At 40.1% G+C, this 112,283-nt stretch overlaps 1 protein-coding gene across 1 annotated transcript; it reads left to right on the forward strand.

Moving 5' to 3' along the window:
* The first annotated feature begins 240 nt into the window (after nucleotides 1-240).
* Nucleotides 241-105,915, forward strand: LOC126470387 (CCR4-NOT transcription complex subunit 3). The gene is made up of 12 exons (XM_050098225.1): nucleotides 241-638; nucleotides 1,133-1,365; nucleotides 2,942-3,097; nucleotides 3,200-3,379; nucleotides 3,457-3,576; nucleotides 3,667-3,849; nucleotides 3,969-4,089; nucleotides 4,177-4,290; nucleotides 13,848-14,416; nucleotides 79,813-80,127; nucleotides 83,939-84,148; nucleotides 103,004-105,915. Exons 1-12 carry the CDS (start codon nucleotides 614-616, stop codon nucleotides 103,100-103,102), a joined length of 2,325 nt encoding a protein of 774 aa, XP_049954182.1. The 5' UTR covers nucleotides 241-613; the 3' UTR covers nucleotides 103,103-105,915.
* The last annotated feature ends 6,368 nt before the right edge of the window (nucleotides 105,916-112,283 follow it).

Genomic DNA, 112,283 nt, shown 5'->3' on the forward strand with positions numbered 1-112,283 from the left:
AAACTCATCAGTACCATGTACCTAAAGCCACTATAATCAGAATACATTGTAGCTATGACGCAAAACAATGTATGTTAAAAAATATACACAAAACCATAACTTCAGAATTTCACAGTTATGGATTTTATTTTCGTCTGCTGGTTTTGCGCATTTCGATCAGCTGATTTTCGCGATACTCATTTGTTTATTTTTCAAAACGATGGAAAAAAATGTGGAGTCTGCGCAGTTTCGTGGCCGAGCGTATGTAGACACATTCAACCGGGGATGTGGTATCCCGAATGTATGACGCGATTTACGAAATTTTGAATGACATGTACCCAATGAAGAAGTCATTTCAGATCTTCTGAAGGTTTTGGAAACCCTCGGATAGTTTTCTCATACCAACCTTCTCATTTATGTCGATACTTAAAAATTATACTTGTTTTTCGAGCGGAAGGACATGAAATTGGGCTCTGCTCATCGACTGTAGGATAGTGCGGCGGCCATCTTGCAAATGAACAAAGCCTCAGCTGTATAGAATTTATTAAAATATTTGTTGTACATTTTCGCCTTGTGTTATTCACTTGTATATTTAGACTATGCACGAATTATTGTCCCAGATGTTTACTTAGCTATGGCTGCTACAAGAAAGCTTCAAGGTAAGGGATAAACCTCCTTTATTGCTAAATATATGACCTCTTCCCGACCTGTTTACAGTTTCTTAACGTATGTATAGCGTTGTTTTCACCAGAAAAACTCATTAGGTTGTCGTACCAGGCTCGCAAGACTCTTGTGACCGACAGCATCACATAATGTTTACAGGCGAATGTTTTACAGACGCCGGACTGTGGTTTGTTTTGATTGTTGTTTATGTGGGGTTCCCCGTGATGTTATTAATGTGTATGCTGTGAACAGGAGTTGGCGTCGTATTCTGTTGTGAAGTTTTAAGGAAATATATGTACTAAACGTGATACACGGTCAAACTGCGTGTTCCTGACAGGTTGTTTGTTTATTCGCATGAGGTTATTGGAAGTGTTTATCTGTCATAGAATGTCATTACAACTATTGCATGAGATTTCATTATAAGTAAATGTTTTGATACTGTGACATCAGCATGTGTACATACATTAAAGCTGAATAAAACATTTTTCAGGAGAAATTGATAGGTGTCTCAAAAAAGTGACAGAAGGAGTTGAAACCTTTGAAGACATTTGGCAGAAGGTTCACAATGCCACCAACAGCAATCAGAAGGAGAAGTATGAGGCAGATCTTAAGAAAGAGATTAAGAAGTTACAGCGGCTACGTGACCAGATTAAGAGTTGGATTGCCTCGGGAGAAATTAAGGATAAAAGCACACTTCTGGAGTTTCGCAAACTGATAGAAACGGTTAGTGAAATCTGAGTGTAGTGGAAATTATTTAGTTATTTCACTAGCGTGCATTCACATCAAAGAGCTCTCCCAAGTTATCCATTTGCGTGCATTCACATCAAAGAGCTCTCCCAAGTTATCCATGAGTGATGGCTTTCAGTGGCTGAAATAATTGCAGTGTTTTGACAGCTGCATTTGTAAATTAAGAGGAATCGAAATGCTGTTTGGTGAGTTCCAACATTTTATTTCAAATTTTATTGTGGTGCAAAATTAGAGATTTTGTGTTGACAGAATAGCTTTTGTGAATCCTACAGTAGATCCAGAAGGAATTGTTAAATAACTGTTCCTTATGTTCATATGTTAGTCAGTTGCATATAACTCTATTTCATACAATTTCGTTTTTCACCATCTATTCAATTACTTATAACAAATTTCGTAACTAAAGTAGCTTCCCAAGTATATTATGAAGCATATGTATGTTACTGATTCTATCTCTTGTTCATCACCTTTCTTAAGCACATCCTTATATTCTTCACATCTCTGTATTCTTAGCATAAATGCTGCTGTTTCACCATGTATGGTATTCCAGTTTCATCTTGCAAAACACAAGTTATTAACTTGCATTGAGCCTTTGCCATAATAAGTATATGTATGAAATCAAATAGTTTTTATAATCTTTGGCATTTTCATCATACGCGTGAAATATTATGCCATTTAAGCATGGCATTGATTACAGGAATACACCAAAACAGTTTTAAACAATTGGTTGAATTTATCACACTTTTCAAATTCATTGAAAAATAGACTTAAAATTTGAAGTAAAACAGTCTTTCTGTACTTATGATCAAATGTTATCGTTTACCTCACTAATACACACTTAAGAGGAAATGCCTTTACTTCACTTGCTGCAGTGACTTTCATTTATTTTCACTGTGGGCTACTTTATCGGACTGCTTATGATTGTCTCGCAGATCATAAATGTAACATCCAGTGAGCTTTGTGTTGTTTAAGGAGAATGTCATTAATGGGGCAGATTCTTTGTAGGCTAGTTGGAAGTTGTTCCTTTGCCTTATACTATTTCATCAGGAGATTTTTGTGTGTGTGAACAATATTTCGATTTGACAGCTCCTGATTCATAAATACGTTTGTTAGACAATTAGATTGAACAACATGGTGCAGCAGTAAGACACTGGCCTCGTATTCGGGAAGATTTAGATTTCCCCTAATTTATCTAAATCGCTCACAAGACGAATGCAAATCATGTGTATGCCAAATGCTGGAACGATTCCTTTGAAAGGGGGCTGGAGATTTTCACCATTGCCCATGATTCTTGCTTGTACTTCATTGGTAATGAGTTCATCATTGTCAGGACATTGACCCCTTATCTCCCTTCTTCTTGGTAGGTGATGCATTTGGAATTCCTCTTGTTACCTGTGTATTGCAGTCTTCTTTTCAAGGAAGAAATAAAGGCAATTTGCATGCATTTTTGAACATTCATTAAGTGGCCCTTGTCATTTGCAAGTTTATATGACAGTTTTATATTTTGTATGTCCATTTTGAGCTGAAATAACATTTTTATGTTTGGCTCTCACAGCAAATGGAAAGGTTCAAGGTTGTGGAACGAGAAACAAAGACCAAAGCGTATTCCAAAGAAGGTTTGGGAGCAGCACAGAAGTTGGATCCTGCACAAAAGGAACGGGATGAGACAGCTGCATGGTTAGCAACTTCAATTGCTGCTCTTAACCTTCAGGTAACATATCAGTTACACATTCCAGTTACAAATAAAGAATACTTGTGTTCCCATATGGAAATTCTGACTTAACATTCATTTGTATAACTTTTTTTTTTCTAGTTGGATCAGTATGAATGTGAAATCGAGTCTCTCTTAGCTGGCAAAAAAAAGAGGCTTGACAAGGATAAACAAGATAGGGTAGAAGAGTTGAAAAGCAAAGTAGAAAAGCACCGGTATCATATCCGGAAACTTGAGACGTTGTTACGAATGCTTGATAATATGTCTGTGGAGGTTAATCAGGTAAACAGACTATCTGTGACACGTGTAAGTTTATTATAATTAAATTGCCATTCACATTGTGTCTTGTATAATTTCAGATAAGGAGAATAAAGGATGACATAGAATATTACATTGAATCTTCCCAGGAGCCAGATTTTGAAGAAAATGAATATATTTATGATGACATTAGTGGTCTAGATGAAGTTGAACTGACTGGAGTATGTATTTAAGAAATTTGCATTTCTTCCTTACTTTTATTTTAAGTCATGTAAAGTGTTTCACATCTTTCAATTTGTTTGTTATAAAAGGCGGGACTGCCGTCTTCCGCGACGACTGATAGCAACAACAGCAATGACACTGGAGGCACTCCAACTTCCACCACATCAGGCAATTCACCAGCACCTTCTCCTCCTCTTAGTACATTGCACAATCATTCCAGTGATAGTTCTAATGAAGACAAGAAAAGGGTTAAGGATGAGGTTTCTGCAAAGGTATTGCAACAACATATATATGTATTTATTTGTTGTGTGTGTGTGTATGTGTTCTTTATGATTGTAAACTGTGGATATCTGTCAATTTGAGTTCCTGAGTCACTGATGAATTTTTACAGCCTCTGAAACCAACAGCAGTTAGAGCCAGCAACAATAATTCCTTAATTAGTTCCAGCAACTGTTCACAAGTTGCATTAAAACCAGTCCTAAACTCTAGTACACCTAGTAAACCTGTATCAGGTATGCACAGTGCAATTAATATCGTCAAGTAAGGGCAGAATATTGAAAGGCAAATCATATTTTTGTTACTTTCTTTTTGTGTTCCAGGTTCAACACCTAACAACAGTTCTCCAAGTTCTGGGTTGAGTAATCATGTTAGCAACTTTGCTGCAGTGGCTGCAGCAAATACCCAGTCATCCTCCAGTACCAGCAAGGTTTCATGTAAGTTTTGCAATTATTTATGGGAATTTACCACATCTCTAAATGACTGGCTGCATATTGACACACAGTTCTGCTATTGTTCCTATGTAGCACTCACTTTGCTTGAATCTTTGGTTAATAATAAGCTGCCCTTTTGAAAAGTTCTGTTTATCACATCTTCTTTTGTAGTGTATAAGAAAGCTATTAAAACTAGGAAACCTGACTTGTCAGTGGAAGTCGAGATCAGGGCCGGTGGAGGTGATGATGTTGCTTCTTTAGTGTTCAAAGTTTGATAACGTGTCAGTTTCATGTAGCCAATGGGACAGTACTTTCACATAATGGTGAAAGGTGAGAAAATTAATTTCTAGCACCAAATTAGAAACCATTCTCTTCTTCGCTGTTGTCTCAAAATATTTGACTATTTTTTTTTTTTTTTCAAATATGTCATGAATTGCAAGGTTGTGGTTAGTTTAGAGTGTGGCAGTTCACTGCATGTGAAAGCTTATAAAGTTGATTTTGGTGACAAACTAATCTGGGGATTAGCTCAAGGTCTAGGTTGAAACACAATAATTTTAATTAGTTTCTTGTAATATGGGCCACAGCTTCTATAAATTTTTTTAATGTCATCACCTTTTTTTCAGCATCAAGGAATCTTTGAAGGTACTACATAGGGTAGTAAAAGGCAGATTAATTGGTGCTTTAGAAGAAATTGAAATGTATAGTACCTGCAGAGAACAACTGCAGTATACACTTGATGAACAAGTAAATCTCACAAATTAAAATTTTCTTGGTTGTTTTAGACATTTACTCTACATATTGTAAGTGCACACTCTTAGATGTGTGGTGTGTACAGTCTCCTCAGAATCACAGTACATACGATGGAACATTGACTAGTATCACTAATTAGTTGTTCTTTGATGTGCATATTATGTTATTATCTCTGCCTAATGTAAACCTACATTTCAAAATTCGTAATTACAGTATACAGATGTCAACAAACTACAAAATTGGTTGTGCATGCTGTTAATCCCACTTTAAATCATCCTCATTATGTTGTCTTATGTTGAGTAGAAGCTTTAAAATGGCTTAATGCCCAAGTTTCTGCTAAAGTTGCAATTGTAAAATAAAATTCTAAAAGGTGGAAGCAAGATGATGACATTTTAAAAAAAATAAATGATAGGTTTACTCAGAGAAATTAAATTAATAATCTTTGTTGCCACCTATGTCTGTTTATCCCAAATATTTCATAAATTACAAGGTTGTGGTTAGGTTGGGAGCTAATAGTACAGTTTACATTAAGTGAATAATCTTTGTTGTCAAAATATTTGCCTGTTTCTTCTAAATGTGTTACGGTTTCGGAGGTTGCGATATGTTGATGTGAGTATGTGACAGGAGTCCTCCAAAACGACACATCACCTGTTCGCCGATCTCTAATTGGCTGTGGAGACCCAGAAGCAAATACATCCCGTATTTCCTTCCCATCATACATCATGGTGAGCACTGACACCATTGTTGCACAATATGCTTGGCCCTGATCTAGACATGTATCGAAATGGCCTTCAGAAAGCCATTTTGAAGTTCAGTCTGAATCTTCGTATAGAGTTCGACATAGTCCATCTCCTTCAAACATTTTTAGTTTTTCTCTTATTATTTCTGAATGTTCATGCCTTTTCCTGTCCCTGAATCCAAGTGTCTTCTTTGTAGCTGCATATACATCGCTTACATCTCGTAAAAGCAAGGCAGTGAGCAAATTGAGAGTCAATTTGAATATAAAAGTATTTAGGTAGGATTGATCTGTTGGAGGTGGTATGCTTGCGTGCAGTTCAACCAGCCAGTTCTTTCTGAAACACAATATATTCACTCTTTTGCATTAGCACAAAGCAGAGGGGGAAAAAGTGAAGTGGCAATGAAAGTTTTCCGTTCAGGATCAGTTATCTACCATTTGCCTGTATAATTTATTTATCCCCCCCCCAAGGCTTCTTAACAATCGCACAGATGCATATTACAAATTAATTGAATGCTGTGCTAGAACTTTAAAGTGAATTTCACACTGGGCAAAGTGCAAGTTAAAGTATTGTTATCTGTACAGAAAATAAAAAAAAACTGATATTTGACTGCAGTAGCCTGTGTGCGTTACGACCAGATACACTGCTTTACCCTTGGTGATTGTCAGTTGTCATTAATTAGATTGGTGAACTGGTCCATTGCAGTTCCCATATAGAATGTAATACAGTGTAATGACAAAGTCATTGTTGCTATTAGAAGCTACTTACCTCTGGAGCCATTAGAGGTGCGTTCCATATGGAAACAGTGTTTGGCTCCAGGAACTGAGTCAAAAAACTGCATCATTCACATTGATTGTTACCCATTGCCACCAGGAGGGGTGCCGGGATGGTTAAAAAATAACAGATTAGGTGAACAGATGAGTAATATGATGGGGGCTCGGGGGGGGGGGGGGGCAGCAGTGGCTAGATTCCTTTCCTGCGAGTCCAGAGGTAGTGGGACAAGTTCCTTTATTGAGTTCTACACCACACTGTTTTAAATCAGTTTACCAAGAGTCATTCACATTGAAGCGTCGGTTAAGTCTGAGTGCCTGTTTTTATAAATTTCTACATTTATGTGAAGCAAAAGTTATAAAAATTGACATTAATCAGTTTGTTGCTTCTGTATCAATGATGACTGGTCACTTGATTCAAAACATCATGTAGCCAAGGCATCTCATAAGATAACCTGTCAATAATGTGCCTTTGCTTGCTGGAAGGCAGTTCCCTGTGATTACTTTTGTGTGTATTGTCTCAGTTTTGGAAGTGTGGGAATGATCTCGAGCAAATTATTCCTTATTTCGAGCACACCATAAAGTCGGTCCTTTCTGTCACAGATATTATATTTATCTGCTAAACCAAACCTGTTTGTTGATCTGCAGTTTGTGACCTGGCTCGCACTCATGACACAGCTGGGAGCAGCTGGTGCAAACTAATAGTGGGGAAAGGAGGGGAGGGCAAATCAGAACAAGACATCTCAGCAAAAGAAACAATTGTCAAGGAGTCAGATTCTACAGCCAATAGTGTCACATTATATGGAGATGTATTGCTGCAAGGTGGCTCATTAATGCATGTTGTGGCAATTTCTAAGACAGTTGTATTAATAAGAAATGACAATGAAATTAAATTTGCATCTCTCTTAATATTTTGATGAAATGGAGAACAAGGGGCAGCTAAGTACAAAACATGATATTCCGTATGATTGATGCGCCACATGATGAGTACCGTTTTACGATGAAATTTACATTAATGTAAACTTTTATTTTGTGACAATTTTATGCGAACATTATACATAAAAACACAGGATGTCAATGGATATTACTTATTTTGATTAAGTAAAAAGCATCAGTGTCTGGTATCACTTTTTGAGCACTGCTATTTTGAGGACAAGCTTTTAAGTTGAATTCTACCAGTAGCCTCTGTGAGAATATTGTGTTCTCATTATTGCAGAAAAGCTTTCACATGTGTGTAGATCTGAACACTGACATAATCAGAGCTGCAGACATGTAAAATAAAGGGCATTTATGTTCAGGAAACTTCTTGTACAACTTTGCGAGACCAAATTCATTACGGAACTTACACACTACAGATCTATAAGTTCTAATTGTAGCTCTGTTTCCATTTTGTCAACTTCAGTTGAAAAAGTGAAAAAGACATTTAACTTTTCAAAATCCTGGGGTGAGTCTCAGATTTGTGGAGATGATCAGTGAATTTCTTTTGATACTGTTGAAAATTGGCGCTCTCCTTGGAGCAGTGGCATTGTTCATAAAATACAGTGTTTCATCTCAAAGCCCTGACGGCCGTCGTACGTCTGTGAAACTAACAAGTTTTTACCCTACAATGCTAAATTCAAAACATACATATGGTGCACAGTTACGCTAAGGAAGATCAAATCTGCTCTTCACCATTAATTTTTCAATTTTACAACAGGCTTACCACTCCATAAATATGTATATATCACTCTGTAGTTGGAAAAAAAAATCTGTCAAGGACTTGACCTCGACTCGGCCGGTATGTTTCATTGTGATATTGCACATTTCCATAACTGTTTTCCAGTTTTTCCAAAAAGGCTCTGAATTTGTGTTGTTTGAGAGCAAAACTATGGATGAAATTTTGTTGTGCAAATCATCATGCTCATCACTTTCTCATATTAACTGTCTTACACAATAATACTCTTGATGGAGACTGCAGTGTATTGCAGAAATGTCATGTGGAATGAGTAACAGCTTTAGCATCTCTCTTAAAAGGGCCACGAAACCAATGTTTCAGCCAACCACAAGGATGCTGTGCTTTTGGAGAAGCAAAATCCTTGTGTTGCTGACCCATATTGTCAACACTACCTTGTGATAATATCTGCCCCTGTTATAGTGTCTTTCCTGCAGTCAAGTCCAGTAACTATTCTGTGATAGTGAGGATATTATGTACTCAACAAATGCAAATTTCTAACTGAGCAGTATCTGAAACATCTGTACATTCATTTGAGTACTGAAGAAAATGCAATAAAATCTTTTGCAAGAACCATTACCTTACATTATTTGCTATTCCTTTAATTATACATCAAATCAGTGAATGAGAGACTAAGCGCCCGAAACTCCTAAAGTCTCTCGAGGAGATGCTCAGCTTCAGATACTAAAGATGTCTTTATAAACTTGCCTTCAGTGAAACTACACAATTCTTTGACAAAAGTAATATGGTAACTTGAATGAACTACAGATGCAATTTTTGAGTGTTTTTTCCTGAAAACAAATGTATATTTTCATCATGCAAATGTTGGGGAAAATTCAGACATGTTCTCGTTGATGAATATTTACTTCAGTCACATTGCTTAACAGTACTTTCTTCAATTTTTGCACGTGCGCTTCTCTCTCTTTGCCGTCCAGATGTCCATAATCTTTTGTATGGAAGATATCATAATGTCATTGTAAATTGATTTTTTTCATTGTGTTCAGAGGTTTGAAGCACACTTAGCATTTCAAGACACTGTTGTATATCATAAACATATGTAAAACTGACATGTTGTACATTGATGTTGGTGTGTCTGATCTTCTCTTTGAATTTCCTAACTTGATCATGTTACTTTGCTCCAACTTAAAAGGAGCTACCCTCCACTTTAAGAATTGCATCATAAGTATATACGCTCACCTCTAATGCTACAACAGACATAACTATTGTTATTTGTGTGAAGACAGCCCATTGCCTGTATTCCTCCTGTGCTAAACCTCATTTTAATGAAAGTGCTCACTGTCTAAGTGGTGAGCAAGTGTGGTTGCTCTTGCTCACATAATCATCTCCTCAATAGGCCTGTAAAACTGTGATGGCAATGTGTAATGCAGGATGCTGTTTGTGGCTGGTTGACGATGGTGCTGCAAATATGATGATGGTGGAGGACCAGCTAAAGATGATACTGTCAGTAAAAACCTTTTTTAGATCTTCAGCATATATGAAAAGGGATTACTTTTTACGTTGCAACACTCACTGGTATAAAAGTTGCAGGTATGGACGGGGTGAGAGTTGATATTGTTACCAGTTTTAATGTGGAAACTTGATCTTTATGGAAATATTGGAAATATGAGAGATATGTTTATCAGCCATGGGAAAGCTGCTGCTTTTTTTTTTTTTTTTTTTTTTTTTTTTTTTTTTTTTTTTTTTTTTTGTCAAGGTATAACATACAGAAATGGATTTGGGAGAAGGTAGTAAGTCTCTCAAGGGATGAAGAGAGAGAGTCTGAGTCTGTACCAAGAGTCTAGATCTAGTTATTGATCATTGAATCTCCAGCAGGAATTTAGTTGGTTAACAATAATTCTTGTTAGCCCTCAAACAAGAGCACATATGTAGATATTGCACAAGAGTCTGGCTGTGCTGTTGAGTTTTTTTTATACACATGATGTGCAAAGAAAAACTAATAATTAGTAGATAAGTAGTCTTGTTTATATGAAGAGTTTGGGTTTGAAACTAAAAGGTTGTGTTCAGTTGCAGCAAAGATACAAATACCTTTGTGTCTGACAGGGGAGCTGCACAGTGGTGAACAGGTGATGAGATGGGCACTGTGGATTTTGCTTGGGAGGGTGTGATTGGTGCCTTTAATATGAGATGGTAGGCAGCAGCAAATGGCTGAAGATTCTAGTCCACAAAGGCTGAAGTCCCTTGAGCGAGAGTGAACTGACTGATCGCAATTAGCTGTACTGGATTTTTCAATTTTAGGAAACTTGTGAAAGTTGGGGTGTCATGAATAGTGGGATTGAAGTGATTCGCAATTGTGGGTTAAAGGTTTTAGTAGTGGTTGGTGAGATTTGGGAATTGTTTTGAGATAATTGATGTCTTTTATTGTGTGAGATCACTGTTGTAAGATTTGATGGCGGAGGTATCTGACATACGGCAAAGGCGTTCTACTACACTTAAGTGCCCCAGCTTCATTTATCCAGTAATAAATACTGAAAAAGGTAGGGATAGCAAATCACTATATAGTTGTCATCACGCACATAAATAGCACTGAGATCTTTATTAGCTTTCAGGCGAATCATCCATCAGAACCAACAGAACACAGGCCAGGTGCACACACCTGGAGGACTTCATTGTCCTACCCAACTACATTGTTCTGACACTACAGCTTGACCCTGTCCTGTAATGAACGGCCATGAGTGCTGCACCAGAACCCCCAACAAATTTTAAATTTCTTCAACTGTTTATATTATGGCCACTCAAAAAGCTTTTCTCGCTTTGCAGTACTTACCATTATTCATTTCTGTGAAATATGCACAGTTCAGACAATGGAAAATCCAGGATGGAATGTAACAACATTATTTGAAAAGAAACGTTGCTACGCACCATATAGCAGAGATGCTGAGACCAGCATCTCCGCTCTGTGGTGAGTAGCAACTTTCCTTTTCGTAAATATGCACAGTTAATTGATAGCTGCTGCTTCAAAGTATTACCAAATCTGCTATAAGAATTGCATCTACCAGTAACCATAGAAATTTACATGACGGATCAGCCCTCCTTTGTAGAGGTTTAGAGGGCCAAGAAATTACTACTGAAAGAACATGCTGTAATTAACCGTTACAAACTTGTAATGTGTCCACACTACTGCACTCCAATTTAGTGCCTTTAGCAACACCTATGAATTGAATACCAACTAGAACATTTATAACAGAAATGTTATGTTATCAAGTAAAGTGTGAATCAGTATTGCGACAAACTTAATGTGGAAACAGCTATTTAAACAGTTGATTAATTAACTTTTTTGGGATTCTGCAACTGAGTTAGGTATCAGTGAGACTGAATTAGTGACTGTAGAATACTACAGAGCTAGCTAACTGAAATCAATAGTAAAACATAAGATTTTAAGTGTACTTAATGCCAGTACATGATAACTATTTACTCTAGAGTTGCTCTAGAGTAAACTTTTAGATGCATTTCAATTGACATTGGATTTCAACATCTGTTATGTAGCAGAAAAGCTATCATAAAATCAACGGCATAAAATCATCCTGGATTCAGGCTCTGACAGATTTCAAACAAAAATTTGAGGGGCAGTAGTGGCAATTAAAGGTGATAATTCTGGAAAATATTGCTCTGTAGGCTTGTAAATAAATACACAGAAAACAGCTGAAAGCTCTCAAAAATTGTGTGGTGCAATTAAATTTTACAGTTGAACAGGTGAGAAACATCTTTATTCACTTATCCACATTTTGAGATCTGTGTTTCTCTGTTGTAGTTCAGTCGTACTTAATAATTGAGGACTGCAGCTGTAAAAGCTTTACAAATAGGAAAAAATACCATTTACGGACAACAAGCAAGAATAATCTTCAGGGGATACGTTATACTAGTTCATGTTACCCCAGAATTTAACACCGAAACTACGAGTGTACTGAAAAGTAATGCCTCTTAATTTCTTATGTGAAAATTCTTAGAGCTTTTTAAGCAAAACAAATTTTATTAACATTCTATGTCTTTATTCTTCATGTCTGTATGTTTATTTCTCAACATTGTCAACTTGGCAACAAACACATTTTTCCCAGTGAGAAACTGGCATGTTGACACTAGCACAAAGAATGTTTCGTTGATGGAGCCATAATTTCAGCTCTGCTTGCACTGCTTCAAATATATCAAAGTGAATCTTCCAAAGGTGTTCTTTAAGTTCTGGAAACCTTAGCTCTGTCATATACTTTGAGGTTAGCATGTTTTTTCCTTCATTATGAGCACAGACAACCCAGTGTTGCACATTACTGACACTGATACGATTATCACTGTACACAACTTTCATTCGTCTATGGATTTCAGTTGGAGACACGTTTTCTGAGATTAGAACCTCGATTGCAGCACACTTTTCTCATGCGCAGACATAATTAGTTACGTGAAAGATGACCAAGTTATATGCGTGACAAGTAATACCTCAACTGCTATTGAGGACAGAGTAAAAAAATTTGGAAGCGTTAATTTCAGTGCACCTTCATGCCAATTGTATATCCAGCATGATATCACGGTTTTCGTTGTCTTCCTTGTTGACATTAAACACTAGTTCAGTTAGAGGAATACCATTTTAAGTACATTTGGTTCAGAATTAAAAAAAGTTACTGACAGCGTGTTGTTTACAGCTACCTTTCCAACAGCCAATCAGTGAGTAAGCTTCGGTGCCTTCTATTCTTTTCACTGTTATCATTCTCTCTTCTACGTCGGGTACCTGTTGCCTAGCCAGTTGCACATTGTGCTTGCAACTGGTAACATAACAGTTGTGATTCATTTGCATTGTTTCTCTATGCAGATATTTATTTCATTGGAGAGAATCTCCTAAACTAGTTCCAAAAATGCACAGAACAGTGCTGCCTATTACCATCCTGCTAAGCATTGTACAGCACATTAACTGACAGTGTTTGAATGTATCCGCAACAGAAGCACCCAGCTGTTGTTGCCACAATCAGATTGTGCTCCCTCCTCCCATGGTTGACTGGCAATCACTTTGTAGCTTTCCTAATAATGCGCACTACGGAAATGCTGCTGGTAGACCTTTACCATGTTGTATGCCATTCACATACTTCAAAGTGTGTAATGTTCTGACTGTACAGTATGACTTTCTTTGGGCGAGGCATGTATAAACTAATTCTAAAAAGCATTGTTAGTAGTAATCTAGTCACCATATTTGCCGAGTTTCTTCGCGTATTTACATCAGTAAGTAGAATGAACACAGGTCACTATTTCTGCAAAAGTTGTCAGGTTTTTAGTTGATGATATGTCAAGTTCATGATATTTGCATAATATGACACACCTGTACCATGAATTGCCAGTGTAAAATGATAGCACATAAAGAAAGGAAAAGGTATACTGCTTTATCTCAGAGAAGTTTCATTTATTATTTAAAGCTACAAAATAAAATGTTGTTTTGCAGGAGAAACTACTGGCTATGTGCATATGGCATCCTGAATTATAGTTAGTTTTTTGTTACATTGACCCATTATTATCCTTATATGGACACATTCTGAATTTGGCCTCATTTGCCTCTTTGGTATCTTCTGACAAATTCTATTTTTTCTCCACTTATAGCGCATAATTCCGAAAATGGCAGTGTCAGCCAGTCTTCACTGGGCAGCTCTCCTCCAGCACATCACCACCACCATCACCACCACCATCATCACAACCACACAGCAGGCGCGGCAAGCAGCAGTGGAGCTGTTGGGAGTCAGGCATCCCAGTCTGTCCCGCCGCCTACACTGCAGCAACAGCAGCAACCGTCCTCATCCTCGACAACTGTCACGAGTGGCAAGCAGTCACAGCAGCAACTGCCACAGCAACAGCAGCAGCAACCGCAGCAACAGCAACAACAGCCACCACAACAACAGCAACAACCACAGTCACAACAGCAGCAGCAACAGCAACAACAGCAGCAAGCTGTACAGCAGCAGCAGCAACAACAGCAAAGCCTTGTTAACTCTCTGGACCAGCACCAGCACAATGTCAGCAGTTGTAGCAGTAACGTCAATAACAATAACTCATCATCCCCACCATCATCGGTGAGCAGTGCTCCATCTCCGCTGCCAGCTCCAGGAACCTCGACTCCCTCCCCAGCACCATCGCATCAGGTGCCGACGCTCAATGGACCCATTTCTGCAAAGGTACGTTCACTGGATAAGCTATCTCTTGTCACTGTTTGGCAACTTTTCTTAATGCTCAGGTCTGTGGAATACAGGTAATCACTTCACCCTTCACCGGCACATGAGAAATTTTAAGTATATTAGTATATTCCAGATTTTCTGCAGGGTACTGTCACTGTTGTGTATATAGTGGTGACTTGAAAAGATAAGTTAGAGACACTGTTAAGTCCATATTTATAGAAGATGGTTGCGGGGCCTTGGCTATTTAATATAAAATGTCAAATGAAAACACATTCAGCCATCTAAATTGCCAGTTTTATTTTATGTGTGCAACAAGTTTCAGCATTACGCTACACCATCTTCGGGCCCCCTGACTGATGTGTAGGAAGAATCCTACCTCTTGTGCAGTCGAAGTAAGGGCCAGCGTTCAGTCACTGGTGTCCATAAATTTCTTTGTAGCATAACAATCCCTGTGATTGAAGAGATTGCTGTGCTTAGAAGAAATTTGCGGATACCAGTTACTGAATGCTGGCCCCTATTTCGACTGGACAAGGGGTGGGATTCCTCCTACGTGTCAGTCACGGAATCTGAAGATGTTATAATGTAATGCTGAAACTTGTTTTACAAATAAAATAAACCTGGAAATTTAGACATTTTATAAATTGGAGAATCCTTTAAAAGACATCAGTCATTTCTCACATACAACCATTAGATCAACTTCGAAATGAATTGTTGAATAACAGTGGTCAGTAGACTTCATTTAAACCTTCAATCTTGTTTTCTATGGCAATTGTTTTTTCTAGTCTTCTTTAGATCCCGAAACAAAACTTACATCTGCCATCATCTCTCGCATACTTCCTGATTCTGCAGATTCTTTGTTACTATAGGTTACTTGAAATTACGTATTGATTGATGTCGGCAAGTACAGTGTTGCGACAATCACGTGTCTTAATGGCTGTAGACAACAATATCAAAATGTAAGGAAATACTATTTAAATTAAAAGAAACATATGTTGTACACATACATACATTCATGAACATTGCCCTGAAATGGACACACACTACTCAACTCTGAATCACTTGGACTTGAAAAATTAGCTGAGCTGCTGGAATCAATTGTAGTTCTATTATTCTGTCTTCAAGGAAACATTTGTAATTCTGTACTTTGTCAACTGTTTCCTTTGAGTGCATTACAGAAGGCCTCCATTCCATTTCAGTAACATTATTTTTTCAGCTTTGCTGATATAAAGGATCAATCAATCAATCAATTGGACAGTGAGGTGCCTGCCATAGTTCTCAGTTCCACATTGTGACATCATCCTGGTCAGACAAAAGGCAGGCACCGGTGATAGACTGCTCTTTTCTGTGGCGGGTAGTTGGCGTATTGCTTGCATGAACTTATAGCCAATAATTCTATATCATAGTTATTCCTACGCAGAAATTAGGCTTAAACATAGTAAGAATACAATACCATTCTGGAGGATCTTTTAATAAAATTCTTGGATGTCTAATTATTTATCCTTTCTATCTTTTAACTAGATGCTTAATGATGCACTGCTGAGTTAGTAAAGATTTTTGTCCAGTGAACTTGCGTAATGTTTTGGATTGTTCATGAGACATGTGAAAGTAACTGGAGAAATGTCTTCACAAGAATACAGGTCCTTGCAAAACTGCTGGAAATTGCCATAGTTTCTTTATTTACTATAAATATAATATAACCACTTTGTTTCCGTGAAGATAGTGCAAATGAAAGCAACAGTTCATCATCTGTTACTCATGTTTCTTGCACAGCAGCTGACTCAGTCACGACAAGCACCATTTGGTAACTGGAACACTGCACTCTACCCACACTGTCTTTGACCCTGCTGGCCGTAATGGGCAAAAGCACATTCTGCTTGCATGAAAAGCTCACACACTATTTTGCTGAGCTTTAAACTTTTTGTTTCACTTGCAACATATCCTTTCTTTTGTCCCAAAGAGTACAGTTTTATTAAAGATCAACTAATAAGGAGACAGTTAGGCCTATATGACATAATGTATGTATTTATAAGCGGCATCACCAGAATTGTGCTTAAGGAATTGTGACTTTGAAGTGACAAAGAGTTTACTTAGTACCTCTACTCTTTTCAGTATATTGTCAGCAGTTAGTTGGTGTTGTTATAACTGAACAGCATATCCTCAGAAGAGATGAAACGTCATTAGGAATTGTGTAAATGTACATACACTTCACTGGTGTGTGCTTCTGATGCGAAGTGCTTGGGTTTCTATCCAGATGACAATGTTGAGATACCACATTATTTTTTCTGGTTAGTGAGCATTACAAATCAAAATATCTTCTCGTAAAGATGATGAATACATCATTTGTCAAAATTTCTTCTGGTGAAGATGATATGTTTGACATTCATCAACACATCATAATATCTTAACACTGCCACCTGACTGGGAAGTTGAGGGCTTTTCATCAGCGTCAAGAAATTCCTAAACTTGGTAGCAAAGAATTTATAAACTGATCTAAAAATTGTCAAGATTGACAGCTGGGAATAAAGTCATGAGACGTATCAAGGTGCAAAAGAATAATTCTACCACCTGTGCTACTGGGGAGTACCATACTCTGTCGTCAGTCCAACTTTTCTTCACATGTTGTCGTACTTTTACAAATGTATTGTTAATTCAGACTGTATCCTTATAATTAATGTTTCATGCTTCATTTAAGACTTTGCCTTGAGTGCAGTTAAAAGAACAACTCACTGTATTGATATTGTCTGGCCTTAAATACTTTGGTACTCTAAATAGAGAAACAACCACAACAGTTCTGTACTGACTCAGAAAGTTCAGAATTTTACAATGTCATGTGGGCTTACCTGAAGTGAGTGCTCTCTTTGATGATTATTGAGCATAGTCTCTTGTGAGGAGGAATGCATATAAGCTTCTGAATAAATTTCTCTTATTAAGTAGCTTATCTAATAGCCAGGATTTTATTATTATTATTATTATTATTATTATTATTATTATTTCCACCCTCCTACCTACCTGAGCTTTTTACACACTTCAATTGTAAACACTGATTGCATGGCTAACTTGAGGGGTCCCACATGTTCTCTTTCTCTCTCAAAGTATTTGCACTCATTGCAGAATTGGTGCAACAGTTCCTGAAGGCCAATTCCTTGTCCAGCTTTCTTCCTTGTTATGTCTTGATGCAAAATCCTTACTCTTCCTCTTCTACAATTTTGTGTTACATCAGATGTAGTAGACACACTACAAGCAACCTTAAAAATAAGGTACTGTATGAAAAGCAAACCAAATGATTAGCAGACAGTACCGGTGTGTACACCACACTAGAAAGCAGTGAAAGTAAACTGATACTTTGCTGTGAGGCATTAACAGTGGTGAACTGTTCGTGATGGTGATGAGATTATTGACTGGAGAAAATCAGTTGCATGATGTGAAGCATTACAGGCCAACTAATTTTAATCTTGGTAAAAAAAAAAATGGTAATAATAATGATGAGCTAAAATGTGAAAGAGAACTTGATATGCTGTATAATTCTGCCGTGAGAGTTGATTTTTCAAATTTTTATTTGTCGTATAGACGTAGTCATCAATTGATTATATAGATAGATCTGTGAAAATAGCAAGTTCATATGAACTGACATAGCGCAGTTCTTAGTAGATCGCAGCTGAAATTTGAGTGAGGCTGTGGTGCATTTCATTGTGCCGCCACCCCCACCTATAAGTACTTTTCACAGTGGTGTAACTGACAATAATCAGAAAAATGTGCATCTTTTACTTTAGTGAATCATCACATTCCTGCAGAATAAAAATAGTCCATGAGAGGCAGTATAAAAGTCGACCTGTACTTATCTTTTAATGGCTTCAGTGGTCCTGGGGCTAAAATACATTTATCGAAACTTTGGAATATGGGATCTGTGTTTTACTTTGTAACTAACTGAATGCTAATTATTTGCTATTGCTGATTTATTTCACCATTTTCTAGATTGCAAACATATTTTTGTCACAATTTTTATCACATAGTAATTTTTGCATTTGCATAGCTCTTCATGTCTGTAACAGTCACAACCGACAATGTACGTATGCCATAACTTCACAAGACAGACACGATATGTGAGTTAATCAAGCAGTGCGATAACCACAACCACCTTTCTACACAGACTGCTTCACGTGGCATCAACAAATGACCAAAAATCGTAATACACCACAAATAATTTTCAAAGAATCGATATTGATTTATACTGTGACAATAATTTTGTACATTAAAAAAAGTAGAGATTCATGCATTATTCTAAAATATAATTTGCATGAAATAATAATTTTTCACCAACTTCGTTGAAATTAAATGTAAAATATCTGGATGACTAGTTTTTTTCTGAGTATATTGTTTATTTAAAAAAGCAAATGTTTTGTAAGAATCCATTAGTGTAAAGAAATGGGAATAATTGATAACTACAGTAAAAAATAAATAAAGGCTCTCCGGCAAACGCTGACAACTGCTCTGCTCAATTATCAACGAAAAGTTATATCGGGTGATTCATTAAGAGTGAGACTAGCATCAGTAGAATCAATTTGGAAAAGAGAGAAGTACCCTTGGGTTATTAAACTTCCCAAAAAAGTTGCTTCTTCATTCAAGCAATTCCTCAGTTGACTTCACTAGGGTTCACAGATTTGTTCCAGGTACAACCATAAAAAATTGCAACCGCTGACTACCAAAACAGAAACTTACTTTGGATAGAAATAACGCTTCACTAATTAAAGCTTCAGACAGCACAGTAAATACCAACAAACAGAAAACTACAGAAGCATTCAAAGATTTCTTAAAATCTATTGTGTAGTAGAACATAGAAAAGGGGTCATAATAAAATTAATGCCATGTGATGTATATTAAACCATTTGAGATGTGAAGAAAGAAAAGGTCTCAGGATGTGGCACTGTTTCTGTAGAAATGATTAAAGCCAGAAGTAAATTGATATAAAACAAACTTATAAAAACTGTTACAGAATATCTGCAGAGAAAGATAATTTACTTTAACTGTAGCAATGCTGTAATTATTATACTTAACAAGAGAGGGTACAGATGATGCAAGAAAACATAGGGCTATCAGCCTCTGATCTGTAATTTTCTAAATGTTCACTAAAATTAGCCCAACTGCATAGAAAAGAATGTTAGATTTTAATGAATCTAAGGCATGAGCTACCGAGCGGGGTGGCGCAGTGGTTAGACACTGGACTCGCATTCGGGAGGACGACGGTTCAATCCCGCGTCCGGCCATCCTGATTTAGGTTTTCCGTGATTTCCCTAAATCACTCCAGGCAAATGCCGGGATGGTTCCTCTGAAAGGGCACGGCCGACTTCCTTCCCAATCCTTCCCTAATCCGATGAGACCGATGACCACGCTGTCTGGTCTCCTTCCCCAAACCAACCAAACAACTAAGGCATGAGCTGGATTTAGAAACAGATGATGGATAATTTGCAAGTCGTGAACAAAATAATAGAATGGAAAAGTGAAAAGCCCAGGACGGAATGACAACAATATTATGGTAATAATACAGTGCTACCCACAATATACATGAAATGTTGTGAAATGTTGACTCGCAGGTTGGCACAATGAAAAGCTTGCTGCACATTAAAGCTTTCAGCCAAAAGGCTTTCATCCAAACTAGAAAACATACCCACATTCACGCAATCACAACTCTCTCTCTCTCTCTCTCTCTCTCTCTCTCTCTCTCTCTCTCTCTCTCTCTCTCTCTCTCTCTCTCTCACACACACACACACACACACACACACACACACACACGCGCGCGACCACTATGGCCAGAGACAGTGGTCTCACATGTCTATGTATGTTTAATATTTCAGAAGGAGGCTTTTTGACCGAAAGTTTAAATATATAGCTATCTTTTCATTGTGCTTGCCTAATACTGAAATTGTAACAAGGACCATAGAGTATGAAGTGCCTTTTTTCTGGGAATTATAGATTTTGAAAAAGCTTTTGACTTAATTTCAACTAAATATGTGACAACAACCCGTGAAAAACAAGCTATCCATTCTTCATTGAAAAAGGAGAACAAGTTACTGTTAATGGTACAACACTTTGTTGATGTTGTGTTGTGTTTCTCTAGTCCCGATAATCTTAACAACTAATGAAAGAATGTGGCAGAACCAATTTGGTGGTAGGTGTTAATATCAATTATCTTTAGATGAAAATAATGTCTAATCAATGCATTGAAAATAAAACTGTGCAAGTAAACAGTGATGTCGCGTAACAAGTCAATGAGTTTTGTTGTATATATGGCAGTTGAAGATAATGACTGGATGGAACAGCAAAATAAATAAATAGACTGTAAAACATTACCTAAGGTGCTTTCAATAAACTAAACAGAGTTTTTTAAACCAAGCTTCATGCAGGTCTGGAATAGAAAGTTTACCGTCATTTGACTTGAAGCAGTAATATGTGGCCTTTAATAGACAACCTGAGAGGTTTTTCAGTGGGCAGTGAAAAGATGGATGTTAATAATTGGTAATAATGACAAGTAAATAAGCAAATGGAAGAGACTGCAGTGGAGGACATATCTGTTGTTGTTGTTGTTGTTGTTGTTGTTGCTGTTGCTGTCTTCAGTCCTGAGACTGGTTTGATGCAGCTCTCCATGCTACTCTATCCTATGCGAACTTCATCATCTCCCAGTACTTACTGCAACCTACATCCTTCTGAATCTGCTTAGTGTATTCATCTCTTGGTCTCCCTCTACAATTTTTACCCTCCACGCTGCCCTCCAATGCTAAATTTGTGATCCCTTGATGCCTCAGAACATTTCCTACCAACCGGTCCCTTCTTCTTGTCAAGTTGTGCCACAAACACCTCTTCTCCCCAATTCTATTCAATACCTCCTCGTTAGTTATGTGATCTACCCATCTAATCTTCAACATTCTTCTATAGCACCACATTTCGAAAGCTTCTATTCTCTTCTTGTCCAACTTATTTATCGTCCATGTTTTACTTCCATACATGGCTACACTCCATACAAATACATTCAGACACGACTTCCTGACACTTAAATCTATACTCGATGTTAGCAAATTTATCTTCTTCAGAAACCCGCTTTCCTTGCCATTGCCAGTCTATATTTTATATCCTCTCTACTTCGACCACCATCAGTTATTTTACTTCCCAAATAGTAAAACTCCTATACTACTTTAAGTGTCTTATTTCCTAATCTAATTCCCTCAGCATCACCCAACTTAATTCGACTACATTCCATTACCCACGTTTTGCTTTTGTTGATGTTCATCTTCCTCCCCATGAACCATGGACCTTGCCGTTCGTGGGGAGGCTTGCATGCCTCAGCGATACAGATAGCCATACCGTAGGTACAGCCACAACGGAGGGGTATCTGTTGAGAGGCCAGACAAACGTGTGGTTCCTGAAAGAGGGGCAGCAGCCTTTTCAATAGTTGCAAGGGCAACAGTCTGGATGATTGACTGATCTGGCCTTGTAACAATAACCAAAACGGCCTTGCTGTGCTGGTACTGCGAACGGCTGAAAGCAAGGGGAAACTACGGCCGTAATTTTTCCCGAGGGCATGCAGCTTTACTGTATGATTAAATGATGATGGCGTCCTCTTGGGTAAAATATTCCGGAGGTAAAATAGTCCCCCATTCGGATCTCCGGGCGGGGACTACTCAAGAGGATGTCGTTATCAGGAAAAAAAAACTGGCGTCCTACGGATCGGAGCATGGAATGTCAGGTCCCTTAATCAGGCAGGTAGGTTAGAAAATTTGAAAAGGGAAATGGATAGGTTAAAGTTAGATATAGTGGGTATTAGTGAAGTTCGGTGGCAGGAGGAACAAGACTTCTGGTCAGGTGACTACAGGGGTATAAACACAAAGTCAAATAGGGGTAATGCAGGAGTAGGTTTAATAATGAATAGGAAAATAGGAACGCGGGTAAGCTACTACAAACAGCTTAGTGAACGCATTATTGTGGCTAAGATAAATACGAAGCCCACACCTACTACAGTAGTACAAGTTTATATGCCAACTAGCTCTGCAGATGACGAAGAAATTGAAGAAATGTACGATGAAATAAAAGAAATTATTCAGATAGTGAAGGGAGACGAAAATTTAATAGTCATGGGTGACTGGAATTCGAGTGTAGGAAAAGGGAGAGAAGGAAACGCAGTAGGTGAATATGGATTGGGGCTAAGAAGTGAAAGAGGAAGCCACCTGGTAGAATTTTGCACAGAGCACAACTTAATCATAGCTAACACTTGGTTTAAGAATCATGATAGAAGGTTGTATACATGGAAGAACCCTGGAGATACTAAAAGGTATCAGATAGATTATATAATGGTAAGACAGAGATTTAGGAACCAGGTTTTAAATTGTAAGACATTTCCAGGGGCAGATGCGGACTCTGACCACAATCTATTGGTTATGACCTGTAGATTAAAACTGAAGAAACTGCAAAAAGGTGGGAATTTAAGGAGATGGGACCTGGATAAACTGAAAGAACCAGAGGTTGTACAGAGTTTCAGGGAGAGCATAAGGGAACAATTGACAGGAATGGGGGTAAGAAATACAGTAGAAGAAGGAATGGGTAGCTTTGGGGGATGAAGTAGTGAAGGCAGCAGACAATCAAGTAGGTAAAAAGACGAGGGCTAGTAGAAATCCTTGGGGAACAGAAGAAATATTGAATTTAATTGATGAAAGGAGAAAATATAAAAATGCAGTAAATGAAGCAGGCAAAAAGGAATACAAACGTCTCAAAAATGAGATCGACAGGAAGTGCAAAATGGCTAAGCAGGGATGGCTAGAGGACAAATGTAAGGATGTAGAGGCTTATCTCACTAGGGGTAAGATAGATACTGCCTACAGGAAAATTAAAGAGACCTTTGGAGAAAAGAGAACCACTTGTATGAATATCAAGAGCTCAGATGGAAACCCAGTTCTAAGCAAAGAAGGGAAAGCAGGAAGGTGGAAGCAGTATATAGAGGGTCTATACAAGGGTGATGTACTTGAGAACAATATTATGGAAATGGAAGAGGATGTAGATGAAGATGAAATGGGAGATACGATACTGCGTGAAGAGTTTAACAGAGCACTGAAAGACCTGTGTCGAAACAAGGCTCCCGGAGTAGACAACATTCCATTGGAACTACTGACGGCCTTGGGAGAGCCAGTCCTGACAAAACTCCACCATCTGGTGAGCAAGATGTATGAAACAGGCGAAATACCCTCAGACTTCAAGAAGAATATAATAATTCCAATCCCAAAGAAAGCAGGTGTTGACAGATGTGAGAATTACCGAACAATCAGTTTAGTAAGACACAGCTGCAAAATACTAACACGAATTCTTTACAGACGAATGGAAAAACTAGTAGAAGCAGACCTCGAGGAAGATCAGTTTGGATTCCATAGAAATACTGGAACACGTGAGGCAATACTGACCTAACGACTTATCTTGTTGTTGTTGTTGTGGTCTTCAGTCCTGAGACTGGTTTGATGCAGCTCTCCATGCTACTCTATCCTGTGCAAGCTTTTTCATCTCCCAGTACCTACTGCAACCTACATCCTTCTGAATCTGCTTAGTGTATTCATCTCTTGGTCTCCCCCTACGATTTTTACCCTCCACGCTGCCCTCCAATACTAAATTGGTGATCCCTTGATGCCTCAGAACATGTCCTACCAACCGATCCCTTCTTCTGGTCAAGTTGTGCCACAAACTTCTCTTCTCCCCAATCCTATTCAATACTTCCTCATTAGTTATGTGATCTACCCATCTAATCTTCAGCATTCTTCTGTAGCACCACATTTCGAAAGCTTCTATTCTCTTCTTGTCCAAACTATTTATCGTCCATGTTTCACTTCCATACATGGCTACACTCCATACGAATACTTTCAGAAATGACTTCCTGACACTTAAATCAACACTGGATGTTAACAAATTTCTCTTCTTCAGAAACGCTTTCCTTGCCATTGCCAGCCTACATTTTATATCCTCTCTACTTCTACCATCATCAGTTATTTTGCTCCCCAAATAGCAAAACTCCTTTACTACTTTAAGTGCCTCATTTCCTAATCTAATTCCCTCAGCATCACCCGACTTAATTAGACTACATTCCATTATCCTTGTTTTGCTTTTGTTGATGTTCATCTTATATCCTCCTTTCAAGACACTGTCCATTCCATTCAACTCCTCTTCCAAGTCCTTTGCTGTCTCTGACAGAATTACAATGTCATCGGCGAACCTCGAAGTTTTTATTTCTTCTCCATGAATTTTAATACCTACTCCGAATTTTTCTTTTGTTTCCTTTACTGCTTGCTCAATATACAGATTGAACAACATCGGGGACAGGCTACAACCCTGTCTTACTCCCTTCCCAACCACTGCTTCCCTTTCATGTCCCTCGACTCTTATAACTGCCATCTGGTTTCTGTACAAATTGTAAATAGCCTTTCGCTCCCTGTATTTTACCCCTGCCACCTTTAGAATTTGAAAGAGAGTATTCCAGTCAACATTGTCAAAAGCTTTCTCTAAGTCTACAAATGCTAGAAACGTAGGTTTGCCTTTCCTTAAACTTTCTTCTAAGATAAGTCGTAAGGTCAGTATTGCCTCACGTGTTCCAGTGTTTCTCCGGAATCCAAACTGATCTTCCCCGAGGTTGGCTTCTACTAGTTTTTCCATTCGTCTGTAAAGAATTCGTGTTAGTATTTTGCAGCTGTGACTTATTAAGCTGATAGTTCGGTAATTTTCACATCTGTCAACACCTGCTTTCTTTGGGACTGGAATTATTATATTCTTCTTGAAGTCTGAGGGTATTTCGCCTGTTTCATACATCTTGCTCACCAGATGGTAGAGTTTTGTCAGGACTGGCTCTCCCACGGCCGTCAGTAGTTCCAATGGAATATTGTCTACTCCAGGGGCCTTGTTTCGACTCAGGTCTTTCAGTGCTCTGTCAAACTCTTCACGCAGTATCGTATCTCCCATTTCATCTTCATCTACATCCTCTTCCATTTCCATAATATTGTCCTCAAGTACATCGCCCTTGTATAGACCCTCTATATACTCCTTCCACCTTTCTGCCTTCCCTTCTTTGCTTAGAACTGGGTTTCCATCTGAGCTCTTGATATTCATACAAGTTGTTCTCTTATCTCCAAAGGTCTCTTTAATTTTCCTGTAGGCGGTATCTATCTTACCCCTAGTGAGATAGGCCTCTACATCCTTACATTTGTCCTCTAGCCATCCCTGCTTAGCCATTTTGCACTTCCTGTCGATCTCATTTTTAAGACGTTTGTATTCCTTTTTGCCTGTTTCACTTACTGCATTTTTATATTTTCTCCTTTCATCAATTAAATTCAATATTTCTTCTGTTACCCAAGGATTTCTATTAGCCCTCGTCTTTTTACCTACTTGATCCTCTGCTGCCTTCACTACTTCATCCCTCAAAGCTACCCATTCTTCTTCTACTGTATTTATTTCCCCCATTCCTGTCAATTGCTCCCTTATGCTCTCCCTGAATCTCTGTACAACCTCTGGTTCTTTTAGTTTATCCAGGTCCCATCTCCTTAAATTTCCACCTTTTTGCAGTTTCTTCAGTTTTAATCTACAGGTCATAACCAATAGATTGTGGTCAGAGTCCACATCTGCCCCTGGAAATGTCTTACAATTTAAAACCTGGTTCCTAAATCTCTGTCTTACCATTATATAATCTATCTGATACCTTTTAGTATCTCCAGGGTTCTTCCATGTATACAACCTTCTTTCATGATTCTTAAACCAAGTGTTAGTTATGATTATGTTGTGCTCTGTGCAAAATTCTACCAGGCGGCTTCCTCTTTCATTTCTGTCCCCCAATCCATATTCACCTACTATGTTTCCTTCTCTCCCTTTTCCTACACTCGAATTCCAGTCACCCATGACTATTAAATTTTCGTCTTCCTTCACAATCTGAATAATTTCTTTTATTTCATCATACATTTCTTCAATTTCTTCATCATCTGCAGAACTAGTTGGCATATAAACTTGAACTACTGTAGTAGGTGTGGGCTTCGTATCCATCTTGGCCACAATAATGCGTTCACTATGCTGTTTGTAGTAGCTTACCCGCATTCCTATTTTCCTATTCATTATTAAACCTACTCCTGCATTACCCCTATTTGATTTTGAGTTTATAACCCTGTAGTCACCTGACCAGAAGTCTTGTTCCTCCTGCCACCGAACTTCACTAATTCCCACTATATCTAACTTCAACCTATCCATTTCCCTTTTTAAATTTTCTAACCTACCTGCCCGATTAAGGGATCTGACATTCCATGCTCCGATCCGTAGAACGCCAGTTTTCTTTCTCCTGATAACGACATCCTCTTGAGTAGTCCCCGCCCGGAGATCCGAATGGGGGACTATTTTACCTCCGGAATATTTTACCCAAGAGGACGCCATCATCATGTAATCATACAGTAAAGCTGCATGCCCTCGGGAAAAATTACGGCTGTAGTTTCCCCTTGCTTTCAGCCGTTCGCAGTACCAGCACAGCAAGGCCGTTTTGGTTATTGTTACAAGACCAGATCAGTCAATCATTCAGACTGTTGCCCTTGCAACTACTGAAAAGGCTGCTGCCCCTCTTCAGGAACCACACGTTTGTCTGGCCTCTCAACAGATACCCCTCCGTTGTGGTTGCACCTATGTTACGGCTATCTGTATCGCTGAGGCACGCAAGCCTCCCCACCAACGGCAAGGTCCATGGTTCATGGGGGGACGACTTATCTTAGAAGAAAGATTAAGGAAAGGCAAACCTACATTTCTAGCATTTGTAGACCTAGAGAAAGCTTTTGACAATGTTGACTGGAATACTCTCTTTCAAATTCTAAAGGTGGCAGGGGTAAAATACAGGGAGCGAAAGGCTATTTACAATTTGTACAGAAACCAGACGGCAGTTATAAGAGTCGAGGGACATGAAAGGGAAGCAGTGGTTGGGAAGGGAGTAAGACAGGGTTGTGGCCTCTCCCCGATGTTATTCAATCTGTATATTGAGCAAGCCGTAAAGGAAACAAAAGAAAAATTCGGAGTAGGTATTAAAATCCGTGGAGAAGAAGTAAAAACTTTGAGGTTCGCCGATGACATTGTAATTCTATCAGAGACAGCAAAGGACTTGGAAGAGCAGTTGAACGGAATGGATGGTGTCTTGAAGGGAGGATATAAGATGAACATCAACAAAAGCGAAACGAGGATAATGGAATGTAGTCGAATTAAGTCGGGTGATGTTGAGGGTATTAGATTAGGAAATGAGACACTTAAAGTAGTAAAGAAGTTTTGCTATTTGGGGAGCAAAATAACTGATGATGGTCGAAGTAGAGAGGATATAAAATGTAGATTGGCAATGGCAAGGAAAGCGTTTCTGAAGAAGAGAAATTTGTTAACATCGAGTATAGATTTAAGTGTCAGGAAGTCATTTCTGAAAGTATTTGTATGGAGTGTAGCCATGTATGGAACTGAAACATGGACGGTAAATAGTTTGGACAAGAAGAGAATAGAAGCTTTCGAAATGTGGTGCCACAGAAGAATGCTGAAGATTAGATGGGTAGATCACATAACTAATGAGGAGGTACTGAATAGGTTTGGGAAGAAGAGGAGTTTGTGGCACAACTTGACCAGAAGAAGGTATTGGTTGGTAGGACTTGTTCTGAGGCATCAAGGGATCACCAATTTAGTATTGGAGGGCAGTGTGGGGGGTAAAAATCGTAGGGGGAGACCAAGAGATGAATACACTAAGCAGATTCAGAAGGATGTAGGTTGCAGTTGGTACTGGGAGATGAAGAAGCTTGTACAGGATAGAATAGCATGGAGAGCTGCATCAAACCAGTCTCAGGACTGAAGAGTACAACAACAACAAACAACAACAACAACGATGTTCATCTTATATCCTCCTTTCAAGACACTATCCATTCAGTTCAACAGCTCTTCCAAGTCCTTTGCTGTCACTGACATAATTACAATGTCATCAGCGAACCTCAAGGTTAACCTCAAAGTTTTTATTTCTTCTCCATAGATTTTAATACCTACTCCGAATTTTTCTTTTGTTTCCTTTACTGCTTGCTCGATACACAGATTGAATAGCATCGGGGAGAGGCTACAACCCTGTCTCACTCCCTTCCCAACCACTGCTTCCCTTTCATGCCCCTCGACTCTTATAACTGCCATCTGGTTTCTGTACAAATTGTAAATAGCCTTTCGCTCCCTGTATTTTACCCCTGCCACCTTTAGAATTTGAAAGAGAGTTTTCCAGTCAACATTGTCAAAAGCTTTCTCTAAGTCTACAAATGCCAGGAATGTAGGTTTGCCTTTCTTTAATCTTTCTTCTAAGATAAGTCGTAAGGTCAGTATTGCCTCACGTGTTCCAATATTTCTACAGAATCCAAACTGATCTTCCCCGTGGTTGGCTTCTACCAGTTTTTCCATTTGTCTGTAAAGAATTCGTGTTAGTATTTTGCAGCTGTGACATATTAAACTGATAGTTCGGTAATTTTCACATCTGTCAACATCTGCTTTCTTTCGGATTGGAATCTGTAATGTATATTAACTGGAGATTGCTGGCCTATGAAGGCATACCGTTAAATTTAATGTCAAGTATTATAACCAATAACATTAAATGGAAAAAATTCTCAATGGAGAAAGTATTCCATTAATGTTTTTTTCTTCATTCATAAAATTATTAGTGTGATATTTTCTAAAGGAGGTATTTATGGTAACTTGAAGTGTCAGAGAATACAGGGTGTTTATAAATGAATAACGGGGTTTTAACATTTTATAATATTTATTATATTAAACTTACAGTTATAAATGATGTGTCAAATGAAAGAGCAACTCAAACAGTTTTACCATGAACCATATAAATGTTCAATGTGAGCACCATTTGTCACAGGCACACGTCAAGTCTATAGCCAAGTTCTTCCCAAACATTGGTAAGTGTGTCTTCAGTGATTGTAGCAGCAGCTGCTTCAATCCAGTTTCTTAATTCAGGGAGGTCTGCTGGTAGCGGAGGCACGTACACACAATCCTTGATGAAACCCCAAAGGAAAAAAATCACATGGGGTTAGGTCGGGTGAACGTGGAGGCCATGCAAAACAAGCCCTGTCATTGGGCCCCTTGCGGCCTATCCAGCGCTTGGATACAGTGAAGTCTAGTGGATTGCAGTGGAAACATTGTGCGCTGCACATGCACACTGTTGCCAAACACAACTGTTTGAGTTGCTCTTTCATTTGACATATCATTTATAACTGTAAGTTTAATGTAATAAATATTATAAAGTGTTAAAACCCTGATATTTGTTTATAAACACCCTGTAATTTTCTGATAGCTTCTTCCCGTAATATTTGAATATTTCTGTGATAATCCTGTCCATGTCATAGTAAAAGTATTTTTCCATCCATTCATTTTCCACAGATACTAAAGAATGTAGAGCATTCCTGTGGCTAGGTCAGAATGACAGAGTTCAAATCTAGCAAGTGTATATCTCAAAGCTGCTGACTTATAAAATTCCCTGCTCCAAAAAAGAGAGAGATTGTTTTCCCCTTGAGTCACCAGAATGTTGTGCAACCTATGTTTTCAGTTAGTGTTGTTGGTAAGAAAATTATAGAACTACAGTTTGAAAGTCCAAAATTCAGCTCCCACTACCCCTCAGTTTCATCAAACTTGCTCATCATTTTATAAGCTAACGTACTTTTCTATAGCATGTAATTACAAGCAAAGGAACTTGGGTATAAATGCATCCTAACCAAAAAATGCACTACTCCACTGCAATAAAAAAGTATGGAGGTCAAAGTTCCATTCTCATTGACATGTTTTCAAAAGGATACATCCACAAGATGTTTGTACTGCCTAGAATATCAGTAATTATATCACTTAATATCCCAATACTTGATGTAGGACATTTCAAAACTTCCACAGACACCCTACTACTTGGACATGATTTGTCAAAATACTTTGTTTCATTCCTTGATAACAAATGCATGAAAAACATTTGTGATCCGTAGATAATATCAAATTGATTGTGACAAAAAACTATGAGCATTGTCTCTACTGAAGACTGCTAACATTGTTATGAAGAGTGCAGCAACATTAGATTCAGTGCATAAACTTCGGTGGGGTCCTGTTTGATAACTACCACGTATGTTTGATCTTGATTTCTATAAAATATTTTTTCTATGATATTAGTTTTGGAGCAGACACGCTACGTACAAACCTACATCCTCTTTCAACACGACTTCTATACGTTAAAAGGATAGATTGCTACTTACCATATGGAGGCGATGTTGAGTCACTGACAGGTACAATAAAAAAACTGCTAAACGTGTGGGCTTCCAGCAAAAAGGCCTTCTTTTAAAGTATACTAAACACATGTAGCAATGTATCCTTTTCATACTATTGCCTTTATTCCATCCTGTATTTTCCATTGTTAGACATCTATAAGTCATATATTATGTAGAGTTGGAGGTATTGACTGTTTGTAAACTATGAGGATCTTCATAAAAGGCAATCACCATAATGATTCATAACAAAGCAGTGATATAAATGGGAATTAAGGCAGAACACACAGTTTTGAGAGACTTCTGGGGTATGTTGCAGATATCAGTCTAACAAGTCGTGTGAAGCTATTTCAGGCAAGTAATTTGATTTCATAATTGCAAATGAGACAACAGAGACATCTCTGCAAAACAGTCAATGTCACAGTAAATGGTATGGGCACTTAGTGAGTATGAACACCCACACCGCCAAGAGTCTGTAAAATTAATTAATATGATATGAGGATTGTAAAGATTGTAAATTATTGATAAGACGGCATCTGTTAAAAAAGAATAATTGTTTTTTGAACAGATAAAATCTTGGAAAAGCTTCATTACTTTTACGCAAGGGGAAAAAGAAACTTAAATGACACTCCGCTGCAACATGCAGTTACTTCTGTGATGTAATTAGACAAACTCAGTGTCAGCATTATGATGATTATGTCAACAGACTTGTTTCATTTAATGTTTATCATATGATGGTGGTACAGAAATAGAGGAAATCTGTCATTATGATGTTTAATGCACAAGTCAGGATTGTTGAAGTAGGGCAATGCTACCTGAATGTTAGATTTTACACTCGCAGTATAACTTGGGTTGCTTAAAGTGTCTACAGTTAGGTCTAGCTTAAACAGCCAAGACTGTGTAGTTTGTGCTGAACAAAATAGTAAAACTCTAACTGAAAAATATGAAAGGTACCACATCTGGAGGCAGAGTAGCTCATGAAACGTAGAAAATGTTAGTATTGCCATTTTTATTTGCTTCTTTTGTGAAAAAATAATTGTCATCTCATTCAGTCCGTAAGACAAACAACACTAAGAGTGCCACAACAAGTGTTGCTGTCTTTTTACTTAATGCTTGCAAAAGCATTCCAAGAAATACTAACACTTCTCCACAAATAAAAGTAACAGTTACTGCATATAAACCCCTCCTCCAAAATACAGCATAGCCATTGACAGGTACGAAAGTTAAACAATGTTTCTCCATCTCCTTGTTACCTTTGTTTTTCTGATAATGAAAAATATACACGCAATAAAAATTGAAAGTAAATCCAAAAACTGAATTCATTACCTATAATTATAAAAATACATGATTCATGTATGACTTCTGCTAGAGAGCAACACTGCAAGGTTACCACCACACTTGATTTTTTTTTAGTGGAATTCAAGCTAGAAAAAATGCAGCAGGAATTTTTGCAAGTGGCCCAGCTCCATAGAGCAGGAAGAACTGCTGAGCATTGGCAGTCATATACCTTGGTACACATGCTGGAGAATCAACTTCTCAAGAACAGTGATGGTCAGCATTTTGTTAGGCAAAAATTCTGTTTTCACACTGTGTTTATTACCAGCATCATTGAAGTCAAAGACAGCAGCAAAAATGTTGAGTCCACCATATAATTTAGGAACAGAAGGAAATCATGATATTTATTCTTTATTATTGAATGTCAGTCCATTCGAAAAATTGTTATCTATAGTGTAAGCCTGAGTCTCTCAGGATGTTGGCACCAGTCCACATTCATGAGGTTATTTTTATAAAGTTTCAGACTCAATTTAGGAGAGCTGTAATGTCTGCTAAAAATCCTAAATCAACTACCCATTCAGGGTAATGCAGAATTGGCCCCAGACGTCCTTTGTCATACAAAAGCTGAGCCTTGGCAGGGTGTAGTCAAAAAACTTAGGAAATCACTTTCCCTTTCCTTAACCAGCGTACCTGAGTGTAGTAGGGAATATCTGGATATTCCTCTTCAAATAAAATCAAAATTTCTTTGAAGTGACGATAAATGAGCCTGTGAGAATGAACGTAGGTCACGTTACACACCACTGCATTCACGGCATTTTGGAGACCAGTAACTTTTGCACAGAGAGTCTCTTGGAGTGCCAAACAGTGAACGGAAGGTAAATTTGGCATGTTGAGCTTTTTCCATAGCGGACCAGTAAAACCTTTTACCTTACCACTCCTTGCTGACACCCTTTGCGTGATTGTGCAAAACAACTTTTTCCAAGTGAGTCGTACTCCTTCAGCTACCATTTCAGCCACTTCTAAAATATCTGCCCCTGTAGCAGTGTACTTCATCGAAAGCATATACAGGAACTCTACCGTTATATGTAAGTCATCGTCCCCACAATACAAAAGAATGGCTAACTGATCCATGTCATTAATATCCTTGAATTTCTCAAGTGCTACAGAGTACGCTAGGAAGATTTCAATTTTGCATGCTAATTGTTCACACAAATTGCCGTCAGTTTCGCTGATTCCCAGAGAGAGTGTCATACTGGGAAAAGTGGTCTTCTGCTATATGCGGGAGCTAATGTGTGGTTTGTTGTCCAGCAAAGTCTTCTTTATTAATGGCTCTTCCATAAACGGCTTCCCAGCTTCTGTTAAATATAGGGGAACTTCATAACTAGCTCTAAGAGTCATTTTGCAGCATGCTTTATCTTCTTCACCTTAAAATGGAAATGATTGTATGGCATTGTTGGCCGGGAGGCCCCATTCAGGGGAATTCGGCCACCGTATTGCAAGTCCTTTTTAGTTGATACCACTTCAGCAACTTGCAAGTCAATGATGATGAAAATGATGACGGACTCACAACACCCAGTCCCCTGCCGGGACTCGAACCTGGGCCGCCTGCGTGGTAGGCGGTAACGCTAGTGCTATGCTACGGAGACGGACTTCTTCACCCTAAATTAGTGAAGAAAGATTGTGTTTGAAATAATAAGAATGAAAACGAAAATGAATATACATTTGAGAGGAATGTAAATAAACTTCAGTTCATTTTGCAGGTCTGTTAACCAAAATAAACATGGTACAGTACTGGTAGAAATCTCATTCCTGGCTACAGAAGTCTCTTCTGCAAGAGTTTGCAACTTCAGTAATTCCTTGTCTCTGGTGCCTTCTATAATAATGTGATGTAAAATCGCTAAGCGGTTCTAAGGCTTCCATTCAGTTCCTTGTTGACCAGTCTGGTGTGCCAGTTGAAGATAGCAATAATAAAGACAGAGTTTTAAATTTCACGTTCAAGAAAGTGTTCACACAGGAGAATCGTGAGTCTCCAACCCAGCACAGAGTTCCAAGCAAGTGGAAAAAATGCAGATGACTCCAGTATATAAGAAGGGAAAAAGATCAGACCCACAAAGTTACAGACCAGTATGCCTAACTTCAATTTGCTGCAGAATCCTGCAACATATTTTCAGTTTGAATATAAATATAATGTTTATGAATCGGCCTTGTTTTAGAAAGCATTGCTCATTTGAAACTCAGCTTGCCCTTTTCTCACCTGATATACTGTGTACTATGGATGAATGGCAACAGGCAGGTTTCATATTTCTAGATTTCCGGAAAGCATTTGATATAGTGTGCCACTGCAGGCTGTTAACAAAGGTACAAGCATGTGGAAGAAGTTCACAGATATGCGAGTGGTTCGAAGACTTCTAAAATAATAGGACTCAGTATGTTGTCCTCAATGGCGAGTGTTCATTAGAGACAAGGGTATCATCAGGAGTACTCCAGAGAAGTGTGATAGGATCACTGTTGTTCTCTATATACATAAATTATTTGGTAGACAGGGTGGGCAGCAGTCTGTGGTTGTTTGCTGATATGCTGTGGTGTACAGTAGGGTGTTGAATTTGAGTGACTGTAGGAGGATACAAGATGACTCAGACGAAATTTCCAGTTGGTCTGGTGAATGGCAACTAGCCCTAAATGTGGAAAAATGCAGATGAGTAGGAAGAGCAAACCTGCAGTGTTCAGATACAGTATTACTAATGTGCAGCTTCACACAGTCAAGTCATTTAAATACCTGGGCGTAACATTGCACAGCAATACAAGGTGGAATGAGCATGTGAAAACTGTGGGAGGGAAGGCAGATGGTGGACTTCAATTTATTGAGAGAATTTTAAGAAAGAGTGGTTCAGGAGACTGCTTATAGGACACTGGTGCAACCTGTTCTTCAATACTGCTCGAGTGTTTGGGATCCTTACCAGGTTGGATTGAAGGAAGATATCGAAGCAATTCAGAGGAGGCCTGCTAGATTTGTTACTGGTAGGTTTGAACAAAACTTAAGTGTTACGGAGATGCTTTGGGAACTGAAATGCAAATCCCTGGAAGGAAGGCGGCATTCTTTTCAGGAAACACTATTACGAAAATTTAGAGAACCGACATTTGAAGCTGACTGCCGTATGATTCTACTCCCGCCAACATACATCGCGCATAAGGACCACGAAGATAAGATACAGAGGTGTACGTAAAGTCGTTTTGCCCTCGCTCTGTTAACAAGTGGAACAGGAGGGGAAATGAAATTAGTGGTACAGTGTAACCTCTGCCATGCACTGTATTGTGGGTTGTGGAGTATCAGTGTAGATGGAGATGATTTCACTATACTTTTCTGAATGCAATTTGCTGTAGTGTTTTTCAGTAGATGATTTTCTTACACATGTAATTACTGTACTGCAGATTAGACATTTGGCTTTATTGTCACAACTAACAAAAAAAATAAGAACATTCCCATTCCAATTTAAATGGATGTTCAAAAATTGTTCTTTTTTCAGACTGGGTTGTTCCATTATTCTAGTAACTGTCCTGCAATAATCTATTTCAGCGTCTAATAAGCCATCTATCAACGCACTCAACACTGCACCATAGCGAACAGGAATTGTTCTTTTCTTTTCTGCTGGTAGCTGTGACAAATAACAATTGCTGTTACAGATACATTGATGTGGAAAACTATGTGTGAATGAAATTCAAATTTATTCAAAGCAAGTGATTTAGACAAAGGAATTTTAGTGGAATTATTAAATTTTCCTTAATTCAAATCTCTTTCAAACTTTCCTACCCGTACAACTCTTCTGTGTGTATTTGTGAACAATGAACAATGAAGCATTTACCCTATGTTTCCATACAAAAGCTTCACACTTCAAAAAAAAGTTTTCAACCACAGGTCATCAAGAGTTCGGTGTTCTGTTGAAGGTGTTTTAGCATTTTAGCAAGTAAATGATGGATTTTGCAGCAGCTGATAAATACGATTGTTGAATTTATTGACATTGTAGTTACAATATGTTGTGTACTTCACAATTATGGGAGGATTGTTGACAGGTACAACCGACACTAACATGTCCGTAATAAATATGTTTTCATACTGAAACTAAAGGCAACACCAACAGGATCATTTTACCGACCCCCCCCAACTCAGAAGATATAGTTGCTGGACAGTTCAAAGAAAACTTGAGTCTCATTTCAAATAAGTACCCCACTCATACAATTACAGTCGGTGGTGACTTTAATCTACCCTCGATATGCTGGAAAAATTATATGTTTAAAGCCGGCGGCAGGCATAAAACGCCTTCCGAAATTGTACTGAATACTTTCTCAGAAAATTATTTTGAACAATTAGTTCATGAGCCGACTCGAAGTGTAAATGGTTGCGAAAGCATACTTGACCTTTTAGCAACAAATAATTCTGGCCAAATAGTGAGTATTGTAACGAATACACGGATTAGCGACCACAATGCAGTTGCTGCTAGGCTGAATACCGTAACACCTACAACCATAAAAAAGAAACGCAAAGTATATCTATTTAAAAGCTGATAAAAATGCTCTTAACGCCTTTTTAAGAGACAGTCTTCACTCCTTCCGATCTGATCATGTAAGAGTAGAAAAGTTGTGGAATGTTTTCAAAGAGATAGTATTGACAGCAATTGAGAGATGTATATACCACATAAATTAATAAGTGATGGTACTGATACCCCATGGCACACAAAGCGGGTCAGATTGTTGTTGCAGAAGCAACGAAAAAAGCATGCCAAATTTAAAAGAGCGCAAAATCCCCAAGATTGGTAAAGTTTTACATAAGTTCGAAATATGGCGTGTACTTCAATGCAAGATGCTTGTAATAATTTCGCAAATGAAATTCTGTCTCGAAATCTGGCAGAAAACCCAAAGAAATTTTGGTCATACATAAAGCACACCAGTGGCAAGACGCAATCAATACCTTCAATGCGAGATAACAATGGTGGAGTCACTGATGACAGTGCCACTAAAGCAGAGTTATTAAACACAGTTTTCCGAAACTCCTTCACCAAAGAAGACGAAGTAAATATTCCTGAATTCCAATCAAGAATAACTGCCAAGATGAGAAACATAGAAGTAGATATCCTCAGAGTAACTACGCAGCTTAAATCATTTAATAAAGGCAAGGCCTCCGGTCCAGACTGTGTACCAGTCAGGTTCCTCTCAGAGTATGCTGATCCCCCCAGGGGGTCCACAACTCTTTTGTGGATACGTGCGTAGTGAGCACGGGACCCCGAGCTAATGTGGCCCTCCTTCCTTTCCGGGCTGCATACCTTCCTTTTTTGCATCCTTCCCTATCCCCCATCTTCGCCCCCCCCCCCCCCCTCTCCCCTCACCTCTGGCTCTTTCCTTCCCTTTCTCCCCCTCTGGGAGTATGGTTTGTGCCTATGTCCGGAGATGGACGCTCGTAAATTTAACGCCTTCTTCACCTTCCCTGCTTGTATTTCTTCATCCTTCCTTTTTTACCCTTTTCTCCGCTGCGACGTTTGAGACCTCTCTTCTTTCCTTTCGCTTTCTTTGTTTTTCCCTTTCTCTTTCTTCCTCCCTGTGCGTGTCTGAAGGCCGACCCATGCATTTTCGTGCATAGCCGGTGACGGGGTAACGCGTAATTCCCCGCCCCGGGTAGACAGGTAGGACACGTACGTACCCCCTGGTAACGGCCAGGCCCAGGGAGGGGTGGTTACCCGAGCTGATACCTTCCGAAAGTGCCGATTGGTCCCTCCGTCCGTTTGTCGGGAGGTGTGACCTGAGGTGTGAACAATCACCTAAGGCGGGAGTGCCCTCAGAGAGGGCCCCCACAAGGGAGGAGCGCGCCATCAGAGACGCCGGTAATCATGGGTGATTCTTCCGCAATGGTTTCCTCACCTTCCATTATGTCTGCTCACAAGCGTAAGTTCACTGAGTCTCAGCCACAGACAGTTCTTCCATCATTGCCACAGTTCCTTGTTGTTTCTCGGTCTGACGAAGGTCACGACTTCTCCACGGTCAACCCTTTCATTATTCAGAAATGTGTCGACGCAATTGCAGGTCCTGTAAAGTCTTGTTCCAGATTACGGAATGGCACCTTGTTGTTAGAAATAGTCAGTGCTCTCCAGGCACAAAAATTGCTGCATACTTCACTGCTCAACACCTTCCCTGTCCGGGTTGAAGCGCACCGCACTTTAAATTCCTCGCGTGGAATCGTTTATACACGCTCCCTCGATGGATTGTCTGACGAAGAAATTCAGCACTACCTATCTGACCAGGGCGTAACGGCTGTTCATAGAGTTATGAAAAGGGTTGACACGAACATCATTCCAACCCGCACTGTCTTCTTGACATTTGATAAAGTTCAACTCCCATCAAAAATCAAAGCAGGCTATGAGATAATTTCCATTCGCCCTTACGTCCCAAACCCTACGCGTTGCTATCGGTGTCAGCGGTTCTGTCACACCAGCCAGTCCCGTTCCAATCCGGCCAAATGTGTTACGTGTGGCAAGGATGCCCATGAGGGTGCTTGTCCACCTCCATCCCCTCACTGCATCAACTGTATGGGTGACCATGCTGCTTCCTCTCGAGATTGCCCCGTTTTTAAAGACGAAAAGCTCATCCAGGAAATCAGAGTGAAGGAAAAGGTGTCGACCTTTGCTGCTCGAAAATTATTCGCCAGTCGCCAGCCCACCGTGCCTCAGACAGGAAAATACAGCACTTTCCTTGCTTCTCCTCGGCCAACAAAGGAGGCGGCCACACAGACTTGCGACCTCACCTTTAGTGCCACGGTCGTCAGATCGGCCAGTGCAAAGATCGCCCGTTCAACCTCACCACTTTCGCCTGCCCACTCTATGGCTCATCCTTCATCGGGTTCTGCTAAATCTCGAGCCCAAAAGTCAGACACCCGGACTTCCAAAAAAGAGCACACTCGTGAAGATTTTTTACGTACCCCAACTTCTCAACCATCGGTTCCTCCTCCATTTAAACATCATATTTCCAAGAAGTCTACTAAGAAACCCAGTTCTTCTCCGCCAAGGCATGTCCCATCTACAGCACCACCTGGCGGAAATCGCCCTCGGCCGTCTTCTGTGTCGCCAAGGCGCACTGCTGGCAGCCGATCAACCGGCAAATCGCTGGCGGCAGGAGCTGCTACTGAACAACTTAAGGATCAGGATCTTCTGCCTTCAGCTGAATGCCATTCCATGCTGTCGGTCGCAAGCTCTGAGCAGTCGATGAGTTGACCGCAACCTTGGTCACATTCCTCCATTTTCTGTTCACCCTATGTCCATTATCCACTGGAATATCCACGGCATTCGAGCCAATCGGCATGAATTGTCGATCCTCTTACGATACTACTCGCCGGTCATCTTCTTTCTTCAGGAAACAAAGCTGCGTTCCCATGACCGCTTTGTTCTCCCCCATTTTCAGTCCGTCCGATTTGATCTCCCTTCTGTTGAAGGCACTCCAGCCCATGGAGGACTCATGATTCTTCTCCATGATACTCTCCATTATCACCCAATCCACTTAAACACTTCCTTCCAAGCAGTCGCTGTCCGTCTTTCCCTTTCTGGATATACCTTTTCTCTTTGTACTGTATACATTCCATCGTCCACACCAATGGCACGAGCTGATCTCCTTCATCTTCTTGGTCAGCTTCCACCCCCCTATTTGCTGGTTGGGGACTTCAATGCCCACCACCCGCTTTGGGGATCTCCACATCCTTGTCCACATGGCTCACTCTTGCTAGACGTCTTCCACCAAGCGGATCTAGTTTGCCTCAACACTGGGGTCCCTACATTTTTGTCTGCCTCCACGACAAATTTCTCTCACTTGGACCTTTTGATCGGTACTGTTCCGCTAGCTCGGCGCTTCGAATGGTTCGCCCTTGACGATACACACTCGAGTGACCACTTTCCATGTGTCCTTAGACTGCAGCCTCAACTGCCATGTATGCGCCCGCAATGCTGGAAGTTTGCCCAAGCCGATTGGACACTTTTTTCGTCTCTAGCGACATTCGATGACCATCACTTTCCTAGCGTCGACGATGAGGTCACACATATTACCAACGTTATTCTTACAGCTGCGGAACGTTCAATACCACGCACCTCCGAATTGCCCCGGCGCCCCCCAGTTCCTTGGTGGAACGAGGCGTGCCGTAACGCAATACGTGAACGGCGACGTGCTCTTCGCGTTTTGCGCCACCATCCTACTTTGGCCAACTGTATCCGCTATAAGCAGTTCCGTGCGCGATGCCGTCGCGTCATCCGCGATAGCAAGAAGGCAAGCTGGAAATTCTTAATTAGCTCATTTAACACCTTCACTCCCTCCTCGGAAGTTTGGAGTCGGCTTCGGCGGTTATCAGGCGAGCCTAGTTTCTCCCCGGTCTCTGGGCTCACTGTCGCGCATGATACATTAGTGGACCCCGTCGCAATTTCTGACTCATTGGGTCAACACTTTGCTGAGATTTTGAGCTCTTCAAATTACCCGCCAGCGTTTCTCCCGAAGAAACGTGCAGCGGAAGTGCGACCTCTTGCTTTCTCCTCTCAAAATCGCGAAAGCTACAATACTGTTTTCTCCATGCGGGAACTCCAACATGCACTCTCTTCTTCTCGCTCCTCCGCCCCAGGACCGGATGGTATCACGTCCAAATGTTGCTGCATTTACCAACCCATAGTCTGCGTTACCTCCTTCGCCTTTATAATCGAATTTGGACCAACAGTACTTTTCCCAGACGATGGCGGGAAGCTATCGTCGTTCCTGTCCCGAAACCTGGAAAGGACAAACATCTCCCCTCTAGCTATCGCCCCATTTCTCTCACGAGTAGTGTATGTAAGGTTTTGGAGCGTATGGTGAATTGCCATTTAGCTTGGTGGCTGGAGTCCCGAAGTCTTTTAACACCTACCCAATGCGGATTCTGAAAGCATCGTTCTGCAGTTGACCATCTTGTTGCTCTCTCCACTTATATCATGAACAATTTTCTCCGGAAACGCCAAACAGTAGCAATATTTTTTGATCTGGAGAGAGCATACGATACCTGTTGGAGGACAGGCATCCTCCGCACACTGTTCTCTTGGGCCTTTTGAGGTCGGCTGCCCCTTTTTCTTCGCGAATTTATGGCAGAGCACACATTTAGAGTGTGGGTGAACACTACTCTCTCCCGTACTTTTTCCCAAGAAAACGGGGTACCCCAGGGCTCCGTGCTGAGTGTTGTACTGTTTGCCATTGCTATAAATCCAATTATGGATTGTCTCCTTCCTGATGTCTCGGGCTCCCTCTTTGTGGATGATTTTGCGATCTACTACAGCTCTCAATGGACCAGCCTTCTTGAACGACGTCTTCAAGGATGTCTCGATCGCCTCCACTCTTGGAGCATCGAAACCGGCTTCCGTTTTTCTCCCAGTAAGACCGTTTGTGTTAATTTTTGGCGCCGTAAGGAGTTTCTTCCACCCTCCTTACATCTAGGACCTGTCAACCTTCCGTTTTCGGACGTCGCTAAATTCTTGCGTCTTATGTTTGATAGAAAACTGTGCTGGTCCTCCCACATTTCCTATCTTTCGGCTCGCTGTCTGCAATCCCTCAACACCCTCCGTGTCCTGAATGGTACCTCCTGTTGAGCGGACCGAGTGGTCCTTCTCCGCCTCTATCGCGCCTTAGTGCGCTCGAAATTGGATTATGGAAGCATAGTTTACTCCTCTGCTCGGCCGTCTATTCTTCGTCGTCTCGACTCTATCCACCACCGTGGATTACGTTTGGTGTCTGGAACTTTTTACACCAGCCCTGTGGAAAGCCTTTATGCTGAGACTGCTGAACCTCCGCTGTCCAATCGGCGAGCAGTCCTTCTGAGTTGTTATGCTAGCCATCTGTCTTCCATGCCTGCTAATCCAGCCCATGACATTTTTTTCAACACCTCCTTTGATGTAGGGTATGCAGGCCGCCCCTCCTCACTACTACCACCGGGAGTCGGCTTCCGTCAACTGCTCCATTCTCTTTCCTTCCACTTTCCTAAAACCTTCTTGATAACTTGGGGGACAGCACCGCCTTGGCTCCGTCCCCGGATCTGCCTGCTCCGTGACCTTTGTCAGTTTCCCAAGGATGGTACCCCTTCACCTGTTTATCGTCAGGCATTTTCTGCTCTATGTGCACAAATGACGGAAGCCACATTTATTTACACTGATAGCTCAAAAACATCGTTTGGTGTAGGGAGTGCCTATATTGTTGGCGACACCCCAAATCAATTTCGGCTTCCCGACCAGTGTTCGGTTTATACTGCGGAGCTTTACGTTGTTCTCCAGGCTGTCCACTACATCTGCCGCCATCAGCGGATACAGTATGTTATCTGCTCAGATTCTCTCAGCTCTCTCCTCAGTCTCCAAGCTCTTTACCCTGTCCACCCTCTGGTCCACCGGATTCAGGACTGTCTGCACTTGCTCCACCTGGGGGGCGTCTCGGTGGCGTTCCTCTGGCTCCCGGGACACGTTGGTATATGTGGAAATGAGGCGGCCGATATAGCGGCCAAGGCTGCAGTCTCTCTTCCTCGTCCAGCTATTCAATCGATTCCCTTCGCCGATCTACGGATCTTTTTATGTCGTCGTGTTGTTCTTTTATGGCACGCACATTGGTTGACACTTCCCCATAATAAATTGCAGGACGTGAAAGCTCTTCCTTGTGCTTGGACCTCTTCCTCCCGAACGCGTCATCGGGAGGAGGTAATTTTAACTCGACTCCGGATAGGGCACTGTCTTTTTAGCCATAGACATCTTTTAAGCGATGATCCTCCCCCACTCTGTCCCCACTGCTCTCAGCTGTGGACGGTAAGACACCTTTTAATTGAGTGCCCCTATTGTACTCCGTTACCGCCCGTCTACAGCTGTCACCTGATATATCGTCCATTTTAGCAGATGACACGCGCTCGGCCGATCGCGTTCTTAAGTTTATTAGTGCCAGTAAAATGACGTCAGTCATTTGAAGCTTTTTTTTGGGGACAACCAACCCCTTTCTGTAGCGGATTTTAAGCCTTCCTTCTGCTTTTAGTTTCTCCAATTGTTTGAGTTTCGTTCCCATTGCTGCTGGTCTCCATTTTCGGTTTTTTACTGTTTCCTAAGTCGCGAACCGGGCGCTAATGACCATAGCAGTTTTGTGCCCTAAAACCAAAAAAAAAAAAGAGTATGCTGATAAAATAGCTCCATATTTAGCAGTTATATACAACCACTCTCTCATAGAAAGATCCGCACATAAAGACTGGAAAATTGCTGAAGTCACACCAATACCCAAAAAGGGAAGTAGGAGTAATCCGCTGAATTACAGGCCTATATCACTAACGTCGATTTGCAGTAGTGTTTTGGAACATATACTGTATTTAAACATTGTGAAGTACCTCGAAGGAAACGATTTGTTGACACATAGTCGGCACGGATTCAGAAAATATCATTCTTGTGAAGCACAACTAGCTCTTTATACTCATGAAGTAATAAGTGTTATCGACAGCGGATGTCAAATTGATTCCACATATTTAGATTTCCAGAAGGCTTTCGACACCGTAGCAATAGATGGAAAGTTATCGAGTAAAACAGAAGTAATATCCGTCATTCCACAAGGAAGTGTTATAGGCCCTCTGTTGTTCCTGATCTATATTAACGACATAGGAGACAATCTGAGTAGCTGTCTTAGATTGTTTGTAGATGATGCTGTCATTTACCGTCTAATAAAGTCATCAGTTGATTAAAACGATTTGCAAAATGATTTAGATAAGATATCTGTATGGTGCGAAAAGTGGCAGTTGACTCTGAATAAGAAAAAGTGTGAAGTTATTCACGTGAGTACTAAAAGAAATTGGCTACATTTCGATTACGCGATAAGTCACACAAACCTGAAGGCTGTAAATTCAACTGAATACTTAGGGATTACAATTACAAATAACCTAAATTGGAATGATCACATAGATAATATTGTGGGTAGAACAAACCAAAGACTGCAATTCATTGGCAGAACACTTAGAAGGTGCAACAGGTCTACTAAAGAGACTGCGTACACCATGGTTGTCCCCCTATTCTGGGGAGTATTGCTGTGCAGTATGGGATCCGCATCAGGTGGGACTGACGGATGACATCGAAAAAGTACACAGAAGGGCAGCTCGTTTTGTATTATCATGAAATAGAGGAGATAGTGTCACAGACATGATACGTCAATTGGAGAGTGGCAATCATCAAAACAAAGGCGTTTTTCATTGCGATGGGATTTTCTCATGAAATTTCAATCACCAGTTTTCTCCTCCGATTGTGAAAACATTCTGCTGGCACCCACCTACATAGGGGGAAATGATCGTCGCGATAAAATAGAGAAATCATGGCTCACACAGAAAAATTTAAGTGCTCGTTTTTCCCGCATGCCGTTCGAGAGGGGAGCAGTAGAGAGACAGCTTGAAAGTGGTTCATTGAACTCTCTGCCAGGCACTTTATTGTGAATAGCAGAGTAATCACATAGATGTAGATGTAGAAAAGTTCAGCTTTTGAGTCTGCTCCTATTCTAGCTATGCATCAGTGCCATGGTAAGACTGCTTCAAGGAATAAACTTAAATCATAGTTCTAATTGCAGTATGAAGATAAACTTGCTTTTTAATATATGTGAGGTAAAATGTAAAACCTTTTATGGAGTCTGTATCTGTCAACTTTCTTTCTTTACCCCAGTTCCATTCTCCCCCAATAAGTCTTACAGTACTTGCTAGCCAAGACTCGTTTTTGTACCCTTGTTTTTATAATATGAGCACCTTATATTGTAAATAAACAGTTTTGTAGCCCCAGAATTAACATCTCCCTGCCTACATAATCTTTATTGTACACCAACACTGAAATGTGATCGGAAGCACGCAATGCACTGAAATTTACGTGAAAAACTGCTTGTGTGGTTGCTCAGGCAACTAGAATTCCCGCACAGAAATAAGCCAGGGCACAGTGTACTGTGTGCAACATTGAAGACACACCCCGCTTGTGCTGCAGCTGCGGCACAAATTTTGGCTCCATGTGGGCACTTTCACTTAGATGCCCCAGATCTATTTCTGCCACTTTTTTTTAGCTCAAATCCTGCTGGAAAAAATTGTATTTTGACTGTATCCTAAAGTCTATTGGAAACTGTTGTGCTGCTTCTTGCTCACCACTTTCTCAGAAAGAAATTTGGGAAGATCAACATAATTATTAAAAGGTGGAAATGGAGGAACTAGAAATGTTAGTGTCACTGAAAGGAAGTGACAAGAGAGCCTGATATTTAAAGTTCCGTCAGTGCTGAGAGCCTGCACTGTCCACAGTAGAGAAAATTGGTCGACAGTATGGGTAATGGGAAGATATTTGTGATTCACTCCAATCCCCTTCAATATGTATCAGCAATATTCTGTTCCTCCCATCACCCACACTTACAATATATGATGAAACTGCTGTGCTTTGCCATTGTTATGAAAATGTGAAAAGCAAAGCTCTCCGGAACTTGTTAACCAACACTCACACCCTTTCCTTTTCCTTTACACTTTTTAATTTTTGTGTTGCGTTGGATTGCAACACAGCTCAACATTGTGAGGTAGATGAATTTAAAGCAAAATGTAAATTATTTTGTCTTAATATGTGCCATGTGACCAGGGCCAGTTTGAGAATGTTTTTTCACACAAGTGACTTATCATCTGGTGCTCTCTCTACACTTTTTGCAGAAATGTTGCATTTGAGCACCCCTCTCATCTTGGCGCCCCAAGGGCTCACTACTAGTTGTGATATGTCCTGTATAGAGATCTTACTGTTGTGGCACCTGTGAGATCCCTCTAGCTTGTTGATTCAAGTGGCAGCTTGCATCAGTTGGGCCTTTAAATGACTGCATGTGAGACACATTGCAGAAATGTAAATAGTTTAGGACTAAAGGTGGCCAATCATAAAAAATCAGATGCATTCAGTAATTGATTGACACACACAGAAAAGACACAGGAGGCAGAGAGTGAGGTTTGGGGTGGGTGGCCAGCAGCTCAGAGCGAGGCAGTTGGTTCTCCGGCTAGGAATGCAGGAGGCAAGTATGGCAGGTACACAGACTGGACACGTGATCACAGGTGTTAGAGCAGTGCATGCTGACGGTAATGTGTGGCCGTGAATTGGGAGGAGGTGACAGGATGCAAGAGAGGGGAAATTACTGGGTGGACGATGTGGGGGCAGATGGAGACCAGGACGGTTACGGGAGCAGAGAAGTTGGTGGTGGAGGGAAGAATGAAGATGGCGTGGGTTATAAAGTAGCCATTGAAATTGATCATGTTATACTCAGTTTAATGTTGTGCCACCAGATGGTCAACTTTGTTCTTGGAAACAGTCTGGCGGTGGTCATTCATCCTGGTGGACAGCTAGTTGGTAGTCATATTAATATAAAAGGCTGTGCAGTGTTTGCAGCAGAGTTGGTATCTGACAAGATGGATAGCGTGGCCTCTGATGGGATAGGGTAACTTATGAGAGTATTGCATGTGTGAGGTGACATGTACCAGTCAGCCAATCTAGGGTTTAAAGTACTAAAGTAGGACAGTGGACTCTTATTTATTAGAGAGAATGTCTATTGATGTAGATGTTCATGATTTCTTTAAGTAATTCAGTTGATTGTCAAACGGAGGAAGTAGAAAAATGTTCAGGACAAGACCAGAATACAGCAACATGTCACTTAAAAGTGAAATAAAAAGGAAGTGCAAAAAGAAATAGTTGTCAGAAGGATTCATTCTGCATATAGAAAAGTCGGAAGTCTTTGGTGAAATTAATAGCAAATGTCTCAACATTAAGAGTGCAGGAGGAATTCCACTGTTAAGTGCAGAGGAGAGAGTAGGTAGGTGGAAAGAGTGTATTGACAGCCTCTACAAAGGGGAGAAACTGTCTGATGAAGCGATAAAAGAAGAAAGAGGAGTCGATATGGAAGACATAGGGGATCCAGTATTAGAGTCTGAGTTTAAAAGAGTTTTAGAAGACTTGAGATCAAGAAAAGCAGGAAGTATAAATAACATTTCTTTGGGGAACTGGCAACCAAACAATATAAGTTGGGTTGTAGAAGTTATGGTTCTGGAGACTTACCATAAGACTTGAGAAAAAATATCATTCACAATCCCAAAAGTGGGAAGGACAGATAAGTGCAAAAACTATCATACAACCAACTTCACATCTGGTACCTCCCAGTTGCTAGCAAGAATAGTGTACAGAAGATTGGGAAAAAAAGTTGAGGATCTGTTACATGCTGATTACTTTGGCTTTGGGAAAGAGAGGAATAATTCTGATGTTGTGCTTCATAGTGGAAGCAAGTCTTGAGAAAAATCTCAAATTCGTAGAAGTTGTCAACATAGAAAAAGTGTCTGCAAATGTAAAATGATGCAAGACGTTAAAAATGCTTAGGAAAATAGGTGCAATCTATTTTTTAACATTTGGTAATATACAATGTGTACAAGAACGAGCAGGGAACATTAAAAATGGAAGGGAAAGAACAATAAGGGTGTAAGACATGATTGATGACACTTGCTCCTCTTGTTCAATCTACCTATATGTCAAATAAGCTACGATGGAAATAAAAGAAAGATTAGTGGTGAAAGGCTATGAGTGGTAAGATTTGCTGATGACATTACTATCCTCATTGAAAGCAGGGAAAAGTTGCAGGACCTGTTCAGAGGAAGAAACAGTATAGTGAGCATACAACATGGATTGAAAGTAAACCAAAAAAAGACGAAACTAATGAGGAATAACAGAATTGAAATCAGCCATAAACTTTGCCTTAATATTGGGAACCACAAAGTAGACGTAGTCCACCTTGGAAGCAAAATAACACATGAGGAACAGAACAAAGAAGGCATAAAAAACAGGCCAAAAGATGTCTCGTAGTATCAGATGTCAGCCTTAATTTAAGGAAGAAATTTCTGAGAATGAAATTTGGAGCACAGCATTGTACGGAAGTAAATCGTCAATTGTGGGTAAACCAGAAAAGAAGGAATTCAAAGTGTTGGGGATATAGTGCTTTAGAAGGATGTTGAAAATTAGGTAGACTGATAAGAAGGGATAGGATAATTTTATTGAAACAATAATGTGATAAACGGTAGCTTGGACATTTTCTAACAAAATGACATAGAAAATAGGGTTTTTCTCTGTTAATGGGTAAAAATGTCATAAATCTGAGGATATCAGTGATGACTGACAGCTATTTAATGTCAGAATTGGATACTAACTTTTCAGCATGGCTAACAGTGGCATACAACCTATTTTGAAGTAACAGCAAATTTTTCACATTAAGAAATGAGATCAGAGACGTTTTATGTCCACTCACTGCCAACCTTAATGATTAAACAGTATTGTGCACAGTAGCAGTGTGGTATTCTTGGTTAATTGTGTTTTCCATTGCTGCTAATGGATATCTTCGTAAGAAAGGTACCATTATTGAATATATAAATATATTGTCATTTAAATTTTCATTGGACAAAACGTTTCAGCATTTGTCATGGGGGGTAAAAGCAGAACAAACTGTATCCATTGCAATTTAAACTCAGCATGTAAAGCATACTAACATACAAAAATATTATTAGTAGCGCTATAATTGTTTCGATATTTTTTTCAAAAGCCATTGGAAGATTTTCTGCAAGAAAAATCTATAAAACTATTTATCAAGTCACAGTTCATCTCACTATGGTGTCCCAGTGATGAACACGTGTGCTGTGAAAATGCTAAAGCCTGCAGTGACTGCTGCCAACAGGGCATGGGAACTTGAAACCGAAGGATTTTACGGTTCCAAAAAATAAGTGTGTATGCGTGTGTGTGTCTGTGTTCCCTTTTTTTTTCTTTTTTTTTTTCCTCCGCTGCAATAACAGACTTCATCGTAGCATAAAGATACAATTTTGAAGCGTGTGTGGAGTGAAAAAAAGTAAGGGCAAAACGGATGAAGCAGTGGAATTTGCCAATAAAGCGGCAGTCTCCAGTTAGCCGCAGCTTTTTAAAGCTGCAAAAAAGTGACTGTGGATATCTGCCCGAGGGGATTATGGAACGAGTTTTGAAGCCCAACAGCACTCAGCGAATTGGAAAATAAAGATTTTCAGCAGTGGATGAACAAATTCATTGAAGGTGAGCAGCATTTTTTTAAACAGTAAAATATAGTTTGATCTTCACACTATTGAAAGGTAAAACTTAATATTTAATAAAGTAATGTTTTACTCTAGTATGGTATCAAGTTGTTTTAAAAGATCAAATAACTAATTATTACTTTTTAGGTGCTGGTGACATGCCAATTCCACATTTGTAAACACGGGGAGACTATTGTGCCTACAATACAACAATGGTGTAAAATGATGTAATGGAGCAGCCGACTGAAAGAGAGTCATTATGTTAGCCAACAACACCACTGACAGAAGAAGCTGTTGTGTTTTCGCGGTGTTGTTGAGACCATGCTGAAGCTTTTTGTTGCAAGTATATGGGTTCTCAGGCAAACTCTAACGCAACATGCTTATGCAGTTTTGGGGGCTCTTCAGGGATAGAAATACTGCACGATAATGTGAAAGCCATAGTGAATGACACCACTGGAGAAGATGGCGCCAAAAAGTGCACTTTGCATCCACTGATGGGCAGTCCACACAAAGTGGAAATGCAGGGTGCACCACCCGCCACGGTGGAGGCGAAACAAGAGGCACATGCCCTGCCCACAGCAGAGAAGAAGACCAGGTGGGACACAGACATTGTGGAAGGCAGTAACAGCAGTCACGCAACAACGCAGCTCCCAGCTACGGATTCAGCGAGAAGTTGCAACATCGGCAGCCCGATATCAGTCGGCCTGCTGACCAACACCTGCTGTGCCGGTGCTAGAAATGAAACCACCCCAATAGTTTCAAACCAGAGGACAGCCAAAGAGAGATGCTATAACTGCATCCAACAAGTATGGGACTCACAAGACCTACGAGGCTGGTGGAGTGTTAGAACTCGAAGGCTGAAGGGAACTCCATGAAGACTAATGTGCAGTAGTGAATGACAGTGCCAGATACATGAATAAATGTATCAACTCTTTGGAAACAATCAAAGGTGGTAATTTAAACCACGTTTGTCCCAGGGTACATAAACTGAATCTTATTTTGAACTCTTTATTTATTTATTCCTTCAAAGAAACTTACGAAGTTTAACACTGTGATAATCAATTTAAAAAGTGCTTTGATGAACTTCAGGAAGAGCATCAGTTGTATTTGCATCTTCTGAAAGAAAAGAACAGAATGCAAAGATTTCCTTCTTTCAGTTTTAACATGCTGAAACTCGTGGCTCTCCACAGCTACTTTGTGGTACATTTTGAAGAACTGATGTAACTCTTCCTCAGAGGCAGTTTCTGGGAACAGTATAATGAAGACGATATGTCAAATCATTGTCAGATGATGGATTGAACTTGATTCTTGGTGAAGACCACGTTCGTTAAAAACTTATGACTCCCTTCTTAGTGACATAAAAGTATCTCATTTTGCTCCAGCTTTATTGAAAGCTAAAACAGCTTAAAGAATGTTTCAGTGCAAGAAAATTTTTGGTGATGAAACAAATAATACTAAAAAATTGAAAGTGGCAAGTGCTTCATGCAGAAGATAAGGAGGGATTGATGCAAACTTGTTTCATCTTAAGACGAGGTTGTCAAGTCCCATGGTCACACATCCAAGCAGATCAGACTTCTAAGCTTTAGAGTCATGTTTAAACCATGGGCAACAAGCTTGATTCCCATTAATGTAAACATGACAAGGCTGTTGCAGTCTGTACCTGGAATGGCATGTCTCAGTAGTACAGGTATTCTGAAGGGTTGTAAATCTCTTAATAATTTTGCTAAAAAGCAAATGTCAATGCAGTCAGAAAATGTTGACATAGTTAAATGTCTGCGGACAGTAGGAATTGATTATCAGCAGTTTGCGGTTGTGACACTGAAGGTTATTTGGATTCCGTGTGCCAATATAGTCAGTGAGAGGTTATTTCCTAACTACCATGAAATGTTGACAGATCAGCCAGCAAAATCCATCAGAAGATACTCTGGAAATCAACAAGGCTGCCATTTGAAAAGCTTTCTGTAGTATTTGACTGTGAATATACTTGTCTTCAAGTTTTATATTTTACTGTAATTATAAAGTAATACATTTGTATAAAATACCGAAACGTAAGATACCTGCAGTCAGCTTTGTACTAGACATCTTAAAGATGGATATCACCTCAGTCCAGTATGGTGACTATGTCACATACAATTAACAAATTAAAACAAATACAAAGTTTAATCTTAATAAATTGTAGAACAATATGACACCAACAGGACACCCATGGAAATTAGTGGTCTTGGGGGGGGGGGGGGGGGGGGGGGGAGAAACTGAGCTATTTGATACCAATGAATGAGTAAATCTGCAGAACAGGTTATTGAAAAAGCCACTAACCAAAAACAAACTTTGCATCAAGTTGTGTTATCGAAAACTTCAATTGATCTACATAGCTATAACAAAGTGCGTAGTCTAAGACACCAAAACTCACTGCAAAATAACAAGTACCAAAGACTTCGCTTGTCCCATATAGCTAGAACATAGTCACCATTACCAAGAAACCAAAACACACTGCAAAAACTGTTATAAAAAAACTTCAATTGACCCATATAACTAGAACGAACTTAATGATACCCACCAACCATAAGTAAATATTGTTAACTGACAGACCAAAGAAAGCAACCTACAAGTGCACAGATATTTTCTAACATTAATTTGTGTGTGCAGCTAAATCGCAAGCTGTGGCGCCTTATAAACACAACATACTTCTTAATATAAACAAAAAATTAAGTCAAAATTCAGCATCACACAAAGGAAATATGGGCTAGTGAAACAAACAAATAATATATATGTTACTAAAATATAGGTAAAAAGTACACCTGCTAATGTAAATAGTAAAAATTGCCATACAGTGCACTGAAAATTATATTTTAAGAGAACTACACAAAATGTGGAGAGCTGTTAAGCAACTGCTAGTGTCAACTGATTACCCAAGGTGGTGGAGCCAGGGAGAAAATATAATTCAATAAATGCCATCATGACAATTGACTTAAAATATGTGATGGCACAATGAAGTATAGTTGTGCAAAATGTTGTAATATAGAATTGAATGTTCTGTAAAATTTAATGTGTACTCACAGGTTCTTGCCTAAGCACGAGCTCAGAAACCAGAATTTTCTGAAAGTATCCTACCAGTTTTTTGAGCATTCTAACCAGTTTTTTGAGCATTCTAACAGTTATTGCCGTGAGTTGATGCCCAGACTGTCACATTCAAACCTAATGTAGGCCTTGGGCTATGATTTGACAAACTGCTAACAATTCCGAACTTCAAAACAAAGCACTCGCCGCTATCTACCTTTGGTTGCAACCACTCACCTAAAACTGTATGACAAACAAGTTTCAGAACTACACTAGGGTGTTCCACCACAACCTATGACACACCCTTTTTAATTACTCTGCCCAGTCAACAAAACATTTTGCATCATGAGTCAAAGCCAAGGCTTGGTACCATACGTTTTGATTGGCCTACCTTTTTTTTTTTTTCAAGTCAGTGTAATGTAAATAAGTGTGATGTATATGGTGTAATAAATATAATGTTTATGAAAAATATGGTTTCATTTTCAGCATTCAAATATGGTTAAATAGAACAAAAATAAATAATCAAAAAATGAGAAACAAGCCAGCAGTAAATCCCACCAAATACTGCAAAAGACAAGGCCAAAAGAGAAACATGTGGACAACTCTGACAAGGGACAGGCCGTTAAGATGTATTAAGACATCGTGGTACTTCAGGGAGCTGTGGAGGGTAAAAACTGTCAGGAAAGGTAGAGCTTGGAATACAGGGTGTGTGTAGAAAATAGGCTGAATGAATCGGTAAAAAATAATTTATTGAAAATAAAAGTACAAATGTGTAGTATTCTTCAAAATAGAACCCTTGGGCATCAGTACGTTTTTTCTAGCTGCTCTGGCAGCTCTGGTAAGCTTCCTGGAACACGTTGATGGGAACCTCCTTCAGACACCACATCACGGCGGTTTTCACGGCATCTATCGACACAAAATGATGGCCCTTTAAGCTTCACCTTATTCGATGAAAGTCCACTTGTGCCAGATTGGAACTGTGTAGTGGCAGGGACAGCGTTGCTACACTGTGCCTGGCCAGGAATTTGCTAACAATGAAGGCAGTTTGAGACATCACATCATTCCAAATAAGCTCATTTAAGCATTGTGATGGTCTTGGAGCCTGATTTCACTTACTTAACTCAAAATTTAATGGCATGTCACTGTTTAGTGAATTGTGGTATTTGATCTCCTAATATGTCACTTGAACACCACAAGCAATATGCAGTGGGCATTGGGCAGCATGCAACTGGTGAGGAACGCATTACCTTCCCAGGCCCCTCCCCCAACCAACTTTTCCCCTACCAGTCGCAACACAGTACTTTCCTAGACATACCCTGTACATCCAACAAATTATTTGGGTGCAAATGCTGATCTGATATAAAGAGGTTGAAACATCAGAGGAATTTGTGGCCCTCATCAAATCAGTCCGAAGACTGATGGCTGGCCACCGCTCCTTCCCCCTCGCTGCTGCAACTCTCCCTCCCCGACTCTCTGAAGTCTTGCTCACCCCACACCTCACCTCCAGAAAAGGAACATGATTTCATTCACCAGAGCATAGTTTAAAATAATTGATGTCAGCAGTTAGCACATTTGAACACTTAAGTACTTTCAGTTGGAAAGTTGCCACAGCCAGTAGAGTAATTGCATATCGACTAGGACTCAAAGGTTAAAATGTGTTCTGTCACCTTTTTGTTTTTCGTATGGATAATTGAAAGTATAACAAAACTTATAAATTATAGAGTGCGGCAGTCAGTCGTCCTGTTTTAGATTTTATTAAGCAAATCCAAATTTTGGCTGATTGCTGCTCTCTATAATTTATAAGCCGCATAAGTCGCCGAGTGCACCCACTTTCCGAATGGAAGTAACCTGATATGATAAACTGAAGATTAACTTCACTTTGTGCAATAATTAAAGGATGATATAATAATATAGGTAATAATAACACAGTTGTAGGTAATAACAACACATTGTTTCACATTAATATCAAAGCACTCTTACCATTTACTGATTAGGCACAGGCACATCTTGATTAGTTTAATTGTCATTTCTTTTCTTGCAGCTACTAGGTGAAAGAAATGGGCGTGCACCAAAGTACCCTATAATTCAACATGCATGATGAATTATTTTATTTTTTCCTGCGCTGCACTATTTATAATTGACTTTCTTAACCGTTTTTCATTTTCATCCATCAGTGATGAATGAAAAACAGTTAAGAAAGTCAATTATAAATAGTACAGTGCAGGAAATAACGCAAAATGCCAAAAGCTGCAGATGTAAAATGAAGCCTGTTGACATCAACCACTGCTAGCAAGAGGGGAGGGTGCAGACTGTGTAAAGAAACACCAATACCACAGAAGATGCTTTGTAAATCAAAGTGAAATGCATATAGTGTAATTCTTTTTAATTACATTGCAGTCAGCTCAAGACAGATAACCTATAATAACTGATGAATAATAAGATTTTGATAATCTTCTTTTGGGCTATGGTATAATTAATTCATTACTACTACTACTACTACTACTACTACTACTACTACTACTACTTCCTTCAAATAATGGAAAGTCTGGGATCAAAAAATAAAAATATGGATTGCTGCTCACCACATGGAGGAACCACTGTCAGGTGGCTTGCGGAGTATGGATGTAGATTGAGTCGCAAGCAGACACAGTGAAAAGACTGATAAAGTTTTGGAAACACACACACGCACACACTTGCTGTCTATAGCCTGAGTGGCTGTAGATAGTAACTGTGTGTGTGTGTGTGTGTGTGTGTGTGTTTCTGAAGAAAAACTTTTCTGTATGAAAATTAAACATTTTGCAGTCTTTTCATTGTGTCTGTCTGCGTCTCGGAGGCTCCTCTATGTGGTGAGTAGTGATACAGTATCCGTCTTTCATGACAAAAAAAAAAAAAGTTGCAATTGGATCTGATAAATTTTTTCCTGGATAATGTCTTTGCAGTGTATCTAAAAGATGTGAGGCACATTTTCTCTGTCTGGAGCCAGTCAAAACGAATAGCGCTCATGACTTTTCACACAATGCCCAGTGTCAGTGGAAAGCATCTGTTTATTTCCTTTTACAAATAAAATTATTTTTAAAGCAGAATTTTATGTGTGTATTCGATAGAGTGGTCCCAGATTAGTCTAGTGCAATATTTGTTTTTTCAATATGTTTTAAAAGGGATAACAACACTTGTAGACTAACCAGTACTTGAGCAGCGACACTGCCACTCTGGCCTGAGATGACTGCTACTGCCAAGCATGCAGCGCTGTTTGGTCACTGCTGGAATGCTATTTATTCTTCATGTTTTACTATCCCTGTTAATAGATACTGGTAAAACGAATATCACACTAGACTAATTTGGGAGTGCTCTATATAATGGGAACGTAAAATTCTGATTTAAAAATAATTTTTCTTGTAAAGGGAAAAGGACTGATGTGGGTGTTGCATGAAAGACATGGTGAGCAGTAATTGTTTGGGCCACCTCCAGCTACACAACACAAAAACTATATTGCAAATAACTGCTGAAACACCAGAGAAAATGCTCCTGATGACTCTTAAGAGAAACATCCTGTGTAACAAGTCAAGTGTATTTCATGTGGAGAAAAATTTCTGTATATTCTTAGAATATGTGGGTCTAAAAACCAGACAGTAACAGTTTTGAGTAACATTTCAAGTATTAATCCCTCTTCTGTGTGTTCTCAACATAACCCAGAAAATAGGTTGTTGCGATTAGTTTCGGTCAGTAGTGTATTGCAAAATCGCTGTCACTCTTTGTGCTGTCAATTACCCAAATATATTCTGCAAGACGCCCTACGGTATGCGACGGAAGATACTTTGTGTACTACTACGTGTCGCAGTTGCTAACCAAGCAAGCTTCAGTGTGAACTCAATCTCTAATTTTACCTTCATGTTCTTTTTGTGAGAGGTATGTAGAAGGAAACGAGAGATGGTGGTTGACTCTTCTACACTGTACAGTGTTGGAATTTAATAGTAAAACATACCTTGGGACACAACAGCTCTTCCCTAAAGTCTGCCACAGGAGTTGGATGATCATCTTGGCGACACTAAATGAACCATGTCAAAATGCGTTAATCATCTTTGGATCTTCTCTATTCCCTGTGAGCAAACCAACCTGATAAGGGTCCCACGCTGAGGGGTGACGCTAAAGTATTGGTCGAACAAGGGAAGTGGCTTTCCAATTTAAATATGGAGATGGAAAAAAAAAATATGGAAACACCATTCCTAATATGGTGTTGGATAACTGTTGCCATTAAAATCCATTTCCACTCATGTTATAATGGATGAATGCAGATCCTGTACGGTTTTCTAGGGACTTTGACACCATTCTTCCTGCAAAATAGTGGCAAATGCAGGTAATTATGATGGAGGTGGTAGCTTACCACCCACCTTTCCCGTCAAAGGATCAATAACATTGAAATCTAGTGACTATGATAGTCAGGGCAAATGCAACAATTCATCTTCATGCCTTCAAAACTTAGTCTTACTGATGTGAGCTCTGTGGACAGGGCCCCTTGTTGTCTTGGAACACAATGTCACCATTGGCAACAAACATTGTACCAAGGGATGGTCCTGATCAGCCAAAATTATCACCTAATCCTTGCAATAATGCGACCCTGTAGAGTACCCATGGAATACCGCAATACTGTTGCCCAAATCATTACCGAACCCCCTACATGTTTCACTCTTGTGACATAAATGTGGTCAGAAGTTGGAAACAATGTGCATCAAGACTCGCCGAACCAAATGACTTTTATCCACTGCTGCATAGTCCGGGTTTTATGGCTTCGGCAGCACATTTTCCAGTACCCATGGAATACCACAATACTGTTGCCCAAATCATTACTGAACCCCCTACATGTTTCACTCTTGTGACATAAATGTGGTCAGAAGTTGGAAACAATGTGCATCAAGACTCGTCCAACCAAATGACTTTTATCCACTGCTGCATAGTCCAGGTTTTATGGCTTCAGCAGCACATTTTCCTGTTATGGTCATTAGCATCTCAAATAAGTGGGTTTGAAATTACGGCTCACCGTGCAGTACGCTGCTTATGGAGCTCCCTTTGTTGTATTTTAGTTTTGATAAGGTTTGCGAGTGTGAAATTCTATTCTACAGTGACTTTGCTACTGTTATCCTCTAATTTTTGTCGCAGTCCTCTTAAGTGACTGTCACAATCATTCAGTTCACAGTTTTGTTCACATTGTGCATTAGTTGACGATATTCCCTGTAAGTGATATTTAGTATCTGCAGAAGGCGTGACAATGCCGCTATTCAACAATTGTTGGCATGAGTGCTTCACGAGCCAACAGTGGCTCAGTAACAACTGAGAAATAGTACCATGGTGAGAGGAACAAACTTGGTGTGTGAATTGATAAACTGGTAGAAGTGTGTCCAAATCCACGTAAATATGCCCATGGCAATATACTCAGCACACAGCTCGTGTGGATGGCTAGCAACTGAGCACATAATAACACTCTGCATGAAGCACAAAGTGATGTCCATAGTGGGTTAGCTCCACATGAGAACTTACTTGCTCTGCTTACTGCTTGTAGCAAGTAAACACTTACACCGGCGTGTCTGCCCATACAATACTATGTATGCACCTTCTGTGGCAGGTGTCCAAACTACTTCACTGCTCTACCCATGCAAAATTTCTGGACTACTATACAGTTCTACCCAAGCAAGCACATCTGCCTCAATTATGATGTCCACTGGCAGGGATACTAAATGCCTTTCCCCTGAAGAGGCAATGTAGAGCTGAAAGCGGCCAGGTGTGGGCCGCAGTCTCAAGTGCAGAACCAGAGCAGGCGTCATAGAACCATCAGACAGACCGACAAAATGGTTCCTGAAAATAGTAGGCCTAACTGTTAACAGATCACTAAAAAATTGACCTACTGATATAGACTGATGGGATTGAACCTTACTATACATATGAAAAACAATATTGCTTTTACCGTGTTCCGAGCCTTATTGTTACATACCTTCTCAATTTCTAAATTTATGTGAACACTAAGAGAATTCTTCTCAGTGAACTTGAGCCTAGCTTCCTTTCACAAAAGATTAACCTCTCTGTGGGATGTTCGTTTCGACCTTTCAGCAGGTCAGTTAACACACAGTTGCCAAAAATTCATTTCAAACACAATAACATACATTTGTCAGTTGCAGATTATCATGACTCTTTCTCAACTGACATGCTTGAACTCTGTCTCTCTGGTAGGGAACTTCGCAAATGAAATCTGGCACTTGTGTGGCACTCCTTTCAGATTGGGGAATCCTGGGCATACACACATATAATGCATTCAGTTCAAATCACAGTATACATAGGAAGACCGGTGTGTATTTTAATATTGCCTATGCTCGGGATTAATTTTATAAAACAAAATGTTATCTTTTATAATAATGGGGGTTTTCTGAAAAAGTCAACATGAGATTGTAATTGACTTCCCCATTTTAAATGATAATTGGTGAGGTTTTGCCAGACTAATTTCCTCCATTTTGGACCCATGTAATTAATGGAAGTGCCCTAAATCAGTAATTAAACATGCCAATACTAATTATTTGACAGGAGAATCTAGGCATATCACATGTAATGGTATTCAATTAACTTGTTCAGATCATTCTTCTGTAGGCTTACCCATGGCTACTTCACATGGGAACTATATTCATGATGAAAATGGGATACACGCACATGAGGAAACAACATTTGATATGAAAAGCATTCTCCAGGACACTTGGAATATACTGCTGCAAGAAAAGGACATTAAATGAGTCAAAGAAAAGCAGAGAAAAAAAGAATGTTATCTATCGTCAACTATGAAAATGCATTATTATTGAAGTTGATGGAAAAGAAAAACTTATTGCTACAGTAACAGGAGACAACAACACCCTTTTGTACTTGTCCATGCAGAAGAACTGTTTGAAGTATAGCACGATAATCACTTGAAAATAAGACACGGACGTCGCACATGGGTTGAAAAGGACCTGCAGTTTATGTACAAAAATGTCACCAATAAGGTTATTACTTTCTATGTTTGCTTATGCAAACCTTGTCAGGCTAGAATAAAAGTCTCTCGGTGTACACGCCGCGTCGATTTAGGATAAAACTCCAAGCTTTCGACCACTACCTCCATGATTGTCGTCAGGGCTAAAACTGACTGTCGTAAAGTGGAGAGGCTCCCACTTTCATATGCAAAGGACGGCTTCTGATTGGCTGGAATAAGTCGTAGCAACAGCGATATGGCGCGTAGTGAAATGGTGCCCTCTACTTCCATAGATGTAGTTTCTATCACGCGTTGCTTGCAGCGCCATCCCTTGAATCAGGAGGTAAAGTGCGGGAAGTTTTCCTCTGCGATTTTTCTTTATCCAGTGCACTCTTCCAGTTGTTGCTAAGTGCATAACCGTTGTCTCTGTTAAAGTTGCTATCGCTAAGTCTAATTTCGACTGCTTCCCGGATCACAGAGTCCCAGTAATTCGATGCATGGGCTATTACTCTCATTTCTTCAAATAAAATCTTATGCTTGTTAAGCAGACTATGCTCAGCCACATCTGATTTTTCCAAACACCTGTATTTTAGGTGGCGCTGGTGCTCGATGCAACGGTTGGCAACGGTTCTTACCGACTGGCCCACGTAATTCTTGCCGCATTCGCAAGGAATACTATAAATTCCAGGCACCCTTAAGCCAAGACTGTCTTTGACTGGTCTCAACATTTCTTTCATATTCCTAGGTGGTCGGAAAACTGGTTTTATTCCTTGCCTCTATAGGACTCTGCCTATCCTACTTGTTGTAGCACCGCAAAATGGAAGCCGTGCTATGTGTTGGTCCTCTTCTTGTTTATGGACGGCATCGTGTCTTACTTTCTTGGACAATACTGATTTAATTTCACCGGCAGAATAACCATTCCTCTTGAAAACAGCCGTCAAATGGTTAATCTCAGGACTAAGGTGGTCCTTGTCAGAAATAGTCCTGGCTCTGTATACTAAAGTATTCAGCATAGCTCTCTGCTGAGACAGATGATGGAAGCTGTGGCTATGCAGATATAAGTCTGTATATGTTGGCTTCCTGTACACAGAATGGCCCAGTCATCCATCCGGTTTTCGCTGCACCAACACATCTAAAAAAGGCAACTTCCCTTCCTTCTCTACCTCCATTGTAAATTTTATGTTTAGATGTACACCATTCAAATGTTCGACGAACTGCTGCAGCATGTCATTGCCATGTGGCCAGATTAAAAAGGTGTCGTCGACGTATCTGTAGAAGCATGATGGGCGGAAGTGAGCACTGGTCAACGCTCGTTCTTCAAAATCCTCCATGAAAAAATTCGCTATTGCTGGTGATAGTGGCGAACCCACGCTGTTCCATCTGTTTGCCATTATCAATCCAGGCATAGCCAAGGTCCCATCAAACGGGCCAGTCAGGATATACAGAATACCACATTGTCATGGATGCATACAAATAATTCAGCACATTGAGCTGAGAGTCTTCAATTCATCCAGTTCATGAAAAACCATTCTTTTCATCAAGGAATTCAGCAATCACCATATGAGGCAATATTTGGCTGTAAAGAAAAAGTGGCTGATTACTTCAAATCTGTCTGAAGAAATGATTGACAACATAGTGACAGGGGAAGACCTTGAGAGACTCAAACAAGAAATGGAGGATGCTATAAATGTAAGTACTGTTCCAGCAATGAAATTGCTGCTGTGTAAGTCGAACCATGGGAAAGTCGAGACCAGTTACCTGACAATAATAAGCCGAAAATATTCTATGTGGTTTATGAAGAAGAATGTAATTTATCTCATTGTTGTATATACTGCAGCAAAGATGTGCGTGGAAGAAGTAATGAAGCAGAGGAAGGATATGGAGGGAAAATTATTTGCAAATTATGTTATAATAAACAATAAATCAGGAAGAAGAGGGCAGGAGCTCACAACAATTTGCAAGCACAAGGTGCAAAAATTCTTAAAAATTCAGATGCAAAATTCACACCTGCAAAAGTTGTAGACAATGTTCGCCTCTGTATACCAGATTTTGACAGAGGTCGCAGAGATCCCAGAAGTGTTCTTGCAGTTGTCATGAACATTGAAGGCACTTCCTACAAGCTGGGAACAGAACATGGTATTTGCAAGCAACTGTACTCCAGAAATGAATTCTCTATTTTGCACGAGCAACTGCTCATGTTGGAACTCGTGGCCAAAGAAGAAAAATCATTGCGATCCATATCGTCTTTGCAACCACTGACCAGAGGCCAAGGATACAATCAATGCAGTTGCTCTACTAAATGTGCCAGAAGTCACTGCAAATGCAGAAATAAGAAAATATTGTGTAATTCCAAATGTCTGAAAACAGTTAACTTGTAATAAGTGAATGCCAATCGTATTAAAAAATATTTATGAAGTTAATAGATTTTATAAAGTTTATGTTTTTACAAGTGAGTTTGATAAAATAAATAGATTACATTCAACTTGAAATTGTACACATTCATCCACACTCTATTTATCTTCCGACTCTGGCTGATCTCTTTATTTATCTTCAGATTCTGACCGATCTGTCTGCACCACTCTGCAAACTGGCCGTCTAGATCACGAACTCAAGAAAAGATCAGACACTAGCAGGTCAATTTACAGCGATGTTGGCCATTTCCTGACTTATACAATTTGAAATTGTTCAATCATATCAGATTTGCTTCTTTTGTCAGAGTTTGGCCGATCGGTCCCAGCCCCTTCACGAACTGGCTGGCCAATTTAAAGCAACATTGGCCTCTTCATGACTTAGCGGGCCAGTTCCCAATTTGGCTGTAACATATGTAATGAACAATGATGTTACTTTAACGCTCCTTTGAGTGTTGCGGACGTTAACATTGATGGCTAAAGATTTTTCTTCATTAAAAATAGCACAATGTTTTATTTGCTAGGAACTGTTTAGTCCAATCTTAAAGCTGGTCTCCTGTTCTGAACACCTGTATTTTGTTCATTAGGAGACATTGTGGAACTGTGTAGTGCGTTCTAGAAGGCAAGGAACATTGCATCAACTTTGACCTCTGGATGTTTGGGTTTTTGTGGACAGAGTGAGCTGGGTTTAGCAAGAATTTTGTGTGGAATCCATTTTGATTCCTCCAGAGGAGATTTTTGGTCTTCAGAAAGGTCACAATACAAGAGTGTAAAACATGTTCCAAGATTCTACAATAGATTGATGTCAGCAATGTAGACCTTGGAGTTGACCAGCACTGTCTACTACATAAATTGTGTTGTGTTAGTCTATTTATGTCCTTGTTTTTTAATTTAGCTTAGCATTCAACATGAAATACCTCAAAAGACAGCCTTGTGCATTAGTGCTTTACAAGTAAACTCCCAGTTCTTTAAAGAGTTGAACATCCATTTATAAATCAGCTTCAGACATTTGTTTACTTTACAAACGAGTCAATGTGTTAAATATTTGACATTAACCATGTAAATGAGGGAAGGTTAAAAATTATGTTTAAATTTTTCTGGAAATCACGAAGTACTCTCATTCTCAAGTAGTGGATGAATGTACTTAGTGTAATTTGCGTGCCGTCATTCCTCAAGACAGACCGATAGTCTCCAACTGTAATGCTTGCCATTTTTACTTCACTACCCTAGTAGCTGCTTCCTGCATAGAGTTCATATCCATTATAGTAGCATAAGTCCTATAAATGTCCACCCAGCAGCAGCAGATAAGAAATCTGTACCAAAGATCATCACAGAATCATCTGAGCCTTTGATTTAACCCTCCAAACCATAGAACTAGGATCAGTTCTCAAAATGATAATGCAGAAACATTAGCTCAGGTTCCACCCCCACATGCAAGGCAGCCTGTAGGAACCAAGGATGGCCTTTGAACCCAGGCGGCAGGCATCGTTTGTACCAACATGAGCCATGACTGGCGCTCCCGAGGACCTACTTTCTCCTTCTTCCCTGTGAGATGCAATCACACCATTATTCACCATTCCCTCTTATGTGTGTGAACATTTCCCAGGCCAAGTCAGGTTGAGTGTATTTGGAAGGTGCAATGGCTTCAGGGATGTGCCACAACTTTCGCCATAGGTACCTCCACCCTACAAACAGCCTGAAACCTGCCAACACAGCTTCCATCTGTTTCCAAAAATGGCATCTGCACACAACACGTGCAGTCGTCATAATTGTTAATCCACACTGAGCAATAAATCAAGATATATATACTACTAACAGTGTACCTACTAAATACAATCTAAGTACAATAGTACTTAGATTGCACTATGAAGTCAGATCATGTGCCACTGACAATAACATAATACACAAACTCTTGGAACAAAATTAATAACACTACTGAAAACAGATCAACAAACCATTGCTATTCAGTTCTGAGAACCGTATAACAAAACTACTAAACTGCTGCTGGAGGCTACTCTTTTCGAAGTGACAGGCACTGTTGTCTTTCAGCTTATGAATTTCTCCCAACTAATGTCATTGCACTATTCTTGAACAGGGATTTATATGTCTGGTAGCATAGCTTCCCTTGTAAATAAACTATATGCCATTTGAAAACATTTTCTTTATATGGTATTGAACATTAAATTTATGACGTGAATTGACTGTGAACAGCTTGCCGCTGGACGCACATTAAGGAGGAACAGGTTTGAAATCTCCATCATGCTATCCAGATGTGATTTTTCCATTGTTTCCTTAAATGACTTAATGCAAATGGTTCCATTCTAAATACCATGTCTCCAGTGAACTTCTTCACTTGGGAGTTAACCCCTAATCTTCATGCTTTCTTAGATAAATTGCTGACTAGCTATGCTCCTCTCCAAAAGACTGTCAGAAAAATGGAAAACCAGCTGCCTCAATCCTCATGTCATCTTCCTCGCCAAAAATTTTGGCATGCAAACATATTCACACTCTTTTAACACACAACATTCTAAATCCTATTAGCCTCTCAGTTTGTAGCAAAGCCTCATACTCAGCATCTCCCTTTCACTGGCAGGTCGATAGACACACAAACATACACACAAAATTCTAGCTTTCGCAACAAACGGTTGCTTTGTCAGGAAAGAGGGAGGGAGAGGGAAAGACGAAAGGAAGTGGGTTTTAAGGGAGAGGGTAAGGAGTTATTCCAATCCCGGGAGCGGAAAGACTTACCTTAGGGGGAAAAAAGGACGGGTATACACTCGCACACACACACATATCCATCCACACATATACAGACACAAGCAGACATATGATATGGTATAAAAATCACATTTTTGCGTGCAGCTTTCTGGAACATATTGGTACTTTGCTCTGTCATGCATTGACTAGTACACGACTATGAATCTTCTTTCCATAATATTAAGGGTATAATTTAGGCAGAAGCAATGAGGGAAAAGGAGCAACATTCAGACTTAAATAACTGGTAGTCAAGGGTTTTTCTACATTACCAATACTGTGGTAAAACCACTCTGTTTTATCTAAAAAAAGAAGACCCATACAGTGTAGGTGAAAATATGAATTACTCCAAGAAGGTAGTAGAAACATTTTGGAGCATTATTAAACAGAGAACAAATGACACCATTGAGGAAACTAATCACTGTCCCATAAATTCAGTGATTACTTCATTAGTATGGCAGTAAACATAAGAATTGATTATAAATAATGAAATGGAGAATGTGATGTCCTGCGTACTCCCCTTATTTCAACAGGGATATTTCTGTTCAGATATGTATTGTAAATTATTTTATTTTGAGAGCAGTTATAGATCCTTTTTAAATATATGTTTCTATGGTTTTCATTCAGCAGCTGCATAGTAGGACACACACACTTCACTCAATTTACGTCTGGTCATTACTAGCAAATGGAAATGTTAGACAAAGACTTCTGTTTTGTGATTGTGAATTTTCAATTATAATTACACCAATTGACTATTTATTTCAATCTTTCAATTTTTAAGTCAATTGCTGTTGTAGCTTTCCTCACATTAAAATTATTTTAAGAAGGGGGGGGGGGGGGAGGGAGGTTTGGATTTAGTACATGTATTGAAGCCAGAGCATTCATTTAATGAACGAAAGAGTAAGATTACAAGATCCATTAAATTTGCTCTGGCTGAAATTAAATGTATCATGAAAGGGCATTATCTCAAAACAAACAAGAGAGACAAAAATCTTAAGATTACTAAATAAGTATTTATTTATTTAATCTGATCTGAGTAGGACCACCAGGCGCCCTCTTACATTGGACCAGAATTTCACACATACGGTACCTTTTCTATGTCATAGTTAGCAAAATAACAGTTTTAATATGATAAATAATGTTAAAATGATTCAAGTGGCAATGTAAGTAAATAATACTGCCTATGAACTACTAACGTTAATACTGGCAGTACTTGTACTACTACTACTACTACTACTACTACTACTACTGCTGCTGCTGCTGCTGCTGTCACTAATACAAAAATGATAATGATGATGATGATGATATGACGACAATAACAACAATAGTGATAGTGGCAGATATAGAAAAACTTTATAGGTGTACAAAATAGTTATTTTCTGCTATAGTGAATTTTGGGGAAAGGAAATTTAACGAGACAGTGCCAGCAAAGAATACGGAGAAAGAAAGAAAGATGTAAAGGGACAATGGTAATCATTATTGTTGCTTTAGTAGGTATGTCATTCTCTGTCTACTGAAGCTGCAGATGTTATTCAGTTCTGTAATATAATGTGTGAGATTATAGCAGAGTCGAAGGACTTCGAGAAAGTGACTGAGTGATGGAATGGTGCAGAAAGGATTTTGCTCTGATGGGAACAGGAGTTTCTGCCATGTTGTTCAGTCAAGTGTGTTAAGGTCGAGGAGAGATGTGAGGGACAGTGTACATTGATAAAATGGTAGAGAAGTTAGAGGGTATGAAAATCTCTGCACTTATCTGCACACAGCCAGAGTAGCTGTGCGTATGATGGGGAAATATGATCAAAGAGTCGAACAACACAGATATACTGAATACAGAATCAAACGGTGGAAACTCCAGGTAGAAATATAAACAGTGTAGAAAAGATAGGTTGTTACTTATGGTAAAGATGACACTTTAAGATGCGGGTAAAGATGACACTTTAAGATGCGAACAAGGCTGTGGCCAAAAGCTTTGTGTGTCTTTTAATTGTGGCTGTCTGCAGTTGAATGCGTCATCTGTATGGTAAGTAGCAATCCGCCTTTTCCTACATTGTTGATTATACTGAACACAAACATTCATAACCAGCTCCAGGAGTGCCATGAGCTCTCCTGAGAAAGGTCTTGAAGGAGAACATCAGTGTAATCAATAATTGGAAATATAAGTGTTTGTAGAACTTTCTTTTGGGGTCAAGAGGGAAGAACTTTACATATTTTTGTAGGGCACAGAGAGATATTGATGCCTTCTTGCACATTGCAGTTACATGCTCAATCCAATTTTTGTTTTCATCCATTATTACTCCCACACTCTGTGCTGAAAGAGAGAAGCTGATATTTGTCCAATTTAGGGCTAAAGATGGTAGGGATTCCTAATATTTTGGGCTAATGAGCCTCGAGTGACCAACAAGTACTGCTTAGGTACTGGATGGGTTGAGCTTTAACCCTAGATCCTGCACTGATTTTGGTAGTGGACACAGGTCTGTATTGACAGTCTCAGTAGTTGTCTTCAGGTTTATTGGTTTTGCATTTACATATAACTGGAGGTCATCAGCGTACATGTGGTATTTTTGGTAGGAAAAAAACTGAGGACACATCATTGACGTACAATGAAAGAGTATAGGATATGATATCGAAGCCTGGGGAGCACCTGTCTCCACTGTGACATGATGGTGCCAGACATGACATATTGCTGGTAAGACGTCAGGTATGAGCAAAATCATTGCATTGCACTTGGCAAGAAAATTAGGCTGAAAAATGTGGCAAGTAAAATGTCAAAGTCAACAGTGTCAAAGGCTTTGCTGCAGGCTATGAAGCACATGATAGTCCCCTCTAATGCATCCATGGCAAGCTTCAGGTCATCTGATACCTTTTTATTAAGGCAGATGTTGTGCTTCGGTATTAACGGAAACATGATTGGTATTCCTCTAGTAGGTTGTTTGTAGTTAGGTAGTTTGTTAGTTGGTCATGAACTATATATTCTTAGTCCACGGACAGTGAAGGAAGAATGCAAATAGGTCCATAATCTGAGACTGCTGTGACAGCATCCTTTTTAGGTAGTGGCTTAACTAGCCCCTGTTTCCAAGCCTCAAGGAAAACACTTGTGGTTAAGGAGTGGTTGAAGATATCTGTTACAGCAGGCAGTAGTATCTCAGGAATAAGCTTCATCATTTGGATTGTGATACCATCTTGTTGACCGATACACATGATGGCTTTTTCGACAATATTGCAAGTAATATGCTGTAGATAGAATTTTTCATGGCTACAGTCATTTATCTCCTTGAAATAGTTAGTGAGTCTTGTGTTTCATTTGTGGTTTGTAGGTAATGTGAAGTACCGGTTCATTTCTTTGGTTAGGACAATGAGAACAGCTGCAGCTTTTACTTTACCTATACCAAGACCATGCCAGTTTTTCCATAGGACAGCTGGTCTATTTTTGTTGCCATTTAGAGTATGGGAACGCGTGAGTTTTGCATTTCTCATGGCTTGAATTGACTCTGTTTTGCTTCTGCATGCAAGCAGTGTGCTTTTCAGGTGTGCGGCACAGTTTGTATGTCCGATGTGTAGTGTGTCTCAGATTCTTGAGTTGTTGTAGATCTTCAGTTAGGTCTGTGTCAGTGTGCAGTTATATCATCATCACTAGAAATAATAGGAAGCAGGCGATATCTAGTAACAGAACCATTTCACATTTCCTAGCTGTGGTACTTTCAGATCATAAATTTCAATAACAATTTACAATTATTAACAAGACAGACTTCAGCATTAATCACAGTAGTTGCATGCTGCTGTAACCATATTGAAACAAAGTCATGTCCAATTTCTTGACCTGGTCTCTCAGGATGAAACTAATGATCTGTAGTTCGATGTGAAAATATGGTTGTACTTCCAGTGACAAGTCTTATTACATAAAAATGTCTTTATACTGTATTTTGTTATATACCACTGTGTACAAGATGTGCAATGTAGTATTTCTCTAGTAGCCTAGTTTGTTTCTGGTCTTGGGAATGCTATCTTATCTAAATTAAAAACAGTTCTTTGGAATGCTTTGGCATTATGTTGAATCCAGAAGACAGCTGCATTGGCAGGTTACGTTACTCTACTAATGCCAATTTCTGTTCCCAGTATTCTTCGAAGGTGATAAAATTCTTATTACAAAGAAATTGCTTTCTTGGCAACCAACAGCTGAGCATTGAGATGGAAAATATGATACATTTTAACCTATTTATAGTGTGTTGGTGAAGTTTCTACCAATACATGTAGGCCTACACTCTGTAAGACACCTTATGGTATGTGGCATTGCACATGGCAAGAATTAACTGCTTATGAGCTCTAATTTATCGTATTTTCTAGATGTGATATTTAGTAAGACATATGTGGGAGGAAGTATTATGTTGTTCACATCTTCTTGGTGCGTGCACTTTCTTGAAGCATAGCACCTCACTTGTAGCACCTTCCACTGCAGCATATTGAGCGTCTCCATAACACTTTCAAACTGAGTGAACAATCCCGTGACGAAACATGCAGCTCTTCATTGGGTCTTTTCTATCCTTTCTATTAATCCAACTCATGGTTTTGCAAGAATAGGTTTAGTTCATTCATTTGCACTTCTGAGGTGTTAATCACACAAACCAACTGTAGGGCTAGCAGATTAGAATGAAGAAAGGGTATTAATGAACTGTATTTAAGAACTGGTCAAACAAATGTTTCTTAGGTGACTTCTTTCATAACTGAATTACATTTCCTTAAGATTTTCCAAATGAATCACAGACTCACATATGCTTTTCTACTATTTATTTTATGTGGTGTGTAATGTTTTCTCCTTGTGTTTTATGTTAGTTATTGTTTCTAGTGATTTGTTTCCAGTAGTACGAGGGTCATTCAATAATTAAAGAGACAAATTGGTCTGGAGAAAAAAGTGTTTATTTTTACAAAACAATGCTTTTTCTACTATTCAACATAATCCCCTTGAACATATATGCACTTATTCCAACAGACTGCAAGCTTTTTTATTCTGGCTGCAAAGAACTCTTTATGTTTGAACCAATTTCCCACAAACTTTTTCACGTACTCCTTGACCTGGAACCTGTTCCCACACAATGCCTCCTTCAGTGCACCAAACAAATGGAAATCACTAGGTGCTAAATCAGGACTGTAAGGAGGATGAGGCAGTACTTCCCAGCCCATTTATCATTGGTTTCATTGGTTAGTTGAGCAATATGAGGGTGTGCGTTGTCTTGCTGGAGAATCGCACCATTCCTCTGAGATCCACGATGTCACTTTCTCATGGCTGGCTTTACCTTGTTTAAAAGCAAATCTGAGTAGTATTGGCTGTTCATTGTACACTGCTCTTTGAAATAATCACAAAAAACTGGACCTTCAGCATCCCAAAACACCATCAACATTACTTTTTCTGCTGATGCTTGGGTTTGACTTTTTTCTTGACATGTGAGTTGGTGTGCTTCCACTCCATGCTTTGTCTTTTTGATTCTGGCTCATAATAGTGAACCCAAGTTTCGTAACAAGTTAAAATTTTGTTGAGGAAGTGCACACCTCCACTTTCATAACATTCCTTTAGCTCTGTGCACACTCTCAACCTTGTTTCTTTGTGTAGCCACGTCAACTCCTTTGGGACCCATCTTGCACATGTTTTGCGGTACTTCAGCTTGTTACAGGTAATGTTATGAACTGTACCAGTACTAACTTGAACCTTGTTGTTGTGGTCTTCAGTCCTGAGACTGGTTTGATGCAGCTCTCCATGCTACTCTATCCTATGCGAACTTCATCTCCCAGTACCTACTGCAACCTACATCCTTCTGAATCTGCTTAGTGTATTCATCTCTTGGTCTCCCTCTATGATTTTTACCCTCCACGGTGCCCTCCAATGCTAAATTTGTGATCCCTCGATGCCTCAAAACGTGTCCTACCAACCGATCCCTTCTTCTAGTCAAGTTGTGCCACGAACTCCTCTTCTCCCCAATCCTACTCAATACCTCCTCATTAGTTACGTGATCTACCCACCTTATCTTCAGCATTCTTCTGTAGCACCACATTTCGAAAGCTTGTATTCTCTTCTTGTCCAAACTAGTTATCGTCCATGTTTCACTTCCATACATGGCTACACTCCATACAAATACTTTCAGAAACGACTTCCTGACACTTAAATCTATACTCGATGTTAACAAGTTCCTCTTCTTGAGAAACGCTTTCCTTGCCATTGCCAGTCTACATTTTATATCCTCTCTGCTTCGACCATCATCGGTTATTTTACTCCCTAAATAGCAAAACTCCTTTACTACTCTAAGTGTCTCATTTCCTAATCTAATTCCCTCAGCATCACCCAACTTAATTTGACTACATTCCGTTATCCTCGTTTTGCTTTTGTTGATGTTCATCTTATATCCTCCTTTCATGACACTGTCCATTCCGTTCAACTGCTCTTCCAAGTCCTTTGCTGTCTCTGACAGAATTACAATGTCATCGGCGAACCTCAAAGTTTTTACTTCTTCTCCATGAATTTTAATACCTACTCCGAATTTTTCTTTTGTTTCCTTTACTGCTTGCTCAATATACAGATTGAATAACATCGGGGAGAGGCTACAACCCTGTCTCACTCCTTTCCCAACCACTGCTTCCCTTTAATGCCCCTCGACTCTTATAACTGCCATATGGTTTCTGTACAAGTTGTAAATAGCCTTTCGCTCTCTGTATTTTACCCCTGCCACCTTCAGAATTTGAAAGAGAGTATTCCAGTTAACATTGTCAAAAGCTTTCTCTAAGTCTACAAATGCTAGAAACGTAGGTTTGCCTTTTCTTAATCTTTCTTCTAAGATAAGTCGTAAGGTCAGTATTGCCTCACGTGTTCCAACATTTCTACGGAATCCAAACTGATTTTCCCCGAGGTCGGCTTCTACCAGTTTTTCCATTCGTCTGTCAAGAATTCGCGTTGGTATTTTGCAGCTGTGACTTATTAAACTGATGGTTCGGTAATTTTCACATCTGTCAACACCTGCTTTCTTTGGGATTGGAATTATTATATTCTTCTTGGAGTCTGAGGGTATTTCGCCTGTATCATACATCGTGCTCACCAGATGGTAGAGTTTTGTCATGACTGGCTCGCCCGAGGCCATCAGTAGTTCTAATGGAATGTTGTCTACTCCCGGGGCCTTGTTTCGACTCAGGTCTTTCAGTGCTCTGTCAAACTCTTCACGCAGTATATTATCTCCCATTTCGTCTTCATCTACATCCTCTTCCATTTCCATAATATTGTCCTCAAGTACATCACCCTTGTATAAACCCTCTATATACTCCTTCCACCTTTCTGCCTTCCCTTCTTTGCTTAGAACTGAGTTGCCATCTGAGCTCTTGATATTCATACAAGTGGTTCTCTTCTCTCCAAAGGTCTCTTTAATTTTCCTGTAGGCAGTATCTATCTTACCCCTAGTGAGACAAGCCTCTACATCCTTACATTTGTCCTCTAGCCATCCCTGTTTAGCCATTTTGCACTTCCTGTCGATATCATTTTTGAGACGTTTGTATTCCTTTTTGCCTGCTTCATTTACTGCATTTTTATACTTTCTCCTTTCATCAATTAAATTCAATATTTCTTCTGTTACCCAAGGATTTCTATTAGCCCTCGTCTTTTTACCTACTTGATCGTCTGCTGCCTTTACTACTTCATCCCTCAGAGCTACCCATTCTTCTTCTACTGTATTTCTTTCCCCCATTCCTGTCAATTGTTCCCTTATGCTCTCCCTGAAACTCTGTACAATCTCTGGTTCTTTCAGTTTATCCAGGTCCCATCTCCTTAAATTCCCACCTTTTTGCAGTTTCTTCAGTTTCAGTCTGCAGTTCATAACCAATAGATTGTGGTCAGAATCCACATCTGCCCCTGGAAATGTCTTACAATTTAAAACCTGGTTCATAAATCTCTGTCTTACCATTATATAATCTATCTGATATCTTTTAGTATCTCCAGGATTCTTCCAGGTATACAACCTTCTTTTATGATTCTTGAACCAAGTGTTAGCTATGATTAAGTTATGCTCTTTGCAAAATTCTGCAAGGCGGCTTCCTCTCTCATTCCTTCCCCCCAATCCATATTCACCTACTATGTTTCCTTCTCTCCCTTTTCCTACTGACGAATTCCAGTCACCCATGACTATTAAATTTTCGTCTCCCTTCACTACCTGAATAATTTCTTTTATCTCGTCATACATTTCATCTATTTCTTCATCATCTGTAGAGCTAGTTGGCATATAAACTTGTACTACTGTAGTAGGCATGGGCTTTGTGTCTATCTTGGCCACAATAATGCGTTCACTATGCTGTTTGTAGTAGCTAACCCGCACTCCTATTTTTTTATTCATTATTAAACCTACTCCTGCATTACCCCTATTTGATTTTGTATTTATAACCCTGTAATCACCTGACCAAAAGTCTTGTTCCTCCTGCCACCGAACTTCACTAATTCCCACTATATCTAACTTTAACCTATCCATTTCCCTTTTTAAATTTTCTAACCTACCTGCCCGATTAAGTGATCTGACATTCCACGCTCCGATCTGTAGAATGCCAGTTTTCTTTCTCCTGATAACGACATTCTCTTGAGTAGTCCCCGCCCGGAGACCCGAATGGGGGACTATTTTACCTCCGGAATATTTTACCCAAGAGGACGCCATCATCATTTAATCATACAGTAAAGCTGCATGTCCTCGGGAAAAATTACGGCTGTAGTTTCCCCTTGCTTTCAGCCGTTCGCAGTACCAGCACAGCAAGGCCGTTTTGGTTAATGTTACAAGGCCAGATCAGTCAATCATCCAGACTGTTGCCCCTGCAACTACTGAAAAGGCTGCTGCCCCTCTTCAGGAACCACATGTTTGTCTGGCCTCTCAACAGATACCCCTCCGTTGTGGTTGCACCTACGGTACGGCCATCTGTATCGCTGAGGCACGCACGCCTCCCCACCAACGGCAAGGTCCATGGTTCATGAACCGTATCAATTATCATTCCCACACTCATACAGCAGTCGGCACAAATAATGTCATCAATTCAACTTTCAGGTGAGGGAGTTGAAACTGCAACTGGTCGGCCAGTCACTGAGTCGCAACTATTTTTGAAGTGCTCTGCCCACTTGTAAAAATTTCCACGATTCATACAACCTTCACCATAAACTTTATAGACATTCTGCAGAAAACGGAGTGTACATAAAGTTCAGGAACACTTTCAATGATATATTACGCTAGAACCAAACATTATACAGATATCATACATACGTCATTTTGAAGAGAAACACTGAAAGTTTTTTTCCCATTTATACTGCCACAACGTAGTTTGGTAATTTGCCGATAGTCAGCGATAGTCACAAACATTGCAAGTTCAGGTGCGGAGCGAGCTTTCTGTGTGTTGGAGTTCGATAAAAACAAGTGTGCTACAGCTGTTCAGTGGATGTTTAGAACCAAGTACAGAAAGAATCCACCAACAAGGAAGGCCATTTACCACTGGCACAACAAATTTGTTAAGACGGGTTACTTGTGCCTGGAAAAGAGAAGCAGACGTCCCAGTGTGAGTGAAGTGAATGTGGAGTGCATATAAGAGACATGCATAAGGAGTCCAAAGAAATTGGTGCATCGTGCATTCCGTGAACTCGAAATGGCTCCAATGACACTGTGGAAAGTCCTGTGACAGAAGCTGTCTATGAAACCATTCAAATTGGAGCCGCATCAATGGATCTGCCGTGCCACAGAAGGTAACAGCATGTTTCATGAAATGGCCTCCCCAATCACCAGATCTCACTCCGTGTGACTTTTTTCTGTGGGGACACATTAAAGATCTGGTGTACGAACTGCCTCTACCACGTGGCGTAACAGAGCTCCAGGAGAGAATACGGGAAGTGACTGCCACAGTCGACAATGCCACGCTGGGATGGGTGTGTCAAGAATTCGATTACCATGTTGATGTCTGCCAGGTCACTCATGGTTCACATATTGAATGTTTGTAAAAAAACTTTCAGAGTTTCTCTTCAAAATGCAGTGTGTATGACATCTGTACAATGTTTAGTTCTTGTGCAATAAATAAATGGAAGTGTTCCCGGACTTTATGTACACCCTGTATATTCACTGGTTTCTCACCTTCAGCAAGTAAAAAATAAATAACGGAACATTGTTCTACTAATATGGACATTTCAAGTGGACCCGCCATCTTGAAATGTATTTTTGAGGTTATAAACAAAACAATGTTGATACATCGGCTGACCAGAGCTCCTCCCATTGATGCCAATTTGCAGCCATGAAAGTACCAAACTTGCCCTACTAGCAGTTTTTTCCTCAGACCAATTTGTCTATTCAATTATTGAATGACCCTCATACAATCAAAGAGCTGTGGACCTCATTGCCAATTTATTCACATTATATTATATTTATTTATGTTACATTCAAAGTCAATCACCAGTCCCTGTACAGATCGTGAATTCTCTGCAGGTCTGCCATTTTACTACGCTCTTCTGGCATTTCGATCTTCCTGTAGAAAATAGCATCATCTTTGAATAGCCTCAAAGAGTCTCTAGAGTTACCCTGTAGACCATGATTATAAGCTGTAAACAGTAACAGTGTTACTACACTCTCATAAGATATGACTGTGCTATACCAAATATCTCAATGGTATCTTAATGTAGGAAGATTAATTACTTGCTTATAAGACCATTGGCATTGAAATTCCAACTACTGTTTATACATGATGTCACACATTGCAGATTATTTATTGCTAGCCTTTTACCCACAGCTTCACCTACAGACAGCACATATATTGCAAACGTCTCCCCCCCCTCCACCGTCCCCCCCCCCCCCCCCCCCCACTCCATATCGTTCTCTCTCTTTTCTTTCTTTCCGCCTTCTCCTCATGTGCACCATCCCTTTCTATCTGCACCATGATTTCCCTAAATCGCTCCAGACAAATACTGGGATGGTTTCTTTGAAAGGGCACAGCCAATTTCAGTTTCCTTCCGCATCCTAAACACAGTGTGAGCTTGTGCTCCATCTCTAATGACCTTGATATCAATGGGACATTAAACCCAATCTTCCTTCCTTTCTTTCCTTTCCATCTGCTTCTCCCCCATGTCTCTGTCCATTCTCTCCAACCCTATGTCCAACTCCTGCTCCTACCCCTCCATCTTCCACCAGCCTTTTATCACGCTCCCCCCCCTCTCTCTCTCTCTCTCTCTCTCTCTCTCTCTCTCTCTGTGTGTGTGTGTGTGTGTGTGTGTGTGTGTGTGTGTGTGTGTGTGTGTGTGTGTGTGTGTGTGTGTCTTATCCTGTCCCCTCTCTTACGCCCCCATTTTCTTTCCATCTCGTCCTCCTCCCTCACCACCCATCTCCTCCTCCTGCCTCTTTCTGTTCATCCATTCCTATCTGCAAGTATTCCCCTGCAACACATTCTGATACTGCCTGCACAACATGCCAGTCATACAGGGCACTGTATATGTCGGACATTACCAACTATTTTTAACCTCAGCTCCACCCCATGGGAACTAGGTGGTAGTTACCCCCTTAGTTTTTCTTTCAGTATAATGAGTAATAAGTGTACAAAATTAGGTTGAAATCAGTTTAGACATTTATGCGACCACACACACACACACACACACACACACACACACACACACACACATACGTTTTGTGTGTGTGTGTGTGTGTGTGTGTGTGCGTGCGCACTAGCCTTATACACATGGGCTGTCACCTGCTGATGCAAACAGCACATACATAGCACACATTTGCCACCCTCTCTGTTTTCTCCATCTCCTTCCTATCTTTCTCCATCTCCTTCCTATCTTTCTCCATCTCCTTCCTATCTTTCTCCATCTCCTCCCACCTCTCTCTGTCCATCTCCTCCTCCTACATCACTCTCCATCCGTCTCTTCCTCCCACCCCACATTGCCAGACTCCTCCTGCCACCACTCCCTCCCCATCACCCCCTGCCACCCCTCTCTGCCCATCTCCTCCCCATGGTCACTTAATCCTCCCCTTTCCCCTGTCTCCCCATCCACCCTGTCTCTCTCCTTCCATCTAGTCCCTCCCCCTCCATCCAGAGCCTCACACGCCCAACCTGCCACCCAGCTGGCCCAACCCCTACACCCAATTAACTTCTCCCCCTACCCAGCTGACCCTGACCCCCATCCACCCAGCCAATCCCACCCCCCACTGAGCTGGCTGCTCCTTCCTGCCTTCCCCCTCCCCCCTTCCAGCTGTCTGATTGCCCTTCTGGCTCTTCCCCTGTCCCCTCTTCCCCTGTCCCCTCTGCCCATGTTCATTTAGCTGCCCCCCCCCCCCAACTCTCGCAGCCTGACTGGGGCCACCCCCTCTTCCAGACTGCCCCACTCCCCCTTCCGGTCTGGTCGTCCCCCTGCTGGCCTGGCCCTCACCCAGCCAGCCTGGCCCTCACCCAGCCAGCCTGGCCCTCACCCAGCCAGCCTGGCCCTCACCCAGCCAGCCTGGCCCTCACCCAGCCAGCCTGGTCCTCACCCAGCCAGCCTGGTCCTCACCCAGCCAGCCTGGTCCTCACCCAGCCAGCCTGGTCCTCACCCAGCCAGCCTGGTCCTCACCCAGCCAGCCTGGTCCTCATCCCACCGACCTGGCCCTGCCCCTGCCCATCTCATCCTTCCTCTTCCCCCTCTCTGCTGCCTCGCTTTTCCCTCCCCCTAGCCCATTTCCTCCACCCTTTTCCACCTGCTCACTACACCTCTCCACCTTCTACCTGTCTGCTACCCCTACCCCTGCTTCTCACTCAATCTCTCTCTGACCATGTCCCTCTCCCCCTGTCTCTCTGTCCGCCTCATCCTCCCTCCTTGTCCCCTGTCTGCTCATCTATGTCCAAACACATATATACCCCCTGGAACGCAATCTGACACTACTCACATAAAATGCTTGTTGTGTGGGGAAATCCTAGATGTTGGGGGAACCAGTTGTAGTGTTTCAGCCTTATGGGAGCGAACTGGATTTTATTAATTCCAAGATAGTAAGTAGTATGTACACCAAACATGGCTAAATCAATCCAGTGTCTCAGTAGGAGACAGGAACTCTCTCTCTCTCTCTCTCTCTCTCTCTCTCTCTCTCTCTCTTTCTCTTTCTTTCTCTTTCTTTCTTCCTTTTTCATGTATGTATGTGGTTATTTGAAAATCATTACAGGCAGCATTTATAGTCACAATGTTTGAGGTGTAGTCACAAAGATTTTTCTCCCTGGTAACCAGGTAAACGTCTTCAATCATGGTACGCATTGAAATCCTTACACCATTTCTCCTTAGCATGCCACCAGAGGAGCCAAAACAAAATGGCACACTCCATTGTATCAGTGGGCTTTCCCTCTAGTGGCATGCTGTGCGTTAGTGCGGCATGGGATTTTCAGTGTGTGCCAGGACTGCAGACATGCACCACCAGAAAAAAAACAAAATACAGTTCACATAATTTTATCTTTTGGTGGTGATAATTCAAATGTTACGGCTGTCCCCCATGCCTAAATTTAATGTTTCTTCTGTTTGTGTTCTAATTAATATAAACAGTAATTTGTTTTAGGAACATAGCATAGTATATTAGTCTGCAATTAAAACGGGGATACCTACATAGTTAATGTTTGTTGGGTGTGACCTGCGTGCTTTGCATTATTGTTCTGCAGTTGCTCGTAACTTACTGGTACACAATAAAAATGTTATTCTTCATGTTGATACTTCCTGCCAGATTTAAACTGTATGTCGACTATGACTCGAAACTGGATACTGGATGTTATTGTACAGGATACACTGCACTAAAATTCAAGTTTACAAACAGATTCTCTCTCTCTCTCTCTCTCTCTCTCTCTCTCTCTCTCTCTCTCTCTCTCTCTCTCTCTCCCCCCCCCCCCCCCCCCCTCCTTCCCACATTACTCCAGTCCTGTAGACTGGTTAAGGTGAGGGGTTGTTTTGGGAGCAGTAATTGAGAGGAACAAGGGAAGAGGAAGGAAATGGACAGTGAGAGCTACAGAGAACCAGCAAGGGAATAGGATAGGGATGTAGCCCCAGTAAGATTGCTAGGGTGCAGGCTGAGGAAGCTGTGTGTGACATGCAATGTAGTAGAAAAATGGACTGAAAGTATAGTGGTGCAAGATAGAACATAGGAAGAGGTAGAACACAGAGAGCACAATGTGACAGTAAGTTAATGGATAGTAGGATCAAAATAGAGTGGAAGGGGGGGGGGGGGGGTCAATGTGACAGGGGTAGATGGAGGTGGTGGTTTAACAATGGTTAACGGAGGATGAGGCCGGTAGGGTTAACGGAGGATGAAGCCAGTAGGTTTGTGGAATTGAAGATTATGTTGTAAAGACAGTCTCATCTTTATAGTTCAGAGACCCCATCAGAGGCAGGTACATGCGAAATCAGAACTGTTGATCCAAATCAATGGCCACAGCCAAACTATGGCGAGAAGCAAAGTTGATCACCCTGTGGCAGTGGAAGCCTCTAGTTTGCTTGACGACAGTGGCTACTGCACAACTGAGACCATTTGGATCCTAGCCCCCGCCCCTCTGTACCAACACAATATTATATTTTAATTATTTAAGTCAGCACTGAACTCTCCTGTTTTGTGTTAAATATTTAGTCTATTCATATATCCTAAAAATGAATATCCCTGTGTGTATATTATTATTGATAATTTTTGCTAGTCAGATAAGGGCAATGATGTCATTTGAAAAAGAGGAGAGGAGAGGAGATACATTCCTTATTTCACTGTGCTTCACTTACCTAACTATGTAGTTTAGATTGAAGTTTATACTGCTGCCAAGAGAAGTTCAGTCTAGGAAGTTGACTGTGACTCAAATATACCAAACAGGAATTTCTCTTCCTTTCGTATATGCAATGAGTGGTGGTCTTTTCACTTATTGTATGTATTAGACTCAAAATATTTCATTCACCTGTTAAACTATAATTTATGTATGGCGTAATAATACACTGAATTTTCTCCTGTTGAGAAATTTGGAGCAGCGATCTGTTTTACTTGATAAAAAACTTTCCATAGCAGAGATAACATATATTCAGCCTTATCTTTGACAACCGGTTTCGACATATAGAATGATGGTAACATAAATTTTTTTGAAGACTAGAAGATGACTGTTATGTCTCTCAAAACCGGTTGTCGAAAATAAAGACTAATTTATACAATCTTGGGTGTTGAAAGTTTTTTACCATAATATAACTAATACATAGTTTTAAATAAAATCATTGAGACCATTTTGGTTTGTAAAATCAACCAAGCAACAGTTGACGAAAGAGGTAGCACCATTGACCAAACTTGCTTCTGTTGAAAGATGAACATTTGCCATGTGACACGAAGAAAATGTGTATCCTTGTGTTTTGAACATCCATTATAGCGAAATCATTATGCAGTTGGATTGAAACCAACAAGCTAAGACTCTATCCATTCAGTCTTATTCGTGAATTTAATAAATTTTTCCATCACTGTTGTGTTGTGTGTGATCAAATATGTATGTATTCATTATTATACTGTTTTAATGTATTCTAGGTTCCTGAAGGTATGTCATCCCTAAAGTCAATTGCGCAGCAGGTGATTGATCGAGCAGGTCTGGAAATTCCACCATCTGAACCTAGCAGGGGATTGTTTGATAGTAAATCGCAAGTTTCGGAAACATCTGAGGCCCACATACCACCATTGCTGGGTGTCGCTCCTCTTGGTCCAGTACCTTTGCAGAAAGAACACCAGTGCCAGTTCCAGATGATGGAAGCTGCATATTACCATATGCCTCATCCATCAGATTCAGAGCGGTTAAGGCCATATTTGCCAAGAAATCCATGCCCAACACCTGCGTATTACAACCAGGTATGAGAACTGCAGTTAGACGTATTGATAAACTTGTTAAGCTATTTGATGTCACCTAAATGAGACACATCTTCATTCATTAACATTAATATATCTGTTGGTGAAAGTATTGAAAGAAGGTATCCAAACTTGAATGTTACAAACTGATACATGTTTATTAGGGTAGTGTATCACAGATGGGACTGTTAAAGTACCACCTGATAATTGTAAATGTTGTACAAGAAAGTTGTTCATTATTTAATTATGAAGTTTGTTTATTTGTCTTTTTCATTAAGGAGGAAAAAGAAAGAGAGAGAGAGAGAGAGACAACAACAATGTGAGAACTGTTTATAGCATGGCCAGTTTGTTGAGTCTTTTTAGTTATTTTGAATTTGGCTTGATAATCATAAAGAAATTTGTTTGAGGTAAAGAACGAAAGACAGCTGAAACGTCTATACAATTTTCCAACAACTCGGCCATGCAGTGTATGCATCCTGGACACTGTTGACAGAAATAAATTTTGTAGCTGGTGTGTTGTATTGACTGTATTTCGTGGTCACTAAATGGACACCTTTCAGGCTTGACTTGTAGAAGCAGAAAAAAAAGCTGCAGGAGCCACATGATGACTGTAGGGGGCGGAGAAGGTTGCTAACTTGGATTTCGCCAGAAACTCCTGAAAGCAGAGATATGTGGCTAGGATTGTTGTTGAGGTGTGACTGGCAGATATCAACCATTTCCTTCTTTGTCCATGCAATGTACAAAATCATGTAAACCACACTCTTGGTGTTGAATAGGTCAGTTAGTGTGGTTTTCATTTTCAACTTTCTCATTCTAGCTGTCTGATGGACAATGGAACTCCAAAATGTTCTTGTCAGAACATTAGAGTTCCTTCTTAGGTTTGTAACCATACACCTGTATTGCGTGTGTTGTGTCACTGGTAGTGATATTATCCAAAAAAAGTGAGGTTTGGTTTGCGTGCATCTGAAAGTTCTCACATGATCACGACTCTGTTCTTGTGGTCGGCAGTCATCAGTTTTGGAACCAGCTCAGCTTGCACTTTCCACATTGTCGAATTGTCACTAATGGTGTTGTATACAGTTGTTTTTGGAACATGGAGACACTCTGTTAGCACCTGCATATATATTCCATTGTCAGTGTTCGCAAGATCGCAAATATGACACACATTTTCGTAACTTTTACTGGTTTATGGCCATCCTGAATGGAATTCATTGTCCATCTTTTCCCAGTCCTCCTTAAATGATGTCAGCCATCTTGAAACTTGAGAATATGACAAAGCAGATTCCCCTTAGGCTTGCTGACTCTTCAACTACTTGTCAACATAACATTTTATGAGTCTGGCACAAAAATTAATCATGTTCCGTGTCAGAGTGTTGGCTGCATTGTGCATCATACTATGTGCACTATCGAAAAGTTCACAGCAACAGCGGTGCAGATACTTCCGGAGCTTGTATCAAACTGATGTAGGCAGGGATGTAAAGTTAGTGTCTGCTCCATATACCTCAAGTGATGTGAAACTGGTACGAATAGGAATGCTTGGGAAAAACTGCATTGCGTTCCAAACGCACCTTGTAAAAAGTTAAGAAAGGGAGTCGTAAATAAAAAAAAAAAAAAAAAAAAAAGAAAGAGGGGTCTATGAATTGAAAGGTGAGAATAATGAAGTAATTCAGTCATGTTAACGTAGATTGTGAGCATGTTTACCACAGTTGTTTGGCAGTCAAGAAGTAGCAGATAGCTCTCAAAGTTTCAGACAAAGTGACTTATTTTGCTTGAAATGCATTTGAAAAAGGTGAAGTGACATTGCGTTCATAATTAAGATCCCACTACAACACTATTTGTCAATCAGTACGCACATGACACATCCCACTCTTGCGGTTTTCGTTATCATCTGTAAGCATACATTTCCAGATATAAGAATTTAGGTGTCAGTCTGATATGTTCAAGAACTGTGTTCACATTGGAGACTGATACATGTAGTATTGGACTAACAAGGAATACAGGGGGAAAATAGATTTGGAAGGCAATGTAATTACTGGAAGGAAGTAAAAAACGCATGTGCACAGATTAATTTGGATATCTTCAACGTAAAACCTTGATCTGACAGCTTTGTTTAATATTACTGTATGTCAGATTACTAACAACAAAAGAAAATAAGTGAAATGTTAAATAACATCAAATTTACAAGAGCACCCATTGACCTACTAGGCTCAACTATTTCAGAAGTGACAGAAATCTGAATATATCGCATTAATTTTAATAAAAACTGTGATTCATACTGCAGAGTGTTTTGGAAATGTAATCTAAGTAGTGAGTATTGTACATGGGAAAATCTTTCATACATCCAAATCCAATGGCAGCAGTAACATTAATAGGGCCCCCCCTCCCCCCCCTTGAAACTGTGTGTGGGGTCATTGGGGAGGCATGATGTGCCCCTCCAACACATTCAGCATTATGCGCATTATAGTACTGCTTTCTTCACAAGAAGATGCTTGTATCATTTTCCAATTACAATAGGCATAGTATTTACTAAAGGGCGCATACACAAGAATGAGATAATTATTTTGTTTTCGTTAAGTGTTTGCAAAGGACACTCTTGGGAGTTATAAATGCTACCATGACTGCAATTACAGTGCAGAAAAGCCGCTTTCATAAATTACACTTGAAATTTGGTGTGTGTTGCGCTCTTCTCACTTGGTAGATAATAATGTGAGGAACAGTAGTGTGCATAATCTTCTCCAAACAGGTTACACTTCAGTTCAGTTCTATAAAATATCATTTTTTAGTCATGTTTACCTGAATATTTTCAACGTAGTGACAATGATCTTGTGGTGATGGCAACAAAAGTGGTATTGAGGTCTCAATCAGTGTAAAACTGATGACAGTAATAAGAAAAACTGGAAAAACATACAGATTATTCAAATCACAAAATATGTATACTGTGGAAGATTTTTCTGCTACATAGTTTTTTCACTTGCTTTAAAAAGAAGAAATGGTGTTCCACAAGCAATAGATTATATAAATTTAATTCATAATTGTTCAAAGTTGAATAAAATTGACAGCCTATTGCCAACAATCCCAGCCTCTTATGCAGTAAGAACTCATTTTGTGTAGTTCCTTGCATGCAACTGACTGTTTGAGTTTCAACTTTAAGTTTTGATCGTGAAACCTCTCACAGTTTGTGTGATTGGTACATTGGTTATTTATACAATATTAACTTTAGCAGAATGTAATTTCTTTTTTCCTATGTAAAAAAACTCCTATCATTTTACCAAAAACATTTAATTATAGTGTACTTGTAGAGCATATTTGAAGATACAGTGTCAGGAATGGGTTGTTGCCCATCAGCCCAGATTTCACTGTATCTTGAGAGCCAGTGTGCCCTTATTAGCCATTTAGCTTGGTTTGTTCTGCCTGTCAAAGAAAGAAAAAACATATATTGCCTTCATAATCTTGTGGATTAATGTAAGATTAAACTGCTGTTCATTAATTTGTATGTGTATAGCAAGTAATTCTTTAAAATTTGTATGTATCATTGCAAAAATGTTAAATTAAGGTGTTATTTTGTTGATAAACTCCGTAAAAATTTCAACATTGAAATTCACAGTTTCATGCACCCACTGTTTCATTAATATTTATCTCATTGTCATCATTTTATTCTGTCTTGAATAATAACTGGTTGAGCACTCTTTTGAGTAATTTATTTAAAGACCAGTTTCATAACCTATTCTGTGTTAGGCCAAGGGCAAGTAGATGCACTTTTCAATATACTGTATGCAAAAACAACTACTAACAATACTGTTTTTGATTACTGCAGACTCCGTTGCCACATTCGGACACTGTGGAATTCTTCCAGCGGCTGTCGACGGAAACGCTCTTCTTTATTTTTTATTATATGGAGGGAACAAAGGCACAGTACCTAGCAGCGAAGGCCCTTAAAAAACAGAGCTGGAGGTTCCATACAAAGTACATGATGTGGTTCCAGCGACATGAAGAGCCCAAGATAATCAATGAAGAGTATGAACAGGTACGACTGAAGCTCTCGTCTGTATGAAATATTAAAATGTGTTGACAACACTTGTTTTGTTTCAGTATACAAATTATTTAGTAAAAAATTAGTATTCATTAATAATATCACTTCTAACTTGTGTTGCCGTGTGGGATTAGCCGAGCGGTCTAAGGCGCTGCAGTCATGGACTGTGTGGCTGGTCCCGGCGGAGGTTCAAGTTCTCCCTTGGGCATGGGTGTGTGTGTTTGTCATTAGGATAATTTAGGTTAAGTAGTGTGTAAGCTTAGGGACTGATGACCTTAGCAGCTAAGTCCCATAAAATTTCACACACATTTGATTTTTTTCCTCCCCCCCCCCCCCCCCCCCCCCCCCCCCTCCTCTAACTTGTCAGGCAGTTTCTTTGTGGCTTTCTGTAACCAGTCTTTCTTTTTTATCTTTTAAATGAAAATCAAATGACAAATGATGATGTGAAATTGTAACAGTAAATCTAATTTTTTTATTTGTGGCGGTAGAATCGGATTACAAATTCAGAGAAAGAAAACGAAGTATAGTGTATCAGACAAAAAATTTATAACAGAAATTACATATTACAAATTACAAAACACAGAGTGTAACTTGAACTAGTTTTGCCCCAAAGTGTGGAACATCAATTGCTTTATGAGTTTCTGACATGAGGTCATCTAGGCTGCACTTGGTGAGGCAATAAGGACAGGAATGTCTTGCCTGGACCTCCCTAAAATTGCATGTGGTAGATAATATTGTACATCACCATTTCACAAGATTTGCTTTGCATCTTGTTATTCCTATTCCAAAGCCTTTTAATGGATTCTGAGACTTCCCAATTTTCATGATGGCCAAGGGCTAATTCTTCTAATGGTTCAATCCAATTTTCATCCTTAAAAGGTAACCACATATCCTCTTTAGGCTGACTTTGGTGTTCATAGTCCTCCATTGCTCTGAGGAAACTAGTTCTTGATTTGATGATGTGAAATTGTAACCCATGTGTCAGATGCCAGATAGTGGATTTTGTTTGTAGGTAGTTGTCCTCTATCAAATTGTAAATGCAGTTATCCCAGCCATACGGTAAATCTTATCTCTCGGAGAAGTTTTCAGACAGACTGTACAGGGCAGCAGGATTCGTTGAATGTGACATAGCTTGCTTAATGGGTGCATGGTTTAGCAGCCCAGAGTGAGGCTACCAGTTTCTGCTGATTTTCATTTCTGTGTTGATGTAGTGCTGTTTGTATGTCAGGCCCCTGTCTAGGGTAATACCCAAATATCTGACATGAGGTCAGTGGTCCAACAGTGTTTGCCTTCACGTAACCTGGAATGCTCTTGACACTTGCTTGGTGTAGAGACGCAGTGTGCAAACTGAAGTGTGGGTTAGGCTCAAGTTGGTTCCAGATATACTATTCTTCAAGCCTGTCGGTGTTATAGTGAGTATCGCTTCAGCCTTATGAACCACACCACTTTGGATACCCAAAGCTTGGTTATTAATGTATATTAAGTTTGTGGTGTCATTCAGTAGTGGTTGTTATTTGGTATAAATATTAAAAACTTTTGGGCCAGTACAGTGCCCTGATCTAGGTTATTTTTCTGTCTTCATGCGAATTCACAAATACCACATGGTTTTCTCAAGCTGACCTCCAGTAGCCACAGTCAAATTGTAGTCTTTTGTTGCAATATAAATAGGTATTGTGCGTCAGGAGTGTGAGGGTACAGATTATAGGTAGTGGAGAGCTCTATGAATGCCACACCCATTATGTTACAATATTCAATGTCATTCTTGATGAACTATGTGAAATGTCATATTTGTAAAGTGGTCATTTTTCCTGTGTGTGTTGTGTGTCTTTTGGCACTTTGGATAAGTCAATAAAATTTGATACAGGATTGTGGCAAGTACAGTCCAATTAAAATTAAAAAAAAAAAAAGAAAAAGAAAAAAAAAAAAAAAAAAAAAAAAAGAAATGAGCGAATGGCATCATTGGCCAGGAGGCCCCATCTGGGGAAGTTCGGCCACCAAGTGGAAGTCTTATTTTAGTCGACACCACACTGGGCAACTTGTGCGCCGATGATGAAGATGAATTGATGATGAAAATTAATTGATAGTTGACAGTTCTCATTGTAGCTGGTTTTGTCCAATCATAATGCTTATGTCATGACTAAATTGTTCGCCATTGCCAAACTGCCACAATCAATATGTCAGTTCACTTTCACTTTCTTGATGTGTTTCGATTCCAAATCCTGGGTTGGGCTTTGTTACTTCATACTTCATCACACATGACAGCCACACCAAAACACACACACACACACACACACACACACACACACAAACTACTGAATCCTTTCGCACAGGATGCGATTCAGCATGACGTATACAGTTATTCTAATCCCAGAGATCAGCTGACACTAGATAAGTTTTGCATGACATAGTATGAAGCCAAATTTTCGGAAAGGTGCAATGAATTGTTGCAACTGGGTCTCCAGAGTCGTAAATACCGCAATTTTCTGCAGTGCGCTGGCATAGGAAAGCGGTTAGTGTATCAACCAGATTTGTGGAAGGTCATATTTCTGACATTTTTCCACATCATTGTCATCATTGTATTGACTGTTTTATTCACCCTTATTTTTCTTCCTATCATTATTTTTCCATTTGGAACCTGCTTGTGTCAAGTATAATCTGCAACCATGTGCCAAGCAGGACTGCTCATTGGTTGGTAATGCAGCAGCCTGGGTAACCATTGTGTGCCAGGTAACTATTGGCAGTGATAAATTTCAGTTTGCTTTTACAACTAAAACTGGAAGTTTTCTGTTTTGAGTTTGGTCGTAGATGTTAGCTTTAAGTGCTGTGGACAAAGCAATTGTGATTCTTGTTCTCCTGCAGGTTGGTGCTCACCATTTTCTTGAATACATTACACTTCACGAGTTTGTGGTTAAGTCATTAATCACATAAAATCGGCTGTTGGCATTTCTGTTTCCATCGTACCTTGTGGTGGTCACTTCCAACATTGCTCCTTCTTACACATTAGCAGCATTTGTGAAGTGACCTGCCATGTTTATGTGTCATCTATAACCAAGCAAAACTGTAGCAGCATGTGACAGATGTAAACTATCAAGTAATTTTAATCAGTCTGTAGTTATCCTTTCCCATACTGCCATCAAATGTTTCTGCCATTTGGAATCTTCATGTCGGACATAAACTGAAGCTGCAGCCAACTTTATATTACTGGTCTGCCTCAAATCATCTGCTTCCATAGGACTCAAACAAGTGGTGCCAAATGCTCACAACAGTCAAGGGGAACCACTATATCCGACATCTCTGCAAGCATCAACTTAAGGGAACACACTAAGTTGTCGTGTATTGGTGTACCACGTATGCCTGTTGTTTCGTGTTCAAAACACTTTAATATGCACAAAGTTGTTACATTCAGCCATTTTTAATTGATTCCGAGTGTATCTTAGCTTACGGACGTGAATTTATGCCATGAATCTATTTTTTGGTTAGTTGTTATCGCTACTGTCACTAAGATGAAAGAGTGTCTCCTGTATAAAATGTTTTTATAGAGGTCACTGCTTGCATTTCGAAAATTGTACTTGGCTTCACTCACAGTTATGATACCTTAAAATTTGTCCTCAATGTGACATCATTCCACACTCCATAAACCACCATTTGAACCACATCAACCAGTTCGTAATGTACAAATATCACATTACTACCTTCTTATTCTATTTACAAGTGGTGCTTGGGAGCAGTTTTACTGTCATCATTGTTGAAGTAGTTAGCATGTTCCTTCAGTTGTTTTTGAAAATGTGTTCTTCAGACTTTAAAAACAAGCCTTTATGTGATATGCATTTCTTTTTCATAGCACTTCCTTAAGTAGATCGTTTTGATATTTCTATTACACTATGGCACTAGCTAAAGAATGCTATAATTGCCTCCCCCCCCCCCCCCCCCCAAAAAAAGAGAGAGAGAGAGAGAGAGAGAGAGAGAGAGAGAGAGAGAGAGAGGTGAAAAACCTGTGCACCACAAGACTTCCCCTGCTGATTAATTAGAACTAATTATATTTGCACAGTTATAACCTTCTTTCCTTTTCTACTGACCCTGAAACGTACCTGTTCACTTTGATAAGTTTAATCAAATTGATCACTTCAGTGTCAATGAACGTCCTTGCAGTCCATCAGAAAATGTTAAGTACGTGGTACGACACAAAAAAGGAGACAGATGCTACACATTTCTGTACTTGCCAAATATATCTACATCTCTACCGCGCAAGTCACCATATATGTGCGTATGTATATTTGGTCAGTGGTAGTTCCCATTGAAGTCGGTTCCACTGCTCATAATAAGAAAAGAAATAGAGGAGGAGGAAAAAAGAAACTAGTGGCTGTGTTGGCTACCTGCCCCATTTCTTGCTCCCACTCCAGCACTACACAGCCTTCTATCTCACCAATGCAGTGATTAATCTTTTTGTATGTGTGTGTCACTTGACATGGTACCCAATGAGCCCATTTTTCCAATAGTGTAGAGATTCTACATCTTTATTCTGCAAGTCATCTTGTGGTGTGTGGCAGAATTTCATGGACAATTGCAGATTCTAAACTGCGGCTAGTGTTCAACTAATGCGCAATATCATCAATTGTAGGATTACAATAATCACCAATTGTTTTGCTCACCTCTCTGTTTCCAATAGTGAGTAGCTTACTTGAGTGCTCTTCTTTGCAGACAGATACTTGTCCACTTATTAAGTAATTTATCCACCCATAAATTTTTATTGACCAAGGCAGCTATCACCATACTGCAGCTGCATTCTCTGAATAGACTGCACAGCTTTAGTCCCTCCAGAATACAGAAAGCGGAAGTTCCCTCAGTTAAACCTTTTGTGCCAGAGAGCAGGGCACTCTAATGAAATGCTTTGAAATCACTATGAATAAAACTATTCAGTGAACCAAAACAGCTAACACACATGAATGACAATAAAAATAAGGCATGTCATTAGTGAGTCAGCCCTGTAAACATGTGGAGCAGCAGAAAATGGCATTCCACTTATTTACTTTCCCTAATAATATGTCAAAGGTCCAGTTTTATGACAAACTATCTAATAATATAATAGAGGGAAACATTCCACGCGGGAAAAATATATTTAAAAACAAAGATGATGTGACTTACCATACGAAAGCGCTGGCAGGTCGATAGAAACACAAACAGACACATACATACACACAAAATTCAAGCTTTCGCAACAAACTGTTGCCTCATCAGGAAAGAGGGAAGGAGAGGGAAAGACGAAAGGAAGTGGGTTTTAAGGGAGAGGGTAAGGAGTCATTCCAATCCCGGGAGCGGAAAGACTTACCTTAGGGGGAAAAAAGGACGGGTATACACACACACACACACACACACACACACACACACACACACACACACACACATATATATATATATATAGACACAAGCAGACATATTTAAAGACAAAGAGTTTGGGCAGAGATGTCAGTCGAGGCGGAAGTGCAGAGGCAAAGATGATGATGAATGACAGGTGAGGTGTGAGTGGCGGCAACTTGAAATTAGCGGAGATTGAGGCCTGGTGGGTAACGGGAAGAGAGGATATATTGAAGAGTAAGTTCCCATCTCCGGAGTTCGGATAGGTTGGTGTTGGTGGGAAGTATCCAGATAACCCGGACGGTGTAACACTGTGCCAAGATGTGCTGGCCGTGCACCAAGGCATGTTTAGCCACAGGATGATCCTCATTACCAACAAACACTGTCTGCCTGTGTCCATTCATGCGAATGGACAGTTTGTTGCTGGTCATTCCCACATAGAATGCATCACAGTGTAGGCAGGTCAGTTGGTAAATCACGTGGGTGCTTTCACATGTGGCTCTGCCTTTGATCGTGTACACCTTCCGGGTTACAGGACTGGAGTAGGTGGTGGTAGGAGGGTGCATGGGACAGGTTTTACACCAGGGGTGGTTACAAGAATAGGAGCCAGAGGGTAGGGTAGGTGGTTTGGGGATTTCATAGGGATGAACTAACAGGTTACGAAGGTTAGGTGGACGGCGGAGTCGTATCCCTGCTGGAGAGCCACATTCAGAGTCTGGTCCAGTCCCAGAAAGTATCCTGTCACAAGTGGGGCACTTTTGTGGTTCTTCTGTGGGGGATTCTGGGTTTGAGGGGATGAGGAAGTGGCTCTGGTTATTTGCTTCTGTACCAGGTCGGAAGGGTAGTTGCGGGATGCGAAAGCTGTTGTCAGGTTGTTGGTGTAATGGTTCAGGGATTCCGGACTGGAGCAGATTTGTTTGCCACGAAGACCTAGGCTGTAGGGAAGGGACCGTTTGATGTGGAATGGGTGGCAGCTGTCATAATGGAGGTACTGTTGCTTGTTGGTGGGTTTGATGTGGACGGACGTGTGAAGCTGGCCATTGGACAGGTGGAGGTCAACGTCAAGGAAAGTGGCATGGGATTTGGAGTAGGACCAGGTGAATCTGATGGAACCATACCATGTCACCCTCACAACACCCCCACAACAACCCCATTAAGTTTTATTTACATTCCCTCCGCAAACATGCCTTCGCCCTAGCCAGATTACGCTCCCATATTCTATTTTCTCAGGCTTGTCTGACATTTGGCATTACCCCCAGAGGCCTCACACTTAAAGTTCCCATCTCTGGCTGCAACCCTTCTTTCCATCAGTCCCTATACCAGTTCCAAACTGAACAATCCATTGCCTTCACCCACCTAATCCTTCACCTACACATCAACTCAGCCAATGAACACACCCGTCAACTCCTATCCTTAATAAAAGTCCTTAATCTTTCCTCTCCCACATCCACACCGGCTGTTCAGAGCATCCTCCTACAGGCCAACCGTAAATTAGAACAGCATGCCACCCTCCACCTCAAAAAACTATCCAATCTCCTGGTTTCCCACCTCCGGAAAGGCAACTCACTCACCCTTCACAACCTTTCCAGCAAACCTCAACCTCCTCTCATTGCACACAAACCCAGTCTCTCCCATCTACTCAATCTCCCACTTCCAGCTCCACTCCCTCCAAAACCTCAAAATTCCAATCAACACAATCTGGAACCACAACACCCTAATTCAGTAGTTAACCTTTCCTCCAAACCTCTCTCCCAATCCGAAACCTCTGTCCTATCCAAAGGCCTCACCTTCAGCCCCACTCCCAGATTCAACCAAACAGCCCTCGTCAAAGATTTACTGTCCTACACTCGTACTCTCTGCTGGAAATATCACTTTGCCACGAAGAAAAATGATCCTAATCCCACTCCTAATAATCCAACTGCCCAAGACACCATCCAAATTGAACCCTGCCTGGAACAGTTCCATCCTCCGTCGCAGCAGGACCCACCTCCTGTTCCTCAAAATCACCCTCTCCAAACCTTCCAGGAATTTCTGACTTCCAGCCTTGCATCTCAATCCTTCTTTAAAAACCTTAATCCTACTCCCAACATCACAACTGCTGAAGCCCAGGCTATCCGTGATCTGAAAGCTGACCGATCCATCGTCATTCTTCCGGCGGACAAGGGTTCCACGACCGTGGTACTTGATCGTCGGGAGTATGTGGCTGAGGGACTGCGTCAGCTTTCAGACAACACCACATACAAAGTTTGCCAAGGTAACCCCATTCCCGATGTCCAGGCGGAGCTTCAAGGAATCCTCAGAACTGTAGGCCCCCTGCAAAACCTTTCACCTGACTCCATCAACCTCCTGAGCCCACCGACACCCCGCACCCCTACCTTCTACCTTCTACCTTCTTCCTAAAATCCACAAACCCATTCATCCCAGCCGCCCCATTGTAGCTGGTTACCAAGCCCCCACAGAACGTATCTCTGCCTACGAAGATCAGCACCTTCAACCCATTACATGCAGTCTCCCATCCTTCATCAAAGACACCAACCACTTTCTCGAACGCTTGGAATTCTTACCCAATGTGTTACCCCCGGAAACCATCCTTGTAACCATTGATGCCACTTCCTTATACACAAATATTCCGCACGTCCAGGGCCTCGCTGCGATGGAGCATTTCCTTTCACGCCGATCACCTGCCACCCTACCTAAAACCTCTTTCCTCATCACCTTAGCCGCTTCATCCTGACCCACAACTTCTTCACTTTTGAAGGCCAGACATACCAACAATTAAAGGGAACAGCCATGGGTACCAGGATGGCCCCCTCGTACGCCAACCTATTCATGGGTCGCTTAGAGGAAGCCTTCTTGGTTACCCAGGCCTGCCAACCCAAAGTTTGGTACAGATTTATTGATGACATCTTCATGATCTGGACTCACAGTGAAGAAGAACTCCAGAATTTCCTCTCCAACCTCAACTCCTTTGGTTCCATCAGATTCACCTGGTCCTACTCCAAATCCCATGCCACTTTCCTTAACGTTGACCTCCACCTGTCCAATGGCCAGCTTCACACGTCCGTCCACATCAAACCCACCAACAAGCAACAGTACCTCCATTATGACAGCTGCCACCCATTCCACATCAAACGGTCCCTTCCCTACAGCCTAGGTCTTCGTGGCAAACAAATCTGCTCCATTCCGGAATCCCTGAACCATTACACCAACAACCTGACAACAGCTTTCGCATCCCGCAACTACCCTTCCGACCTGGTATAGAAGCAAATAACCAGAGCCACTTCCTCATCCCCTCAAACCCAGAATCCCCCACAGAAGAACCACAAAAGTGCCCCACTTGTGACAGGATACTTTCCGGGACTGGACCAGACTCTGAATGTGGCTCTCCAGCAGGGATACGACTTCCTCAAATCCTGCCCTGAAAGGAGATCCATCCTTCATGAAATCCTCCCCACTCCACCAAGAGTGTCTTTCCGCCGTCCACCTAACTTTCGTAACCTGTTAGTTCATCCCTATGAAATCCCCAAACCACCTTCCCTACCCTCTGGCTCCTATCCTTGTAACCGCCCCCGGTGTAAAACTTGTCCCATGTACCCTCCTACCACCACCTACTCCAGTCCTGTAACCCGGAAGGTGTACACGATCAAAGGCAGAGCCACATGTGAAAGCACCCACGTGATTTACCAACTGACCTGCCTACACTGTGATGCATTCTATGTGGGAATGACCAGCAACAAACTGTCCATTCGCATGAATGGACACAGGCAGACAGTGTTTGTTGGTAATGAGGATCACCCTGTGGCTAAACATGCCTTGGTGCACGGCCAGCACATCTTGGCACAGTGTTACACCGTCCGGGTTATCTGGATACTTCCCACCAACACCAACCTATCCGAACTCCGGAGATGGGAACTTGCTCTTCAATATATCCTCTCTTCCCGTTACCCACGAGGCCTCAATCTCCGCTAATTTCAAGTTGCCGTCACTCACACCTCACCTGTCATTCAACATCATCTTTGCCTCTGCACTTCCACCTCGACTGACATCTCTGCCCAAACTCTTTGTCTTTAAATATGTCTGCTTGTGTCTGTATATGTGTGGATGGATATGTGTGTGTGTGTGTGTGTGTGTGTGTGTGTGTGTGTGTGTGCGCGCGCGAGTGTATACCCGTCCTTTTTTCCCCCTAAGGTAAGTCTTTCCGCTCCCTGGATTGGAATGACTCCTTACCCTCTCCCTTAAAACCCACTTCCTTTCGTCTTTCCCTCTCCTTCCCTCTTTCCTGATGAGGCAACAGTTTGTTGCGAAAGATTGAATTTTGTGTGTATGTATGTGTCTGTCTGTGTTTCTATCAACCTGCCAGCGCTTTCGTATGGTAAGTCACATCATCTTTGTTTTTAAACTATCTAATAAAGTATATGTGGCAGCACTGTGGAATGGGACCATGGTTAAATTACACCTCACAGCTACAAAACATCTTGAAGTTGTGGTTCCTACTGCCTTGAGCTGGAACCTTGTTAGTTTCATGAAAAATATTGATTAATGTTTTTTGATATATGTTTAGCTGATACTACACTAGCATTGTTTTTGGCATTGAACTTTACCCAACTATACCTCACTTTTTATTCATGACAAATAAATAAACAGTACCACACAAAGTTTGAAGGAGTTATAACTATGACAATAAGCACATCACGGCACAGTAAAACCCAATGAAAGTAGTTGCATTAATTTGTTAGTGATATGCAAAACAGTTTGTTGGTTTCAGTACAAGCTTCTGAAGGCTGTCTAATACAAGTTTCAATATTTTGTCATGTGTCAGCACTAGTTGTAGTTGTGGTTGCATAGGAGACTGCTGTTAACTTCGTTGGCTCCACGGGAAGTAATCTGTGTGATTGAAATCAGAAGTGTTGTTGGTCACTAAATAGATCAGTGGCTCTCAATTCACCAATCTCGCCACTCATAATTCAAGTAACTTCACACTACCAGCTTCAAATGTGCCACACATCATTTGTTTGGATCCATAGTATTGTTAATGGATAACATGCCTGTCTTTCTTTGTACTATTTTATTGCTTGGTTTTTAGAATGATTATCTTCATTGTACATAGCTGCCAACCAAGTGTGGGCATGTGAAACACTTCATCTGTTGTTTTCTCACAAAAGATGAATCATGTAATATTTTAACAGGCTATCGTTTTTACTTCAGATTTCAGTTCTTTACTACTTTGTGAATTGCTTCAGTGAAATAAGATGTGTTCAACCTATAGAAAATGTGTCTCTCTGTCATTTGTGGTGAATTTTAATTCCTCCCAGCCATTTTTAAACTATTGGAAAATTTGGGCTCATTGTAACTCTCTGGAATTAGCATTTAAACAGTTAAAATCTGCCTCGCATGTTATTTGTTTGAATGTGTTTAGTAGACAGTTAACTGTTGCAGTAACATTCTAACAGAAAGCTATGTCATACCCAAAACTTCACATTAAACATGATAGACACAGCCTGTCAAGATCGTTGTTGGGTCAGCAAGCCCCCTTGCCTCCAATTAACAATAGTTAATTAATATTATTACCATTAACCCCCTTCTTAACAGTTCATGAAAATCTTAACACATGATAGTTTACATATTTGCCACAAGCAAGCAGCTAAGTATTTAACCCTAAAACTTAACATTGCACCATCTAGAGAACCATATTTTTAAATGTCTTTGTATTTTGGCTACATTCATGCCTTCTCGATGTTAAAACCATGTAGATTGACAGAAGTTCTGTCAAGTAGTCTTTTGTCATTAAGCGAACCACTCTTTTTCTTCTGTCCTTATTGTTCTCTTATTTATCTAAATGAATTCTGTCTCAGCTCCTGTCATTTTTTATGCCTCCTCATTACCATATTGCTACAAACTTGTTGTAATGTTAAAATCTTTTAGTAATCATTTCTTTCTCATGTCCATGATGCTTCACCAACCCCCGCCCCCACTTTGATAGACGTGTCTTTTGAAATCAACCCATTTTGTGGAAATTCATCTTTCATTTATCCTGCAAGCTTTTTAATAAGAAAAGCAAAATCATTTTTCTTTCCAATTTATGTTGATGTGTGTAAATTCTGTAATTCAACTATTCATATAAAAATGAAGACTCACCCACTCCTTTTTTACGACTATTTACTTGCTGTAAAACTCAATTTAGTACTAAGCTAATTCTGCATGATTACTTCAGTATTCTTCGAAAGCATAAATTACAACAGTAACAACCAATCTACTTTCTTCAGACACCTGTAAGAATTGTGTTGTGATCTTCAGTCCAAAGACTGGTTAGTTGCAGCTCTCCATGCTACTCTATCCTGTGCAAGCCTCTTCATCTCAGAGTAACTACTGCAACCTACATCCTTCTTAATCTGCTTACTGTAATCATCTCTTGGTCTCACTGTACGATTTTTACCCCCCACGCTTCCCTCCAGTACTAAATTGGTGATTCCTTGATGCCTCAGAATGTGTCGTACCCACCAATCCCGTCTTCTAGGCAGGTTGTACCAAAAATTTCTTTTCTCCCCGATTCTGCCCAATACGTACTCATTAGTTATGTGGTCTACCCATCTAATATACAACATTCTTATGTAGCACCACATTTCAAAAGCTTCCATCCTCTTCTTGTCTAAACTATCGTCCATGTTTCATTTCCATACATGGCTACACTCAATACAAATACTTTCAGAAAGGACTTCCTGACACTTAAATCTATACTCGATGTTAACAGATTTCTCTTCTTCAGAAACACTTTTTGTGTAGTTGCCAGTCTACATTTTATATCCTCTCTACTTCAACCATCATCAATTTTATTTTGCCTGCCAAATAGCAGAACTCATCTGCTGCTTTAAGTGTCTCGTTTCGTAATCTGTTTCACTCAGCATCACCTGGTTTAATTCAATCACATTCCATTGACCTCGGTTTGCTTTTCTTGATGTTCATCTTATATCCTCTTTTAAGACACTGTCCATTCCATTCAACTGCTCTTCCAAGTCCTTTGCTGCCTCTGACAGAATTGCAAAGTCATCAGCAAACCTCATAGTTTTTGTTTCTTCTCTCTGAACTTTAATTCATACTCCAAATTTTTATTTTGTTGTCTTTACTGCATGCTCAATATACAGATTGTATAACCTTATCTCACTCTCTTCCCAACCACTGCCTCCATTTCGCACCCTTTGACTTTCATAACTGTACAAATTGTAAATAGCCTTTTGCTCCATGTGTTATACACCTGCTTACCTTTAGAACTTGAAAGAGAGTATTCCAGTCAACATTGTTAAAAGCTTTCTCTAAGTCTACAAATGCTAAAAATGTAGCTTTCCCTTTTCTTAACCTATCTTCTATGAGAAGTCGTAGGATCAGTATTGCCTCCCACACTCCTGCGTTTCTCCTAAACCCAAAGTGATCTTCCTCAAGGTCAGCTTCTACCCATTTTTCCACTCTTCTGTAAAGGATTCGTGTTAGTTTATTACAATTGTGGCTTACTAAACTGATAATTTGGTAATTTTCACTATTTCCAGCGCCTGCTTTCTTTGGAATTGGAATTATATTTTTCTTGAAGTAAGAGGGTATTTTTTGCCATGGCTGGCTCTTCCGAGGCTATCAGTAGCTCCAACAGAATGTTGTCTACTGTCAGGGGTGCATGTGTATGCGTGCGCATTTTAGCTCATAATAGGATTAGTCTGAAAGCCAGCAAGTTTCGTTTCTTTATGTGTGTGCCTGATTGAATGCTTCTGCTTTTTGGTGAGCTGTCGCCTTTATTTCAAAGTATTAACTCCGATGAAATATTTGTTTGAATTTGTGAAACAAAACAGCCCAGTGTTCCTTAAAGTTTCTTATTTCATGTTAACATTCCAACACATGTTTATCCATGGAAATTACCCTGTTGTCAACAGTGTCATTCATAGTAAACATTGAGTGAATGAGATGTTGTGGTGCTTAAGATTCCATACATGTATTCAGTTATGGAGGAATATGGATGAAAACACTGTCTTTATTTATGTTTTCTATGATTCCCCTATATCAACTTGGGAAAATGTCAAGTTACCCTCTCAGCAAGGCAATGGCTGATTTTCTTCTCCATCTTTGTCCATTTGAGATGGTACAATATCTGTAATTACTTTAGTAGTGTGTGTTACTTTTAAAATTGTGATACAATTTGATTGGTGTTTATATGTACAGGTAGGGTTACGTCTCAACCTTTCATCATACTGGTGTCATTTGATTTCAGTGGTCATTTAGATTTGTGGTGTGAAATCTGGCTGGCTATGTCATGAATTGTAGTGCAGAATTATGAGTAGTGATACAGTTTTGTTTTAAAGCTATATTTAGTGTGACAGAAACTACATGAATAAACTGGTCCCTGTAACACAAGAAAAAATCAGAAGAGGAACTATTAAAAAGTCACTTCACAATTATCAGTTTTCTTCTCAAAGCAGTACTGAGTATGAGAGAAACTATAAAAGTACCAGGTCCCTGTAATCCAAGGAAAAATAAAAAATGCAACTAATAAGGCTACTAAAAAGTTACTTCACAAATGTGATGAAACACATTAGTAAAACAACTTTGCCAAATTTTGAATACATGTTAGTTGGAGGCAGATAATTTATATTTGAAGTTAAAATATTTGAGCAATGTTGCTATATAAAAAATAATACTTCTGTGAAATATGAGTACTGTGAGAAAACAATACAACACATGCGGTTATGAGGAATTCTGTTAATGACCTCCAAAGGAAGAAATTGTCATTCTTCTCACAAAGCTGCTGTCATCTAAAGACTATGAGCAGTAATACAACTCCCAGGAGCATCCCACCCACCTGGTATTTGGATGGGAGATCGTCTGGGAAAAATTGGTGGCATTTGGTTTTAAGGACACGCAATTCGTCCCAGTGGCATCCAATTGAAAGACTTGCCACAGGCTGTTGTGCTACACAGTATATTTATTTATCTATTTATTTTGATCCCACAGTTGTACTGTTTGATTCGGGTTGGTGGGTCAAGCTGACTGCTCCATGCATTGAATTGTTTGCTGGTAAAGGTTTTTCATTCATAAGTATTGTGTTGTTGTTTGCTGGTGTAGTGTAAGTGTTGTTGATTGTTGACATAGTGTAAGATGAAAACACCATCCATTACACCTGCATAAGGCTCTAAATAATCATGCAACTATATAGCCTCTGCAGACCTGAGCAATCACAATTCCACATTTCTTTTGTATCCAAATAAACATATGATATACCAGCTCACAGATAATCATCCAAAATCATCCTTTTTACTGACATTTGGTGAATTATAACATGTGCAACTTCCTGCAGATATAAAAATCTGTGCTTTCAATTTACGGTCTAAAATGAGAATCATCCATGAAGGGGATAGTTTTCCATTGACGTGCAATCTGGTATGCATGATGGCCAGCTCACTACAAATACATCTTTCTCTGATGAGCAGTGCACCTGTGGTTGATCACCTTCATGAATTTGCTGCTTCACACTTTCTATTTTTCTTTGAGAATGTTACCAAATGAAGCAAAAGCAGTGTGATTTTAACATTGTGTGAGGTATCATTTTAGTGGTTTAATTGTATCAGGGAAATAATCCCCAGGGAATCAGTTCTGGCTCTCAAACTGTGAAACGTGTTAAATGTATTGAAGAACAATAAGTGAATTATATAAACATAAAACACAGGTTACTAAAATTGTTCATTCTGTGTGTCCACAGGGACAACTTTCCACAACATTATTCATTGTGGAGATTTTGATTTAAAATAATATGACTGTATACTCACCAGATTTTGAATCTGCTGAAATCATCTTATTTTTAGAAGTGAAATCCTACTCCATTATTTATATGTTTTGAATTTGTTTTACACATGTAGAAAGCAATGTCAGGCATAGGCTAACTTCTACAGAAGCATCCGTATGCAGTACAGATACAGAATCAATGTCCAAAGTCAGAAGGATTATACATAAGAGACCAAATATATAGCTGCATTATTGCTTAGATAGATCTTCTGTATAACCCGAGTTCTAAATCATCCAAAATACTGTATGTAAGTGTTCACCGTCAATCTTTCTCATCTACACTCCTGGAAATTGAAATAAGAACACCGTGAATTCATTGTCCCAGGAAGGGGAAACTTTATTGACACATTCCTGGGGTCAGATACATCACATGATCACACTGACAGAACCACAGGCACATAGACACAGGCAACAGAGCATGCACAATGTCGGCACTAGTACAGTGTATATCCACCTTTCGCAGCAATGCAGGCTGCTATTCTCCCATGGAGACGATCGTAGAGATGCTGGATGTAGTCCTGTGGAACGGCTTGCCATGCCATTTCCACCTGGCGCCTCAGTTGGACCAGCGTTCGTGCTGGACGTGCAGACCACGTGAGACGACGCTTCATCCAGTCCCAAACATGCTCAATGGGGGACAGATCCGGAGATCTTGCTGGCCAGGGTGGTTGACTTACACCTTCTAGAGCACGTTTGGCACGGGATACATGTGGACGTGCATTGTCCTGTTGGAACAGCAAGTTCCCTTGCCGGTCTAGGAATGGTAGAACGATGGGTTCGATGACGGTTTGGATGTACCGTGCACTATTCAGTGTCCCCTCGACGATCACCAGTGGTGTACGGCCAGTGTAGGAGATCGCTCCCCACACCATGATGCCGGGTGTTGGCCCTGTGTGCCTCGGTCGTATGCAGTCCTGATTGTGGCGCTCACCTGCACGGCGCCAAACACGCATACGACCATCATTGGCACCAAGGCAGAAGCGACTCTCATCGCTGAAGGCGACACGTCTCCATTCGTCCCTCCATTCACGCCTGTCGCGACACCACTGGAGGCGGGCTGCACGATGTTGGGGCGTGAGCGGAAGACGGCCTAACGGTGTGCGGGACCATAGCCCAGCTTCATGGAGACGGTTGCGAATGGTCCTCGCCAATACCCCAGGAGCAACAGTGTCCCTAATTTGCTGGGAAGTGGCGGTGCGGTCCCCTACGGCACTGCGTAGGATCCTACGGTCTTGGCGTGCATCCGTGCGTCGCTGCGGTCCGGTCCCAGGTCGACGGGCACGTGCACCTTCCGCCGACCACTGGTGACAACATCGATGTACTGTGGAGACCTCATGCCCCACATGTTGAGCAATTCGGCGGTACGTCCACCCGGCCTCCCGCATGCCCACTATACGCCCTCGCTCAAAGTCCGTCAACTGCACATACGGTTCACGTCCACGCTGTCGCGGCATGCTACCAGTGTTAAAGACTGCGATGGAGCTCCGTATGCCACGGCAAACTGGCTGACACTGACGGCGGCGGTGCACAAATGCTGCGCAGCTAGCGCCATTCGACGGCCAACACCGCGGTTCCTGGTGTGTCCGCTGTGCCGTGCGTGTGATCATTGCTTGTACAGCCCTCTCGCAGTGTCCGGAGCAAGTGTGGTGGGTCTGACACACCGGTGTCAATGTGTTCTTTTTTCCATTTCCAGGAGTGTATTTTGCAGCAGGTGTATTGTATTTTCTGGTATAAAATAGTCTCCTGTAGCCATCAGATTCTAACTAGGCACTCTAGTGGGAAACTATATGTATTAATTTTTTTTTACTGCACTATATGTTGCTGTCTCTGTGTTCTATGCTGACCCACACTATCTTGCAAAATAGCACTAAATGGCCATTTTGACAGTTACCAACTCCCCCTCCTCTCTCTCTCAGATGAGGTTTTCCACAGCCGTTCTTTCACCTTTGTGACCTGCCTACAATGATCTCAATACAGCCCTGAAGATCCACAGTAATAATCAATTACTTTAGAATATATGGACACTTATACAGTATAGCCCTTATTTTACTTTCCTGGAATTAACGTTTTCCCCCTGTTTACGACATTTTTTTACGGTCCCCGTCAAATTTCGTATGTCCACAATGTTAATTTGTGCCCGATTTTGCATCAACATATGTATAATTTTCCTGCAATTTATGCATTACAAAAAAGTGTTTGTGGGGAGAAAAAAATGTTGCTGGCATGATGTTGGCCATCCAATAGTGTTTATGAATAGTACATGATTAAGTTTCTTTACACCAGAGCGCCTTACTCAATGGATTTGAACCGGTAAACATGTAACAATTGAACAATTTGTGCCAAATCTCCTACCACTGCCAAGCTCTACTTGGCAATGTGGTTGATGGAAGTAATTAGGATTGTTCGAATAAATATATTATGACCAATCACAAAAACCATTTCCAAATTGTCTCTACTGCACAAACTCATTTTTGTGATTGTTTTGATCATCGTGTCACCTTTGTCGAATCATATTTAGCATGTTTCGGCGTGCTAGTTGACACAGTCATTCACTTTTGCGTTGCTCAAACGTTTGTACGTTTAGTATAACACAGCACTGGTTATGCAAGTTTTTCATGCAGAGCAAAATGTGTTTCGAGAATATATTCTCGTTGTCAAGTGCAGTATTTATATATGTATATTTATTTATTTTGAACAAACAATGTGAGTGGTAGTTGGCGAGTGTGTGGTTTTCTACACAACTGAGGAGGCACACTACCTGATAACCTCAGAAAGATGACTACAGGAGAGATGCAAAACAACACATGCAAACGCAACACAAAATACTTTTTTGCCCTTGATAACAAGAAAAAATTCTTGAAACACACCTTCCTAAGCATGAAAAAATACATAACTAGTGCAGTATTTCAGTATTTAAATAGCAAATGACAGTTGCAGGCTTTCAAAAACATCGATTGTGTTGTATGAATTTGAGTCAGACGTTCCTACTTCCCAGACAGTTGTCAGTTCCACTTCAATCAGCAGTTTTTATTTGATAATAAACCTTGATTAGATGATAAACAAGTCCCTTGAAGCCTGTTACATACATATACCACACATAAAGTGCGAAAAAGCAAGGGGGGTATCCTGTACATAACTTTTACAGCTTAAAATGTTATTTCCGACGTTTTATATTTTTCTGCATTTTACACTGGTTTTTGAAGTCCCTTGAAAAGTGTAAAAGCGGGGTTTCGCTGTATTCCCTTCCCTCCCTCATCCACCCACTCTCACCATTCTCTGTTTCTCATTCTCTTATTATTTGTCACTTTATTTCTATTCCACCTGCTTTTTAGTAATATTTTTCTTTCTTCCATTCTTTGCATTCCATTAATTGTTTCTATATGTCTCAGAACTTCAGCAAAACTTCAGTTCAATTCAGCATTTAAAATTGCAAGTTATTGACATAGTTTGATAAGACAAAGAAGTGGTAAACTTGTTTCGAATAGTATTGTGTAGTACAATGTCTTGTTTTTGTAGCCGCATGAGTTTTTGATTATTACCAATATTGTAGTGTATTTAGTACAGCATTGATTACTTACAGCATTCATTATGGCAGTAAGTTAACCAAATTTTAGAAAACATATTTTTTGTCGTGTATGCTTTATTCAGCGATTACTAACTTTGCATTGTCTTTTGTTTCAGGGCACTTACATTTACTTCGATTATGAGAAATGGGGCCAAAGGAAGAAAGAGGGTTTTACTTTTGAATACAAGTACTTAGAAGATCGTGACCTGAACTGAAACATCAGACTCCACCGGATATGGATGCCGGTTTTTACCCCAGTGGAGCCATCCACAGTGATATTGTATAGAACAACTTTTTTTTCTCACTTTTGGCTGGAATTGGATTTGTGAATACACTCATGAATCTTTTGTGGAGAGAAAAGACATTGTTTTTTGGTACAGGTTATCGTTATTTTAAGTTCTTTCAGCTGTTCTTGGCATCCAGTTGGAAGTGCATTTTCCGGTGATGCTATGAAGATCTCTCAGTGTGTTGTTGAAATATTCCTAAGTGGAAAAAAGTGACTGTGAAACTGTGTTTTAGTTCGTGATTCTTTTCCTAAGATCTTGTGATGGTGCATCTTAAACAGTATCACTTTCCAAGTTATGAATCCCCAGTACAAATAAATGACTAGAATGGAGTATTATGTGGAGCATATGGCCTCAGCATTCTGCATGGAGCCTTCATATCCGTGCAAAGTACTTGTTGTGTTGATCTTAACTTTTGTAAAAAGTACATGAAATGATATAAAATACTTATGTACAGAACATTTTGTGTAGAATATTGAATAATAATTATTACAAATGAAAATATGTTACATTTATTGTTTTGCACGTCTATAGCTACTTGAAGCTGAGTAGAATGCAAGAGGCCATGGCTTGTGGTTAGAAGGTGCTTGCTCAGTAAAAGTGGTTATCAGTCTATATGCAGCTGGATGTTCAGGGAATTTCGTATAGGAGGTTATTGTTAATAAAATGAAAATACCACAAAAAAAGTCTGTACAGCATATGCCTATACTACAGACAAGAAGGAACCCAGAACTACAAAAATTGAGGTATTTTGTTTGCTGCTACCTGGGACCCAAATCCTAGAATTATTTTCAGAAATGATTTACTTTCAAATCACTTTCATATGTACATGCCTATCATCAAATTATAACTGTACCCCTCCAAATTTTTTGGGTCTCTGAAAATTATGTGCAAGCAATGTTAGGTGGTTTTGAGTGTATTCTAGTTCTGCAGTATAAGTAGACAACTCCAGTTTGATTTTCTACCTTACAGCCTATACCCACTGCTGTCACAATGTCAGTTGCATTTACTTTTGTACTTTAATTTGAGGCATTTTCCCCAGTAGATGTCATCTGCTGTCAAATAGCATTTATGTTTCTGCAGTATACATTTCTGTGAAATGCTTGTTTATACAAACTGGTATAGATAATGGTCGAGTCGTAATAGTATGTCTAGTTTCTATGTGTGTTGTTTCATTGTACTAGCAGTTGCCATGCTCTCAATTCTGGCCAAACCCCAGTGTGCAGTCCATAAAACAATACTGTTTTTTGTGTGTCCTTATAGCTCTTCAAGAGACAGATAAAATTTTAATGAAAATTATCAACTATAAGCTTTGAAACGTATTTTCAGAATGTATCTGGGGTTTGTGCCAGGAGATACTGCCAATTAGAAGAGAATGGCATGATCTCAGGCTGCTTTCTTGGTTCCACTTCAACACATTTAGTTTCATTTTATTTATGTCGACCTGCTATATCAGATTAAATGTTTCACAGCTTTTTGCAGTTTTAAAAATCTTACTCGGATCTTCAAACACTGTAATATAAAAGCCAATGTGATGTATGCAGATGTCTTGTATATGTATATATACATATATATATATATATATGAAATGTTTTTATTTGTTAAAAGTAAAAATCCTACTGAAAAAAAATATTACAATGCTGATGACGGCATTTCTGTGCAAGTATTAAATTATATTTTTAATTTCAAAGCAGACTAATATTACAGTGGGTTTATTACCTTCTAAAGCTTCCCTTTCTTTTACAATGTTCCATTCACCACTTTTTTATGGGATCCCAGGGTACTGAACTCTTTCGTAGCTGCAATGTGGAACAAGACATAACTACATTACTGTTGGAGGAGCCAGTTGTTATTAAATATTTATAAAGAGTATTCTAAAAGTTGTTCTTACATTACTTTGTCTCTATGTATTGTGTTGCAAAGAGATACACAACAGTTCATATATATGCAGTATATATTCGTATATAAAACCACTGTGTCTTAATAGAATTTAAAAGACTTTTAACTGGATAAAAAAAAATATGTTTGCCCATACTTGTAGTTCATAAAATCTGATGTTAGTCATTCTACTTTGGAAAGATACGTGTTATTGTGTTGTGCACATGTTTAATGTTTGCTGGCTGCTCCAGCAGTAAACTGCAAAAGAAGTACTGCTCTTGCAGTGCAATAATTCAGAAATTATTTTTGTATATTGTGACTTAATCTGATTTTAGTTGTCATTTCATAATATCCCTGAAATGATTATTTTTGAATACTAATTCATCAAGGCTGTTTATTTTGGGAGCTATCCTTACATGCTCAGAATTGTTAAGACTATTTTGAACTTGAAATATCAATGGTGTGTTAGAAGACCAGTATTTGAATACCACTTTTGAACAGAATATCAAAAATTTGACTGTAAGGTTATGTCCCAAATGACCTTGGTAGAATTGTGGTTGTAATACAGTGGTCATTAGATCTCATTATTTGTCTGTAGGTGAAAGACTGAGTTTCACTTTCAAGACTGATACAGTATGTGGAATTATTAGTTTACAGTAACATTAAACCCAGTGATGTCATTCTTTTATATATAGATAATGCCAAAGACTGTAAAGAGCAGAGCTTCTTTTGGTCATAATAACAATGAACTTTCAAAATAAGTCTGCTACAAAAAGTGACAGGACAAGAAATCATTGAGAGAGAAAACTGAAGGAATACAAGAAAATGATAACCTGATACAAAATACAGTGATTTTTGTCAGTGTACTAAGAGCTTTCATTGTAAAGTGATACTCCCATTTGTTCCTTATACCTGTAAATTGTACATAGTTTTCTTAATAGACCCTCTCTCTCTCTCTCTCTCTCTCTCTCTCTCTCTCTCTCTCTGTTTCACTTTCATTCCTCTCTGCATGCCTTACTTTGGTAAATAATGTGTTGGTCAGTGACACTCAGGGTAAATATTGGAGCTTCCTATAACCTAGTTTGGAATTCTCGCTTTTATCAGTGGGTAAAAATATTCTGGCACTCTGTTTTGTTGTTGCTAATTAAAATACTCATCAGTTGTGTGCAAACAAATCTTGAAATGAGATTTCTGCACACTTAGGGAGAGTCATCTTTGGTGGCATAATATTAATATCTGATTATGTCAAAAGTGACATGTAGGTACCCAGAAACTAACTATTTGAGCACTGCCTTACATCTTTGGTTGTGGAATATGCAAGAATGCTGAATGAGTACAAATAAAAGTCCGAGAGGAGAGGAGAAGCTATTCTCAACTTTACATTATTGTACATTTCAGAAGGTTCTTTCTTTTTCTGCACTGCAGAAATTTTGGGTTATTGTAGTAGTTGCTGGTGCTTTTGTGCTTAGAATTATGATTTAAATTTTGTCTAACATACCATTTGCATAAATATATAATGATATGAAATGACTGGAGCAGCTACATGAAATGAATTTTTTGTTCCATTAGTAATGAAAGTATGGTAACAACTCCACACAAAAAAATGTTATATGAAGCAGATTAAATGAGTCACAACCCACAAAAATAAGTCATGAAAATGGATGTTTTAGTTAGTCACATTAAGTGAAGTTTGCTGTGTACGATAAATAAGGATGCTATTGGCATTGTGTAACCTTCCATAGTAGGGAAAATAGCTTCTAGATTTTTTTTTTGTGGAGGATAACACGTTTTGATCTCATCTGCTGTTCCAGTAAAATTTTTATGAAAATGTTATCTGCTTTGCCCCACACAATATATAAAGGTGCAGGGGACCCGTGAAGTTTGTATAAATGGCATATCCATCTGGAAAGCAAAACTACAGACAAGGTTCCGAAGCATCTGAGTAATCTAGAGCCAAAATGGGTAGTTATACCCATGTTTTCGAGTGAGAAATGAATAAGTATAGTTAACGTGCAGAACAGAACAATCCACGAAAATGCCAAACATTTTATGAAAAAGGAGTTTGTGACAATACAAATAGGATTAGGTGAAAGAGAAGTAGGCTGAGAATATAAGTCTCTGAAATTATGAAAATAAATGCTACACCTGAAGGGTTAAATGGAAAATGATGGTAAAGCCAACAGTTCCTTGCAAGTGCATTGTACATACATGGAAATAGTTACAGTCCAAATAAATCAATTGGGTTATTTCAACTTGCAAGTAGGTTCAGTGTCAAACAGCTTCCGAATTATTCTGTCGTCTTGCTGGCCTCACATCATATTCAATTACAGGTGTGCTTTTCAGCAAGTAAGTGGCAGTGAAAGAAAATCCTATGGTCTGTGCTTCAGCTGGCCATGAGAGCAGCTTTGGTAAAGGAGTACGTCTTGAAGGGAAATTGTGTGTGTTCTTCCAGCAACAGGACGCATAGGGGGGGGGGGGGGGGGGGAAGAGAGATTATTGCGAGTTTATGAACACTTTTGTGTAAGGGCTGTGTCATATGGTTGTCATTATTGCACAGTGTTTAAAATAAAGAATGAGAAGGCACTTGCCACAAATGAGAATGGTATGGAAGTCCTAAGAGAAATTGGGAGGACTGTCAGATGGGTTCTGAATGATCTACCATGCTTAATGTGGGGTTCCACAAAGCAGTGAACCGTACCACAGCCAGCCATCAACAAATTCACCATGCTGGATTTATTCCTCTGTATTGTCACCATTGAATTGTTTTCCCTCAACAAAAGCAAACAATTGAAAATCCAGGATGGAATAATGACAGTATTATAAAGGGTTAGATTGCTACTCATCATGTAGCAGAAATGCTGAGTCACATCCTCAGCAGCCAGTGACTGTGGCCACATGTGTGCGAGTTGCTTTTGCATTTTTTGTGTGTGTGTGTGTGTGTGTGTGTGTGTGTGTGTGTGTGTGTGTGTGTGTGTGTGTGTTTTGTCTAATATCGATGAAGGCATTCTTGACTGTGAGCTTACTTGTTTGACGATCTTTTTGTTGTAATTATTTGCGAATCAGCATCTTCACTATATGGTGAGTAGAAATTTGTCCTTTTCATAATATTGTCACCCTGAACAAAGTGCGAGAAGTTTTGATGTCAGACTTGGATGAGCATAGTGTATGATTGCCAGAAATGGATCGTGCTCCTGAATAGATGAGGAGGACCATTGGCCCTGTATGTGCAAGCACCCAGTGACATTATTGTGATTGTTACAGTACCAAATCACCCCTAGTATTAATTTCAGAAAGTGTAAAATACTGCTGTTTAAGCTTAGGAGATTATCTAGTCATTTGTCCAGTTTTTTTTCCTATCAATTGAACAATGTTCCAGCAAGATGTCAACTAACCTCACAAAGTTGCACAGTACCATGAATGTATAGATATGATGTGGCACAGTGTCACCTGGTCCCTCCCCAACAAAAATGTGTGGAATAACTGCACACAACATTCAGATTTTGTGCCCAGCAGAAACATGAGCTGTAACTGCACACAACATTCAGGTGGTGTTGGCAGTTATTCAAGCTCCCAGGAATGCATTATTACATAATGTAGTTGACTTCTTGATTAGTGCTTGCTGCAATATCTAGCATCCTGTTGGTGAAATGGGTGGACAACAGCATCTACATATTGATCTGCAGGTTGTTGCAGTTATTTTTAATGTCTTTCTTACAACTGGTTTTGTTATTCTTTGATATTAAACATTTTGAAACTACACAATATAATGGACTTTTAGATACAAAGCTACATAAATTTATAAAAGTTCATATTTTCAGTGCAGTATTTAACATAAGAGAGGATGAGATGATGAACAGCAAATAGGGTACCAGAGTATTCTGATCGGCAGTACAAAACACACACACACACACACACACACACACACACACACACACACAGCTTCATTCCATCTCTGTCAACATTAAACACACATTACACACATACCCATAATACGGAAACAAATATTTTGATTCTCAGTCTAAAGGTATTACAAATGTTGAAGGTGCAGCACAAGTTCTACTAGTTTAACAGCTCAATTTTCTATAGTGAGAAATTTGTTTGATTAAAACCTTGTACAGTAGTTTGTGTTGCTGTGTCGTTAGCAGCTAACAGTGTCTGGAAACTCATTGGGAACTAATGACCTAGTTCCTTAAGATACATTAAATTATTTTTATGTTCTCCATATTCTAACATATTGTCAAAAAATGTTATTTGACACGTCTTCAGTGCAGGTCAAGTGGTGTGGCACTCAAGTTAGTACGGTGGAAGTGTTTCTTAATGTTTTTGTCTTATCAAACTATGGTAAAGCTGGAAGCCTTGGATAAATTCATATGACTACCTTTCATATTTAAAAACAAAGATGATGTGACTTACCATACGAAAGCGCTGGCAGGTCGATAGAAACACAAACAGACACATACATACACACAAAATTCAAGCTTTCGCAACAAACTGTTGCCTCATCAGGAAAGAGGGAAGGAGAGGGAAAGACGAAAGGAAGTGGGTTGTAGGGAGAGGGTAAGGAGTCATTCCAATCCCGGGAGCAGAAAGACTTATCTTAGGGGGAAAAAAGGACGGGTATACACTCGCGCACACACACACACACACATATCCATCCACACATATACAGACACAAGCAGACATATTTAAAGACAAAGAGTTTGGGCAGAGATGTCAGTCAAGGCGGAAGTGCAGAGGCAAAGATGATGATGAATGACAGGTGAGGTGTGAGTGGCGGCAACTTGAAATTAGCGGATATTGAGGCCTGGTGGGTAACAGGAAGAGAGGATATATTGAAGAGTAAGTTCCCATCTCCGGAGTTCGGATAGGTTGGTGTTGGTGGGAAGTATCCAGATAACCCGGACGGTGTAACACTGTGCCAAGATGTGCTGGCCGTGCACCAAGGCATGTTTAGCCACAGGGTGATCCTCATTACCAACAAACACTGTCTGCCTGTGTCCATTCATGCGAATGGACAGTTTATTGCTGGTCATTCCCACATAGAATGCATCACATTGTAGGCAGGTCAGTTGGTAAATCACGTGGGTGCTTTCACATGTGGCTCTGCCTTTGATCGTGTACACCTTCCGGGTTACAGGACTGGAGTAGGTGGTGGTAGGAGGGTGCATGGGACAGGTTTTACACCGGGGGCGGTTACAAGGATAGGAGCCAGAGGGTAGGGAAGGTGGTTTGGGGATTTCATCTTTTGTTTGAGATGATCTCAGCCATGCATCTTGCCCGTTCTCTGTCAACTATTTTCTGATTACGGGTAAATCTGCATTCTTACTCTGCAAACCACTGTGAAGTATGTGGCAGATGGTTCCACATACCAAAGTTTTCTTGAAATTTTGTAAGTAAGCTTTCATGTGATAGTTGACATCTATCATCAAGCTTCTTCTAGTTACGGTTCCTCAGCCTTTCTGTGACAAACTCCCACTTGCTAAACAAACCTGAGATAGTTGGTGCTGCTCTTCTTCCTATTTATTCAATGTCCTTGTTAGTCCTATTTAGTACAGGTCCCACACACTAGAGCATTTATGTAAGACAATTCACAGTGAATGTTCCATAAACAATCTCTGTTGTTGCCCTGCAGTTTCTCAGTATCCTGCCAGTGAACAGAAGTCTGCCACTTGCGTATGTGATAATTTCAAATGTCCTCAAATTGTTACAGACAGTATTCATATGGGATAACTGATTCCAGCAGTGACCCACTAATACTGTAGTAATGGGATACTATATTTTTACATTTTGTGAAGTGCTCAGTTTTGCACTTCTGGACATCTGAAACAAGTTCCCAATCTTTTCATCAGTTCAAATCATATGAACAACAGACTGAATATTTGTGCAGCTGTTTTCAGATAGTACTTCATCACAGATAACTACATCATGTGCAAGTTGTCTAAGGTTAGCATTTTTATTGTCTGATAGGTCATTAATATACAACCTGAACAGCACGGGTTCCAACTAACTTCTCAGAGTCCCATTTGCAGACACTTGCTTAGCGAAGGCATCTACCTTTCTATTTTGTGGGATTTCGGCAATTACAATTTTGAGATGTTTTCTCTTCATCCCATACATTATGTCAGTGTTTGTGTTAGCTGTTGTACCTGTGCAACTCTTAGGGCAGTTTTTATGAGGGTAATCCCAAACGTAAGATCTCCAAAGTGCTGATGCCACAGGGAAACTCCGTGGCTGCTAGCGACATTGTTTTTTTCCTTGCTCCCTCTACACTCTACAGAAACCACCACACATCGACTGGAGCTTTCGGTCTTAGCTTAGCAGCCAGTTGTAATGGAGTTCCCATTAGTCACTACCGCCATGTGCAAAGTTATTTGGTTTCTGAGTACAAAAGTTGTTAAATCAGTCAATAGTTGACGGAAGTATTGGAGAGTTGTGTATGGATGTCAAAAACGTTTGCGAGTGGCATAGAGTGTTTGTTGGTGGTCGTACTGAAATTCGTGACGAGGAACCAAGCAGGAAACCGCCAATTAAGTGTCACTAGAAGCCTTCCTAAGAGACAATCTCCATTCCTTCCAAACTGACTATGCAAATGTAGATGAGATGTGGCTCGAATTCAGAGATATAGTAGCAACAGCAATTGAGAGATTCATACCTCATAAATTGTTAAGAGATTGAACTGATCCCCCATGGTACACAAAACAGGTCCAAACGCTGTTGCAGAGGCAACGGAAAAAGCATGCGAAGTTCAGAAGAACGCGAAATCCCGAGGATTGGCTAAAATTTACAGACGCGCGAAATTTGGCACGGACTTCAGTGCGAGATGCCTTTAATAGGTTCCACAACGAAACATTGTCTCGAAATTTGGTAGAAAATCCGAAGAAATTCTGGTCGTATGTAAAGTACACAAACGGCAATACGCAGTCAATACCTTCGCTGCACAGTGCCAATGGTACTGTTACCGACGACTGTGCTGCTAAAGCGGAGTTATTGAATGCAGTTTTCCGAAATTCCTTCACCAGGGAAGACAAATGGAATATTCCAGAATTTGAAACACAAACAGCTGCTAACATGAGTTTCTTAGAAGTAGATACCTTGCGAAGCAACTCAAATCGCTTGATACGGGCAAGTCTTCATGTCCAGATTGTATACCGATTAAGTTCCATTCAGATTACGTTGATAAAATAGCTCCCTACTTAGCAATCATATACAACCGCTCGCTCACCTATAGATCTGT

The sequence above is a fragment of the Schistocerca serialis genome, chromosome 1 (genome assembly GCF_023864345.2).
Source record: "Schistocerca serialis cubense isolate TAMUIC-IGC-003099 chromosome 1, iqSchSeri2.2, whole genome shotgun sequence".
Taxonomy (NCBI): Eukaryota; Metazoa; Arthropoda; class Insecta; order Orthoptera; family Acrididae; genus Schistocerca; species Schistocerca serialis.

Excerpts from the sequence above, each read along its gene's own strand:
- LOC126470387 (XM_050098225.1), top strand. The coding sequence starts at position 614 with ATGGCTGCTACAAGAAAGCTTCAAG. Across the intron at positions 80,128-83,938 it reads CACCTGCGTATTACAACCAG|ACTCCGTTGCCACATTCGGA; the intron begins GTATGAGAACTG and ends TGATTACTGCAG. Across the intron at positions 84,149-103,003 it reads TCAATGAAGAGTATGAACAG|GGCACTTACATTTACTTCGA; the intron begins GTACGACTGAAG and ends CTTTTGTTTCAG.